Source organism: Agelaius phoeniceus, chromosome 3, assembly GCF_051311805.1.
Source record: "Agelaius phoeniceus isolate bAgePho1 chromosome 3, bAgePho1.hap1, whole genome shotgun sequence".
NCBI classification, from domain to species: domain Eukaryota; kingdom Metazoa; phylum Chordata; class Aves; order Passeriformes; family Icteridae; genus Agelaius; species Agelaius phoeniceus.
This window is the reverse complement of record NC_135267.1, coordinates 64,866,476-64,987,962: the sequence shown is the minus strand read 5'-3', so window position 1 is coordinate 64,987,962 and position 121,487 is coordinate 64,866,476. Positions and strand designations below refer to the sequence as shown.

Below are 121,487 nucleotides of genomic sequence, written 5' to 3'. Positions count from 1 at the left end.
AATGTATCAGAACTGATCCGGCTCCTCAGACCCAAACTGTGTCCTGCTGCAAGGAATTACTTTGACTACAGCGTGACCTTCAGTGGGCATTTGGTCCCTGTCATTCACCTGAGAACCACTCCAAATGTAGTCTCCCCTTGTGGGTCTCCAGGTGGCCACTGGATGTCACAGCTGTAACATCCCATCCAAGTTTCAATGAGACACTGCTATTTTATAGCCTCCCAGCTATTAAATTAAATTCAAGGTCCGTTAAAAGGTTCAGTATCAGGGTACAACTGAGAATCATTCTCCTGGTATCATGGATAGTTTAGACAGAGACAGGGATGCATTCTAGGTGCTGCACACCTGTTAAGTCATGAGGTAGCTTCATACTGAGACATACTTGCAAACACCAGTAAAGCTTCTGGTCAATGTTTTTTCACTGTGGTTGATGCAGATTATAGCACCCCTCACAGCTGGTGTGTGAATGATGCCTGAGAGTTTTCATCACAAAACATACCGTGATGAACAACACGCTTCTCAAGTAAAAAAATAAGATCTCGTTGCAGGTTTAAGAAATTCAAGTTGTAGAGATAGTTGATAAGTTCATTTCTCTAGGCCACAAACTACTGTCACATGTGGGGAAAACAGATTAGGCTACCAGCCATAGGTAGGAAAGGTGTGCCGACCATTAAAGTCCACAAAACCACGACCGGCAGGGAGCACTGAGGTGTTAAGTGATGACCAGAAACGCAATAGCGACAGCACCAGGAAATAGACTTGGTGGGGCTGAACTCGTTCATTACTCAGGCTAGGTAGGCACACCCTGCTAATTATAATGCCTGCCTTGAAAATTAAGTTCCTGCCAGCCAACGACTGAGGACTGAAATCCAGGTCGGAAATGACCCTGAGAGCGGCATCCAACTCAGCGTGGCAGCAGGGTTTACCTGGGACGATAGCCCTTCCGGTCACATCTGTCGCGGGGACGAGGATGGGTCCCCCTGTCCCCATGACACCCGTTCCTGCCCGCGCTGCCGCGGCAGGGAGAGCTGGGAGCGGCACCGGAGCGGCACCGGAGCGGCGGCGGGCGGGAGCGCGGGGGGCGCTGCCCCCTGCGGGCGGGGACCGGCACTGCCGGGGCCGTCCCGCCCGTCCCTGCGGGTGACACCGGCACGGCCCCGAGAGGCCCGGCACGGCCCACACTGCCGCCGGGGGGTGATGGCCCCTCTGCCGACCGCTCCGCTCCCCTTCCAGCCTCCAGCCTCCAGGGCTACGGGAGCACGGAAACAATCGGGTTGGGAAACACCTCTGAGATCAGCGAGTTCAACCTGTGACAAGCACCGCCTCCTCAACTACACCACGGCACTCAGTGCCCCGGCCCGCCTTAACAACCCCCCGGGACGGTGACTCCAGCGCCTTCCAGGGCAGCCCATTCCAATGTCTAGTCACCCTTTCCGTGAAGAAATTCCTTCTAATGTCTACCCTAAACTTGCCCTGGCTCAGTTTAATACTATGTCCTCTTGTTGTCTGGAACTTGCTGTTCCACCGGCAGTATTCCTAGCCCACATAACTCCATGTGAATATGCTGAGTTCTTCCAGCATGTCCTCCTGGGGAGAATTCCTATTGCTGACTCCATCTGGAGATTGCGATGCCTTGCAACACCTGAGGATCATTTCCCGACAGGCTCAGCTGACGCCTGTATAAGCACCGTTCAGCTGGCTGTAAACTTTTGCTGATAAACAGAGGTAGCAAAGGCTACGAATGAGTCAGGCCCCTGACTGAGGCTCCACAAAGTCAAACAAGAAGTTTTGCCTCAACACGAGGCACAGCCTCCTTACACCGAGGGCAGCAGAGCACTGAACCCGCTGGGGAGATCGCGGAGTCTCTCTGGACACCTCAAACCCCACCTGGACTCGTTCCTGTGGGGGATGAGTCACCTGCCCTAGGTGACTCTACCTCAGCACGGGGTCGGACTGGATGATCTCCAGAAGTGCCTTCCAACCCTAATGACTCTGTGATTTTCCATAGGTGTAAATCATTAATTTGAGGTGGCCGGTGCTCAGTGAAGCCTTAAAAAGCAGCTAAGGCCTATTCAGTATAGAGCAGGTTGTGGCTGGGGTGTAATTACAGGCAGGAGATGGAGTGAGGGGGGGAGAAGGAGCGCTACCGCACGGCGTCAGCTGGGAGAAGGACCGGGTCGGCAGTGCGGTGGTTTTTCTCCGCGTGTTTTAACACGCGTGGACTTGGATCAGATATTTCGGGAGAAACCCTTGGCCGTGACAGCCACCGAACGCCGGCACGCGGCCCCGCCCCGCTCCGCGGAGGGTTCTGGGAGCTGTAGTCCGCCCGCGGGGGAGGTGGTGCCTTGGGGCGGGACTCCCACAATGCACCTCGCGGCGCCGCCGCCGGGCCGGGCTGGCCCGCCGTCACGTGATCCGCGCGCCGGGACGAGCCGGCCGCTTCCGCGGGGCTCCGCGCGCGCTCCGGGGGCGGGGCTTCCTTCAGGTAGGGGGCGGGGCCTGCGCGGCCGGGCAGGGGGCGCGGGGTAGGGGGCGTGGGGCCGGAGCCGGGCGGGTGAGGGGTTCCGTTCGCTTCCCGCTGCTCCCGGAGCGCAGCCGCGTCCCGCGCCTCCGCGGTAATAAAGCGGCCGTACGCGAGTGCGGCTGCCCGGGCTGCGCGCAGGGGTCTCCTCATCCCGGGAGGTAGCGGTGGTCCGCGATGGCGCCCGGGGGTGACGTCGCCGTGCCCGGGCGCCCTCAGCCGCCTCCGGGGTGTAACGGGTGTCAGAGGCGTTTCACCGGCCAGGAGGCGGCGGGGGAGCGCCCGGTAACCGCACACGGGTGGGCTGTGCATGCGGAGCTGGGCAGGGCCCGTCGGTGGTGTAGGAGTGATAACAACACACAATAACAATAAGCGTGTCTCACGGCAGTGACAGCAAGTGTGTGACGGTAATAGCAAGTGTGGAGCAGCGGTAACAGCAGCTGCGTCACAGCAACAACAAGCTGGCATCGGCTGAGTTTCCCTGAGCAGAGGCGGTTCTGTGGCACGGATGGGTCGCGGCATCCCCGTGCCACAGCAGTTGTCAGTGTTTTGCCTGCCGTGGGCCCGAGCAGTCGTGCTGTTCCCTAGCCGTAATCCACGGGACACAGTGCTTGAGATCATTTGGAGGTACCTGTTGGCAAATAGAGCTTTTAAGTCCTGCCCCTTCCGCTCATCAAGCAGGCCGGGCAGCTTCTCCTGGAAACTGGATTCTCTTGTTCTCAGAAATGAGGGACTGCTTATCTCTGAAGGAACTACAAGTTTAATTTCCACGAGCTGTCTTTCTACTTGCTTTTATTGTGAATGCCAGTTTTAACGCATTTTTTCCTCACTTTCTTTTCTTTCCTATGAAGACATTAGTCTAGATGCAGTAAATTGGAAGAAATGGAAGAAAGGAAGATCAAGAGGAGGAGCCCAAAATCATCTTCCAGTCACTCTGCTCAGGTTGCTAACTCCAAGAAAAGCTCTGTGCCAGTCAGTAAAAGTACAGCCTTTTCCAACCCTGCCCCACAGCCTGCCGTACAAAAACCAAAGTTAAAACGGTAAGCTCGGGCCATTTGCAGACCTGGAGGGAGTGAGAGCCAGGAACTTGGCAATGCTGAGACAGTCTAAGGTGGTTTAGATTGGCTGTGACAGAAAAGCTTCAGACTTGTGAAAAGTTTTGATGATGTGTCTTTTTTAGCAACATGATACATATTTAATGCAATATAATGGTTATTTTACAGCAAAGGAAGGTGTTTTGCACTTTTCTTGTAAGCTTAATGAAATGTTACACGATGCTGTAAACTCATACCAACAGCAATTTCTCTGAATGTAGCCTGATGTGCCTGATGAAAGACACAAGTTGGGTGATCAGATTTGGGCATCATATGGGAGATAGCAGAGCCCCAGATGTACAGCTGTGAGGAACAAATGAAATATTACATGACTGCAAGGTTGGAACTGACAACTGTGGCAGGAAATGAAGGACATAAATTGAACAGGATGAGCTAGAACTGGAATTTCCAGGTGTTTTGTGACTGGGGACCTCTCAGCTGGGGGAGTGTCTTGAGTAAAGAGAGACATTCAGTTTTTCAGAAAGTACATCAGAATAGTCTGTGGTTTTTTGATGATAACTTGGTTTCAGTTTGAGAACACTAATTTACTTGCATGTTAGAAAATGAGTTTTTTGGCTATGGCAGACACAGTAGATAAATAAATGAAGAGGAATTTTAAAGTGAAATGTTAGCTGGAGAGAGGCAGCAGAATTTACTGACCTCTGAGTTTTAGCTGAAGATTAAATACAGAACTGTCAGCATCAGCAGAGAGTCTGTTTGAAGGATGCAGTATTGACCTGATAAATAATTAATTTCTGCAATGTAAAGTCTGTACATTATTTTTCAGGAAAACTGTGTTAATACTTAGAGGGAAATATTAGTAAATACTAATGTGCTATAAATTGGTAGCTTCTGCAGTTGACTGAACAGTCTACTCAAGTCTCAACATTATTATCCTGGGATTTACTAGAAATTAATTTCTTGCTGTCCAAAAGATTGTGTAGAGAAGAAAATGTCCTTTTTGCTCTAAGTTCTGGCCATTCTTGCACAATTGTTAAACTTACCAAGCAATGCTAATACAGATAATTGTTTGAACTTATCAAGCAGGAGAGGTAATTGACATAATAACGTGAGGATGAACTGCTGCTGTGATAATGGAGTAAGAGTATTTAATTTTCACTTTATCTGCAAGAATCCAATGAAGTAAGTTCTCAAAGACTAATAGTTTATTTTATTAAACATCAGAATCAGGTAGAAAAATGGATGACCTGTCTGTTGTGCAAACCATTAAGTCTGAAACTGAAGCAGAACCTAAACTGAGTTGCTCTGAGTTGAACTGGATATGGTGATTGTTGGACTGCTGGTTGTTTCCATAGCATATAGTCTATATGATGTTTTATAGACTACAGAAGCTCTTGGGCTGGACAAAGAATTATTATTTCCCATAAGAAAGAAAGAATTTGCAGAGCATGGGAAGGGTAGGCCTTACTGTGCTTTAAACCCCATTCTCTTCATTAATTAAATAAAGCCTCTTTTTAAGGCTGTGATTTTTTTTAATATCCCATAGTATTCTAAATTAAAATGTTTAGACTCAGATTTTTTCACTGGATCAGGTTCTGAACAGATTCATCACAAGGCTGCAGGACAGCCTCCTACCTAAACTGTATTAGGATGTAGTCTGTCTGTCTGTCTGTCTCTGGGTCAGAGATGGAACATGCTGCTTCTCACTGGTAGCTGCCTGTTTAGTTTCCATATTGGTTGTGTGTTCACAGGGATTTAACATGGTTTTTAATTTTCATCCATGTAGTTTCTATGGGCACATGGTGCTCTGAATAAGTGCTATGTCTAGAGAGAAGTGTATGGGATCTAGGGATTTTGATGATTTTCTTGCAGGAAGGGTTGTAGACCATTTTTAGCAATTTGATGTTTGGGCACAGACAAGTTTCATTTGGTACATTAGAGTAGTGGGACAGTGATTTTGATGGTGAGATTTACAAAATTGGGATGTTATTTGTGGGCTGAAAGAAAGAGCTCTAAGAAAATTTATGTGGAGTCAAGGCACCTTTCTGATCTTATAACCAGCTGTTTTCCACAGGAGTTGGAGTCTAGAGATATTTGTGACAGGAGGAGAGTATGATTTTTCAAGGGGTTTCTCTCTGGCTTGCAGATGCCTTTTGGGTGATTTTATGTAGATAATGTCTGCCTGGAAAAGTGGTGGAATCACCATCCCTGGAAATGTTAAAAAATCATGAGTGTGGTGCTTGAGGATGTGGGTTAGTGGTGAACATGGCTGTGCTGGGTTAATGGTTGGACTTGATGATCTTAGAGGTCTTCTCTGTGCTAATGCCCTATTGTCACTGCTGGGTAGTGCTGGCCCACTTTATGTTACTAAGATGGCCATCACAGATGTGTGGTCCATTGATGGTTCCTTCTGTGAGCAGGAAAGCAGACTTTTGGAACCCTTCATTTTGCAGTATCAAAATGTTGAGATAGTGATGTTTATTTGTAAGACAAGCTGGAGGTCCAGTGTTTATCTTAAAAGCAGTGACTGAAATATGCACTATGTATTTCTCATTTAATTTGCAAAGCTCAGGTGTACACTTCCTTACATTTCAAATTTACAGTGAAATTGAAAGCAGGGAGTAATATTTGTTTTGTTCAATTTTTTTTTTAGCGTAATCAAAGAGAAAGCCAAACCTCCAGGAGCTGAAGCAAAAGGGGCACAGGCAGCACCAATTCAGCATTCTTTTCTCACAGATGTATCAGATGTCCAGGAAATGGAAAGGGGACTTCTGAGTCTCTTGAATGACTTCCACTCTGGCAAACTTCAGGCATTTGGTGAGTGCATGAATTGTGTGTGCACAGTAGTTGTTTTTTATAGCTGTACTGTGGTAACATTTGCAAACAAGTGTGCTGCATGGACAGACTGCCACATGAAATCAACATAATTAATACATCTTACTGCATTTTAAAATTACAGTCGCATTGTAACGTTGTCTATGTTGTGAGATTATTCATATGCCATTCCATTATTCCTTCCAGCAAGGAAACACCTTTCCTTAAGATACCAAGTTGAAAATCACTTACTTATGTAGGAAGAAGTAACTGTGTTTAGCACCCAGTTTTGTTGCATATGAACATTTAAGACTATTGGTAACAACTTTTATGAAATTCAATGCAAGCTGCATTTTACCTAGGTTACTCTTCTGTCTTAGCTTCTTAGTATTTTTACAGCCTCAGAGTTGATGGAGGTTTTAGAAGAAATTTTGCACATTTTTGCATTCTTTTCTCCCTTGTACTAAGTAGAAAAATACATGTGTACTTTTGCAAGTTTAGTGTTAGGTAAATGTGTCAATTCCACACTGATTTTACAAAAGAACCTGAAAAGTTTGTATTATATCAACCATCTGTTTCAAGAAAGCAACCCTTAGAGAAATCAGAATTGGAAAGAAGTTTTTTTTGACTGAATTTTAAGTTAAAATACAGGGTCTTTCTGTATCAGAGAAAAATTCAAGAGTATAGAAAAACCACGTGCACTCTAAAAAACTCTGAGAACATTGGATAGCTACTGTAAATTCAGCACAACACAGCAACAAATGGGATGACAGAAACTTCAATAGTGAAAACACCGAGAAAGCAAATGTACTTGTAAAATTGATGTTTAAATTCTCTGATGTAAAAAGCTGCATCTTCACATCTTCATTTTTGCTCTTGGGTTTCTTTATATAAAGTTTTTACTTGTTGTTTTAGGAAATGAATGTTCCATAGAGCAGATGGAGCACGTGCGGAGTATGCAGGAGAAACTTGCTCGCCTCAATCTGGAGCTCTATGGGGAGATGGAAGAACTCCCTGAAGATAAAAGAAAACTAGCCAGTGATTCCAACCTGGATAGACTGCTGTCAGATGTAAGTACTGGGAAGGCAGAAATCATGGAACTTAGCCCACAGCAAAGCTTGGTTCAGGAAAACAGCGCCCCTGTGTGCGCAGTGATTTACAGTTGAGGAGAACGCAGCTCTTCAATGAACCAAGGTGTGCCCTGCCCTCCTCTGGGTTCTGAGAGAGCACAGGAGCTGTTTTCATTTGTTACAGTTGCTGGTTGCTCTGGGGAGGGGAGCAGGCTGGCTGCAAGCTGCCTGAGCCTGTCAGCCTGCTTAGGGACAGCCCACGTACTAGGGAACTACAACCACTTTCCCTGCAGTCCATCCTCCTACATCTGGGGAAGCTGACACATAACAAAGAGTACAGATCTGTACATTCTACACTTTGTCTAGTGTATTTCCATAAAAACAAGAATTGTTAAAATTTCTTTAAATTTCTTGAGATCAGCACATTTGGAAACTTAATTTCCAAAATTTCCAAACTTAATTTGGAACTTAGCTCATTGTGTAGAATTCAGTGTAGGTTTGATTCTTGTAAGAAATCATACATTTTGGCTGAAACTATTAGTTATTTCCTTCATTATTTTAATGTGTTCATTTCAGCATACCAGCATAATTGTTGCATTTCTTTGACTAACTGAAGTGCCATTTCTCATAATTTCTACATTTATATTGCAGCTAGAAGAACTAAATTCATCTATGTATCCTTTTCCTAAAATGTTTATTTTGTATTATAATTACTAACTGTAGTCAAATTGCAGTGTATTTCCCTAGTAACTGATGCCTTTACAAGAGTCAGATTCCTTTGATAATGCTTTGTATTGTTTGTTTTTTAATTTTACACAGAATGAAAGTGCAAATCCAGGTGTTTATTTTCCACATTTCTCTGAGCACTGCAGGACTCAGTACCTAGAGTTGTAGTTAATTGTGATGCTGTGCTTTTAAATTAGTACTATAATACAGCATCAATTTTTAGGTTCTTCCAATACATAAGTGATTGTATCTTAACGTTCCACTTGTGTACCGCAGTGTATTGTCAGTGGCAAAACCCATTAGCAGCAGGCTCTTTCTGCATGCATCTTATTGAGACACTCTGGAACAAACATCCATAGTAATAGTCCTTCCACAATATTCAGAGGCATCTGTCTCACTGATAAGTGAATTCTATTACCGTTTCATTTTTTTCTAGAAACGTGTGTGGTCGTTTATCACTGCTTGACTGTGGAGAGTGAGCTGACCTAATTTTCTATTTCTAGGGTCAGGTACTTCAGCAGAGCTTAGGAAATGGAACAAATGTGTGTTCTTAGCCCACAGAGAAGATAAAGCTGAATGTCTCAGCTTGTCTTTCACACTGTGCTTTTGATAAGCCAGGATAGCAGTGGAGGAGTGTAGCACTCAGTTTACTCTGCAGTCTGGTTATTTCTGTTGTTACACACTTGGTATGCATTGAGGAGGCGAGGCTCTAGTTTTTGGGGCTTAAGATCCTGCACTGGGATCTACATTTCCTGCATCTTCAAGCAGACTTCATAAAAGAGGACAAGTGGAATGGGACAATAATATGCAATCGTGATAAAAATAATCTGCCATTGCCCTTGATCCCCATGCTAATGCTGTAGGTATCTAATGCTCAAATCTCATTGAGAGATATTAATCAACTGGTGGGGGACTAGCACAAGACTCACCAGAACAGAGTTTGTCTGGACTGGTGCATACCCCAGAGTAAGCAGAGTTTCATGTAACACTGCTGTCTTGTTCATGCCTTATCTGTATGTGAAAGTGTTATTCCTTAATGATTGGCTTCAGCCAAAAGCTACATTTAGCTGATGCTCAAGATATTCCAAATGGTACTACAGGCTGAGAGAAGATCTTTGTCAAACTGGATTCTCCAGCTTTGCTTTTGTTTTTCTGGACAATGGAATCAAGAAGAGTTGTGACTTTGTGTTGTTTTTTAATTTTACACAACAAAGAATCAAAGTGCAAATCCAGGTGTTTATTTTGCACATTCCTCTGAGCACTGCATTATGCCAGGGCTCAGTACCTAGAGTTGTACTTAATTGTGATGCTGTGCTTTTTATTACTGCCTTACTTAACAGAAAAATTGGAGAAACTTAGGAATATATTTCTTCTGGTCAGTGTTCATATGGTTCCAAGTGGTACATGTATATAAGTTCATTGGCATTTCTCCAGTTTTTATGAAGGTACTGATAATGTTGCCTTTCTGATCATTATACAGACAATCTGCTCACTGTCTCTTTAGTGTTTTGTTGATTGGTGATGCCACAGATAATTTATTGTTAATAAAGTGAAAAGTTTTAAATATATGATGTTTCATTTGCAGAAGCTGCTATTGGTTTGGCTGTGTTAGGAAGATGAGTTTTAGCGTTGTCCAAATGTTTGCAGAGTTTACATTTTTCCGTACTATGAATAATTATAAAATCTCATCAAATTAGAATTAGTGTGCATGCTAGCAGTCTACATAAATTAAATATTGTGAAAATCCAAAACTGGGTAAATAGTTACTGTTCAATAAATCCAGGATAATCAATTTTGTAGTTACTCTGATGTTGTAAATAGATGATACCAATTGATGATACCAATTAATTGGTATCATCTTTCTGTGCACAGCCAGAGGGGGAAAAAATCTGTATTAGTATAAAATCAGGCTGGTTTTAGATCCAAAATTTCTATCTTGGTCCATCAAACCATGTCTTTGGTTCTAGATTTATTTTATATTCAGTTTTTAGGCAATACATTCAGATTTCGCACTGATTTTACACTTACTGAACAAGGAATTGAATCTTTATCCTTCTACCTGAGTGCAAAGCTTGTATCAGCCCAGGGTGGGCACATGGCCACGGAATAGAAGATTCCTTTTGTTGGGCATCTTTGGAGAAGAGGCTCCTTCAGCCACAAGATGTAGTTTTGGACTGTGCAGCACCAAGCCTGCAGCACACTGGGGACAGAAGGATCCTTTAAACACCCCGACTGCTCTGGCTACAGATTCAGCCTCAAATTCCCTGCCTCACCTATCATGCACATCTCCATGATTTACAAACCAGTAGGATCCCAGTGGTTGTCCCCTCAGGTTGTTCTTGTTCTTTACACAATTTATCTCCTTCGTTGCCAAGATTCTCTAGGAGTTTGCATAAAGGAACCTAGGAGTCCCTGCCTGCAACTGGGTATGTACCTGTGATGTTGTGAAATCCAAAGTCAGCCTAAGAGAACTACAATACAACAAGCTTCTCACAGAGTGAAGCCAAGGTTGATGTTTGTTCTCCACACACACCCCTCTGACCAATAATTGGGCAATTACCATTTCTGCACAGCACCTTCTCACATCAGCACTATGCCCTTGTTTCTGGGCAGACTTCTGAGCAAATAAGTAGCATCTTTTAGCCTCGTGCCTCATACCAGGTGTGGCAAAAGTGACTAGTAGAGCTGCAGTTATGCAAACAAAATTGTATTCTTGCAGCTCACTTGGATGCAGGAGCAGAGCTGTGTGCTCAGGAGCAGCCTCTTGCCAAGAAGTGCAGTGTATCACAAGCATTGTAATGCACACTCGTCCCAAACCACACCTGTAATCTCAGAGTTTAGATATTCTCTATTAGAGGCAGCTCTTCTCCGTGTTTGGGCTCTGACATCAAACTGCTTAGGCTTACTATGTCAAACACATTTCAGATCACTTACAAACATGTTGGATGACTTGATCTCATTTCTGCAGCAATGTATGCAAGGACAGAGGGTATAATTTGAGATACAGACATAAACTAATACCTATCTCAAGCAGCTGTTTAGAATTATACAAGAATTAGCCCCTTTTTCTTCAATTGCTTTAAGCCCGTGGGCAATTACAAGTCACCAAGAATGCACCAATTACCAAATAATTGGGAAATTAGGAAATTCTTTTTCCCTTACCTGCTCCTGGATACAACTTTGTGTCTTTGACACAGTCCATTAATGGTTGGTGCTTATTAACTTGGCTTCATACAAGAAAATTTTGTAGCAAGACTTTTGAGATACTGAATTCTTTTATGTGGTAATGAGCTAATCACATTTCTGGGCTCCTGCAGGAAAAGAAAAAAAAAAAAAACCTACTGTAACATATTTGTGGGAAGTCTTTTGTAATTAGAAAAGTATGTAAGTGGCTGCAGAAAATGAGTTCATTTTCTATTATGTTGTTTCCTGAAGAGTTGTTTGTGGAGATAAAAGTGTATTAAATGTTTAATATATTTACCAGTGTGAGTTTAGGCCAGTGCTGTGGTTCAAAAACTCACACTGATAAATGGGTTTGGTGTTTGGAAGAAGGTGCTATTTGCTGCATCACTGTGGGGAATCTGGGGCACAAGTTACATTCTCCTCTATATTTCCAGTTGAAGGCAGCAATATTAAGAAACAGATGGCTGAGTCTATTAGTGCATGGCTGGTGTCACTTCCAAAATTTTGGGGTTTTTGACAATGCAATTGCCTATGCAGCACCAGGGCTCACTGGCAGAGCTTTACTAGATAGATGTGGAGGGGGACTGGGGCAGTACCAGGCTTGTTGCTGGCAAGATGTGGGATGAGATGCAGAGGTCAGAGGGACAGGGTGGTGGCAAAGGTCCTCTGCTGCTCTCAGCCATGTGCTCTCCAGTGCTGGCCCCACTGGAGCACACCTGCAATCCCAGGGACTCGTCTGGTAGCAGAAGCCAACAGGAAAACACCAAGGAAGAAACATGCCAAAGAAATTAAGGACTACTCCTTTGGGAAAGATTGATTCTGCAATGAAACCAGACACTGCAGATTTCTGAATCAGCACTGAGCTTTGCTGGAATAAAGCTTTACAAAGAGACTTGTGGCACACATCTGCAAGACCTGTACATCTCTCTCTCCTAAGTAAAAAAAAAAAAAGGAAACCTTATGTTTTTAGTAGATGATGTTAGATATAAATTTTAAATCTTAAAAATCAGTCATTGTAATAGACCATAATTTTCCCACTATTTAGAAATAGTGAGATTAATATGAGACCTCCAACTTACAGCTCTTTAATCATATTAAACCAACAAAAACCAGAACATGAAATAACCAAGAACAATTCCCAACAAACTGAGAGACTGGGACCAGACTGAATGAATGAGTAGTTTGCAAATTATCTGATCATCCTGATCAAGGCAATATTGCAGAATCAAGCTGAAATACTAAAACAGATACAGTCTAACAGTTAAGCAAGTGCTAATACAAGAAATATTATACAGAACTCTAAAAACTGCAATGCAGGTGTGAAGGAAAATAGGTGGATGTTACAACAAAAATCTGTGCCATCTTCACGAAAATTTTAAACCCAAAATCCTACCTTACAATCCAAATTACATCTACTGTCAATTTTAGACAGTACTCACTTTGGATTAATTCAGATCAAGACAGTTTTGAGCTGTGACAGTTAAAATGCAACCCTCCTTACATCAAGATGTAATAAGATTTTCCACAAGAGAAAATAAAGTCTACATGAAGAGGTATTTACAAAAAGGAAGTTTTAAAACCTAAAAAAACCCTAATGTTCTAAATAGGGGTTCTAATGTTCTAAATAGACAAACAGATAAAAAACACTGACAAAACTGGTTTTTACATGAAAAGTTCTGAGAAATTATCAATTTTAGCATGTTTTTGGTTAGCAAATTCACTATGGAGGCAATGTGGTAAAAACCATACAATCTGTCAAAATTACCAGTCTCTTAATTTTGAAAAAAATGACATGAATAATTACTGGTTTTCTATAGAACATCTTGCTTTAATGCTACTTTATCCTGAAAGGCTAAATGCAAAGTAAACCAGGGAATATGTGCTTTTTACGTCCCCTTCTACAGCAAAAGGACCTCCTGATTGGTCCATGATCTCTTGGCTCCTTTGGATGAGAAGGCAGGTGACCAAGTTCCTTCACAAGGGCAGTGAAAGACAATGGATTGAAGCTCTAGAAGAAAGGCTTGTTATAAACTGAACCACTCTTCTTCCAAGGCAGGATATGTAACAGAAAAAACAAGTAACATGCTCAAGGCATAGCACTTCTGCATTTTCTGATAGAATACAATGAATTACAACTTCCTACAAAATTCCTTTCATTTTTTTTTCTTGAAACATACTCTCTATTTCCATACCTTAACTCAAGCTTTTTATCAGCTCAAGCTATGCAAAATAAGGCACAAAAGCACTTACTAGAGTGCTGATTTTCACAGCATTTTAATGAAATACACACCTAAGTTAACATAGGGATTCCCAAAGTATTTCCTTTGCCTTCTGCAGAGAAATCATATATTGCTGAAATTCCTTACTATACATAAATTTCTTGCTAAGTCTGACACAGCCAGTCAGGGATGCTAGGCCTTCAGAAGCCCTCAGGTGAGTGTTCACAGCAGCTGTTGTAATGCTTATTCCACTTCCTCCTCCTCCAGCTGTCAGGAAAATAATGGATTTTCAATATGAAATCAATTTATTTTCTTAATATGCAAGCAGTCTTTCAAATGCCAGTGTTCCTTACTTGACTTTTGGTTGGACACTAAAAACCACAGGCCCTTTGTAGAAAATAGTCCTGATCCAGAGTGCAGTTTCTTACAATGAACTTGTTCCACTCCATAGACCATCCCCTCTTCTGTCAGTCTCAATGCAGCCTTACTTGAGCCAAAGCCAGAAAAGCAGTCAGACCTCTGAGGTGAAGTGACAGACAGCAAGAGGCACCACTGCAGCTCTAAGGGATACACCACAGAGTGTACGTGCACTGCAGAGCATGATGTAGCTCCCATCTCCCACAGACTGGGAAACACTCAGCCACACATGGTTCAACAGCAGTATTGCCAGAATTTGGGTTTCCATCAACATACCACTGAAAGTCAGCTTAAATTGCTTTTACTAATTATGATGTTTTGATAATTTCATAGGCCTCTCATAAACGAGACCAGTCAAAAGAACAGAGTAATTTCAGCTGATTCCAGATTAAATGAATCAATATCTGTAAGAATGAAAGTATCAAGAATATATTCTACCAGAGATGAAATATAATTCATCTAGCTTTCTGTGACCCAGAATGCTGGTGAAGTGTGATAAACAGTACTAACAGTCTTCTTAAAGCTTTGTATTTAAGCTGTGAGATCACGAACTTCATGTTTCATTGTCACAATACCAAATGTTTTAGTATTATAACTAAAAGGCTGTTTTGGACAATAATTTAAATGCAAGACATTGAATACCTATATACCAGTAGGCTGGAAAAAGGTACTGTGAAATCACTTTGAAACACACTAACAGTGTACAACCAGGTACAACTAGTGTACAATCAGTATATGCTTTAGGTACAAACAATGTACAATCTACTTTTAAAGCAGAAGCTGCACCTTTAAAACCCATTTTGACAATTCAAAGAAATATTACTGAAAGGAAATTACACAATATTCAACTTCCCCCCTCCATGTCCCCAAACAAAAGCAATTAATTCAAAGACTCCTGTGAAGTTTATATTTTGCTTATGTACTGTCAGACAACCCTATATTGTCTCATTTGGTTATTAGTATGTAGACATTATTAACATCTTTCCTATACAATCCCAAGTTCGTTGATAAAACTATTATAAGAACATACATTTAATTTTTTTTTGTTTTTAGATAATGAAGTCCTTGGTTTTCATGTGTTTTCCTCTCGACAGCTGTATGATCAAAGATTGGTACATCAATATACATGGCAAGAGAAGCATGCTGCATAAGCATGCAAATATATTCAAAATAAACAAGTTGTTTTTTCATCTTCCCCACAGAGTAAGAACTGCATTGTTATTACTCACTTTGAAGTAATGTGCTTTTGCAACACATTGCAATTTCATGAAACTACATCCCACTAGAAACTAAGACTAGAATGAGCTGGGAGTCAGGAGACAATGATTTACTATTTTTTACCATTTTAGGAAAAAGTGATTAAGGCCAGGCCACCCATAAAGTGACATTTAGAGACAAACTGCACAGCTGAAATCAGAAGAGTAATTCTCAACTCTGCCCTAAATGTAGAGAAACACAGCACACCCTATCCATAAGGGACAGAGACATGTCACACAAGAAACAATGCTGCACATTTATTTTCTTTAGTTTTAAGTTTTTATAACCTCAACTTTGTTTATCCCACATAAGACATTTTCAGTAATATGAGAGAATCTAGTTCATCACAATTGCAAAGAAAATGAGGTGCATGTGAAGTACAAAAAAAATACTCGCTTACATTGGATAGACTTAGAATACTGCTCAAAACAAAGTGGCTTTTCAGCTTTTTACCTTTGCATTTTGGAAATCTTCTCTGCAGTCCTAAGATAGGCAATGAATGGAGAAAAAAGCAACTCCAAAGCAGGTGGAATGAAGAAAGAGGCACATTATTAGGAGACACAAAAGAAACACAAGCAAGAAGAGACATTCTTCCAATGACAAAGTCCAGAGAAAAACATTCCCCCGGTGTTTCAGAAAGGCCTGCTGCTGTCCATCCATCCCAGCTGGGTACATCAATCACACTCCATACTATTTAGTAGTCTACATTTATACTTGCAATAGAGAGAGAGCACCTCTTTTGTACTGTACATAATTCCTTGCCCCAAAGAGCTTACAATCTAAGTTCATACAAAAGAATGCATTAAGTAGCTGGATCAAGATCAAAGAAATGAGAAAGACAGGGAGATAATTTTGTAAGGGATTAAAGTTGGGTTACATTACTAAATGAGGTAACTTCTGAACATCATTGGCAGTGATGTTCTTAAGACATTAAGTAGTTTTTCAGTTAGAAGGTCTTCTGATCATGAAAAACTGGTTTAAAATGTACAGAACGATGCATTAAAAGTAATCCACAAAAATTCTTAAAAATAGATTTGTTGGCAAGACACAAAAAAGTTCAGATTGCCAAAGTTCTTCACTTTAGACAATAACTTGTCATTCTATTAGGAAGATATGGATGTTAGAGAAATTCGTATGTACATGTAACATTTGAATGTAAAAGGCTTTTTACATTTAAGCTTAAAATGTTAAATTCTGATTTAAGAATCCTGTTGCTATAAACAGGCTTAATACTTAAATACTAATATGAAAATAGTGCTATTTTAAAAATGTATTTTAAACTTTAAAATAAACTATGGACAAGATACAGTTGGTTCAAAAGATCAACATTCTTTAACTGCAGTGACTCCTTTTCCTGCTTTTTAAAAAAGGGAAAAATGTTTTCCCACTCTGTTCCTCCTACTTGTCAGTTATAATAGAAGTGATCAGTCCATCAACTTTAAAGTTTTAGTTTACACTGGGGAGGGTCATTTGTTTTGCTGGGTTTTTCTTAACATTTCCCTATTCATATATAGTTTTCTGAAGTCAAAGCCTTGCACTTTAAATAATATTTATATGTCACCTTTGTGACCATTTAGCTATCATTTCTTAATCCCTTTACATGCAAACAGAAACTACCATATTTCATGCAACTATGACATCCTTTCAAACCAGAGAATTTTGCTTTAGATCATATATATAAACCATCTGCAACACTTCCATGACATTTGAAAAAGTTATAGTAGTAAAAATTCACCCTAATTATCCAGTCCAAAGAGAAATACTTATTTTTCACCGTAACAGCATAACCAGTGGTAAATCTGACTTGACCTATCCTTTTGGAAGGGAAGCAGATGTTAAGCAAATTTCATTTATGCACAGAAGTGAGACAGTGATTTAAGGACTACTAACAGAGGATGATTTTAATTTTTAAAGGAAGTTTCTGAGGAAATCAAACCAGATAGTAAGCCTAAAGAACTATAAATATATTTGACCCGAGTCAATACTAACATTTACTTTTTAGAAATTACATTTGTATTAAATTTTCTTACAGGAGGATACAAAAGGAGTATAGCCACAGATTACCAAGAGAATCACTTCTGATCAACAGCTAAAAATGAGGGAAGAAAATGGCCAAAAGATTACAATCAATCACTTCTTGAACATGCCACAAAATTACAAGAAATTACCTGCAAACCTGTAATAAAACCCTCCCCCTTATTTGAATGAGTTTCAATTCCCAGGTAAAGATGAATCAACAAAATTAAAATATTGTGCTGTTTTATTGGTGTAAAAATCACACAATTGCTAGTTCTGATTCTGCAGAGATACATCCATGCAGTTAAACATCTATGATCCCACAGCCAGAAGAAGCCATTAAATAGAATATCTGCTGTTAGTCAGCAATTAATGCAAATTTACATATGAGATCAAAATGTGTGTATCGTACAATATACAACAAATCCTAATACAGTACATCAACCTGAAGAGCAAGATACACTCAAGGAACTCTGTTAATAGTGAAGCCTGTCTATATGCCAGAAAAGTAAGGCCTGGAAACAAGATGACAGAAGGTACCCCAGAATTCCTAAGAAGCAAAACTGTTCATTTTTTGTTTTATATTTTTTTTTGCTGGGAATTAGAAGTTTATGGAGGTATTGACACATTACTTGACAATACAATTTGTTATAGTGAAGACTGGTGGATGTGATCTGCTATTAAAAGGTAACATGTGAGACATGCAATTACAGGTGGTGCTTAGATAATGTGCAATTAATGTTTGGGACCTACACCCAACTCTTTTCACAAAAGGGAGAACTAAAGAAGACCTGTTTGATAGACTACCAATTGTGCCATAAATGCTTCTACGCATGCGGCTGAATTAGGATCATGAATGGATAAAATGTGAACACCTGGCAATCTGTGGTTACATACTCTGTAATGTATGCAACAAAAATCACAACATCCAATCCAGTTGATATGGCAAACAGCCTGCAAGAACTCTTCCAACCTGAGTAAGCTGGGGAATTGCAAAGAGGCAGGCTTTCTAGAATTGTGAACAATTTCCAATTGTGAAAGGCAGCTTGGGAAGTAACATTGGCTGATAACACATTAGTAGTTTGTCTCTTTTCTGGCACAATAAAATAAATGCCATAGTGACTGAAGAGTTTATGTGCTTAAAGGTTAAAATCAACTGATTAGCAACCTTCTTCTGCGAAGATGTTTCAACAGGAAAGAAAAAACTATGAAAAAATTCCAGTTGGCAATTTTGGTGACAAACTCTGCAAACTCAAGTCCAACAAAGATCACGGATGCCCACAGAGAAAGATGTGAGAGGCAGTGTCACATTCAAGGAAAAAGTAGTTGTTTTTTTTTTTCTTTCTGTACTGAAATTAAAATATTTAAAATACAAAAGTGGACAAATCGACAAAACAGAACCACAACATTTAATGTAGAATAGAGTGCATTGAGCTAGATGCATGGATATTTAAATAGGCCTTGAAACCAATACCCCTTTCAAAATTAGTAAATTCACAGTTAACGGCAGTAGGCTTAGAGGTGAGAGAAGGGTCGAAGTTGTTCCAGTTGGACTTCCAGGGAGATTCTCTCTTCAAGAACATCCTACAAAAGAAAGATTTTCTACTGACAGTCCACAGGGAATGAGTACTGAAAATTTCCTCATGCAATCAAAATCTGCTTCAGTTTGAAAACTAACTTATATTCTGGACTCTTAGTAACTCCTCCTAGACACTGAATAGAAGATTGCCTGGATGGTAATTACTTAGCATTGGAAATCAGTACTTTGCTCACAGGTGATGCCAAGTATTTTTTCCTTTCTTTCAAAGCACCCAAACCCAAACTTGTAACCAGATGCAAACCCAACTATAATATTTTCAAATTAAGTCTAAAATGTTACAGAGGTAAGCTCTCACCTGAATTAAGACTATTGGAAAACTCAGTTTTTGTCCCCGGTTTTTCCTCCTATGTGAATTTTATGTACATTGATTCTCATGAACAGTAACAAGTGAAATTCAGGCTTGAGTTTTTAAAATCACCTAACTTCCATTCTAGACAGTATCTTATTAATTCATGTTTTCATTTAAGATATTTTTAAAAATTATCTTCATAGTTAAAAGTGGATATCTTAGGTAAGAAAGATGGCAGGCGAAAGACATTGAGCTGATGCCTACAGATAGCTCAAAACAATGACAGCTGACCTAGATAAACAAATTACTATTGTTGCACTAATTATTAAACTGCAAGTTTTGTATTTCAGATTATTGTATTTGTTTAAAAATCTTTATGACTTATAATTTTATTAAGACTTTGAAGCTTGCTTTTCCTTCAGAAGAACACAAACCACTTCAGCTGCCCTTCTCAGTACTGCTTTTAAAGTATGTGATGATGACAACAGGTAACCTAGTATTGATAATGTGAGGTAAAATTTTAGTGTAGCTAAAAGCAGATCAATACATTGAAAAATATGTGTTGTAGCAGCAAAAGTGTGATTTGTAATTTCACAAAGCTTGTCACAAATAGGTATATTCTATGATCTACAAAAATAGCTAAATATTTCATATCAATATCCTTGACTACATTTATCAGTGGATTGCAGAGATGCCTGTTACTGTGCATCACTAACATCTTGCTCTCTGAAGCTCTTCTCTTACACAGACAAAGAGTAAAGCATTACCTTTAGTTGCTGCTGTAGTTCACTGTTCAATCTGGCCAAAACAGTGTTGGTTTCCTTGTTACGTCTGATTGATGCCTGAATTGCTTTCTTGTCTTTCCCCACTGATCTGAGAAGATATCAGAAGTACTGTAATAAGTAATTTTGCCACTTAGCTGAACATCTCACTTATAGTCCCCCTTCTTTAAGTGAGCAGAATCCTCTTTTCAAAATTTTTTTACTTGTTATACTGTTACATGTTTCCGCTTCTGTCTGTCTTTTGATTGGGGGGTGATGGTTGTTGTTGACTTTGTTTGTGGTGTTGGAGCTTGTGCGGGGGTTGTCTCAGGGGGCAATTCGAGCTGTTTAGTGGGAGGGTCAGGAAGTAGTTTAGTTAAAAATGCCAGCTTTGGGAGTTGGAGAGAAGGGTTTGAGTCCTTTCTTCCTGAGGGGGGACGGGGGACGGGGTAACTCTAAGAAGGGATTTAGTCTTCAATCTTTGGCTTACAAGACCAATGTTTTTATAAACTATTAGAGTTAAGTAAAGTTTGAGTAGTTTGTTTTCTAGGGCGGCTGCAAGGGGGAATAAAACTAGGATGATTGTGAAGTATGTGAATGAGGCTAGTTGGCCAATGATGATGAATGGGTTCAGCCATTGTTCTACTGGCTGGCTGCCCACTCAGGTTAGGATGAGGATGTTGGTGACTAGGGTTCAGAACTGGATTTGTGATAGGGGGCGGAAGGTTACTGATTGCAGTTTTGATGTATGTAGTAGTGCAGTGAGGAAGAGGACGAGGATTGAGGCAGCTAGGGCTAGGACGCCTCCTAGTTTGTTTGGGATGGAGCAGAGGATGGCGTAAGCAAATAGGAACTATCATTCGAATTTGATGTGAGGAGGAGTGACTAGGGGGTTGGCTGGGGTAAAGTTTTCTGGGTCACCTAAGAGGCTGGGGGAGAACAGGGCTAGTGAGACGAGTAGGGAAAATATTAGTATGAATCCTCATTTCAAAAATTTTTTACTTGTTATACTGTTACATGTTTCCGCTTCTGTCTGGCTTGGTTAACCATGTTTGTTTGCATAGAAACACAGATATATATGTTTTATATACGCACATAGAGTTGGTTTCAATCAAAGAGCACACAGTGCATTTTAAAAACTTGTCATTATCAACTTTCTGAAGGCCCAACACAGCAAACCACATTCATTTACCTCCAAGTAACTACTGCAATAGACTATTTTCATGCTAGGACACACAGACTGCACATTTTGGACTGTTCATAGAAACCATTTAAAATTAAACTCTACATCTTAGTACTTCCACCACTTATTTCCAGCATACTTGCAGAAGTTAAAAAGAGTTCACACTCCAAAATTCAAAATCTCTTAAAAGTCTCCCAACAGTAGCAGCTTTGGGATGACCATCTTTAAAAACCAAAAACTTCTTAAATCATTGAATTAATCTAAATTAAACACACTGAAATTGTTTGCAACTCCTGGAACAGAAAGTGTGTATGCTGTTTAAATGTAAACTTTCCAGTAACAGATGTATTTATATACTTCTTGGGTTACCTAGGAATAGATGGCTGTGAAGCAAGAACAGCAGCTATGACACCTGTTTTCTGTGTATGTTCCTCAGCTTCAGGTCTTAGCTCATCTTCTGATTTTAATCTTCTACGAATAGGCTTCGGTGGTGGAGCAAGTGGGGTAGTGCCTTTACCCTGAAGAGGAAAACACAGCCTATTAATTCTCTCAAACTACATTTTATTTAGATTATAACCTGGTAGCTTGTGTTTCATATTCAGTTACTGAGGCAACTGAATTTACAACCCATCAGGTATTTTCTAATGGACATCTAACTGCATTCTCATTTGGTCTGGAAAAAAACCTGAACTACTAAATCCTACCATGTGGTGAAAAGCTAGTAAGTTGCTTCACACTTTCAAAGAAGTGTGCAAGCAGAAACAGCACAGTACAACTGAGTACTGCAAACATACAGCAATGCAGAGCACACCTTCCCCCCACTAATTATATGTCTGTAATCAAATAAAAAGCTACTGATAATCAAGTTCTGCACTAAACATTTTGATCTGCTTCAAAAATTTGAAAACTTACAAGTATCTTTTCTGCTGTCTCAAGAATAAATCTAATCATCATCATCTGCTGCAAAAATTCACCATACACATGCCTATTTGAAGCACCTCTTGGGCTTAGAAAACTGGGTTCAGGTGGACGCATATAAAGCTGCTGTTGCAAATCAAAACAAACATTTAATTTCATATATATCAGACTACTGTGCTTTGTTCCAAGGGTACTTTGCATACCGCACTACTGGGGACATTTGCAGGTGCTTTGTCTTCAACTCTTCCATCTGCTTTGGCAACTCTAAGGGAACTTGCAGAATCAGAAGGCTTTTCAACCTAAAGGAATATAAACTGCATTTAGAAACCTACTTCTTAACATATACTTCATCTGGCAATAGTTGGAATAAAAACAAGTATGCTGTGTTCTGATACATGAATACAGTTAACACCTAAAATTCTAGTTCAATTCCCTTTTAGAAACATAAGTCCAATGTCATGAGGCACAAAAGAGGCCGTGGCCTGATCACAAACTGCTGTTTCTGCTATTACAGTGCCACTATTATCTATTTGTCACTGCCAAAGGTTAATCCCTCCAATGGAACAAAATGTGACTGTTCCACATCCACCTCAATGCAAAACAATCAGTGAGCTTAACTTAAGCAGTTTGCAGAGGCAGTTTAAGCTGGCATAGCTGGTTTTGCAATGAGGTACATGGAGAGTGCTCAGATGGGGCTATGTCACTGACCTTCCTGAACAAGTGAAGCAAGACCATGCTGCTGACAGCTGGGAGAGCTTTAAAGCACCACAGGGACTTTTGCAAGCAAGGATGAAGAAGTGTCCCAGAGAACTTACAATCTAGATAAAAGCTACAAATTATCAAAGGAGAACATGAAGTAGTTTCTGCAATAGCAGTTAGCAATGACATTAATGCTTCCCAACTTTCCAGTCCTATGTCTGTTGTAGGAAACAAGTTTTTGTAAACATCTTTAATGATAGAAGGATGCCAGAGGTCTATTCACTTCAGCTGTTTGTCCAATGACTTTGAAGAAAAGCAAATTAATGGAATTTTAGCAGATGTTTACAATACATGACAGTCATCTCCTTTATTAAGGCATGTCTTTTTTAAGACATTATTTAAAAATTACCAGCAAGTCATTTGGAAGACTGGCAAGAATGAGCAGAAGAAAGGTTTTGCCTGTGCTAAGTCTCAAAGTATGTGATTACCAACACAATTACGTTTGTGCCCACATATGCTAATAAGCACAAAAATCTTTTAAATTACAATCAAGAGCTGAGACGAAAAGAATTCCTTCTGCCTAGGTGAGTGGCAATTACTAAATAAGTGCAGCAGTGTGCAATGCAATTGCTTTCTAGCAATGGATTGAGACATCATAAAAAACCAAAACAGAACAAAAAACTCAACAAACAACACATCACTGACAGAGAACAGCAGAAATAGGTTTTAACAGAGTCTCATAATTGTTGGTGGTATTAAAGCAATCAATAAGATCTTCCCTTCTACTCACCTGCAAGGCTTCTGAGTGTGTTTCAATTTCATCTTCTTCCTCTTTGTTTACACCTGAAACAGCAAATGCCTCAAACTGGCTGAAATCTGCAAAATTTGGCTGTTCTGGTATTTGTTGAGGTGAGGTACTGCTATGAGCTATTAGGCCATCAGCATCCACTGAGCGATGCACATGAGGACCTGTGCCCTGCAATAAAATAACAAAAATATTTAGGGACAGAATGTTAAGGATTATTTGCCTTTTTAGTGGACAAAAATTTACATACTATCAGTAGGACAATATGCATCTCAGGCAAGACATGCATGAAGAAATACTTAAGAGAATAGAAGTTCAGATATGCTACTATCCAGGAAATAAGACCAAAGAGGGATGTAATGTAGCACTAGCTAGACTCATTCAACAACAGATATTTCTGCTGTCTGGGGGCTTGATACAGACTTTTAGTCTAGTTTCACAGGGAAACATGCTTATGTAATCACTGTGTGGAATATGTCTGTCCTTGTACTCCCTTCATCCCTTCAGATAATTTTTGAATCCTTGTAGACGATTTCTAAATCACTGACTGACTTCTGCTGCTAGTAACTCAGATTCTAACAAGTAGCTGCTGGTGAGAAACAATTGAAAAACAATTTTACTTGCTCCATGTCAGATCTGCACGGCAGTTGAAGGATTCAGCTAGGTAAGACAAAGAAAAAACTTTTTCAAGATGTGCTTTCTACCAAATCAGCTAACTGATATCACTCAGACTGCAACTGCAAAGATCACCAAATCTCTGACAAGAAGTGGAATCACTCCGTTTGGGGGCAGGCATATTACATAAAGCTCTGCCCTGTGCCAGACAAATGGAAGGCAAACCTTTATTTTGCAAAACTTTGGAAAATGGCTCTTGCAATCTTTGTTATGGCCTATGCACTATACAGGAATAGACAATGAAATGTGAAAGGGTAACTTTTCTCGCTTTCCCACAATTCAAAGCTCTAGAGCCACTCATTCCTCAGTATCTACCTTAATCCCCATCCATGGTTCCACTAGAAGCATTTTTTTACTTAGGAAGTACTAACATTTGGGTGTATTCTAGGTTTTGCCATCATTCACATCCTGGTGCTTTCAAAAATATATCAAGCAATGATACTCATTTAAGAGATATATTAAAACTCAAGTTACATAAAAATAATGCACCAAGTTAAAATATGATTTTTCAGAAGTGACATCACCTGTGAAGGCTGTGGTCTTGGAGGCACTGCAGGCGGATAGGCAACAACTCCAGCCTGTTGCTGTCCTGTAAAAGATGCACCACATTTGGCCAAGACTGTTATTTTGTACATTACAGTGCTATCAAATTTTCTTAATTGTCAACATGAAGAAACATTGCATTGTGCCTCATATTTGCCACTTGTCATATCTGGGCTCATAATTGTAATGTCACCTCCTTTCAAATTGCCGGACGGACAAAACCAGGATTAATCACAACATGGATCTTGTACAGACATTGTCATATTCTTCTGGTTTTAGGATCTTAGTCTTTGGGATTTTTTTACCCTCATTACAAGCTCTTAGTATTTTCTCATACTTTGTGATCCTGAATTTAAAAGTACTGATAAGTCAGAAGTCCAATAAAAATCCTTAAGCAGAGCAGCAGAAGTGTCTTTAATAATTTCCTCTGAAGTCAAATACTAAATACCCATCTTTAATACAGGCGATTCCAAAAAGATTCCCCTTGAAAATTTACTGGCATATGCAATTGATGGGATGTGGGTATACAACCAGAATATTCTTTCCTGATTTTGTTTCCCACATTCATCCAAAAAGCTACAATGCCAGAATTCAGGATTGACTTTTAAATTAGCTACTTAAGTGAAGTACAATATACATTTTAATACAAACAATACAGTAAGGATGACAACATTTGCAACTTTTTTTATTCAGAAGTGGTGCTTTAAAAACCAATATTCTAAATCATTCCTCAGAGAAAAAAGCATTGTCTGCTTCAGGAACACATGTGCTGAAAAATAATTCACATTGAGAACACAGCGTATCTACCTGGGGTAACTGAAAAGGATCTGTTCATATCTAAAGATGACGACCGAGAATGAGAAGCATGAGGCCTTGGAGGGGGTGGTGGTGGTGCAGTGTTATCTGGAGATGTTCCTGAATGTGATCTGCAAAACACATAAGCTTCTGTAGTGATTTTAGGTGGCTACAACAGAACTAAAAATCAAAAGTTCTTTAAAGCATACAATTAAAAAACCAAGTTTGACAGAGGTAAAACCCTGATTGCCATTGCTTTTCAAGACTGCCATATTAGTTTTAAACTTCCAGTATTCTTTGATTTTAAAACTGTTTTTATATTTCAATTTACTTAAACATCCTTTATTCAAATTACTCTTATATTATCACATGTAATTTATCTTTGGGAAACCAACAGCTTGATGCATATCCGAAACAATTATAGCTCAGGAACAGAGAATGATAAATATGGTAATTCCATCCAAATGATAGTCACTATAGTTTTTAAGATGCAGTCAACATCCTGTTTTGATTAAATGGGTCAAGTTCAATTTCCTTAAAGAAGAATATTGGGTTTCTGTTGGACCTGCCTCCATGTATATTGAGCCCAAGAAGTATCTCAGTGTATGAGACAGCAATTTCATTCTCTTCCTGAAATTTTCCAAATCTATATACTTGGCAGAATCTTCAGAAATTTTGACTCATTCTTAGGTAGGATCACCATCTAGTGGATATCTGTTGCAAATTCATACAGAACACATGCAGAAAGGATAGAAGGATAAATTACTGCAATAAGTGCCATTTAAGTGGGATTTATTGTATATAGAATTTTTGTACAACTTCCTTTTAAAATCAGTTTGCAGAAGCTCCCTAACTAGCCTACTGTGAACAAGACAGATTTATTGAATCGCTGACCTGAATATAGCTGCTTTCTTATTTAACTTGTGATAAAATCTTTTCTATGACTGGCCTCTGCAAAATTCTTCTATAACTACTGTAAAATGTAAACTTGGAGAGGTAAAGCCTACCCAAGTTTCACACGAAACCTGGAATTGCTGAATGTTTAAGTCTAGACACAAAACTGAGTTATCACAATAGAAAAGCTGATTTTCTTAATATATTCTCTATGGCAATGCTTCTGTAATACTGTGTAACTCTCCAGCTGATGAAAATAAAATCTAATCATACTGACTCCTTGGGTCATCCCTCTAGCTAGTACAGTAAAAAAAACCCCCACAAATGGAATTAAAAATGGGAGAAAGTGGTTTAAGGAAAATTTCAAAGTATCATTATCTGACACATCCTTGTCAGTTTTTGCTATGTGAAAATACTAAAATATAGTCTTGACTAATGGTAGGATTAAGTACAATGTCATCTCTACAAAATTGCAATGGGTAGAAGAGGTGCCAGTGGAAGAAAGTAAAAGAGTAAGTGGGACAACAAATTTCCTGTGTGCATACTGCCACAACTACCAGGCCAGGACAGAAGCTCCCTGTGCCATAATGTGGGAACTCATCAGAAAGCTTCCCTCATCTACACAAGTTCAGCAAGAGAATCTAATCCAAAGTCAAAGAGTAAAAGAACACGTTGAAACCATCACGTTGATAGTGCAAAAACATACATAAAAGCATGACAGAGTCACATTTTCCATTAAGTAACAATGCAGGAAAGGATCTTTCAAGTTGCTGTACTGACAGGCAAATGGAAATCTTTCTTTGCTATAATTATTTTTGTTTTGAAACTTACCTCTGAAACTAATTGTAAGATAGTTAATGGTGTAGCTGGTTTTAATCCTATTTAGGCAGATTTACTGGGAACAACTAGCACCAGCTAGTACAGCACATTCTCTTAAGTGAAATGATGCAGTTGTTGGTTTTGTGCTTGCGTAGCTTTCTCCAAACCCTTAGTTTAAATTGGGCATTTGACTGTCCTTTTAAAGTCCATTATTAGAAGAGATGGAGTTACTGCCATAGTATTCCTAAAGTGTGCTTAATTCTTCTTTTAGGCTATAGTGTCATAAGGTTCTTCTCCAATAATGCCTAAATGGGTATTTTTAAAAATACAAAAAATTGGTTTCAAGTAACAGCACAGTCTCACGTGCTTACATTCCTTTGTGTTTAAGGGGAAATTATTAAGATTCTGACTGAATGTGGAGCTTCACACAGAGCACTTGACTGGCCAATCTCAAACAAATTTTTAGACAACTTTCCTTTTTTAATTTTCACTTTATGCACTAATGAAAGCAACATATATTGTTAATGCATTAGAAAACAGACTGTTTCTAGATTCCTGAGTGCTAAAGTTAGGAATCTGTTTTGCAACCATTTTATAACCTAGCTGTCAAATAACCAGGAGCTGAGAACAGGCTTCTTTAAACACCTTTTACTCGTTTTTTTTCAGGCGCTCTACTGACCGTTGCCGTGTTACAGCATTTCCCATTTGCTCCGGATCTGAAGTGTAAGAGTCCGAACTGCTGTAACCATCTGCTGGGAAAAGAAAGTACAATTTCATATTTGCTTTGCATCATTAGCATACCCTAACAGACAGAAGTAACCAGTAATTTCAAATATCCAATTTCTTTTGTTACAAAAAAGGCATATGTCCTTGTATTGCTTCCCTGTAAGGTATCATCTGGTCAGGATTCAAAATCCTCAAGTCTGAACAATTGAAGGACACAATATGAACCAACTCCACTCACTGAACACTATCAGTTCTTGGCTACTACTGGCACGTACTGAGAATAAACAATGACAGTAATATTGTATTTAAAATACAAAACTTAAGTTTTACAAACAGTAATTTTTAAACACTTGACATTCCATCACTTCAACAATCTAATGAACAAGAGTAAGGGACATCCAAGGAAATAAAAGCAAGGAGTAGAACATGCCTGATTTTAGAAGTGCTGAAGGACTTAGAAACCTTAGAAATCAGAAAAAGGAATGGGTATGTACAGAACAGGGATTAATGCAGTCGCTTTGCTACTACTGTAATTTCTGTACCTCCAAGTCTGGTGGTCAACCTTGTTTTGGACTAAATCTTTTCTAAAACTTTCAGCTTCTGATTAAAGAAACCTACAGAAATGAAAGATGCTATTAAAGCATCATAGACAGATTCTCAAGGACACCCTTACCCTTAGAAGCTCTGCAAAGCTTGAGGGCTTTTAGCTCAGAAACGAGGAGCATTACAAAAGTCACGAGATTTATATGGAATGAATGTAGGTAGAAAAATTGACCTCAGGATAATTTATCACAAGGGATTATTCTAGAGCACCAGGTAAATCAAAGTTCAAGGTGGAAGTCACTGGAGCAAAGGGACTCAAATGATTTGTTACCAGTGAAGAGGAAAATTCTACTCAAAAACATCAAGATTTTTCTGAATTACCTGCTATCAAAGGATTATTTTAACCTTCTAGGACACTGAAGTTTTCAAAAGTGGTAAGACACATCAACCAGGCCTTAGAAATAAGAATCCTGCAGAGATGACTTTCCTGATCAGCAAGGCACATTCTTACCTGTTACACTTTTTATACCTTTTCTCTTTAACACTGCAGGTACTACATAGTGCTTATATCTTACACTGCAATGTAGTTTGTTTTATTTCACCATGTTCTTCCTCTCAGGGAAAAACACTCTATTATAAAAGATTAGGCTGCACTCATAAGGAAAAGGGAGCACCAAAAGGCTCTTGAACTTAGATCCTGCATACAGCACTAGTTCCAAATTAAAAGGTGATGTTTGCTTATTCTTTTGCATTAGAAAACTTCTTAATAAAAACAGAACTCTGATTGAAAAGTAAAACTCAGACACAGTCAGGACACTGGTCAGAACGAAGAGTGCCACTAAAACAGAGCTCACGAGAAAAACAAAACATATTACAAGATGGTATTTTCTGAATTCCTCCTGTATTACAAACCAATCAAAATACTTCTGGTCTCAATAATGCAAACAATTTAAAATAATGACTTCTTGAAACTTTATTTTTACTGAAGAAAAGTTCCTGACTTGAAGAAAACAAAAAAAAAGAATCTCAGAAAGACTCCAGAAATTCATTCAGGCAACATATAATCTTGGACCTCTCCAATATTGGACAAGTGGACTAATCAAATCAACATAATGCAACATGCTTTGGGCACAGAAGATACTAGAAATTGAAAAGGCTATTAGAAGGAAACAAACAGTTGAAAAGCTGCATTTAAAATGGAACATAGAAGTCTGTAGGATTTGCTTAGTAGCTAAACCAGATGAGAATTGCCTGGAAATTGTGGTCAACACATTTTCACTCTTTAGAAAACATGTTACATGGTTCTGAGGAAGAACAATCAAACGCTACTTAGAGAATTCCGCTTTATCTACATTGAATTTTTCATTCTAGGATTAAAAGACAAAACAGCAAGATGGAAAAGAGCTGACAAAAATGAATTTTTTTGAGCACATAGGGTAGGAAAACAACTCCAGTGACATCAGTAGAACTTTCTTAATTACTACTTCTAATACATACTTTATATCAGAAATGTTTCTGTGCTTAGGATAAGTTTATCTCATTTTAGAGCTGCTACTATCCAGCTAGCTTTCATTCACTGAGGGATATATCAGATCTACATTTTGTGTAATGTAAGAAATGAGACCAGAAAGCACTTTGATACTTACTAACTGTATTTCCAGATGTAAATTTTACAGATGAACTAATTTTATTTTCTTCTGGGAGATCTGATGGTTTCACAAGTAGTGGACTAGTAGGGTTAGCATGATCTAGAGGGGAAAAAAAAAATCTAGATAAATGAACTTATTCCAACTAGCCTTTATTTCTGGTGCCAAAGCTTTACACTGGTTTTCTGCCCTTATCTAGAGTGCTGCACTCAAGACTAAAATTGGTGTATTTTAACTCAGAAATAAGACTATTACAATGCAAAACACCAATTCCTCAGCATTAAGAACTGTGAATTTTCAGCTGTTTTCAAGGCCAAGGAAATGTTAAAAGAAGTGTGCTGTCGATACTATTTATTCTCCTATGCAGAAGACTCTGTGTGAGTTCCATGACTTTAGGAATTACTGGCACACAACTGAAAACTAAGACCTCCCCCCCCACCCCATTCCTTTGAGAAAATTTATCAAATCATCTTGCTTATTATTGACCAAAATAAAAAAAAGGCCTGCCAATATTCCCAAATGCTTTCAAGTTTCAAAATAATAAATGCAGTATCTCTGACCACAAAAGAACAAGCTTTATGAATGCAGGTTATGATCTCCATCTCCAGTTTCCTTCAGTATCTAACAAGGAAACATAGACATTCACCTGCAGGTGCAAATCCAATCTTTATAATGATGCTGAACTACTCCCCAAGAAACATTCTGCTAGAGATAGTAAAATCCTCAGTGTAGCAAATGGCCAATTCAAGCTCTGCACTCATCTGAACAGCAATTCTTAACTCAGTAATGATGGTCATTACAACTTCAGGTTTATTCATCCTTGGTGAAGGAGAAAAGTAAGTACATTCAAGGAAGTAAGACCAACTCTAACTGCATGAAACTTCCCAAATTAGCAAGAGAAAATGTCCTACCACTTCCAGTTCTTTTAAGCTCCATTTCCTGCATGTGGATTTTGCTTGGAGTCATTCTTATAGGAACTGGGTGCACAATTGCAGTGTCCTGTGGAAGAGATCACAGTTATGTTAACCTAGCTTAAATCACTCTAATGAGTCTCTGACAGCATGTGCAATGTTAATTCTAAACAAAATTTCACAGATTTAGTTTATTTGCACAGCTCCAGGGAATTGAATATACTCAGAAAACCAATGCTCTCTAAGCTGTAGGCTCTGTAATGTTAACTAAGCTACTTAAAATGGCACTAGAACATGTTTCTATAGATAACTGCAAGTAGGACCTGAATTTTACCAGCTTTCCACCATTTCTAGCACATCACACATCTGGTACTTTGAGCACTTCTTAAAAAAAACAAAAACCCAAAACAACTTAAACCCTGACTTCTCAGCTTTACTTATAATGCCTCAGAAAATAATGGCCTCCCTAAATAGTATGAATAATGCTCAATGAAATAGGTACTTTGTAGAAATTTCAGACATTTTCTGGAGACTTTAAAATAGCAAAAATCTTTTAAACATCAGTATAATAAGCTCTATGGAGTATACCTCTAGACAGGCACTGGCCCTACACTTAGGCATTAGTCATTCAGACAAGGGGCTCTGTTTTAAGTGTTTTATAGACAATCCTTTCCATTTAGTTTGAACACTGACTGCAGACAGCTTAAAAAATAATCTCAAAACTCAGAAGCAGCCTAAAAATAGGGCCAAGGCTGTCTGAAGTTTTCTACTGTCATCCATATTCAGAATATATGAATGGGTGGGCACAAGAACGCCCTCAGATTATATTATATTTATCCTAGAAATAACAAGAAATTTCAAAACTACCTTTGTACCAGAAATTTAATCTGTTCTGACTACTCAAGTAGATCAATTGCACTAGGTGTAATACATCTACATTGGTATTTTCTGAAACTATTTCAATTACATTCACTACCCTTGTTGCAAGCAAAAACACTTTCTAGTCACAGCTCAAACACTTTTGTGGCAGGAAGCTTTTAGGCATAGTTACCACTTTAAAATATACTGCTTTTTCTTCCCTCTGTAATGAGATTATCATGCAAAGATCACTTTTACTGTGGCTGCTTCAGACCTCTGCTGTACTCTAATGTGCAGCTGTACAGAAGTCATGCCTCAAATAGTTAAATGAATTTTATATATTGCATTAATTTACAACATTAACCAGATTTTACATAAAACAACATGTTACCCACTTTGACTTACAAAAGGCATATTGTGCTCCCATACTAAGGGGTAGATGCACTGTTTTACTCTTTCCACTTATGTTTTACCTCAAAAGCAGCTACTTTTCCAACTAAAAAATGCCTGGTCTGTGAATTTACTCTTTAGATAGTTATTAACGACTGGTCAAGAAAGCTGGTTTTCTCTCCTCTGGGGAACCAGTTGTTCCATAAATCATTCCTATGCATCACTAGTGAAACTGCTAAAAACAAAATGTCTGCCTTCAGCTAACTGAACATTTGTCATCATTTGTTCTTATTTTAATATTGAAAACAAAGAATCTAACCCCAAAGTCTGTTACCCCAGCAAGTATCAAAGAGGCTCACCATTCTTTTCTAAACTATAAGCATTTCAAGAAACTCAAGAATGTGATCAGCCATAAAAAAATTTTGCATTCCCAGTGAATTTCTCTATATACATACACACAAACATGTACTCTATATAAGAGTATTTCATATACCATCACTGCTCTACTTTTCAGATTATCAACATATGAAAACATTCAAAGCTCAGGTTTCTGTCATCTGCTAATTATGTGTGAAAATAAATTACTGTCTTACTGCAGAAACAAGACAGTGATAGTCAAGCAATTATACACAGCAAATAACAACTATGAACTAATTTACATCATGTTTACCTCATTAAAACATAAAAATACAGTGTATTTAAAACAAAAACCATCTCAGATGAAAGAGGGCTGATTTTTGCTTTAAGTAGGACATTTTCACTTGTTTTGAATGTTTATTAAAGGTTAATTCTGAGCATGGGGAACAGTGCACTTTAAATTCTAGCTAGCTTTCGGCATCTAGAAATGCTATTTCTACATGAACATCAGTGTTAACTTCGAGACTGGAGTGCTGATGTATTGAAAATCTATGCATATTTATGTATTCCATCTTTTCAGAAGTCACAGGTTTAATACTAAAAACAGTTAAATGTGTATTATGTGCACCTATTACATCGCTACACAATCAAATGGACACCAACACTGTAATTAATTAAATTAAAATGGACACTTGTGCTAATTAAGTCTGTAAAAAAAGCAGGATGAAAGCAGCAGCTAAATACTGCATTTCTAATGCATTTCAGAACTGCTTTAATGTCACATGGTGTAAAGCTTAAAACCAGCAGAACTTGAAACACTGTAGTGTATTTCTGGCTCCCAAACTTGGCAAGATATTTAACTACATAATCCTTCAGAACACTCCTCACTGAGTAAAGCCTTAGAAAACCACAGGTTTAGCTGGAGAGATACTAAAAGCCTTATTAATAAGTAACTTTGTAAAAACATTTGGAATATGAAATACCACACCCATAAAAGCTCAGCAGCTTTTTTTTCACAGAAGTTGGCACTGTTTTTGTGCAAATCAGGATCTGCAACTCAAAAAAACCCCAAAACAACACTGAAGACAAAATCTACAACAGAACTTGTTTATCATAGGGAGTGGCCCTTGCACCAACTTGCACATTTTTTCAAAAAAACATTATGTTTAAATTCTTTGTGCATGACAGATTATGACAGAAGTGTGGTATTAGGTCAAAATCAACAGGAAAAAGCATTCTTTGCAATCAGAGATTATACATGAGCAGTACTAGAAAATTGAAATTCTGAAAATAAGCCACCAAGTTATTTGCCACCATTCCCCAAAAAGCAGTCTATGGAATCATGCATAACAGGTAAATACAATGAATGGAAATTCAGTGTTAATAAAATTAATTTCAAACAAGCAAGCTAAGTGATTGACTTACAGGATCAGCTGGTGCAATGTTAGAATCAAATTGGGTCAGAGTTTGTGAGCTTGAAGAGCGTTCGCTAAATGTCTCCCACTGCTGAACAGACAGAGGAGAGAAGTCAGCATGATGAGGAAGATGAGAGTAAAAGATCACTGAGGAGATTTAGCATAGTAGTTCAGAGGTTGCACTGGAAAGAACCATATTTGCACAGGAGAGTACTTCACTTGAGAAGTACACTAATAGATATATTAAGTATTTCTATTTCTGAGATTGCTGTGGAACCAAGTTTGTTATCTGTCAATATTAATCTTTATATTCACATTTTATAATGAAGATACAGGTGCACAGGCAACCCAGAAGTACCTTCAGAGTTCACACTTGCCAATGAACATCATACAAGTAAAAGAACTGCTTAAGCCGTTCATATAATTTAGAGATAAAAATCAGAGCCACATTGTGTGCATTTGTAGTCATAAAATCCACAGAAAGGCTCCTCAGCTTTGTAGCTGCCAAGTTTCAAATCTATTTAGTAAATGCTGATTTTCTTACAAAATCCCAGACAAATGAACACTGAGCAGAGTACTCCAATCACACCACCTTAGCTTGCCAGTGCAACCCCCGAGAAGTGATTCTACGCCGTAAAAGAGCATTTCCACAAGTCTAAATCACTGACAAGGCAAAGAATTAAATCCAAACAGACTGTTGATTCCTAAAAGCAAATAAGTCAATCTCTGAACAATTTTATAAGATATGGGCATGCTGTATCAATACACAGCTGTCAAGAATCCTCATGCAAACTGAGTCAAGTTATAGCCACAACTGGATCAACAAAGTATTGAAGTACATAAAATTAGTCTGTGATCTGGAAACCAGATTAAAAAAATCACAACAAGAATGCTAAACTGTTTGGTAAAATAACAAGTAAATATTAAGCAAGTCTCAAACACTACAAATACAAATTTCAAAAATTAAAACCACAAAATTTTTAGTGCTCAGAAAATTCAATAAAAAATATGTTTATTATAGTTGTGGAAACAACTTGGGTGTTGGGCTCTATGACCCTTGTGGGTCCTTTCCAAGTCAGAAAATTCACTGTGTCATACCATCTCTATAGGTAAATCAATCTAAATGATCCCAGAAGACACAGGACAAACTAAATGGTGTTAGCCAACCTAATCTCGTGTTCTCCTCTACACCAAATTATATTCAGTGAACAGCCTGTATGTGAACCAAGTCTAAAACAGTTATTTCAGAAATAACTGCTTAAGGAAATTCCTAAATAACTGTTTGCAATCACATGAAATGAAATTCAGAAAAATATTAACTAAATTTGTAATTGCTGTCATGTTTGGTAAAACTTCTTGTAGAGAAAGAGCTTTATCTCCTCATTTCTTTAAATGAGGGCAAACATTATGGAATTCTATACATACTGGGGGTGGGTATTTTTTCTGGGTTTTTTTTGTTGTGGTTTTCTGTTGCTTTGAGGGTTTTGTTTGTTTGTATTTGTTTTTAACACAAAACTACCCTCTTCATGGACAGAACCTACCAAAATCTTTTTAGTAAGGATTCCCAGCTGCTCTGTCCCTGTTTAACACTTGCTGCACTAAACAGTTTATCTCTGTGTCACTCTTCACGAAGAGGCAGCATTGCAAGTAGTTTGGAGCTCTACAAACCTGTTAGTGAGCCAGTTTTTACTAAGTCAGAAATTTAACTGCCAAGTTCTGCCAGCCTTTCTCCTGATTTGGCCTCTTGCATTTGCGCAGCTGCTCATTTTCATTGAACATATTAATATTTATCTTAGGTCTACCACTACCCTTTTGAACTTGATTTGGCCAGTGGCTTCCCAGTTACTAGTGAGACTGGCAAACAGACCATTTGATTACAGAAATATTGTTAATTGTTCCAAAAATTCCATAGGGCACACAGCACTCATGTTACAGTTAAGATAAATGGCAAAATATTATTTGTTACAGATGGATGTTTACTCTCTCTTACGACCCTGCTCTGAAGCCCAACTACAGGTACCTTTATTACTTGTCCATGGGCTTCCTAGCTAGACACAGACAGATAAACACCAACACCTGCTCTAGGAAATATGCTGTTGTGCTCCATCCTGAAATACTACCAGAAGGCAGCTACTGCTAATCCCCCAGTTAACAGAAAGCTAAATATATTGAGAATCTACTGGACTGCATCTCCAACTTTGCAAATTAAAAGCATTGACAGGGTAAAAATCATGCTAGCTAAAGCTGAAGTATGTGTCCTGTCCAACTGCAAAAATGTTCTTAAATTACTTTCAAAAGGTTAATTACTAGAAACTAAAACTCACAGCAACCTGAACCATTATGAATAGAACACCAAGATATTTGAAACAAGGTGTAACAGTTGTGAACTAAAAGCAAATCTCCCTATCTGTGTTAAAGCTAGTATGACAGCTGCATGACTCAACAGTTTTCAACAAAAAATTTGTAGTAGGTTTTTCTATTATTTTAAGCTTTGAAAACTAAGTCCTCAGCCTTGAGACTTGGATGGAAAAGACATCTGAAGTGAGAAAGAAGTGATGAGTGAAGAGATGAGAATGTGAAGCATGTAGTATATCCAAAGTTAGGCAGATTTTCATGTTGCTCTTTATTCTGAAGTTTTTAACTGATGCCTTGGTCTATACCTGGGAGCCTCCAGTAAGTGGGCCTGGCAACTGGATTCTATAAATCAACTAGAAAGAACAGAGCAACCAACAGCTTTGAGACTAACAGGATGAGACTGCCTGGAATGACAGATAATACAAAGAGACAGAGCTTTTACAAGCAATTCATTTGTTGATGACACTTATAAGTGGTTGAAAGAGGAAACAATTAGTCTGGGGCCTGCAGCAATACCAGAAATTTTTTCATGGAACTAAAACCTTGAGGACTTTGACCTGATTCATGCTGAAAAGAAAATGCCAAAAAGAAAGAAACATGCACAGCAACACATCTGAAAAATCAGAAATTCCTTTGGGTTAGAACAAAAAACTAAACATTTAGTTCAACTCTTATTTTAGTATAGTTAGTATCCAGTAGTATAGCTACTGTGAGAACTTTTCCAAACCTCTTAAGCTATAGTAGACTTTCAAAAAGAAAATGCCACCTTATGTGAATGGATAGTCAGTTTCATAAGTCAAGGTTCTGGCTGACAAAATTGTGATTCACTTTGTTCCACTAGTAGAATTGCCCTATTCAATAGGTTTGAGTTGCATTAGACACTGAAGGAATGTGTTCAATTATGATGCAGGTACAAAATGATTAGGTTATTAAATCTTTATTGAAAACACAAGCGAATGTATCTGGGCAAATTTTAATAGAGGTGCAGACATTTACAGCTTTTTAGCAACAACTGAATGAATCTGCTCCACCTCCCTCTTAAAACATAGCTTCCTACCAGCAGTCTGAATCACTCTGTCAAACAGAACAACTAAGAATCACTAAATAATTTCCAACATTTTTAATTTGGTAAGAATGAGACTATGAGGCTAGCACTCGCCTTTACAAGGAACAGCAGACTTTATAAAGTCCTTCCCTGCTGAGAAATGAAGGAAATTTCCTCTGCTCCTAACTTTAATCCTAAAAATGTGCTTATTTTCTGCTTCATGTTGATTTTCAATTGGTTTGTCTAAATATTTTAATATCAATTTTCTATTTACTTGAAGTCTAACGAAGAAAGGAAAAGAACCACAAAAAGCTCTTTTAATAGAAGGCAATGCTCAGCTACTGACAGAACTATCTTACATGTTAAAGCAAGTTTTCAATTTTTACTGAGTCCCAGATTATCAAAAACAGTTTTCCAAAAATAATTTCATTCTTTTTTCCCCTCTCATAATGAAAAGTAAGCCTACATCATCTTTGTATATGGCTCCAGTCAGAAACTCATTTGGGGATCAGAAGTAGCTCTTAAAACATTGGTTTATTTTAAGTCAGAGGCAAAAAATGTTAAAACAAAGCAACAAGAAAAATCGAGGAATCAATCCCTTACGGGCCTTCTAAGCAAAGGACAATTGTGGGGAAAAAATAATATAAAAAATACTGCTTGCTAACTTCACTTTCAAATTTTGACAAAATACAGCTCTACTGCAGAAGACTGCTTATATAGAAAATATATATGCTCAAGTATGATGAAACAGAAGTACGTAACAGTAAAAATTTAAGATTTAAATAAATTTAGCCAATGGCTGGCTTCAGATTCTACTCTGAGTGTCTGCTTCTGAAACAGAGTCATGACTTCTCTACGTTACTGGTGATATTTCAGGCTAAAATGACCTCCAGAAATAAGTCTCAATGTCCAGATCTGTCAGAAACTTATTCTGTAGTTTAGCCAAAGTATCTGCTAAAAAAAGTTCTTCAGAGGTAACAAAAAACTCCAACCAAAAACATGCCCTAAATGAAAAAGTAGGAATTAATTCAACATTTCCAAAACATATTATGAGATAAATTTTGTGATTAATATAAAGCTTAATTACCATTAATAACATTTTAAATAGTATCTCACAATGAGATAGAAAAACCAGAATGAAAACTTTTTTTTTTCTCATTTTAACACAGAACCTTGTTGTGTCTATTGTCCTGCTAACTGTTTCATGATTTGTGATCAGCAATTCACTTATGACAAATTATGGACACATACACAATTTACTTATTAACTGGCAGTGGAATAACTCTTAGATAAAAGCGCTGACCTCACTGCTCTGATTCAATTCTGGCCAGGTCTGGTTTAGGGATGGCATTGATGGAGACTTGCTTGGAGGGGCTTCTGCTGGAGAGCCAGAGTAACCTACCTCACCAGTCTGTTCCCCAACTTCTGAAACGACAGGAATCACTATGAACAAAAATCATAAATTGCATTCAGTTTACTTTTAGAAGAGTTGTTCACATCTCATGGAAAGTGCAAAGTACCCTTTATTTTAATCTTTTTCAAGAAATACTTAGCAGCAGACAAAACTCAAAAACCCAAGACCTCTCATTAAGTTAAATACAGTTAAAAACTGTTTATCAGGTACTACTCTTATTTTAAGGATGCTTCTGAAAATCAGACTTTGAAGATTATTCTGACCATCCTATCCTCCCAGTACTTAGCCTTTAAGTAGCTTTTTCAGGTTTTCATTATATATAGAATTAAAGTTTTTCTTACAGCATGAGAATATAACTTTGCACTAGTGTTTATTACATCATATCCTGCACTGAGCATTTCATCTTACAGAATAAAATACTTACTTGTACAAAAGGTCAGACCAAAACCAGTATCTCAATGCAAACACAAAAAAAAATGACAACAGATTAAGAAAACCATTCCCCCTTAGTTTAGTCTCCAAATAATATTAGTTTCAAGCCTCCTTACTAAAACAGTGGTGTTTCCATTCACATTTTGCAAATTGAATAAGTCCAGAAGCTGTCACATTGCAACTGTCCTTTGGCATGGTTCAGTTTTCTTTTGAAGTAAATGTGAACAGCAGATCAGACATTCTGTCTAACACAGTAAAATCCTGCTTACAATGTCTCCTATTTTAGATTTCAAAATGCAAGCTAAAGCCAGGCATTAAGACCCTCAAAAAACCCTGAAAGTTAGGATTACAACTGTACAGTGTATAAGCAACAGGAACAGTTGACAAAGTGACTGATAAGTAGTGAGACATACTAGCATGTCAGCAGTCCACAGAACTAAAACTCCAAACAAGACAAAATACTAAACAAAAAAAAAGAAAATAGGTTTAATTAAATTATCATTAAAAAGGACTGTTGCATGGGTATGTGATTGAAGATGACTGCCACAAGAGTATGTTTTACCAAAACTTTGAAATTTATAAAATTTATTGGTTTCAGGTTCCTAAAGAGCTGAACTGTGCAGCCTTCTCTTCTGCTAATACAAGTCAATATTCTGCCTGCTAATTTTCATTAAGAATAAGACAAATCCAATGTCAAATTGAACTGAAAACACTTGAATAGTCAGTGGTGACCACCTGTACCTCTGAGAAGTTAACAGCTCATTATTGCCTCCAGAGAGCTGCCAGGGACAGCAAAATGCACAGCCAAAAAACTGAAGACCAAAATGAATTAATTGTGCTACCCTGAGGTGAGATGCAACTGAAGTGCTACTACCATGAAAAAAAACCACACACAGAAACCAGTAACTCTTCGGAGTTTCAAAGGTCATGTGAACTTCCTTTAAATAGCCAGACATAAGGCTGTTTCCACAATATTTCCAAAATTATGCCCAGCATCTAGCATCCTGAATTGTTTTCCTCTAGGTAAAGCAATAAACATAGGCTACATTGAGGTGTCAATGTCACCAAGTAGTCAAGCTGACATGCTGTGGTCATTGTAAACAAAGTAATATACTAAGTCCAAAATACACCAGTGGCAATATTTTGGAAATACATATCATATGTTAATTGCTCTGAAGTGTAATAAGAATAAAAAAATTCTATTAAGTTAAAAACCTCAAAATTCTTGTTTTACTGATGGTATTCTACATAACTGAAATAACTTCCAGTGTTAAGCACAAAGTCAAAGATAAGGCTGAAAATTATTATGGATAGACTACACAGCTACCTGTAATTCAAAGAGTTCTGCAAACACTTACATGAAACAAACCTATGACATTCTGCGGAAAATTTTAAGGGTTAAAGTAATTGTGTAAGACAATAAGGCATGGCAGATTCCTTTTCTTACAAAGAAATGGTATTGTGGCACCAACCTAAACAAAAATTCACAGAAAAGTAAAACTTGCTTTTCAGTTGTGTAAAGGTTGGTACTTTTAACTAACAGAGATAAAATTGAGTTTGAAGGAATTGCAATTCTGTTGAGATGTACTGCTGTACTAGAAAAATGACCAACTATACAAATGCTTAATTATACAATAAGTCTGTGTCATGTGAGAGAAATACATATCTCTAGTTATGAAACCAGATGTAAAGCAAGATCATTATCTCAAACAGATTTGGAACACCGGCAGCTGGTCACACACTGGATTCACAGGGCTGATGAGGGAGAGGCTGTCAGAGGAGCTCATAAGACTTCTTCCTTTGCTGTCTGAACACAGCCCAGAGGGTGCAAGGAGCCCTCTGCTACTCCTCCTCCTGCTGGCCACTAGTTCAGAAGTCAAAATGGAAAAATGCAGCACTTTTCAAGTGCAGAGGATAAGTGCAGAAGATTAATGGGAAACTTTCTAACAAGAGAACAGGATTAATAATGGCGCTGTCAACACTTTTGAAATAAAGTTTGCCATCTTGCACATTGGTTTAAAAGACATTCGAGCAATTCATCTTCTTCAACAGTTTGACTGTACATTATTCATATTGAGGCATGTCAGCAGAAGATCATCAACCATTTCTTTCTTTTTCCCATGCAAAAAAGTGCACTCTTAAAAAGACACTCTGGTGTCATACTTTAGTTTCTATTTCTAAGACCATTTTGGAAGAAAGCTTTAATGAAACATAAGTTTTACAGGAACTGAAGTGAAAAATTATTACCAAAATTTAACTGGTTCATCTTTCTAGGCTGATTTACAGTTCTTAAGATGAATTCCTGTAATTCATCAAGTCCAGTAGACAAATCTATCACTAACTTTTAAATTAGTAAATGTATGCTGTTGTAACTAAACATAAAACTACAGCCACATCAGTAACTTCATCTGAAGTATTTTATTCAACATAGAAGTTTTGGCAATAGATCATGTTATGTACTAGATAAGATCAGCTATTTCCAATGCTGCTGATCCAAATAAATAAATATATAAAGGAAATAAAGCTAACAGGATAAAAATCCACAAGTTTGCAAGAACTTTAATTTTTCATTGTTGCTTTTAATAACTAAAGAATAAAGCAGCAGATTTTCCTATTTTTAAGCATGGCTTACATAGCAAGGTAACTTTTAACTATCACTAGAACAGGGTAACTTCCCTTCAATACCAAAGGGATAAACTTCTAAAAGCAAGTTGCCTGTAAAATGAGAACAATAAACATACACAATATTTTTGGTTTAGTGTCTGATGCATAAAGTTCCCAGACAACTTTAGTTGAAATCTAATACCAATAACAGATCAAGACAAATATAGCTGTTGGATGTGGAGTTCTGGGGATTTTTTTAGTGTTTTCTTTTTTTTTTTTTTTTTTTTTTTTTTGTAACAACAGTTTATACAAATAAATGTTATTTCACTTCCTACCAAGATTTTTTGCTTGATCACCACTTTAACACAAAAATTGAGAGAATGGAATGGTTTCTGACATTTGCTAGGTTTTAGCCCAATTAACTGCAGCTATTTCTCACAAATGTCTTCATCATAGCAAAATGCTAACTCATACTGAAAACACTTCAGCAGCAGCTCTTTGAAGAGCCAACCTACTCCCACAGAAAGTAAGTTCATTATTAAAGCAGAGATAATAAGAAACACTGTATCTAGTTTAAGAACTCATCGATAATTTTGAGATTAAAGTCTCAGACAGCCTACAAACACAGTATGAAAAGTGTCCCCTCGAAGAATTTAGTGAAAATAAATAAAATTCTAGCAAATTATAGTACTTGTGCACTCAGAATATAACCTGAGTTTCCAAGCAAAAACTGCTTGTTAAAAAGTAATCTAAAGCAGCTTTAAAATACTCATTTTTTATATTTTAAAATAGATAAAGGAAACTAAGATGGCCACAGACATCCTGTTTTTAAACACCACCTTAACATGGAACAGTAGCTTGTTTTTCAGTTACAGCACTAAGTTTTTGGCACATATTAACAAGCAGAACTCATACATTCAGTGTTTTTTTCTGGGAGTACCAAAAAGTAAAAGGCACTGCACAGAACAACTAAGTGACAACACAATAAAGGATAAATATGCTTTCAAGTCAGGAGGTGAATTAAAAAAAAAAAAAAAAAAGGGTCTGTGGTACTGATCCTGCATTTTTAAACACCTATCCTGCCCTTAGCATTGAATCTGGGAATATTTTTAAAGTACCTTTGATACTTAGAAACTCACACCATATTTTCATAAATGAGGGTGAAGAGAAAGCATACTCATTTGAAAGTGAGTCTAAAGTATAGCTGGCTTGGGAAATTGAAATACAATAGCTGGTCATGAATAAAATCCATACTGTGACAATTTTATTTTCCTTAACCTTTAAAGGACACAGTTAGTATTTCCAAATGTAACAGTGTATGTGTACTACTCCTAAATAACTTCCCTCTACAGAAATATGTACATGCTCAAATTAGCTTTGAGCAATAAGACTTCTAAAAATTGTACAATGCTTTAGTTCATATTGACAAGTGCTTTCTTTCATACAAACAAGTATCTGCTGTAACAATTAGACCACAATTTTAAAATACTGACATTTGTGTTGAACCCGTATCTTACCCGTTGAGTCTTCCAAATCAATCAGCTTGGGCATTAAACTTTCAGGTAACTTTTCTGGCAAATCATACCCATTCTTCCTAGCAACTACCAGATGAAATGCAGCACAGAACTCGTCCAATGTCAGTGCACCATCTTTATCAAAATCTGACAGTTCCCTAAGAAGGAAAACTTAGTGTAAATAAAATTTCTAAAGGTTATTTTATTTCCAAAAGACAGGCTTCCGATTTTGCTACTTGGATGAGCGAAGTTTATTGTTCCCTTTATCCTACTAAATGCTTCATATTAGCACTATGTGCTTTACTCCTCAAGATGATGAGCCTTGATTAATAACAGCTTACAGATAATTTAAAGTCACTTTTATCTCTGCTGGTTTTTAACCCATTTAAGACAGTACTACACAGTATTATCAGCCTCAGATTTTTGGCAAAGTATACTTCTGAAATTATAGTGCTGAGGCAACGTCATTAAATGGGAAATTACCTGAAATACAAATCATTACACTGAAAGAAAGACAGCACTTGCCAAGGTAAGCTATTTAATGACAGCATGCAATGAGGCAGTACAAATTTCAGAATACAATGAAACAGAAGATTTGCACAAACTCAAAGCTGAATTTGTCACCATGTACCACAAATTTATTTAAAAATGTGTATGTATACATTTCATTTAAATTTACTTACACATAAATGAATAAATAAATATAGATAAGGAATTAATTATTTAAATTTAAATGAATTTTTAACAATAAAAACCTCAAATAAACTGCTTCTAACTCTGAAGAGTTTGGAATTTTCTCAAAATGCCTTGTAAATAGTACCAGCCCAGGCCAATAAAACCCACTAAAGTAATACTGGCATAAATATGAGCAGGACTGAACATACTAGTGTAATTTTACTTAACAGTTTCTAGTAAGTAATTATTACATGTCTATCAGCTGTCATCTTTCCAGACATTTATCATTAATTAATTATTATTATTATTTTAAATAATCACACTTACCAAATATGAGAAAGTTCAAGAATGGGTAGTTTTGACTTAGTGAAAAATTCTTTAGCTGCAGATCCTAAAAAATTGCAACAATCATTTTTAATACTTAAGGCAAGTGAAATCATTAGAAGACTCAGACCTACTGTAAAGGTGATGAGTTATTTAGAAAGGTTCTGGGAAAAATGGCACTAATTGCTAGGGTTAAAGGAGGGAAAAAGGCAAATTAGTTTCTAGTCTTTCTTGACTTACACTGAACTATAGTAGACTATTATCAGCAAAATGCAGAACTTCCTTCAAAATAGTATGCAAGCCTAAGTACAAAACAAAGTCTTTGTAACAGAACTGATGCACTCACAATTATATTTTATAAAGAGTAACTTACCTGGTATAAATCCATTTAGATCAGGTTGAATGGTTTTAAACTGATTAACATAATACTGCCTTTGTTCATCAGTTATTTTCCAGGGGTCATCATAACTACTTGATTGCCTACGAATTTCATTTGCTGTAGTAGCTGATGCTACAGTTCGTACTGTTGTCTGGTCCTGAAATGAAATATTTTTCCTCAGTATTATCTACCTAAAATGCTTCTACGAATTCTCAACTTCTTGCCTTTAAAATATAAAGCATAGTTAAAACTCACAGTAGTTTAAAAACTGCAGGAAACCATCAGCAGATGGCATCTCCAGGATAATGGCAGGGTATTTTTGCACACTGATACAACATGGAATGACCGCAGATATGTAAGCGGAAAAAAAAAAAAATATGGCACATATGCATAAAAAGCTAAATACAAATGTTTAAAAGTCATAATTGTTGACATTTTTAAAATTAGTAGCTTTCATTTAATCATTCCAAATTAAGGCAAATCAAAGGAACAAGTATCTGTTGGGCAAATAGCACTGAATTGACTACAGCACAGATACACAGTAAACAGCTGCAATGAAAATTATGAAGGAAAAAAGAAACCCAAGGATTGCAACATCAATCTGAATGAGGCAAATCAAATACCAATAAAGTGTCACACCTGGACAGAAGCAGGATGCATGGCTAAAAGAGCACTGGTTGGTGGGGTATCTGCAAAACTGACCCAATTTTCTTGATGGGGTGGTGGTGAATGGCCAGACCATATGGGATCACTAGAAGTAGATGAGCCTGAAATTAGAAGAAACATTTCCTTTTCAAAAGACAACCTTGAAAACTAAGAAAGAACTGTGGATATGGAAATATCTCCTGTCAGGGAGATATACTATAGAATGATGAGTAAAATGAAAACCAAAGGGCACCAAGGTGATAAAGTTCACCTCATCTCATGTCTGTAGAGTTTTACATTGTTAGCTTCAATCTGCACTAAAAAGACAGAACTGAGGAAAGAGCTTATTGCAACACATGTAAAATGTAAACTGGATTTTATCCATTTAATGGGTTTTGAGTAAGTTTATAAACACTCCACATTTTTATTTAATTGAAATAAGCAACACTTGTATGGACAAATACTATTTAAAAGTGGCATATGATATTAGCATTTGACTTCATTATCACTATTAAACTTTTTTCCTTTTTACATTTTAGTTCACCATTCAAAGAACAAAGTCTTGGAAACTCCTTTTAAGAATCAGGGGTTTTGGCACAGACAATCCTTTCCCTCTACATCACTTCTACACTAACTTAACTCAGTTGCTTAAAAACAGGCCAAGATAATACAAAGCATCCATATAGAATGCTGATATCTGCTGTCTATTAACTATCTGACACAACAGTTGAAATTCACCCAATGCCCTGCTATAATCTACTTCTGAAGAACTGTCAATGTTCAATATCTTAATATTAAAATAACAATGAAGCAACTACAGAAAGATAAGGCCATCGACTGCTTTACATACAAAACTATTAAAATTCTTTAAAATTGCAGTTGCAAATTAAAAATTTAAGGAACTCAGATCAGAGAGAAAAATCATTTAAAACAAGTCTAGAAGAATGCCAGGACTCCATTCTATTCCTCGATTCCTGAAAGAAATGCTGAATGCCTTAAATCTAAACAACATTTGTGAAACTGATGAATCTACTCTTCTTGCACAACTAAAAGCCTTCTCTTGAAATTTGCCAAATAAAGTCATACTTAGATAAGAATTTTTGCCTTGTATGCAGAAACAGACTTCCTTTTAAAACACAGGTCAGCTTCTTATGAGTTTCTGTAAACCCTCCACACAACAAGAAACAGAACACTGATCTCATAAATTGAATCCTGCTAGTAAGATTTAATTTCAAGCAACAAACACCAAGAATTTTTTGTCATGATGCTGGCTAAAAAAGCCTGCCATGACAAGTGTATTCATATAGAGGTAATCAATTTATGAAGCTGACAAACATCAACAATTTCAGGTTCTTGAAGCCTTTATGACACTACACTGCAGTAAACAGAATGAAGGAAATCTGAGAATCTGTGAGGCACATTGAGGACTAACATCTTAAGTGACAGTATAATTGTTAGTATACAATACTGTTATCTAATACCTGGCAACATGCAATTACTCTTTCATTCTATAAATGAAAAGTAATAAGAAAAATGCTTAGAACCAGTTTATCTTTGCTCTTTTCCTACATACAGTAGTCATAATTGTGCAGAACACATTTAATTTTGCATTACATTGAGTAAAAAATAGCATTTGCATGAGGAGAATTTTGCCAATTTTTTTTTTTTTTTTTTTTTTTTTTTTTTTTTTTTTTTTTTTTTTTTGTGGAGGATTTTTTCTTTCTACGTTAGCTTTAATATGATGAAAAGGCACTATTAACTGCTCATTTTGTCTGAAATTCATCCTCCACTTTTGGAAGCTCCTGATGTGGCCTGGAGCTTCTAGTAACTTTATCCAAAAGTGCTGAGAATAAAGGTAAGGCATTTGACAATGCTTTATTTGCTCTGAGGTTCTTCTTCAGTAGTTCACCTAACTCTCCAACACTAAAATGAAATTCAGGAGAAAAGCTCAGTCTCTTTCCACCTTGTCTCTTTCAAGACTAAGAGACAGTCTAAGGCAGACAAGACCTTTCTTTTGATATTTTATTTTTGATACACTGACTTTCCCCTTCCCTCTCAGACACTGACATTATTACCATTAACCTTTTATATGTTTACTCCTCCTTCATTACTCTCAACAACTGATCTTGGTACAATTCAATTCATATCTCACTTAGCACAGTATCTGTTCCAAAGCAGTACTCTGACAGCAATGGAAATGCCAGCAGCAGCAAACTGTGATACCTTCCGAGTACTTTACAGGTATTGCAAGAACTGCTTCCTTTCTCTCCCATTCAAATAATACCAGCAAGAACATTCTTACATTACTCTTCATGTTATTTACTCTCCAGTGCAATGCTTTAGGACAGAGGATGGGATGGCTGGAGAACACTGGAGAAAGATTACCAGTAACCATGGAGACTTGGATCTACGCACATACTCATGGACTGCCACCAGCCAATAACTCAATTTAACACAATCAAATTGGAAAAAGAAACGTGGAAGAAAAATTGGAAGAAAACTGAGTCACAGAGAAGACTCAAAGCAATTAGTCTCTTTTTATTTTAAGATTTGTAACCCAATGAAGGAAATGTTCAGTGGTCTCTGTGCATCTTCATCAGTGGAAATACCTGCAACACCACTTTAAATGAAGAATAGGCCCAAGGCCAATTATCAGATTTGAATAAGCTGGTGAAGTCTAATGTTCTATGTTTAGTATGAAGACCTAACAAATTCCTGTAGCTGCTCTCTTCCTCTACCTTGAATATCTTACCAACACATTGATAACTTATGGAAAATTATCTCATTTCCTGTGGAATAAAAGCTACCCCCCTTTACTTTGAGATATAAATGGAAATGTAAGAAATATTCTACCCAGTTAACATGTACTTTTCAATAACTAAATAAATATTGGTTTACTAGAACCAAATTTTCAACTAACTCTGTAAACTAAGAATTGCTTTCCTTTTCATCAATCTGTGGTGAAACAAAACCAGAAGCTGAATACAATTCTTACAATAAGATAAAATGCTGGAGAGCTCTTATGCCCAGGTAAGAGTATTCTAAAGTTTGCAACAAGGCCAATTATCATCAGTAGCATTAAATAGGGGACAAAGGACTGTTCAGTCCCCTGTAAGCCCAGTAAATATCTTAGGGCTCTGAAGATGCAAGGGAACTGTTAGCACAGTAGACATATTAGCATTCAACTTCATTATCAATATTAAACTTTTTTCCACTTGTACACATGTTCTACTTCCACTTCCACATGTCCCTGAAGTGCTCACAAACGGCTACAAAATCCCTCCCAAAGAGAAAAGAAAGCAGTATGGTTTAGAGCTGCAATTTCTCATGCATATTCAGATATCAACACAAATCTCTGATGTCATGCCAAAAAGCTAACACATATCCTAGGACAGAACAGAAGATCTCAGATTTTTAAATTTGTTTTAGATCATTATTTGGATACTATGTACATAAATATTCTGGTTTGCTTCCAGTCCCAAAAGACAACAAGGTAATGAAAAAATATTTTCTCATTCTGACATGCCACTCAACTATCATTTAAAGTAGGGAAGGGTTCTTTCTCCCAAGTTTGTCAACATCATAACGTTATCTTAAACTGCTAAATCAAAGGCACCTGAAACACTTGAGAGACTCAGGTTTTAACAGACTTGACTCTGACATTGCAGGATGAGACCTGAGCTAACTATAAATATTCTACACAGGTAATCAATATCTGTCACTGAATTTCAATTCCTGATACTAATGTAAAATAAATGCATCCTTTGGGGCTCTCTATACAAAAATTCTTCAAGAGAGATGGTAACAAGCCTTGGCTTCTGATTTCATATTTGTAAGCACACTGAGCTAGAGTGACAGTGCCTCAGAAACCAGTAATATACATACAAAGTATTAACACTATCCTAACTGAATTACAGTGACAGGACAACACAGTGACAAAAAACTGTAAAATCGAAATTCTTTTGTTCTGTTGAGATGAAAACAGGTTTTCTTCCAAGAAACTGATAACTACAGCTATGAGTTAGATTTCTAATGCAGGACAATGTGTAAGATTTTTAAAACCAACAATTGACTTTTTATCTAATAATTATTCTACAGCCCAATTCAATAGAGAAAACACTGTTTAACTTTGTTCATAGTGGGAGTATAAGAATACAATGGAATGTTTACTATGCATAAGTCAGAATCTTCCAGTTTAAATATATCTTTCTTCAACAAAAAAATTAGATTTGATTTTTGCCCTTCTGGTTTAAGCAACATGCTCTTTATTATCTGACCCACCAGAAAGATTTTCACAAATGAGATTCCATTCTTACGGTTGACAACCTCACTATGTGAAATAATGTTTGAGACTAAAGCAAAATACAAGCAGAGAGACCTGGGTTCTCATTTTGCTTGGATCACAAATGAACTGGCACAGCCCTATTGATTCACCTGGTTTCTCAAAAATATCTTGCACTGGAATCAAGATGAGCTTGTAGTACTGATCTTAAGAAAACTAATCAGCAGTCTGTCTGGTTCTATCTAAATGTCATGATAACAATTTTTCTATAAACACTGTCCTTAAAATGTAGGATCAAGAGGAGGGGGAAAAAGCTGAACTGCCTACAACAGCTGAAATTCATAGCAATAATTAATCATCTGCAGTGCAAAAGGATCATCCACAGTAAATTACACTGAAGATTTTTGTTAAAGTAATATATGAAAAACCACTTTGACTTTAGCATTGCTAGAAGACACAATCCTGCTATAATAGCATGTTGGAATTACTTTAAATAAACTGTGAATGTGCTCCAGTATGGAATATAAAATCAGGGAATATTGAGCTAGTTCAGAAATATGCTCAGACAACTTCTGAAAAATTTACCCATTAAACATCATAGGGAAACCATTACCAAACTGAAATATTAACATGGCATTGCAATTTTATTTTAAAGATAACAATATTGAACTCTTCAACACAAGGAAGAGTTTGCATACTGTCCCGGAGTATGTGACTTTTTAAATTAGAAAAACTTCACAAGTTCAATATCAGACACACTTGTATTTCAGCTTTAGAGAAACAAAAGTCAGCTGAACTACAGGAGAAAGAACATTGAGAAATCGAGTGCTGACAGTGCTTGGACTGAACCCTTAGAAGAGATCATGTAAGCAATGAGCAGACTAATTTTTTTTTAATTGTAAATTGACTGGGACTTACTAGCGAACAACATTCAGGACACTGGCATAAACCTCGGCATACAACCCATTTCACTTCTGAAGTTTTATTTTCTTATCCAACCAATTCTAATAGAATCCCTGTTCCTCCACAGATGCTTAGAATTACAGAAGGACAATAATTGGAAAGTGTCAGACCACTTTTGGAATATTGTAACTGAAATAAACCAAGTAATCACAGGTCAATTTCAAACTACAACCTACAAAATGCAACATTATTTAGCAGTATCATCAAAATAAAAACCTGAATTACAGTTGCTCCCAAATTTATTAAGACTACCAGGTATCAGAAAAGAAAATAGAACTTTTTAAAATAAGACATATTAAGGAGGAAAACTTTAAAATTTGATTTCAGTGATACAATAACAGGGATGGTCTTCATGTTAAATGAAGAACATTAAAGGACAAAAAGCTTCACTGAAATAAGTGGTTCTACCTTGACAGATGGGAAATGCAGATGCTTCAGTTGTTTACATAAACTTTAAAGAAATAAAATTAATTGTTCTGGCAATTCAGCTAATCTACCAGAAATATAATTCAAGCAAACAATATATTATCTGCTGCTTTCCCTTGAGGTCCCCACATTTGCAGGTATACTGACAGCTTCTGCACAATTTCAACAGGATTATCAGCTTTATTTTTAAAAACTTTCCACTGGAAAACTTAAGCACTCTTTCCCTCCCTCCAAACCCTTAGCAATTTCCATGGGACACTAATAAATGGATCTGCCATATGCAAGACCCCAGATTCTACAGTGCTGCTATCAACCCAGACACTTGAATCTGCAAGAAAATTTCCAGGACTGGAAAACACGAAGATAAACTGTCCTAAGCTCATTTATTATAGTTATTTAACAATTCCACAACGTTGGGTTACCACGGAAGCATAACAGGACGTTTATACCTGGTTGTACTTCACTAAATGGAGCCCAAAAAGGCCCAGGTGCAGCAAGGGGTCGCTCATTATTCCCTCCGCTGGGATGGCGGTTGTGCTTCCTCCAAGTATGCGGAGAGGTTGGTGGGGATTGTTGTGGTGAAACAACTGGAGATGTGGACTCCTAATAAAACAAAGGCATCTTTTAACATTTTTAGTACATAACTAAATGCATAAAAGTCTATCTAAAACCATTATTTCTAGAAACAACCGTCACTGCAGTTAAACTCTCACTTTAGAGAATGAAAATTTTAGTACTTATTAAAATGAGGGAACAGGAGAAGTCAGATACAGTATAACTAGGACTGAACACATTTACATCAAACAATGTAATCTAATATATTTTTAACTTGGCATTCTTAAAACAACAGCAATGCTGAGTTAAATGGCTTAGATACAGAGGAAACTAGATTATAAGATTCACTTCTAATAAAAGTTACATTTGAAACCAGGTCTCAAAAGAAATACTTACTGTGCAATTTATTATTATACCAAATGCTAATCAAATGATTCACAGTTATTTACTTTCATTTAAAACAAACCAGAATTAAGGATTGATGAAAAAAAAATCACCAAATAGGACATTTGATTTTTTTTTAATATGCAAAAACACAAATTCAATTTTTTAAAAAGAATGGTGCCAGCTAAGATATACTTCTCTGCTGGGAAGTACAAGGCAATGTTGCCATAATGCTAAGGCTCACACTTCTCTTTAATCCCATTCTGTATTATACTCTTCCTGAACAGGTGGGAAAAAAGAGAATCACATGTGCAATTTCTACATGGAATCAGTTCTCATAAGACATTCAGATTACCACTTTACCTCATTTCAAATAAAATATAAAGGAAAAATAGTTTATATTGTACCAAGTATTCATGTAGTAGAAAGTAATTTCTTCCCTACATCTTTATATTTTGAAATTTTTGTTTGCCAGTTCTCCCAATTTGAACTGAACTGTACTAGTAAAAACAAGGAAAAAAAAGCAAATCTTGAACGCCAAATATCCTGAAAAGTAATAACAAAGCCGAAAACCTCAAAATCTGTGTCAGCAGTACACAAAGTTTGGTACCCTATGTAAACAGGTGTTAGCATATTATCAAGTACCAACAGACAGACTGAATGTAGGCTTCCCCAAAATTACCCAAACTGATTTACTCTGCCTAATATTCAAAGACCATTAAGCTTTTAAAAAAATATTACACCTATGAAAGTCTAAAAGCGTTTTTAAAAGTTAGAAAGCAAGGTATATTCTAAAAGTACATGCATCCTAACAAAAAAGCTTTAGAGCCACAATGACTATTAATTTACAATATGTTGATGTAAACTTTTGCCTTTTCTCTTGCCCTCTGATTTTCCTACTCCTTGTGAAGTGAAGCCATCTTGGTTGATTCTGCAGATGAGGTATTTTCTGGAAGTTCTGACCATCAAAGTCAGATTTCCTCCACTAAGTTTCTAGGCCACAAGATTTCAAACTTTTCTATTCCAAGTATTTAAATACATACATACTGGCAAAGAGTTTTACAAAATGGCTGGGAGCAATACTAATTCAGTTCAGCTTTTAACTGAGGGATCAGCTGACTGCACAGGCTGTGTTACTGCTCCTCCACAGTACCTCCATCAACTCAAGATACCTTTTTTTGTTGCAGCTACATGCCTTTCTGGAATGTGCCTGAAGATTTCTCCTTGTTGTATTTAGTTAACAGATTTATTTTCAATGGCAGGATGTTCTTATACTCACTGGTACATGGGGACAAGAGGGGAAGGAGTCAGGGTTTTCAGAGTGCCACTTGCAGGCTGGAAAATGGAACTGAGGTTGAATGGCTACTGTGCAACAGGTGATAGGTGCAACATGACAATGCATCACTTAAATCAATGAAAAGCTCCCTCTTCTATTAGCTTGCTCCCTCTTCTATTGGCTTTTAGTCATCTTTTCTCAAACAAGATTTGAGGGATGTTTGAATTTTTTAGACAAAATATCATGGACAGAAGTAGAGAAAGCTATGCTTGGACACAGATGTTATTAATATAATCCAGTACTCTTACAAATCAGATGGTCCAGAAAGACACAGAAGAAAACCTGAGGCAGACAAATGTTTGATAGCCTACCTAGAGGAAACGACTCACTACTTCTCATAACTGCATGTGAACATTAAAACTTGACACACATTCATCATCATGAAGCAACCCTGCCCTAGGCTGAGAACTGTGACTTCAGTAAGCCTCTGCCTAACAGCTGGTCTTATGCTGCCAGCACAGGAAGGAATTTTAAGTATGATCCCCAATTTTAATTCTTCTAAATCTTTACATGTGGTTCGTGCGATTCTGTAAAGCATGTAGTCACAGTAATCAGATCATCAGAAGCACAAACATGGGAAATAGTTAACTTTGCCCTCAGCAGGCAAAACAACATTATATCAGAATTCTGAACACTTACAGATTTCCCACAATTGATTTGGAGCTTACAGACTCCAAAAATAATTGAACAGCAAAAGCATGTCACCAGCTCTGATGTCAAACTTCGGGAAGGTGGACAATCCACATTTTTAGCTGTACTGTCATTATAAGTCATACATTCCCAAACCAGTTTAAACCCAATTTAGACAGTGTTGCTCTGGCACCATCTTTAGGTTCATTCTGCACAATCCTAGTCGCTCACAAATACCACTCATGGCATTCATTCACCTAGCTAACTAGAATCTCAAGAGAGCTAAAACCCTTAGGTGTTTTTTAAAAACATATTTATATATACACATGCAAATAGGTGTGTATATAGCAAATGTCTTGGCCAAAATGCTGGTAGCTTGATGCAAGTGTAAAGAAGAAAGATGAAAGCCAAAAAAGGCTGGGGAGGCAGTAGAAATATAGAAAACCTATATACAAGGGGTAAATGAACCTGTATATAATTGCAATTATATACAGGTTCATTTACCCCTTGTATATAGGTTATTAACTATGAATCTGCTTTTACACTGGATAAAAAGTTATCAGTTTTACCTAGAAAACATGATTTATTGTACAGTTTCCACTACAGTTTTGTCTTGAGTTTCACACTTCTACTAAAGAGTCAGAGTAGTTTTATCAGAACCAACGTTATTCTCAGCTGCAATGCACACTTGCACAAAGTGAGAGTGTTTTGAGAGTTTATGAAAGCGTTTGTTACAACTGAGCAAGGAGGGTTCTCTGCTGTCACCTGTCCAATCTACTAATATAAGAAATTGATTTTCAAAGCTTGAAAAATCCAGAATCAAATTTTTAAAAGATAATTAGGATACATAACCTAACTTACCTGCTCTCCCAAACTGTAGCATGTTGTAAGAATAGTTTGCATTATTTAGCTTACTGGTAGCTCAGACATTTGAAGTTACCCATCTAATCTCTTTGGGAACTTTGAAAATTTTACTCAGCGTCTGCACACTGTAGTAGATGTTTATTAGATCAGCTACCATTAAAATCTTATTTTTATAAATTTTTTTAGTATTTTCAATGCAATTACATTTAAACATTTAAACCACTACTTTTCATTTTCCCTCTTGACAAATCTCAATAAAAATCAAAGTAATTACAACATTCTGTATTTTACTACGTTAAGCCACTTATCTCTTTAAATGATTCCAGAAAATATCTTAATAAAAGCATGGTGACATAAATGGTTAACATTTTCATGTTAAATCAAACTAATGAGGACATCTTTGTCAATAACTAATAAAAAAAAGTAGTGCATCTTAATTAAGAAAAAAAAATCACATTAAAAACATTGAAAAAGCATTTTTTGTCAGATTGGAACTACAAAACTGAGACTTGAAGTACTTGTAACTTGGATATTTTTGAACTGACTAGAAGTTAAAAATAGCATGTTAATTAAAAAAGGTGATATAATATATGACTAAAGAAAGAGACTTAGTACACAAGTCAAATAAACTGGCTTAAGGCAGCACAATAACGTGCTAAAGGGACAATATTGTCCAGAGGGATCTCAGCCTGACAAGGGCATTATAAGCATAATGAGACAAATGAGATTATAAGCCTTTTCCTGGGTTGCACACATCAGGCCAGAAGAAAACTGCCTAACAAGAATTCCAGAGGCAATGAAGCCAGACATGATATCTCCAGAATAGTTTCAAAGGTGTTGTGATCCAGGTCCTGATATCACCCAACCTGTCTACAAGTTCGTCATCAGATTCATCATGAAAAAAGATTTATTTAGAGATGGCAACTGCACTGTAGAACCCAGGTTTTTTTAATCAACTGGCCTTCACACCAAAGAACAAAACAGCCCAAGGTTCAATGAGAACTTCACCTACAGCACATTTTTCAAGGCAGGATGTGTGGTTCAGCCAAATGAGGAGAATAATAACTAAACCAGAGACAAATGAAAAAGGGATCAATCACAGCATGAGAAATTATACTGGTATTTTTGTGATTTCCTCAACAAAGGAACTGCACTACATTTAACCTGAAGCTGAGCATTACCTCAGTAGGTGTCATACAAGATAGTTCCAATAATGTGGAGATTAATACAAGGATCTAAGGTGCAAAAGAACTAGCTATAGAAGGGGCAAAGCTGGATTGTACTAGAATGGAAATTACAAGATTGAAGGGAAGTTTCTAATAATGCTCTTGAAGGACTGATTTGGACAATAACCTAATTTGATACTTTAGGTAACCAATTATGCACACTACATAGCATGCTTACAAATTGTAACAACAAATGTAAGGCGGCAGAGAGATGGATCCCTTTCAGGACATAGGGAACAGTCAGTTATCAAATTTTAAAACATGAAATACAGTTTTTCTTGCATAATGAATGTTACTACCAAAGGCCATAAAGAGAAGACTGGATGCACAGGTCATGTATCAGACCCCTACAGTATGTCAAGTATGACAGATTTGCTTTATTCACAGCTGCCAAGGTATAGGAGGTGAGACATATCAAGCAAAAACAGGAAAGAACCCTACCAATTAGTATTATTACTGGTAAAATATCACTTGGAACAAGAAATACAAATGTAGCAAAATATTTTCAATAAATGCAAATTCAAATTGGATCACAGGCAGAGAAGGATTAAGGATTACTGGTAACGACTTTATGAAATGAAACTGAGACTATGGATTATTTTGTCAAGCAAAACAGAGCTAAAGTGGAATGCAATAATTTTCCAGTAAATACTGGCAGTGCCCTGCAGCAAATACTAATGACAAAGTGTTAAATGAATAGGCTGAGTTACGTGGGAATTCCCACCATATGAATATTCCTACTAAGGCCCTGGAATAGTTTTTTCCCAACAAAGCCAGTGTGGAATAAAAGGCTTTGCAGGTTCAAGAGAGAACGCTGATCTTTTTAAAAACTTCTTATAATAATAAAATTATATATGAGATCTTTTCCAGTTCTGTGCTTGTAAACCAGGTATATTTCATCTGAAATTACCTGTTCAATCTATAAAACAGAAGTGCACAGAAACAAATTACCAGAACTACTAGCAGAACCTTAAAATAAAATCACACTGGTTTTCATACAGTTGAAAGAATTGAAATTCTTTATCAAATTCTGTCTGCTACAGGTACCAAATTTGAGCTTCTCTTCCTAAGGCTGCACTGACAGCACTAAATCAATATGACCTGGAGTGCCAGTAAGATGTGTAATGCACCCATAGGCAGAGGAGCACCTTCAGCTTTACCTTTTATTTTCAGGGGTATAGCAAGTTTCAGCCTGTAAGTGTTTGTCACATAGGTGTTTTTCAGATGTTAAAGTCTCAGTATCTATTGAAGCTAAATACCCCCTTTCCTGGAAAAGAATTAAAGTATCCTAAAGCAGTACCTGATCAACATCAGATCATACTGAAAAATCTAAAAAAGGTATTTGTTTTTTGGCTTTAACAGCAAAACACAAAACGTCTCCAACACTGAGAATATTTAGTAATTTCTGATATTTAGTCATTCTACCTTCAGAAGACACAAAATTCTTCCTAATCTCAACATTGCTGCTATTCTATGAAAGTTTTCAGTACAATAACATTTTTAGTAACATAGCTGCTACTATTAAGGTATTGTATATGCTACTGTGGTAGCATACCTATGTCACCAAAGTGCTTGTATAGATGTCACATTGTCAGCAGAAGTGCTCAAATCTACTTAGCCTCTATTTCACAGGAATAAGAAATTCTGTCAGAAGGAAAAAAAAATATTTTCATCCAGTGTTTTATCTCCACTAGGATGTGCAGTTAACATGCTATCCAGTGAGTGATGGCATCTTTCATTACTCAGCTAGACTCCTAAAATCAGTTCTGCAGCTGATTTTATGACTTCAGTCACCTTCTAACCGGATCATGACAGCTGAGCATGACTTCAGTCACCTTCTAACAATATGAAAAAGATACAGATTTCTGCCTAGTGCTATATTTATAAATTACAAAAGCTACCACAAAATCATTTATGGAAACACAACCTAACTGCTATTTCTTGATTCCCTGCCTCGAAATAAAGTTCATTGAGGGAACTGCTGAAATAATGCATTGAAAAAGAAACAGTTTTACCTAGAACATTTCAGTAGACAACATACTGTGTAAAGTTCTACATAAATTATTTGTGATTATGAGATATTATACTATGCATGACAAATCTCACCAATACAGAAATCTGCATATAAATGAACCAGTTTTTAAAAATGAAGATTAAGATACTTTATGTCATACAAAAAATATTTCAGCCATAGCATTTTAAGAAACCAATGTATTTTCAAGTGCAGATCACATTCTCAAAGCCACAAACAGTTTAAGAAAAAACAAACCTCCAAATTTGCAAATGGAGAATCTAACAAGTACATGATAAGCTCCATGAGTGAAATATCCAAGCTTAACTGACATATTCCTCCAGAAAGAAGAGTGATCCCTAGGAAGGTGACACATTTTGATTTACCTGTCAGACTTCATCTCTTCAAATACTTATCAGTCAAAAAGGTGGCAAGAGAATTCAGAATCTGAAACTTCTAGATTTCATAAATCTGAATGGTATCTCCAGGTCAAGACAACTAAATCAGCAATTTCATGAAAACATGGATAAAAGCAGTACCCATCTTTTATAAAACAAACCAATTACAGTATTTATATGGTTAAGTGAGAAACCTGGGCTCAAGTTGCTTTCTCAGTTTATTTCTAACCTGGTATCTGAATCACTAAGTATTAGATTGGGACAATAAGGCTGCTTGAATGGGTTCCTTGTACAGAAATGTAGCCTTAGCCATAGATTGTTCATCTTTACAACAGGATGCACAATTAGACAATACTTCCCTGATGTTCTAGACTCTGAAACTTAAAACTGCTGGACTCAATGCTGTGCTGTCTGCTACATTTGTTCCAAGCCGGCTTTCTGGGCCAGATTACTCCAAGGACTTAGATACAGAGTTTCCTTATTCTGAAGATCCCAGACAGACTTGTGTAAAAAAGAGATACCAAGTTGCTTTTATCAGCCAAAACAGAGAAATTAAATTGGGATGCACAAACACTTTTGGGAATATGCAGCATTTTTATTCTGAACTTGAAGACCTGAAACACCAGATTTACTTTTCTTTTTCTTATTTTAACATTATGCCACTACAGATTCCTGCACCAAATTACAACTGTTCACTAAATAAACTCAACATCATGATGGAAGCATATAAAACACCGTTTCAATCCAACCAAAACCTCACAATCAGACTTAGGAAATCTGCAATGTGCAAAGTGCTTGGTAGCTCTCTCAAACACACCTAACCAAAACCTGACAGTAAAAAGCTATCTTGAGACCTACTGCCAGCTCTTTTTTCATTATATTCCCTATCTTCTCTTTGAAAGAAAGGAAGTGGCAGGCAAACACTGATTATGGATTTCCTCTACTAATTTACTTTTTCTTTATATTGGATCAGTCTGGGCTATTTCCATAGAGACTAATAAATGTTTATGAGTGATTCCTTGATTCCCGCAGAGACTATGGCACATTTGCAAGTTCCCCAATTCTTTACAAAATAAGCCCAGAAATAAAGCATACCATGGGGAAGAAAACAGGTAATTCAATACATATACCCAGCAAAATTTAGCATTTGTACTCAGCTCTTGTTTGTAGAAAAGACAATCAGAAAGGATTTCCCCATGGATAAAAAGCATCAAGACTGTAAACCCAAGGAATTGTGTATGAGAAGGCATAGAGTTCTAAGTTTTTACAGTTTTCATTAATTCAAACATCTTGTCACTGAAGATGAAAGAACCAGTGAACAAAAAGTAATCAGTTTTCTCATTATTAAAACATAGAAACAGCTATTTGAAAACTGTCGTCTGTTTTTCTGGTTCTCATTGTCTCTCCTTAACAGTTGAACCACTGAACAACAAAATGTGAGGCAGAGAAAAGCAACTGTGAAAATTTAGAGAATTTTTTTCTAAATACAGTATTTCAGATTTGCATATATTGGAGCATGTTGAAGGACTAGAAATCCAGTCTTCCATGGCCCACAGTACCATTGTTCCAATGACCAGGAAACTGATGGGAATGATTTCATAAACAAGCTATTAATACCATAATGACTACAACTATATATCTGCCATCCTAACTTACACACTGAATTTCTTTTCTGTCTCAATTCTTTGTCCATTACTGACAATATTTTAAACACAGATTTTAAGACCTCATAATAAATGTCTCCTTACATGCAAGTATTTCAGAGGCAGATATGGTCTTCATGTATAATATATATAATTTTTTTAGGAAACTATATTGAAAGTAACCTAGCTTAGAAGCCCTATCAAATTGACATCTACACAGCAAAACAGTGATTAAGAATCCCATTTAATCTTTTAAGTTAATTTACCTGTTGATCAGTTGATGTACGCTGCTGAACTGCATCATGGCTCACAGAGCCTTTTTTGACTTGTATCCTGCCAGGTGGAGGAGGAGGAATCACACCTGAATATGAAGCTGGGTTATCAGCATCTGAGGAATACAAGGCTGTGTGTCTTGACTCTTGTTCATTCTTTGACACAACAAATCTGGGAAGAGGGAGGTCCTTTACTGTTAAAAAAAACACAAAGCAGGACATTCACTATACATAAATATGATGTTTAAAAATAAAAACACTGTTCTATTTTGAAGTTAAAATTTCTCATGTGACTCAATTCCTTACACACTGAGACTGCTGCTATAGTCAAGCCAACACTTAGCAGCTGGAAAAAGCAAATACCTATTCTGCATTAGACTTCAGGATTCCGCTGCCCAAGTTCTGACTTTGGCACACAGACATGACTTCATATTACTCCATCACAGCTTTGCACCACAACTATACATTAATGCAGCAGTAACCAGATAACCTGGATTTAGCTCATTTTTTGGTTAGATTTGTCAACATTTCATTACTGAAGCATGATTTTCAAAATTTTTCTACCATTTCTAACACATATCAAGAACTAGGGTCTTCATATAGAATGCTTCATCCGCAAAACAAATGCTGAAATACTGCCCTATATTCAGCATTATCTTTTGGTGAGCTAATGTCATGTTTATATTTACAAAAGATAATATAATCTAGTCGTACCAAGAATGTGACTATTGCTTAAACACATCTATGCATACTTTTCTACAACAAAAGCTGAATTAGCTCATTTGGAATACTGGAAATACAATTGGAAATATTCCAGTGTCACCTCAGTTGATATGAGCAACTAAAATGCAAAGTTTCTACAAAATGCTAGGAAGCCCATTAGCTTAATGTACCATGGTTCAGAGTAGCCCAGCATAGAAATGAGACTATGTAAACCTTCAATTTCCCACTGCAAGATTCCTACTCTACCATTTTTCTCCCAACTGCAATCTTCTTAGTGTTCCAATTTGAATAAACATAAATTGTGAATTTGCTGTACAGTTTATTTGGAAATTATGTCTCCAACACAAAACAAAATTACAAGCATGGTTCAAATTTAATTTCTCTTGCTGACTGCTTACGTAAATTACTTCTGGTACTGAGAATGAGTCAGTGGTACTACAACTATATTAAAATACAAGATGAAATTGCATACTGTTTATTTCATGAGCATTGTACCCCATGCTGCAGCAGTAAAGTAACACAACTAAACAGCAAACCATGGCCAGCCAAAAAGTGAAAAAAGCCATTGCACACAAGTGAAAATGTGTATGTCTGCCAAACCAGGAAAATACAGACAGCAGATGATCCAACTGACACAGGGGAAGTCTGTGCTATTGGCTGTGCCAGCACAAGTCACAAAATAATAGAGAACTCAAAAGAAACACAAAATATTCTACTGTCTTCTTTGAAAGAAAGACTAGATAAATATAGGTTTGTTTAGCTGTACTAAGTTCCTACGTGACTAACCTGCTATTTTTACCTCTCTCCTCTCTGACTTTTTCCAGTAACAGCAGAAAAATCTCTTTTCAACACTACAACATTTGTTACCATTCAGAAACCCCTCAATTATAAATGGGAGAGCTGTCATGAATGGAACTAACCCTTGATATTGAGTATATTAAAGAGTTCTCTGTACTCTTCATCCCCACATCCTTCCTAATATTTTTTCCACCAAAACCTGCATTTCATACTTAAAAAATAAATATTGCTTTGAAATAAACACTGCTTATTCATGTCTCAATTTTTAGCTTCCTGGAAGGAAAATCTTCTGGGACAAAGGAACAACAGCTTTGGAGGCTTGTAGCATAATAACTCATGCCAGTATTCTTACTCTACTGCCCATCTGAGTAATCAAAAGAGTACTTAATCAGTTGGACTACACTTATGTTAGACCTAGTATTTAAAATTTGACTGAGTTTCCACTCAGCAATTCAGATAAAGCAAATTCCTTGTCTACTGACAAGACACACAAAAAAACAAAAGGAAAAAGTACAAAGGCGAAGGAAATTCCCATGTTAAAAGGATGAAGAAAATTAAGAAAATCAATGCATAAAACATGCAAGAAAAACATGCATAAAATTGACAGCTAAAAAGTAAATGTCCCAAAATATAAGCTTCAACTAATTTTAAATGTCTGAAGAGACAAAGAGTATACAGCTTAGTTTGGGATGGCTCTAACATTTCATCTTCAAGATATCTTGGAGATGGAAATGTGCAGAACTAAGTTAACAAAGCTCAGAATCATTTTATCAGCCTGCTGCATTTTAGTTGTTGAGTTAGCTGTTACAACAACACTTGTATCATTCTAGAAGCAGGAAATTCACAGATAGGACTGGAACCACTGCAGCCAAGGCAACAGACCACAGCTAAAAAGAGTTAGGGTAAAAATAAATGTTCTCTCTATTGTACTTGGTGTATTTCATAGCCTTGGAACCAGTTACAGAAAATTATTCCTAGAAGTTCAAAAATCATTACAAGTATTTCTAATATTGTTATGAATCAATAAAATTATCAACGTGAAACTGAAGTTCCAATCACTGTTAACTTTTTAGCAACGTATTTTATATTTTGAAATTAATTCTGTACCTTCATTTAATTCTTTCCTTCAAAATTCTTGTGATTTTTTTTTAATAGAAAAGCTCCTTCTGGTTAAGGTACCTTGCATTAAAATAAAACCAAGATTATAAAATCCCTGAAAAAAAGTCTACATACATATTTGTCTTTCCCTTCTCCAAAAAGTATTTTATGAGAAATTCCACAATTGTTTGATCAAGTTCCAGTTTTATGAGTATTAATAGTTGAAGATTCTTTTTCCAGCTTTCTGATTTTAGGACATTCTGCTACAACTTGCTAAGGCTTTAGTTTAGGGAACACATCAGGAAAACTGTGTGTTTATAAACACACAGTGGCTTATAAACAGAAAGGGACTTGAATACTAACAAAATGTTGACTAAAATGCACTTTTCCAAAAAGCTACAATACCCCATGAAATCAGTATAAACAGTTTGTATGAGCCTAGAATAAACATAACTGTGAAAGTGTACACAGTGATTCATTTTTTTTTATAGCTTTGTCAAATACTTCAGTCATATCAGATTGTTTTTAACAGTCTCCTTAATTTGCTGTTTAATTTATATCCTTTAGACATAAAAACCTTCCAAGACTTCTTTTATTTACTAGCATATAGAAATCATAGCATTATTCTACAGACATGAAATCTATTAGGAAAGTCATTCTAAGGCAAAACCATGCTCCAAAGGTATTTTTAGCTTGTGAGTTGTGTACGATAATGCACGGGCTATAGTGCCTTAAAACCCATTACTTCATCCTCCTAAGTCTCTTTTCATCTTACAGAACAACAAGGACATGGATCCACTTCTCTCATTCAGAAGGCTACAGGAGAGCCTCACATCAAAGCTCTTCCTGCAGCTCTAAGCCATCTTTCTAGAGTAAGCCTTCCTCCTGTTTCACCTTTCACCACCCACACCTTTGAAGACCTTTGAAAATAGGGTAACAGGTGATTTGGCTGACAATAGACTTCAAAGATCTTTTACAGGTCATGTTTTGCACTAGGAAAAAATCTTAAACTAACCTTCATATTGCCTCTTAGAAGGGAAAAAACTGTCAAACCAAGTGCAAAGAAACATAATGTTAGAAAAGATAACCTTCCGTCTGTCACAATCAAGGCTTTGGAAACCCAGCAGCTACAAAAGCCTGCAGATGTTGCATTCTTCTTCTCCTTCCAGTTCACTTTACTCCTCTTAGTGTTTCACTCAGAGGACATGGCATACAATTTCTCACGTCAGTAATCTATAGAATTAACTTGCTCCTATGTAGCAAGGTACAAGTTGTTCATTCGTCCCATGGTGAATGCAATACTTATTCAATGAGTAAGGTATTTCAACTTGTATTTACTGCACAGTAAGAAAACTCTCTCTCAGTTTCTCTACATTTTTAAATTAGCAACACAGATAAAAATATATCCCACTAATTTACAAGGGTACTCTGTAAGAATATGTAAGCCAACTACCAATAACTGCACTCAGCAGCTCAATCCTCCCTCCCCTGTGGTTACCTGTATTTAAGCTTTCCACTCTTAGAGGGAGACCAGATTGGGCCACAGCAACAAGTTTCAAAGCAATGTAAAATTGACTTCTTCCGAAATAGCCAAGTCTTGTTGCACCACAGAGCTCCATAATCTGAAATGAAACACAGTTACTTAAAGAAAGAAATTTTAAACACAACAGCTATACAGATTTCATACATTTCAGAGTAGCATGCCATGTTTTCAGACATACTGAGTACATCCCGCTCCACAATGATGACCTGCAATCTTACTGAAGGGCATTCCAGCTTGTGCCAGGTCACTGATAAGATACCAAGCATGACACACTCCAAATCAGACTCAGAGCTAAATGATCCAGACTGCCTTTTTATCTACTGAGCAGTCTTGTCTAGACTGCAATGTTCCAAACGAGACACGAAGATGCTCTTGGAATACCACAGTGAAACACTTGTTGAAGTCAATGCAGATGGCATCACTGCTTCTCTTCCCTCAACCACAGTTCCAGACAATCTGGTAGACAAGTACTCTTGGTAATCCTAATTACTGTTTTCACCTTCATATGCCTAGAAATGGCTTCTAAACAGACTGGCTCCACAATTCCTCAGGGACGAAACTGCAGCTGACCAGCATGCAGTTCCCTAAACAAATCTTCCTTTACATTCCTGAAGATGACTGTAACACCTTTCTCCAGTCACTGAGCCACAACCCTGACTTCCACAACTATTTACAGAGAAACATGGCTTGCAACAACATTAGCTAGCTCTCTCAATATGCTCAGAAGGATCCCATGGACTTGATATTTCTTGAGAGACCCATCATCTTTTTGTAATACCACTAGTTTCTCTCTTTCAATCTCATTTCAGGCACAGAAGTCCATGAGACTTTGCCTGTGACCATCAGTGCAGAGAATCTCAGACTAATTTACATCCATGAGCATTAATTTCTGTCCTCAGCAGTTCTGAGTACAGAGGAGCCCTAGCTGCAGGCAAGTTCCAGCTAAAGACATGAAGTTTCACACAACAATAGCTGAGCCACCCAATGCACAAAGCTGTTAGCCTGTATGCTTCAGCACCACCAGATCAGAAAACAGACTTCAGTAATTCTATCCAATGAATCAGATGGGTTTATCAACTACAACTGAGCCAGATGCAGCTCAGTAAAAAACTACTTGGTTATCTCCTTGCCATGCACCAGGATTCTGGAACCTCATGGAAATAAGCTGCCGTAAAACCCATCACAGGAAGGTGCAGGAAGTTGACAAACACTTAGTTCCAAAAAAGTCACAAGAGGATCAGCAGGTTTAGGGTTGTACGTGCAGCTCAAATCCTGCTGGACAAAAAAGACTGCATTAAATCAGTCGTCTGTGTCTGCATCACACTTCACACATTGTCCCACAGCTCCTCTGTTATGTCTATTTTCCCACTGTAGTATTTCTGCAGCATGATGTCTGGAGAGAAGTCAGGGGAATCACAGGGCATTTTCCAAAATCCACTGAACAAAAAAAGAATTCAATACAGTTGAATGCAACACAGTAATTTCAACAGGTTGGTTAGACTACAAAAAGTTCCACCCGGAAAGAAGTCACAGTGTAACTGTTAGTGACAGATAACAATTCAAATAAAAACTGAGCCATTGACATTTAAACCTTTACTCAACCTAATGCCAGAAATAATCATCCTGAGTTTAAATAACTAGCAGAACTAAAGGAGACCTGGGAATCAAAACCAGTGTGACAGCAAAAGCAATTCTTTTTTAAAGCGCTGTATGCTGGAAGACTGATGGAATATTGAAATACTTGACTACAAGCAAAATAGAAAAAGCTTGTGGATTCAGTGGCCTAGCACCAACAGATGGGTTAACCAGACTTTTATTAGTCTTATGAAAAGAAGCAATGATAGAGGCATTTTGAGCTTATGGAATCATTAGGCAGTAATGGCTTTGTGCAATTTTAAAGTCATGGCTGAACTACAAACTACCTTTTCTTGGAGCTTGTCAGTACTGCCAGATAGAAAAAAAACTTCAGTTAAAAACTGAATTAATGACTAAGCTACTGTGACAGGTAAGTTTGAGAAAGGAAAGGAAAGGCAAGCATGGGTTCAAAGTAAATATATATAAATACACCAGATGTAAGTATCAAGAAAAGCAAAAAACTAAGGATACAAAGAAAAAAACAAAACAAAAACCACCCAGTCCTCCCCACCCACCCCCCTCAAAAAAGAATGCTCTGCTGCTGCTGAACAAGAGGTGTCAAATCCATTCACAGCTAGCTAAAGGAGTCCTCTGTTTCAAATACAGAATATAACCTAATTAGAAACATGGCTAAAGGTTTAAAAAAACCATTAGATGCAAGCATCTAGTGGAAACTCCTCTGCTGAGTGACATCATGCCCAAACATACTCAAAACAGCATACCTGGAAATTCCCTGAAGCAGGATTTAAACAAGAAACAGGTAATAAGTTATACTGAATGGGGGAATAATAATAAAAATTATCAAATAACTGCTTCTCTGAGATTTAGGGCTTTCATCTGCTTAAGAAGAGAGAGGATAAAGAATTTCCCTAAACTCTTCAAGGAATGCAGAGCCATCTTCAAGACAAAATGCTTCACAATTGTTTTAATCTCCTTAGATATAAAGAACCTGAGGTCATACTACTGCAATTTACTAGAGTAAGGCAAACAACTCAGTAAAGCTCCAGAACTGTTGAACACCCTCGATAAAAAACACCAAAAAAACAAAAAAAAAAAAAAAAAAAAACCCAACAAAAACCTAAACAAACAAAAAACTCACAAAACCACACCTCTGTGCAGTAGCTGTGAATTACTAAATTGCAAGCTCAGTCATCATACCACAAATATGTAACAACAGCATCAGAAATACCAGGAGTTGGCAGAAACCAGACATGGCTGGGAAGCAGTATGCTGTCAAAGGGCACTGTTTCAAGCAGATACCTTCTAGAACCCTTACAGGTTTCAAATAACAGGCCCCTGAACTTAAAGATGTTTGTGAACTTTTACAAATGCCAGGTGAAGTGGAACAAATAATTTCTCTATCAAATGCAGTGAAACACACTTCCCAGAACTCATGAAATCTCTCTGGGAGTGTCTTCCAGAATATCACAGTCTCCCTGCCCCCAGGTTCTTCTACAAGGCAAATGAAGCCCATTATCTGTAAATATTATTCATGCAGAAGTAAAACAGTATTTAAACAGGGATGACTTCAATGCTAAAACAATAAATGAAGCAACATACATGCCACCTACACAGTAAAGATAAAAATATTTCATCTGCTTGGAGAAAGTTACTTAAGTACCTACTGCTCCATACCAGAGGGTGGCAAGAGGCAAGAGCAGAAGACAACTTTAGCAGGCTGGAAGCTAAAACAGATATGCTGTGTGCTCATGGGAGGGGGAGTGAACAAACTTAGAGGAGGACCTTTTGTATCATCTCAACCAAACTAGGACATTGTTGATTAAAAAAGAAGCCTTACACCAAGATTATGAACATGAAAATTGTTAAACACAAAGAAACCCTACACAGAATCACACAATAGTTGAACTTGCAAAGGTCCTCTGGAGATCATCTGCTCCACTCCCCCTGCTCAAAGCAGGCTCAGCAGGTTGCTTTGGACTGTGTCCAGCTGAGATTTTGAGTATATATATCCAAGTAGGGAAACTCAACAACCCCTCTAGACAACCTCTTTGAGTGATCACCTTTACAGTAACAAAGTTTTCTCTTATGTTTAAGTTTAACAAAGACCATGAACAATTCCATGTAAACCATGCACCAGAAATACAAAACAAGTTCTCACATTACTATACAATATATATTTGATACAAACTTGAGTTAAATCAAACCATATAAATATACTCGTGCTTCAATATTTAGAAAAAGGTTTTGAGTTTTACTGTGCATATTAACAACCTTTAAATGAAAAACAAGCATTACATTTTAGAAAAAGTTGTTTACTTAAGATACAAAAAAGATAAAAAATTAAATATATCTTGCTTCAGTTTTGTTAGTTAATAAAAATGTAACTGATTGTGGACTGATTTTAATTCACAGTTTAAAATTTAAAAATGTACCACATCAACGTTATTCCTGTATCCCATACGCAGTAGTTCATTGATGAGTTTTCAAACTGAAAACATAAGACAGAATGTTTTCCTCCTGTTTTCCAACTTAAAACTTTATTGGAATAGAACCTCAAATTGGTTTCTAGAACACACTGTCCTACAATGATGCTGTCCTGAAGTCATGTACTCCACTCACCTCAGCTACAACAAAAATTAGCCACATCTCTAAAATGTAATTCAGGGATGTGTGATGTAAGTTGAAAAAGTTTCCTCATCATTGCTATTGTAGTGGAAAAAAACCCTGACCATCCCTACACACTGAAGAACTATGAAAATCTTCTTCACTCATTTTTTCCTAGCTTGAATACGTTTCTGTCCTTCCAGTCTGTTATCTTCTAATTACATTATTCTGCAACTGCTGTTAGATCGATTCCTGTCACTTCATTTATCTCAATCTACCTCACTAATCACTGACCACAGCCTGGCAAGTTTTCCAACTACAGTCTCTCACCTACTGCCAACTGGACAAAGCAATACTGATTAGTCTGCTAATATTAGTTAGAATTTTTAACTTCTCTTCAAAGATATCCCTTGACAGGTAGCTTCACAGATGCAACAGCCGTTGCACTGTGCAACAGGAACAAGACAGAGAACTGACAAAGATCCTTCTTTTGATGAGCTATATTTAACCAAGTCAAGTCTCTGACCCAGTTCTTCACAGGGCTCCACAAAGCTTGGCACAAGGTGAGACACAAATAAAAAAACAATTGTAGACAGATAAAAAAAGAATGCCACTAAAAGAAACAGTCCAAGTATTACTCTGAATTCTATGTTTCAACACATCGCAAATATTTCAACAGTCTTACATCTATCCAAAGATCATTTGCAAAATGCGTCTGTGAAGGATAATGAATACTGCTATATTTAATATTCAGTCAGTGTGAAGCAGAAAATGTTCATGTGCTGCTGAACAGCCAGTGTAAAATTACCTCTAATATGTACATTTATCTTGTTAGGTACTTAGGCATTGTAGTAAATATAGTTAATCAGTTGCTACTAAGAATTCCAAGGCACAGAGTATATTTAGGGCATTGCTGTTCTCGGTTGCATAACAAATAATAAGGTTTTACTGATTGTTCCATGAAGATACATCTCAGTCAATTTCACAAACCTGGCTTCAGCACACAGGCTTTGAAAGAAATAAAACCAATAGTGCTGGAGGACTTCCAAGACAACACACGCTCCCTGGCAGTGAACTATTTAGAGTCTCTTACTGTCTGAGCTCCTCCTAATACTTCTCTGCCCTTGATTTTCACACTGCACAGATCCACAGTGGAAGCAGCCTGCTAAAATGCCATCGGGAAGAAAAAGCTACTCATCCGCTTGGACAATTAATTCTCTATAGATACTTAGAGCTAAGATTTCCCATTCTACAGGTCATTCCAGGGTCAAACATACATCTGTTTCAGTTAAATGAAATTTTAGAATTAATCACATCGGAAATAATTAGCTGTTCAAAAAATGACCCAGTACTTTAAGGCTCAGAGGAATTATTCTGCCCCTGTACTTCGGGATCTGTTTTACAAGTATGCCCACTCCCTGAGTACAGGTTGTCAGATCTGCAGTCATGCTTTCACTTTGCTAATAGAAAAGTAGTGAAAATCACCAGAAATTTAAAACTCTGATTTATGACAAATAAATTCTTAACAAGTGAATATGCTGAACACCACACACACACACAAAAACTTCACAGAACTTTTATTATTGGTGGTGCTTTTTGAAACAGTTACATTTAGGTAATTGCTGAACTTGACCCATTCCAAAAGCTGTCTGCAACACCTCTTGTTGTTCCTGGTAACATGTAGATTCCCAGCGCATTAGCCTCATTTATTAAAGACACTTCCTAATGCAGTAGTAGCTTTTTGATTTTTCCATTTGCAATCAAAATTTGTGGTCTTACTAACAGCTTCTGCAAAAGCTGTTACAAGCTCTACACATGAATCTGACCTGCAGAGTCTCTCATGCAGAGCTCTATGGCTCTCCAGCGGTCAGTAATTCCCTTCTGATTTGGTAGTACATGGCAACCACCACCTATCAATCCACAAAGATAAGGTAGATGCACCCTACATGCAACTATAAGATCCTGACATAGAGGATCCATTTTTCCAAATATCTAGAGTAATTGACTGTCCTACTTGACTACAACTCAAAGAAAATGTTGTCATACACCCTCATAAGCAGGGCAGAATAAAGAATTCTACACCCTTCTGATATGTTCAGTAGCACCAACAAAGGAAAATACAGATAGCCAGATGAACACTCACTTAGAAATCCTCCCAAGTAAAAAGTCACACATGGAAGACTTCAAGGCAGAGTTGCTCTTTGCTTGTATTAAGACTTTCTCTACTGCTTTTTCTTTGGCACAGTAGGTGCTCATGAGAAAGACACTTTAGAAACAGAAATGGTAATAAAGTAGCCAGAAGAACTGGAAATTTAAAAAAAATCTAAAACAGCAAAAGACAACCTGGGGAACTACAAGAAGCATTTCTCATTTTTGATGCATAAAGAGAGGCTCTTTTAAAGTGAGATATTCCACATACCTGTGTTCTCTTACTATGTAATTCTACATTACTGCTTAACCTAAATAGCTCCTCCCTCCTCTGCTCCCAGCTGCAGTTCCCCATTCCTGAGCAATAACTGCTGCTTATCTGTCTGGTCACACAATGTGATTACTCCACTCAGTAAGCCAACAAAAAGTTATTGTGTTAGTTATTTTCTCTTTTATTAAACTGAATCTGTCTACTGTACAACCAACAAACACCTCAGCAGAGCTTCAGAAGTTATTTACTCACAGGCTTTATTTACAATAGAAAAAGTACAAGTTTTTATGAACAAACTGCAATGAATCTTATAGCATGTCTCTCTCACTGGTCAACATCAGATAGCTGGAACTTGGTATTTAGGTTTGCAGCTTATGTTTTTGACAAGCAAAGCCTGAAGCAGAAATGGCAAACAAGCCTCAGCTGGCACACACAGAATTACATTCTTCGTCTGTAATCTTTTGAGGCACTTGGTCTTATTCTTGCAATAATTGAAAGTCCAGCTGAATACTTATGAAGACTAACCAAGTTAGTCTTTAAGCAAGCAAACTTTTGTTTGCTTGTTCTTATGGTTGAAGTTTATGTGAGTAAATAACACTGAAGCTTCTGAAGCTCTACCGATCTTCAAAACACAATTTATCTTCCTTAGCATAAACAAATGAATGGAATTAATTATATTTAATTATCAAGAATCATCTAGCTTCAGCAGGCACTGGAGAGATACTTCACATATATTCTAATTGTGGATACTCCTATCATGCAGCATTAAGTTGAATATTTTTCCCATAATACTAAAAGCTGAAGAGAGGAGCATTTATACAGACATTTTCATTCTTTTCAGACCTTCTCTATAATTGAAGTATTCCAGTGATTGACATTTTTTGCTATTAATTATTTTCTTGCTTTTTCAGTTTTAACATTTTCCCCACACATCACCTTCCATTATTATGCCAGAACAATACTAACACAGGAAAACCCCAAATAAGCACAAGCTTCTGGTTCTTTTGCTAATGTAAAACGAAGATTAAGGCATTTGCTGGTCCCAGATTTAGTGGTCATGTTGTGGCCTGGACAAATAGGACTGTCCTGGTCTGTTCCTGTTATTCCTGAGCACATCCATGTAAGTTTATCTGAAGCTACCGTGTCGATTACTTTACACTCCTTTCCCATCCCAGTCTTTTTTTTCTCTGAGTATCAATCTGAACACTGTTAATTAGTTACTTACCTTTGCACTGCTCTATTTCTCCCACTGAGGCCAAGAAGCCTTAACAATATGTCTATCAAAGTTTAAACAAACCTTGGTAAAGTTCTAAAAACTGCACAATTACAGAGCTGCACTTGAGACTCCACTGTTAACATTAGGTCTTAATTTCTTTTAAGATGCTTCAAATCACAAAAACCAAGCCATTCACACTATTGTAACAATAACAACAGACTTTTCTACAAAATTCCCAACTACTAGTCTGCAACAGGAGTATGGCAGCACCTAATGCTAAATTGTACACAGCTCAGTCCTGGTCATCCTTTTCTGGGATTACTGAAGTTGAAAGATACGTTCAAAACAGCATACTCACTGCTCTGTTACCATACTTCAGAAACATTTTAGATGTCAGAAGTCAATCATTCCAGAAATTCAGGTCAGACTGTCATCTTTTTCAAGTCTTTTAAGCTCTCAAAACACAGTTCCTATACATAGTCAGACATGCCTAAGTTATGCTGTATTTTTTGTATAACAAGTGTAGGGATAATTTAACTCTTCAGACACTAACCCCAGGTGGAAAAACAAGCAAGTCATGAACATGATCACCAACCTAGCACATTTATTTAGAAAGAATGACATTGCTGGCTTAAGAATATCCTTATGGTCAACAGAAATGCTAAAGGAAGGAGAATGAGAGGGAAATATACTCTTACATTAATCATTATTGGAACTGCAGTGAGAAATCTGATAGTCAACGTATTTTTCCCACACTCACTTCTGACTTCAAATGAATTTAAAAGAACAGCAGAATTCCAATCTGACATCTAGGAATTCTAGAAGAAGGACTAACCTAAAACAACAAATATTTATGACCAAATAGGTAGGAAACTTGTGTGCAAGGACTAATATTTTGAGGGCTAGTAAATACAATTGAAAAGTCACAGAGACTGCCAGCAAAGTCCTGTAATTTCACAGTATCTGCAGTAACATTTACTGAAGATTAGACTAAGATGAAGGCATGTTTGCCATTTTTCACAGTCAGTCAAGTACTTAAACTTCTAACACAAAAGAATCGATTTTACTAGTAAAAGATCAAATTTACAATCCATAATTTTGTAGAGTCAACTTGATTCTAAGACAGCTACATTTGCCAAAGGGCCTGATATTTCCGATTCTAGAATTCTATCCAGTTATGTCAGAAAGGATATTTATCACCTCTGCTGTCATCTGACAGCATGTTTTAAAAGAAAAGAATAAACTGTTTTCAAACTAAGCTGAGCTGTGATACTTGAAATTATCTGAGTGCTGTGTTGGCATACAGAACTATGAACAAATTATTTACTATGTAAGTGACTGTACAGTATGAATATTGATTTCAAAGGCTCGAAACCAATTACACCGAGAATTCCACTAAAAACAAATGTAAGTCTAACAGACTCAATCTAAAGTCCTAAAGTCTTGCCATAACTTCCTACCTTTTGTTTCAAAAAACAATGACTGTTCTCTTCCTAAATGCTGCAGAGATATGAGACCCCTCCAACTAATTAACTGTAAAAATAAATTAATTTTCAGCCCATTGCAGTCTCTGTGAAAGTAACATCAGTAATGTTTAAATAAACATTTCTACAATAATTCTGCAGAAACTCAAAGCATAATTCACAGGATAAACAGCAAATTAAAAGCCATTCCTGGCACTAACAGAAAGTACACTCTTATGTATCTCATCAGTACAGGGAATCAAAGCTAACCTACTGCTCAGCTGAGAGGAGAATACTCTATTACAGTGACATTTGAAGGGAAAAAATAGGTGATTCACAAATCAGATATTTTTAACTGCAGATCCAGGCACTTACAACAGGTTTTTAACAACTCTTGTTTACTACATGAGGACTCGGATACAGCATAATATATGCATGCAAACATATTTTATATGAAAATATATAAACATGTAAAATTATATGTAAATTAGGTAACATTATGGTTATAAATCTACTGATTCATCCATTTTATGGTGCTCGAGCTAAAAACATACTACAGATTAGTAACAAAATTGCTATAGTTAGCAGTATCTACACTGGAGTAATACCTTGATAATGACCTGTTGTGAATATTGCCTCAGAAGAAGTCTAAACTAATTTTATATCTTTTCTAAATGACATTTTAATATAAGATTTAAAATAACAAAAAACCCTCAAACAAACAAAATGTATGAGTTGGATTACATAAAGTGATTTTTTTTCATTTTAGCTTGTTACAGACTAGTTATAGATCAGTATAAGGGAAGAAAGCTTTTCACATAGCATACATTTTTTTAAAGATCTAAAAGTGCTATTGTTTTAAATATACTCCAAATTCCTATGACTGAAAGGAAGGCATGAAATTTGCCACGTATAAGGAATTCTGATTTCTTACCCCATCAGTTCTGAAAGAATAATAAATTCAGCAAATTAACCAGAATGATTTTGAGTCTTCTGCATGTCTCTACCAAACAGGCAATCCTAAGCATGCCCTGGCTCAGCTTCCAATCAAAGTTGTCACTTAGTAGACTCTACTGATTTGACACACAGGTAGTCTTTCTGAAGGAAAATTCACTGAAACAGTAACTGCAACAACTCAATAATTGCAAACAAGCTGCTATTTTTTTAGACCTCTTTCTCTCTACAGCCATTCTCCAACAAAGAAGCCAACATTTTAAATCAAGAACCTGCAATTTCATTTTGTCATGTTCTGCCTATGGATTGTAATTCCATTTATAATTGTGCTGCCTGTCAGCAAATGAGCTCTGGTATTTGAGAAAACCGCCACTGCATCTTCTGTTCCCTCTGTCTGCCAAAAACTGCCACCCCATGAACAACAGAAGGCAGCACATGCTTGCATCTCAGAGTATGGACTTCTCAATGAAGCAGCTGCATCATGGGCACTCACTTTCTTACAACTTCTGATGCGAGGGCCGCAAACTCAGAGAGTTAAGGTAGACAACCAGAGTGTAATTTTTCCTATCAACGAAACAAGAAGAAGCAAAACTAATCTGTCCGTAAAGACTCCTTAAAAAATGAACAAAAAGCTTGAAAGTGGCTAACAAGAGCCAAAATAGCTTTACACTAGGTTTTTACTGGGCTAATGGAAGCTTACTGTAATTGAAGTAAGTGGGCATAACCGTGTGATTCATCTGTCAAAGACTTTCTAACGCTAAATTAGAAGTTAGGTAACATTGCTGTACAATGCCAGCACTGAAGATGACTGTTCATTCATTTTAGAGAAGATATATGCCAATACTCACACATTTGTAGTTATATAGTAATTTTGTATTTTAAAGCAAGATGCTCTGACTCATTAATTTCAGATGAGTATCGTATGCACCACTGACTTGCTTCTTGTCTGGTGAAGTTTCTGTGATTCATAATCAAGAATACAAATTCAGAAAACATTCTGTGATTAACTCACCTAAATAAGAATTCTACAAATCAAATGGAACAGCTACTATATTCATTCCATGCACAAGTAATGAGTTTCACAATATATTTTTCGGCTAACTGTAGCTTTTACAAGCAATTTCCCCACCACTGCAGAGACACCAAAAACTGACTTTATTAGCATAAATACATGAGTGTTTTAGGTCAGATGTGAAACGTGCCTTTGAAGCCAATTTCCCTGAGCACGCTCCTCCGTGCAGCCACTCCAGAACAGGCAACTACGTTTCTTTTGTATCAAGGCACATAACTAATCCCAGCTAACATCCAGTGCACAGGACCAGGCTGGAATTCCAGCAAAGGGAAGCTCCTGAAGTGCATAAACATGGTGGATGGCAGCCCCTCAGGATCACTCGTGTTGTGTCATGCTGCTTGCACACACAAACACCAACGCACACGCAACTGGGACACAAGATGAGGCAAGTGAAAACTACATTTGACACAACCTTCTAACTTTTGGCTGAACAAGCTCCCTGGACCAGCCCACTGTCTGTTCAAAGGAAAGCCAGAGCCAGCTCCATCTTCCAGTGCTTTAAGCTAACAAACCCCATGCCAGGTCACAACTAAAATATCCAATTGCTCTAGAACAAAGAAAGTTCTCTACTTCCCCTCTGTCAAAGAGTTTTCCTGCCTCCTTTCTTGTGCTAGCACTGACATTCATTCAACCCCACTGCCACCTGATACAGAGTTATAACCAACAAAAAGCTGTGATCAATTTTCTGCCCACAACAGCACTGGACAGGCACGAGTGTCTTTGCAAGAAGGAACACAAAGCTGAGGGAAGACAGGAGCACCTTCTTCAGTGACAACTCACCATTAGATTTTTGTCAGCTGCAATGTGAAACCACACCCTGAGAGTGATCTGAAGACTCATAACTGTTGAGAAGTAGCTGGACTTCTTACCCCAACACACGTACTATTATTCACTCTTTTATGCAAGCCTTCTACCTTAATGCTCATTTCAGGGATGTGCATACAAAAGAAGAAATGTGGGTTAATAGAGACTGGTGTTCTGACACATGCATCTTTGGTGTGGTATTTTATTCTGATAATAAAGCTGTCCTTTTGTAGATGTGTACAAAATAGACATCTAGCTTTTCTTTTCCAGGACGCTGTAGCTCAGCATACAACACCCGTAACTGTTTCAGTCTTCTATATGTTCATTTATCCCCACTAAACAGGCAGCTGACAGCGTCTCTCAGAGGGAGAAATGAAATTGATTAGGAACAATGAGACACACATTTGATCCTGTGAGACAGATCTCTCACAAGGACACAAGTCTGCAGATATATCCAGCCTTTAGACAACACATTTGCAAGTAAAACAAGTTACGAGTCTAAAAATGCAACTGTCAGACATTTTCATTTGCAATGGAATCAGTTCTGAACTATTCAAAGGTACCTACAAACCTGTAGTGTTGAAAAGGAAAAACTACAAAGTAGTTCCTCAGGACTACTTGGTCCCCTTGAGCTTGAAGAGCGACCATTTTACGCTGCATACACTTACAAAAGTACACCTACAAAAGTACTTAGCATTCATGTGACCAGTACTACACTTGCATTCCAGGATTATGTAAGGATTGGGTAACTGAATCGAGTTCATTTCCCCACAAGCATCAGGTGCTTCAAATGAACAGGTAAAAACACAGCACCCATATGGTCAAAAGAAAATTCCACCTCCTTCACAGGGTTTATTTCTTAAGCTATTTCATCTTGAGGTTTAAGTTACATAGTCTCAGCTTTCAAAGCATCAAATGCAACTTCCCTTTGAAGAACCCCAATACAATATATTCATCCCTTTGTTAATCTGGTGTAAAGCCATACCTTAAGAAGAATGCAAAATAACGAGACAACTGAATTACTTTCAAACTATGAGGTACTTTAGAGATGACCAAGTGTGACTGCACAAGATATTCATAATGGGTCAAACTGCTAAGGGCATTTCAACTTTCTTCGTACTATTTACAGTCTCATTCCTCAGGCAATCTAATATCTTGTTTGCCATTTTAACTGCAAGGTTCTCCTTGAGATCACTAGAGTGATAAGCCAGGTCTGCTTCTTGAGTTAATTTATTTAGGACCCATGGAATGACGCCCGAGTAGTCTCTCTTCTTCAGATGCAGTCTACTTTGCAGGAAAATATCTGACCTCCTCTGCAAAAGATAAGGATATAATCTGGGGACACTTGTTTTCAGAATTCCAGGTCTTTTCAAGTTCTTGCAGTAAATTCCTGCATAAAATAAAGTCTCTAGTACTAGCATACTATAGACTGATTCAGACAAGTTTTATGTAAAAGAAATTTCTAAATACAGCAAAGATGTAAACATTCACTTTCCCTGGGATGATTTTTCTGAAACTGGCTGGCCACACACAAAAAGCAGCCATGGGTGGCCCTTGAGAAACCTTACTCATAATAGAGCATGCAGACTCTCCTACCATTAAGTCCAGTCTAGCAAGTCAGCAAATAAGAGATTACTGGTTTTACCAGGAAGAACCATTTCTTATTCAATCCTCTTCCACTTCACTGTGTCTGAAACTCATTTCAACTAACCAAGCTGGGAGGCCCAAAACACACCAACAAGTAACTCTAGTCAGTAAGTGTTCTCCTGGCACTGAATTTCAGTATCCTGCAATTTGTGTTTCTAGCAACAGTGAGTTTAATACTTTGTTAAAAGGGCTGCTTATCTCACTAGGCTGAGGATGAAACCGCATAAAAGGCAGCATGGCTTTCTAAATACCGCTTTACCCACAGCAGCTTAAAAGACTATGTAAACTTTAAAGCACTAACAATGACAGAGGGAACTGCAAGAGCAGCAAATTATTACAAATAACTGCTCATAAGAATGGTTCACTGGGAATACGTTCCTCAACTAATCACATATGCACACCAAAGCAGACTCGCCCTTTTCTGCGCAGGTGGTTCCGCAACACTGCTACACGTCTTGGACATAGCCTGGCCAAGGAAGTGCTAAAACTGTGCACATACATACTGCAAGTATGGGCCCGCATCAGCCTTAACACCACATTTTTTGTTATTAGAAACATTTGGCTGACTACAGGTAAGTTAATACTTGCCAGCAAGTGATGTCCAAAAAAGACTGCGTGGTTTAGGTAAAGTGGACCAGTATCAGTAGCTCCCAACGACACAAAACCAGATTTCCTTCTATGCTGTTCTTCATCAGCGGATCATGGGGACAATCTCACTCAACCTCAGTTTTACACTCTACAGTTCTCACACTGTGGATGGCCTCTGTCGGTATGGAATATTTTCCTACCAGTTGCTGGACGCTGCCAGCAGAGACATCACCAGCCCCTTCCCAGCCCTGCTGGCAGAGGTGCATAAGGGGAGAGGGGGCTGGCACAGGCTGCACAACTCGCTGTGCTCTGTGCCCTTCCCTCGCAGCTGGTCACACAACAGCTCCATCCTACTGTGTCCAGTCCTGGGCTCCTCGGTACAAGAATGACAAGGAGCTAAGAGAGTCCAGTGGAGGGACACAAAGGTGATCAGGCTCTGGAGCTCTCTTATCAGGACAGACCGACGGAGCTGGGCCTGTTTAGTCTAGAGAAGACTGAGAAAGGATCTCATTAATGCACATAAATACCTCAAAGAGGATGGTGCCAGGCTCTTTCCAGTGGTGTCCAGCGACAGGATGAGGAGCAATGGTCATAAACTAAATCACAGTAAGTTTCATCTCTACACGAGGCAGAGCCTCCTTACACCGAGCACTGAACAGGCTGCCCAGGGAGGTCGCGGAGTCTCTCTGGAGACACCCAAACCCCACCTGGACGCGTTCCTGTGCCACCTGCTCTAGATGACCCTGCCTCGGCAGGGGGTTGGACGAGATGATCTCCACAGGTCCCTCCCAACCCCAAAGATTCTGTGATCCCCGAGTCCCCGCGGGCGGGACGCCCCCCGCCCAAGGGCTGCGGGGCGGGCAGGGGGCGCGGGCCGGGCGGAGGGGAAGAGCAGGGCCGGGCCGGGGCCATCTCGGCTCGACGGGGCGGTGCCCAGGCCCGCCGACCCCCGGGGGCGCGGCGGCGGCGGCCGTACCTGCATGACCACGTCGTTGGGCAGCTGCGCGGCGCGGAAGAGCTCCAGGACGCGCCCGTTGGACGCCACCTTCTTGGTACTCTCGGTGTCGCAGTAGGAGAAGAGGTCGCAGTAGTAGCGCTGCTCCGCCTCGCTCAGCGTCATCCCCTCCATCTTTTAGCGCCGCGGACCATCCGCATCCGGCGGCGGGGCCGGGGGCAGGCGGCGGTGGCTGTGGGGGGGGCACAGACGGGACACACGCGCCGCCGGCGGCCGCGCGCGGGCGGCTGCTCGCACCTTCCCCCCGCCGGCCGCCCGCCCACCCACGCGGCCGCGCGCCTGCGCGCCTCCCCCGCGCCTGCGCGCGCCGCCGCCCGGAAAGGGAGGCGTGGGGAGCGCCCAGCGCCGCGGGCAACCCGCCCCCTCCGCGCCGGCGGCGGCGGCGGCGGAGGCGGAAGCGGAAGCGCCGGGCCTAGGGGCGGGGCTAGCGGGGAGAAGGCCAAGCGGCGCTCCGCTCTGCCCTCGCCCTGCCCCGCGGTTCCGGCGCCATCTGCGGCGCCCTGGAGGCGGGGGGGGCAGCGGCAGCAGTAGCAGTAGTAGTCCGTGGGCCCCGGGCCGGCCGTGCGCCGCAGCGCCCCCTGTGGGTGTGGCGGCGCGGGGGAGGCCCCCGGGCCCGAGCTCGGCGGGGCGCTCGGAGCCCGGTGCGGGGCCGTGTCCCGCTCTGGCTCGGCCGGGACTGCACAGGCCCCCGGGGAAGCTGCCCAATGAATCTGGGGATGATCAGCTGCGCGACCGTCCCGGCTGTCCCGGCTTAGTGAGTCGTGTGAGAGGCTGAGGCAGTGCGAGCGGCTTCCCGAGCCTGCGTTCACAGAATGACAGAAACAACTCGTTTGGAGAAGACGAGATCATCGAGTGCAACCTATGACTGAACACCACCATGTCAACTAGGCCATGGCACTCAGTGCCATGTCCAGGCTTTCCTTACATACCTCCAGGGACAGTGATGCCACCACCTCCACGGGCAGCCCATTCCAATGTCTAATCACTCCTGTAGAGAAATTCCTCCTAATGTCTGTCCTGAACTTTCGCTGGTGCAGCTTGAAACAATGTTCTCTTGTCCTATGGCTGGTTGCCTGGGAGAAGAGATGACCCAAACCTGCCTACACCCTTCCTTCAGGGAGTTGAAGAGAGTGATAAAGTCTCCCCAGAGCCTTCTCCAGGCTGAATACCCCCAGCTCCCTCAGCTGCTCCACATGCCCATCTCTGGACTGGCTCCAGCACCTCAGTGTCTGTCCTGAATTGAAGGACCTAGAACCTGGACACAGGACTCAAAGTATAGCATCATCACCAGTGCTGAGCACAGGAGAATAATCACTTCTGGGGGGCTTGGGGCACTTGGCATCATCCCCAGTGCAGGTTCTGCTGGTGACTGGTGAAGGGCAGCCTATTATGCCATATAGGCCTAACTATTAGTGGTTGACCTCCTCTATGCTTCCTCTTTCCACCATTACTACAGTATTTGTCAACACCACATAGCACACAATAAGTGGCCTGGATAATAGCCCCATACATCAGCCTTGCAAGGAAGAATAGGCAAGGGCTCACCTATCTCCACATCAAGAGCTCTTGCTCTGTGTGTCTCTCTTAGATATGTTTTCTGAGCTTCTGTGTATTTCCATGGGTAGAATCATAGAATGGTTTGGGTTGGAAAGAACATTAAAGATCATGTAGTTCTATCCTTCCTGCTATGAACAGAGACATTCTCCACTAAACCGGGTTGCTCAAAGCCCTATCCAACCTGGCCGTGACCATTTCCACGGATGGGGTGTCCGCAGCTTTTCTGAGTGATCTTTTTCAGTGCCTCACTGCCCCCCACAGTCAAGAATTTCTTCCTTATATCTTATCTAAACCTACTCTCTTTCAGCTTGAAGCCATTCCCCCTTGTCCTGTCACTATATGCCCTTGTAAATAGTCAGTCTCCATCTTTCCTGTAGGCTCCCTTCAGATACCAGAAAGATGAAATTAAGTGCCCCTGGTAGATCAATGCTTTTCCTGCAGTACACTAACAAGCTACTTTGGCTACTTTGGCTTCTGGAGGGCATGTAACAAATGCCATGGTATCCTGCCTGACCTTTTGACTACCTGTCTGATTTAAATCCTGCTGAGCTGGCAATCCACTACTTCATATATTTCTGTCATTCTTAATTTATGTTTCTTTTCTTTTTCCACTTCACCTTCCTTCACAACTTGTCCAATGTTTCTCTTTCCACATTGCTGTTGCTGACTGCTCTATTTCCCTTAAGCACTTCATCCTTTCTGCCTCTTAAGATAGTTACACTTTGAACTTAAAGTAGACATTCATTTTTCTTGCTATTTGAAATACACAGTTAACTAAAGTTTTCTGCTGACTAAAGTTTCTGAAAATCACAGATACGTTAGCTTATAGTTAAAATAATAGACAAAAGGTTCTTCCCAGAAATCTACCATTATCAAACTTTTGGAGTTTGTCAACTCCAATGACACTAATGTTGAAACCAAACACATTGATCATGTTCTCAGTTAAAATTCCTCAAAATAGCCTATATTAAAGCAACAACTTTTTTTGTTTTTAATATTATATCTAATTATTATGATTTTATAGACTTACGGCCAATGGAGCATGATCAGTCACTTACTTGGAGCTATTGTCACATCAGTATCTCTGCAAGTAAGAGGATTGTGATCCCCCTCCACGGCTCAATTGCATATTGTGATTCTATTAGTTACACAGAGGCACGAGTAGAAGAGGTTTTAAAATCACTTAGCAGTAAGTGTTTGGGTTCCAAGTGCCTTTGCTTCTTACAGTGATAGTGTGCTAGTTCAGGCATTGGAGTTTGAAACATTAATATATGCATATATCGTTACTTATAAGTTAATGTAAGGACCCCAAAATACTTTCATTGTCAAAATTATTTTGAGGTTTATTTGTAAGAATAATCTAGACACCTTATTATTTTTAGTGAGTAATCTGGACATTTTATTAATTTAATTGAGTTGCTATTTTATTATTTGCATCTTTGCAGCAAGAAGTATCTTTATACTTTAATGGGGATCACGTGGCTGCAGCAGTTTGTACAAGACACAAACACTAATACAAGGAGGAAGTTCCCCGGCAGGGACTAATCCCACATATCCAAGTGTCAAACAGTTCTGAAGTGTGTTCAATAACCGTACATTTCACTAAATTCATTCTACGTCATGTGGAAATGTCACGTCATTGCTTACTGGAGAGATTAATGCTTTTCCCTGTGGTACAGCATCTCTCTGAAGCTGTTTAGGTAGATAGTTTGGGAATCAGGTTGTTGGGTCTCATTTCCAACTCCTGTACCATAAATCTACTTACTCGCTTTGTGCCAGTTCAAAGACTGAGCAGAAATAATAAAAATTACATTATGTGTAGCAAATTAATTTCTACTTCCAAAGATCTACATGAGGACAAAGCATTTTTGCCTCAGAGAGTCCCACTACAAGGTTTCTGTGTTTGACTATGGGATCGTCCTTCCTTCTCCTGATCAGCCCTGAAAATCTCCAGCCCGAGGAGGGATTTTCTGTTCAGAACTTTACTGGTACTCCTCATGCCAGACTTAGCATCTATTGAGATAAATAATTAAATCTTTTCAGGGGCTTCTCAATGGTAATTCATTTTGTTTGTCTGGAGAATATTCTTTTTACTACAGGATGAACTGAGGAAAATAGTATTCATGCATATTAGTAAGAAGTGAGTAACTTCTCTGTACTGGCACTTGCCAGTGCAACTGACCCAAACAATTTAGATGTTAAGGTCTTTTGATTTGGAAAGATTTGTATCACATCACAGCATTCTCCAGAGCTCAGATACACAAAGAAGGTTTATGGTGAAATACCCACCAAAATGTATCATTAGTGATACACTTTTGATACAGTAGATTAAACCTTCAGTACATGAAACACTTGATTTGAGTATCTTGATTTCTATTTTAAACAGAACAAGAAAAGAACCTTTTTGTCCTGGATTTTTATTTATTGCACCTATTCTTCTCTTTTTAATGTACTTTCTTAGAATTCAGAGTTCTGAATAGCTAAGAGTTTAACTATTCTCCATGTGGTGCCTAATTTTACTGTATTTTATTTTCTGTGAAGAAGCTGTTAGATTACATATATTGATATCAAAGGATTCATCCTTTAAGAGATCAGAATTAGAGAAAATCATCATTGTCACTGAAAGGCCAAGTCCAGTGACCCAAGGGGATTGAAGTGCATTGTTGGTTTGCTGCCCATAACTCTTATTGTCAGACGTAAATGATACATCAATAATACATTATTCTTAGAAAAGACATACTTTTAAAATTTGATATGTGAACTATGTATGTTCATTAGTAGTAAAAACTAAAAGGAAATTTATTTTGTTTAAGGGCAATACCACTTAAAACTGGTTTCAGTGTCTTTTATCAGCTGTGAACTTACTATTGGTTTCTGCAAATTAGCTGTTACACATGTTGAGACTAATTTCTAAAAATAAATACAACTCATAAACAGATGCAGGGCCTGGTGCTCATCAGGTGATAGGGGTGTGCCATGTCTACAGTCTACCTGCTTTTGATGTTCTCATTACAGTTAGTGGGTCTCACGTACCACCTGATTTGCACTGAAGTAAGATATATGCTCAGATTATTTTTTTTTTAATTAAAACGCCTTCAAATAACTTTCAGCCTTATAAAGTATGTATTCAGGTCCAGTTTCCATTTTGCATCTGGTTCTCCAAGTTTAGAAAAATGGCCCTGAGGTTATTTGTCATTGCCTTTCTAAATTCTTCCACATACAAAATGCCGTGGAGCAGGTTTTACAATCTCTGTCAATATACTCCCTTTACTTGCATCTCATCAGGAGTTCTGGGAACTTGTTCTATCCTGATTCTTTAGTGTAAAGACAAGTAGATTAGGTCTCAAAATGAATGGGAGATGTTTAAAAAATATTTACTGCAGACTTTAGAACTGTTTTGTTGTTACTGCCTGATTTTTTTCAAAAAAGAAGATACCTTTGGAAAAAAGGTACTTTATTCCACACAGAAGAAGATTTTGAGGACAGTGTTAACAATTACAAATAAAAGAAGTTCCTTTTCTGCTTTTCTAAAAGCATATGTATTTCCTTTTTATAGAAGCAACATTTTAGTAGGAATATAGCCATTTTCAGACATTGTACCCATACTTTAGTAAATTTCTGCAGGTATGTTCTGTTACGCTTTACAACCTCTTTCCAACCCTACATTTTTGCAATTTTGAAAAACAGTGGTTTCATCATGTCCTGTTTTCACTTTCTATGAAATGGCATCCATATTTCAAAGAACCTACTAGTTCTAGCAGTCCTGTTGGGATTGTTTCTCCATCAAAAGGGCATCCTACATTTAAGGCTATGAGATTTTCCATGGTGAATGTAAAAATCCTTTCCACAGAGAGCCAGGTAGCAGACAGTAACAACAATAGGGCTTTTGTTCTTTTCCTTCTATACAAGGAGAGCACCTTTGCAAGGAGCATTTGTCACATGAACACTGGATCTAAAGCAATGTGGTTACTCACCAAAGTGAGTGTGCAGGCACATCCTAGAAGGGAAAGTAATAACTTCTTTCTCAGCAGCCTCCCTAGAGTGTTGTGTCAGTGCTGGAATATGCATGGGATCCTGGCTGAAGACATCTACTATCTAAACCTCCTTAGTACACAATGAATAGTGTCCTTTCCATATCATTCACTACTGCACCAGTTTTCCCCAGTCTCTCCTTTAAACATTTAATTTGTATGTGTCTATCAGGGTCCTTGTAAAAGTTGCCCATATTTAAAAAACTGAATTCTTTTCTCTTTCACCCAAATACTTCACGTGATTGAAAAGAGACAGCAGTCAAAAGAAAGCCTTTAAAGGAAAGGGTTTCAGTTAAAGCAGTCAAATGAAAGATACTGGAAAAGAGCAACTTTTACTCCTTATGATTTTGGCAGATTTCTACAGGAGATTTCATCTCTGCATGTCAAAAGGTGGTGAGCCCCTACCCTTACCCCACCAGACCTACATGTGTTTGGTAGTTTTCAGAGAGGCATTCCTTTACAGAATATGTTGAAGGCAGAGTGATTATTTTTGTATTTACCTGCCTGAGCAGCTGATTGAATACCACCTCTCTTGAGATTTTAGAACTATCCTTGTTTCTTCCAGAAGAAAATAATATCTCTTGATTGCATGATACTATCAAATAAGTCTCTTACTGAAATTAAAATTCCTTTTAGATCCTTACAGTATTTAACTGTAAATTCATCTGGTCTTGCTGCCATATTTATTTACAGTTTATTCATAAAAATGTCTACATCCTCTTTTATAAATATATTCTCTATAATTTTCTGGAGTCAAGAGGGATGAGATTAACTTTTCTTTCTACTTTTTGACACTAACAGACATTTTTATTAATATAATTATTTATATATTGATAGCAACTGCCTTGAAGGCATATATATACATACATACATATATATATATACAAGGCTATATTCAAATTACTTTTTAAAAATTATTTGGAATACCTCTGTAGTCCTTCAGTGTTTTTGGTTTTTTTTTTTGAAGCTCTAGAATTTTCATTACTGAAGTCCCAACTAGTCTGAAAACAGTCTTAACCTCCATTACCTTTATTTATTCAGCTTGTGTCACCCTGGATTCTTGAGCTGTTCTCATTGTTCTCCTACCTTTCACTCTTTCCTCTTGCTCCCTAATTGTGGAGCAGTGTAACTTGATGATGAAACAGGATGTTATCCTTTCCTGATGGGATTATTCCTCATTATTCCTTCCTGATTATTCCTCATTATTCCACTGAATAATGATCTCCATCTGGGAGGGTTGTTAATAGCTACTTCAGGAAACTTCTGGCACATTACTGAATTTGTCAGAAATTGGTTATGAGGTGGGAAGAAGTGCTGAAAGCAGAATTTCACATCTCTCCCATATTACACACATACTCAACCCTCTCTTCTTTTTATATTCCCTGCTTTTAGCTGTATATATAAATGCATCTGTCCTTTTTCTTACAGTTTCATTACTTCACTTACAGTTTAGTTTCCATCTTACTATTTTTTACCTAAATAGTTTTCAGTTATAATCAGTTATGCAAGATTTTTAATTTCCCCCTTTAACCTTTCCTTCTGCATATTTTTCCCTCACAGACAGCACAATATTGATTGTCATAGGGTTTGTATTCCAGCTTGCCTGTTCCTTGTGCTTTGGTACCTTCTCTATTCTGGATTCATGGGTTTGCTATTTCACAGAGCAATTCTCCCTGTTGCTCAGAATTTGACTCAGTCTGTTCTTTTAGCTGTTTTCCATTAATATCAGTTCCCCAAGGATTTTAATTCATTCTCTTTTTTCTTGTCCACAGTGATGTTCTTTGTATGTTAAGATAAATAAAATATAAAATCCCCTCTGTGTCTTATATTTTTTTAAGATAGCTATAATCTAGTTTATTTCTTAAATTCCTCTAGAGCAAAACCACCCCCATGTACTTTCAAATATGCTTCATTTTTTAAAAACAACACTGTTGTGACATTTCTCTGATGTTTCAGTCAGGTATAGGAGGGATATTAAGATGCTGTGAGCTCCATCTGTGGTGGCTCTAGGAAGGAGTCTGATAATTAAAGGTCTTCCTCTCTATATATAGCTTTGCTTTAATATGTTTTACAGACTCTCATATTTTCACACTTTCTAATTTTTATGTGATTTTTTTCTCTCCCTTGTCTTATGTTTTTTCTCTTTTTTCCCTTCTGAACATCTTGACTTATTTTGAAGATCTATTTCCAACTGCATCTCTTTATCCACATTTATTGTGAGGGATTAGCAAGGGAAGCTGGGATCCATGCATGATCACAAGACAGGCAGTGGCCACTTTTGCTGGCAAAAGCCCCACGCTGCCTCCCCAGCCTGGGCAGTGGGCAGGACTGTGTGCTCTGCACCAGCAGCCCCCAGCCAGGGACACACAGGGCAGCAATGCAGGGGGACTACAGCAGAGCCTGGGATGAAGGCAGCTCCCTTGGGACAAGGTTGGCCCTTCTAGCAGCTGACCCAGACCCCCACATCCAAATCCCCATCTCCTTTGATCGTTGACCTCACCTACACATCCCCAGCTCATGTGTATTCTTATAAAATCTAGGATAATTCCATCCCATTGAGGAGCATAATTTGTACTTACTTCAGTATACTTGATTTCAAAATACAGTAGCATTTTCATTGTACTACCATTTCTATTTACAGGAACCATTCACAGATCCCATTTTTTGAATTTGACAGTAAGATACATAAAATAAACACAGAACTGAAACTTCTGTTTACATTGAGACTCTCAAGATGTCAGAGAAGAAGGATGTAGTATTCCTGTCAGTGTATAAATAATTCCTGAAGAAAAGCTATTACCTTTGAAACTTGACTCAGTTAGCAAATGCTAATGACAGTCCTGTAATGTAAAATCAATAAAAGTTATTTGAATTAAACCCATGATTTGAGCAGAGTGGAAATACACTTAATTAACACGCATTCAAGTGTTCTAAATAAATGCAATCTCTTTACTTTTGAAACATCATGTTCTGTTCCAGTCATTTTAGCAGGGCTATATTTGGTACAATTTGGCCTAAGCCTACATAGAGCTACAACTTTCTAAGTGGAATCATTGCCAAGTACTTTATTTTTCCCTGTTCCTTTAGGAAAAAAAAAGTTCAGATTTTACAGTTCTTTAAATTAATCATAAAATGGATGTGTTACAGACTGGCAGGATGGAATGGATGTATGTGCATAAATACAGAGAGATTATTGCATCTTTTGCAATCCACACATTTTTTCACTGAACTGTCAACTTGTGTGTGCTTTCCACCAAAGTAATTTTCCAGAATTTGTGTCTTTGACAGAGGAGAGAGAATACTCTTGAGTGCATGAAGCACATATCTCTCTTATGCTGGAATATGAAATAAAAAGTGAAGAAAAGCAGCAATTTGCATCATTACTCTTCCCATGTGCCTTTTCTTTTAGGCTAAGTGCAGTTTTGATACTCTTACAGAAAATAATTAAATCAGGAAGCTATTAGAATGTACAGTCACCTCTCTGACTGAAGGGCTGTGTCCTGAATTCTTATCTCTTCTGTACTCCCCAGTAGATCAAAAACCAGCTGTGATAAAAGGCAATGCTGATTCTTTGCAAGAACTTAAGCACTGTTGCTACCTGGCTAAGGTAACAGTCTAGATCTCTTAGTCTGAACAGGAACCAAAAGGTTGCAGACTATCTCAGCCTCCTTGTCCTCTCCTGACCCATGGACTGATGTACTAGGAGGTTTCTTAATGGGAAATGTCTGGGAAGTGCTTCTTTTTATAGGTGTCTTCCACATGGCTTAGAGACAGTGAGGGCAAGCCTCAGGCACAATCCCTGCAGTTCATTTGTAGAGGATGTTGTAGAGATAGCAGGAATAGCACTGGAGAGCAAAGCAGGGCTTGCCAGGAGCACACAGTGGGCTCATGCTTGCTTCCCCACATCTCCATCTACAGCTCATCTACAGAGTGAGAAAAGAAATTTCTTGTTCCACTCCCCAGTCCATTTCAATAAGAGTTGTTGCAGCCCTGGTAAAAAGGACTGGGACTAGGGTGGCCAAGAGTGCACCAAATGTGTTTTGTAATGATGGACTTGATGAACTTACAGGTCTTTTTCAACCTAAATGCTTCTATGATGCTATAACTCAAAACCTTTCTCTTGTTTATATTTGACCATAGTACTCTAGCCCCTCAATTGACTGAAGACTTAGGAAAAACAGCTGAGAAAAGGAAACCCAAAAACAGTTTATTGAGATTTTTGGTCAGATTATTTATTTGTGTAGTTTGATCTTTTTAACTTGAAAGAAAGAGAACACTTTTAATGCAGAGCTACAATACTTTACATGGAACCCCCTCCCACAAACTCAGAAGCTACCTTTCACATACAACCTTTTTATCAATAAATATTGTCTGATGTTGTCAATGTACTGGAAAAAACACATATATATTATTAGATATCCAAATACACTAAATCGAGATGATGCACTCAAAGTGGCAAACCACTGCTTTTTTGAATGAGGCATAGTGGAAAAGGATGCAGGAAACTGTAAGAACAATAGGTCTGGTCCCCTTTTCCTCTTCTCTTTATATAGAGATTATGAAGGAAGTGAAATGGTTCTGTTTCCTCACATCTGACCCGTGAGAAAAATAGCCCTTGCAGTCAGTTTTAACTTGGGAACATACACAAGCTCTATTTCCCAGTAATGGAATAAAGGATATGTATCCCTCAGAAAGTGAGTAAACAAAACAACGCCTTCATTTCTTCTGGTGTGAGATACTACTCTCAAGCCTTCTGCTTGCCTCTGTGATGGAAACATTTTGATCTGTAGTAACCAGTTAACCAACATACCAAGTCTTTATTGATGACTATTTGCTATATGCAAGTGGTTAATACAGAGCCTTTTGTATTTGTTAACACTCTTAACTAATTATTAGTTAACACTGACTTACTTTGCTTGCTCTGTGATATAATTGATTGTTTGAAGGAAAAAAAAACCTACCCCTCCAATTTCTGTTTCCTGTTAGCACTGTAATTACAGTTAATTCTGGATTTTAGAGCAGCAATAGATACACAAATTCTGGAATCATCAGCCTCCTCCTCACCCTCATAATTTCTGCCAAATTCACAGATCAACAGAAGCCACTTTCATGTCATCTAATATTGTTTTACAAGGTTCCATTAAAGTCAAAAAGGAGATTAACTGTTTACAGTGGAGTAACATGCTGGTTCCTAATACACTGCATAGTGATGATGCACTCCAAGTGGCAAACCCTTGCTTTTTTGAATGACGCATTGTGAAAAACGGAGGCAGGAAACTGTAAGAAGAAGTTGGTGTAAACTTGCTTAAGGAAAGCTTGGATTCAGAGGAAGTGCATTGAGAAGTTTCTGTAATGGTTCACAGAGAAAACACTTGCCTGTATGCAAGACAGCTTTTGTGCTTCTTTCAGTAAACATAAAGGAAGTGGGATCTGTGTTATTTGTGTGACAGAGAACAAATAATATTGGCTTCAAAATATGACATCACAATACCTTCAGAGGCAAATATTATTCATGTACACGTAACACAATCACATAGGATAACTATAAACCAAACAAAAGGATGGTCATATATTTTCTTAATTGTATTTTTAAATCAAAGCTTCTGCTACATGTCAGAGATCCTTGGACATAATTTCCTCAAGGAAAATAAGCAAGGGTAAGACTTATTCCAGAAGCTTGGGATATAGAATTGCAATTCACTTTGAAGATGAAAAATTCATAAAACTTAGGTGTTAGATGCAGAACAAAATCATCCCATTTGTAATCAAACCATGTGGCATAGATAAAAGTGCAAATTAATTTGATATTCTCATAGTACTTAGCACACAGTAGATATTTATCTCGTCTCTGAAATCAACACACAGATCAACCTTCTTCATCATCACAGAAATCTTCCTAGGCTATTAGGTCAATGTGCAAGACCACTGCCAGTGCTCCATGGTAAGCTATGCTGGGAGTCTGATCGTTGTTCCCTCTTGCAGTTTCACACAGCAGGAAATCAAATTATTTAGGATCAAATGACTTGTGGCTGCAGGGCCAGTGAAATTAATAAAATTTGATGACACATGAATTTGAACCTCACTTGGATTTCAGTGCTGGCTTTGTATCTTAAAGCTAGAAAAGAATTCCTAAAAGGCAGTTTATATACAGATCTTACCCTAAAAAAATACACTTCCCCATATGCAGGAAACAATAAAGTGTTTCTGTATGTGACTTAAAAATATAATATAAACTCAGTGCAATTGCCAATATTATCAGATTCAAATGGTGTGATTTGCACCATAAGCACTGTTTTTCACCTAAGAACTTGGAATGCAGATAAGCAAAATTACAGATAAAATTGATCCTTAAAAATGCTTATGAACAAGAATCTTGAATTAAGTGATCATTAACTGTCATGAATCCAGCAATAAAGAAAGTTTTCTTCCCTGTTTTTAGCCAACTGTAAACTTCTGTGAACCATGATTCCATGGTCAGCAGGTCTTGACATTTCACCAATTAAAAAAACCTACTGTGATGACTTTTGCCATGACACAATTACATATGCTAAATAAATGCATTCTGACAAATGCAAATCCACAGTTCCATTTTAATAAGATTTCCTTCAGGAAAAGGTTTGATACACTTCTGTCATGACTCATGATAAATGCCTGAGCTTTAGGAAGGAAATTTATAGGAAACCAATAAATAAAGATATTACATCTACAACTGTATTTGATATGAATGTGAATAATAATTGCATAATAATGTAACTGTCATCCCTGCTGCCATTATTTGACATCTTTTAGGAAAGCCTGTATTTTTGGTTTTCTGAAAAACTCCCCAAAATATCAGTATGTGTATGTATATATGTAGAGGGAAAGGAGAAAGAGAGGTGATTTTTTTTTTATGATGCATACCAAACAAGAAGACAGAGGGTCTGAATGATTCAGCTGTTCCCATGCTGTCTGGAGACCAGGAGATGTGCTGCTGTTTCCTTGCCAGATTTTTTGATATCAGGAATATGAGAAAGTATTTAGTCTTCATGTAGCTCTCTCTCAAACATTCAGCTCTTATAACAAAGAACAATCTAACACACAGTACATAAAATCAGCTATTTATACTTTTTTTTCTCTTTGTAAACTGTCTCCAAACACTGTTTGATGCACTGCTCTCCCAAAATATTAATGCACATCCTCTTTACTTCACATCCGTTCGTGCACAAAAGCATCACCCCCTGACTAATTTTGACTTTGTACCTGTTGAGAAAGGCTTTGGGTTCAACCTTACAGTTTTCAAGTAGCTGCTCCCAGACAAGTGGTTTGCTGTATAACTAATGTTATGGGCCCTGTTTTTTAGCTTGTATTGATACAGCATCTTTCTGTCATTTCTTGCAGAGGTTTACTCTTGGCTTAGGGGTGGAACAAGTAATTTCAGTGATTTACTTCAAGATTTTAAATACTCCTGTTTTCTATTCCACCATAGTAAAGGTTTACATGCTAAATTTAGGAAGCAGAACCATTATATTGTTCGAGGCACCTGGTGAGTAACAAGAAGGCTGTGACGCACTGAAGCCATTCCTGAAATAACTCCTCTCTCCGGAACAGACATCAGTGAGCTTAAGTGAATCATTCCATCTACCTCAACTGAAGTGCTCATTCAAGAACCAACAGTGTCAGCAGTCACTGTGTTTGTATTTGTAGTCTCTCTTGCTCTGAGGCTGGTCTGGCTTATTTGCTTTTACATTAAAAGAAATATTTATGTTTTGCTAAGTTACTTTTTCAACTCACAGAGAGTAAAAAAGAGAGTGTTGCGGTTTTTTTCTACTGTTGTCTTTTGGTTTGGTCTTTTTTGGTCATTATAGGAAAAGTAAAGCTAAGAGCCCGTACAATTACTATTTTTAAATGTGTCTGTACATACAAATTCATGGAAAGTTTTCCAGAGCATCACTATGCTTTTCATTTTGGTTAAATTATTTTCTCCCTTGAAACAACTGCTGACTTAAGACAGAGAGAGTGGTCAAGGAAGACAATGATTGGATCAAAAACTATCAAGATGCTTTGGATATGGAGTGCTGTTTTCCTCATTGATTGGCTCGTCTCAAAAAATACGGCCATTCTTCTGACTGCCCCTAATATCCATACTCTCTGAATATTATGTATTCCTCTCAGCTTTCTATAACAGCATTGACTTGAATTTTAATTTCTCATTGTACCCAAGGACCCTGTCATGTTCCGGAAACAGATATCTTACATTTTCTGTGGGGTTACAAAGTCCACAGGAATAAGGGATGTAGTAGAACCTCTACCACTGGAAATCTTCAAATCATATGAAGAATTTTAAGACCTGTTTTAGCCTGGGCTGATGTGGCTTTTGAGTCACAACCCTGCAGCACACCCGTGCAATGCGTGCTATACACCCATGATGAGAAGAGACTCAGGGCAGGTTGATGGCACACCCCCCTCACCTGATGGAACTGAGCTAAGACAAGACACATTCACACACTCCTGTTTGAATCACAGCACCACAGTTTCCACCCACCTTTGGAGACAGTAAGAAGAATCTGGCACTTTGAACAGGTACAAGTTACTGGTGTTAAAGCAAGGGGATGGGACACAGGCACATGCTGCAGGAATTGATGTTCCTACTACATCAACACGTCAAACAAAAATGTGTTGTAAGATGAAAGTAAGACCTGGATTATGTAAGAAGGCTGTTAAGATGATCTCATCTAACAGTGAAATCTGCAATCATGGTGTCAGTCCTAACAGTTTTTAGCTGGGGAGGATCTTGACAGAAAATACTGTGTGTGCACATGTGATGCATATGCCTGCCTACACATAAGAACATATAATACAACAAAAATTAAAAAGAACATTATTATACAAAACAAGAACAGCGTGGGTTATCAACATATACTAGTAAAGTGAGACTGTCTAGTTAATATATGCTAGAAAACAATATAAATGGCCATTACCTAGCAAATGACACTGTAACTTTCCCCTACATTTTTCAGGCTTGGCCCTAATGGTGTTACACACCTGTCTCTGGACAAAACTGTAACAACAAATATGTTTACCACATGTTTACTGTAAACATTAAGTACTTTTATAAAGCTAATTTTTCATGGGGTCAGAAGCTATTCAGATTCCATTCAGAATCAATGAACAGCTAAAAGGTAGAAGGAGACAAAGAGGTAAAGCTGGTAGTAACTGATAGTCATAACCAAGAGAGGTTACTAATTACTAGTGCACTCCTAGTATTGTTTCTGTTTGGACCTTCTGTGCTGTTCAAAGCTGTCATTGAAGGCATGGGGAAAGAGGTGATGGAGTTTGTGTGATCCTATTTTAAATTACACAGCAAAATACCTAATGGTACTGAAAAATGCAAAGTGGGGAGAGTAATCCTAATTATCTGTAACAGAACAATTAATTACTACCACTTTGGAAATAGCTTTTGAAACCATTGTACATAGCCCTTAGGACTTTTTAAAAAGTCAAGTAAAATGTTGGGAATTTTTATTATTGGGAGTGAGAACAAAACAGAAAACATCCTCACATCTTTTGTATATACTATACCCATATGCTGAGTAATACTGACAGTTCTGCTACTTCAGTCCCAGAAACAAACACAGAATTGTTTGAAGAATTATAAAGAGAAACAAGAAGGATCAGCAACATGGAGACACATTCATCTTATATGAGATTAAATTAGGGAGTGTGATGGAAAAAGGAGAAGATAGAATAATTACTTGCTCCAGTAAGTGCCAGGAGCCAGGAGAAAAACCAATAGTTTTCATTGATTGCACTGTTTTCCAAATGCCTTCTCTTGGTCCCTGCTGGAGGCAAAATGTCCAGTTAAATTGATGGTTTGATCAGATGCAGTATGTCTACTGTGTTGTTCTCAAATGATGTTTTTTACATCGTGCATAATTCCTCTGTTTGGCTGCCTTCATGGGCATCTGGGGGGACAGCAACAATGAAGGGAGATGCCAAGGAAGGTCAAATCAGAATAGTCTGCTTTAAGGCAGAATCTCTTGAGTTTTAGGGAGCACTCTTACACAGCTAAAATGCATAATGAATTATGAGTCTGATGATGACCTTCAACAGTTATATGAAATATGTATGAGCAATATTTCCATGCCCATCCTGTGAGCTTGTAAAGGACAATTTTGTACTTCTTTCATTTTAAAAACAGCATAAATTTGTGGAAACAGAATGATGGGAAATCACCATCTCCATAATTATCATGTATCCTGCTCACTGCTGCTGCCCCTGTAATGACATAATCAGTCATTGAGTTCTGATGTTGCCCAGTTAATTTTTGTACTTTGCCAGTATCTGTTACCTTAATTGTTATGGTAACAGATGGTTTTGATTTCTTATTAACCTATTTTAACATTACATTACTGGGAAGGGTCATGAAAGAAATAGCAACAAAAGTGTTTCAATAATCTCCTGATGCTTAGAGACAAATACTTGGGTATAACACTTCCTTTTCAAAAGACAGAATTAAAAAAATATATTAGGCTTACTCAAAAACATGGGTTAAAAGAAAATAAGAGGAGGAATTACAGAGTTTTGTTCATCTTTCTCAGATATATAGTTGATGCTTCTTATAAATTAGGGTCTATGAGTCAAAACTGAAAAGAATTTTTAACATAGATTTCATCATCAGTATAATAATATTACCTTTAGTCTGAAAAGTCACAAACTATTACTTGATCAAACAAATTCTCCAGAATAACAATCACATTATGCAAAGGCCTACATTATTTGTGCAAATGTAGTGAGATTTTTTGATGATTAGGAAATCTAGATTATGTGCAACTGAAAGCATGTAGTTAACAATCAAACCAGAAGATTAGCACTTTTATTCTATACTGCTAAATAACTGGAATCTTCTACATATTTGGTAACATACTAAGCAGATTCACTTTTAAAAGCTTTATCTCAGATCTACCTTAAAAACCCTACCTTTTTTTTTACTGTAGCATTTAGCATTTTGTCAGCCAATATAACAAAGACCTTAGAAAAGCAGTATGCACATATGGCATCATATGCACAGAGCATCAGTGCTCTTCAGATACTACATTCTCCTGGGAATTTTCAATGTCTTTTGACCCAATTCAGATAGATTTAAATTCCATTTATTTCCTTAGCAACTTAATCTTGTTTTCCTAACTATCAAGGTTTATTTTTTTTTTTTTGCAAATAGCACTCCTTACTGATGTAAAATCATCATAATACCTAATCTGTTCCAGAAAATATTTTATTAGCATATTGAAACCAGAAAGCAATATGGTTTTGGTGTTTTTTTTTTTTTTTAACTACCAAAGATTCTGCAACTGACTGATAGTGATTATTCAATAGAAAAGTTAATCTTTTCATGAAAACACCATCCAAAAAATCCCTTGGAAAAGCGATGGGCTTGGACTACAATCCCTGGAGGGATAAAAATGTGATCTTCTTGGCATCATTTCCACTGTGCAAATCAATTTATCTAGCTGCAGGTTTGAGCCCTAGCAGGGCTTGCTGCAGTGGTTTGAGGTGCCATCACCTATTTATTCCTCCTGGGATGGGAGAATGTAATAAGGGACCAGCGCCCCATGGCACAGCGCACAGTCTCTGAAAGAATCTGAGCCTCACCTTCAGAAACGAGCGCATGAAAGCTGTGAATCGCAAGGGCTGGAAAGAGTTTCTTTTATCGAGTCTGCTTTAGGGGCAGTCATGCCTGATGAGGAGGTGGGGGAGACAGCCGGCAACGGCAATGCCTTCAGCTGTGGCAGTGAGAATTTTTGGGAGAGCCTTGGTACGAGCCTTGACTCTGACTAGGGGCTTGGCGGCAGCTTCACTGCTTTGTAGGAGTTGATGCAGCTCTCAGTGTAAATGCCTGAGTCCTTGAGAGAGGACGTAAACGTTTCTATGAGGAGAAGAGGAAGAGAGACAAGAGTAGTGGTGAATGCCATGACACAAGACAGAAAAGTTGCATTCTTTCTGCAGCGTAGGGTGCGAGGATATGGGTGCTGAATGGAAACGCAGATACGCTGCAGCACAACTTTATCGACGCTAAATGGTGTTAATTTAGCTCGTTCATTTTCTTTGGAAGGAGAACATGTTTTCTAGGAGAAAATAAATGTGGGCGGCGCTAAGGAATGTGGCATGATGTCACCCGGGGAAGCCAGCGCAGATGGGGCATACGGGGCATGGGACGGTGACGGAGAGTGACTGAAGCAACACGGTAAGTTACAAAAGCTGGCCCTCAGGAACAGGGGTACCTGCTGACGGCTGGCCTTGGAAGGCGTTTTACCCAGCAAACCCACTAGCACCCGTGCCGCGGGAAGAATTTAACCCTGGCACGGCACGGGAAGAGGGGTCCCGGCAGGGCAGCAGCAAGCCGCTCCCACAGCACCCCATCCAGGCAGAGCCAAGATGGCCGGGAGCGCCGCCCCGGGGCGGCGGGGCTCAGCGCGGGAGGCGGCGCGGCCCGGCGGGGGCAGAGCCACCTCCGCCCGCCCCTCGCCGGCCCGGCCCCGCCCGGCGCTGCCCCACGGCTCCGAGCGGCCACGGCAGCGGCAGCGGGTGAGTGCCGGCGGGCGGGAGCGGGTCGGGGACAGCCAGCCGTCTGTCCCTCGGGCGCAGGGAGCCGTCCTTCCCTCCCTCCGCGGCGGGGGCAGAGGCGCTGCCCGGGCAGCGGGTGCGGTGCCGCTCTCCCGGGCGGGGCCCGCTTCCCGGTGCTCCCTGCGCGGGCGGCGGCGGGAGCCGGATCCCGCCGGGCTGTGGGGAGCGAGCCGCGCTCTGCCTCCCAGCGCCGTCCGGCCCAGGGGCCATCGGTGCTTGCCGGGGGACAGGGGCGCGGTGGGTCACAGATGCGTGTGGGTGGGTGTGTGCGTGCGTGTGTGTGCTCGCAGTGATTCGGCGTCCTTCTGCCAAATAAGGAGAAGTTTATTTCCATTCCACCGATATACTGCCTTGCGGCAGTGTATTGGCGTCAGGAGTATCAGAGTCTAATAGCTGGCGTGCTCTTTTGATAGTTGGTGTGTTGAGCATCTACAGTATAAAGCAAGTATTTAAGTTTTGAAATACTAAGCATCCCTACTCCTTGCTCAGCCACGCTTCTCTGATCTCAAAAGTCTTGCCTAATAATGTAGAATTTAACTTTTTTTTTATTTTAAATAACGCTGTTTATATCGATGATATACATGTATGAAAATAATTAGAAATCAACGTGAATTTAAAGAGCTGAATGTAAAGAAGAGCCTTTAAAGTGAGAAGAACGTCTTTAAAGAGAAGACAATTATGCCGTTGTGATGAGCAATATCAAAACCGGCAGTCTGACAAATTATGGGAGTGTAAGCGTTCTAAGAGATGGGTCATATTTTCCTTGCTGACTTGTTCTGTTTAGTGCGGAATCCAACAAAATCCGGAAGTTTGTGGAGTTCACCCAAGGCATTTGCAGCTGTGCAGCCTTGCTGCCCTGCCCTTTGCAGCGGTGGTCCCACGGCAGCACCTCCACTTTCAATGTCTCCTGTCGGTCTGCAGCTGATATCCGCTGCACTGCTGCTGGTACCGTGCACTAGGGATGAAGCTGTGGTTCACTGGGGGCTTTGCCCAAAACCCATGCTGATGATTAAGCTTGCTCAGGTTTGCATGCTAAAAAGAAACAATTTTTTTGCACGTGAATTTTGGATCTAAAAATACGACTCTGCTGCAAATTTTTTTTTGCCTCTTGGGTAAATCATAAGGGGTCAGGAAGTGGAACTGTGTCACTCTTGCCTATTTTAACTCAATAAAAAAAAGAAAGGAGGGGAAGCTTTTCCCTTAGGAAGAGTTTGTGATGCATTCAGATGTCTATTTTTTAACTCCACTTTCATACTAGTGCAGAAATCCCAGTTTCTTGAACAACAGAGTGGGTCTCAGTTCTCACTGAGCCCTTTTTAGCAAGTGCTCAGCTCCAGATGCTCTCAGTGGCTTTTGTTCCAGGCTGCATTGTTGGCACACATGGAGGCTGCATTTCATGCTTTGCTTTGTCTGTGATGTCCAGTTTGTTGTGCTTACATCAATGGCAGTTTTTGCTTAAGGAGTTCAGCATCTAAAGGTGTCATTGTGTTGATGCTGCTTTGCACAGGATGGGCCATGAAACACCTTTCAGGCATCTGCAGTTGTTAACCTCGGGCACTTTGTGGCCAGGTAGTGTTGTGTGTGACTGTAGTGCTGCCATATGCTGTGCCACAAATGGCTAAACTGTTGCAAGGCATTGGTACACATTGGTGCAAATTGCTGCATTTCATGGCAAAGAGGGGCACTGGATATTTTTGGCAGCATAGTAGATTCTCAGGATCATTTTGGATGGCAAAAATGTTGACTGCCTTAGGTCATTTGCATAGTTTGGATCAGTTCTGCTTTCAGTAGCAGGTATGCAGGAGCTGCTGTCCTTTCAGACACCATGTGTGTCTGTAACCAGCAGTATCTTCCCAGCATATGTAGAAAGCTGTGGTGTGGTTTAAGAAACCAAATCTACCACATATTCCAGAGAGAAACTTAAAGGCAGATGTTCCATTTTGATTGAGTCCATCAGTGGAAAGTTGCGACACCCCTGAAGACGTGTGATGTTAGTGAGTTGCTCTGATTCTGTGGCAGCTTAAGCTCATTCCTTAAAACAAACAACTCTCCTCTTCCTTGACCTTCACACATCTGTCATGTTTTGAGATTGGCTCTTTATATTTGTGTACAGAATGCAACAAAACTAAAATCCTAGATTATCCTGTAGTCATGCATCTCCCAGCTACGGGGATTTATGAAGTGTTCTGACATTCTTAAAGAACTGAGAACATGCCAGAATGGTGCAAAGGATTTACAGGATTCCGAAGAAGTTTGTTATTTTTTTTTTTGTTTTAGACCACAATGAATGTGGAACATGAAATTAGCCTCTTAGTTGAGGAGATTCGGCGGCTGGGAACCAAAAGTAAGTATTGCAGTACTTCTGTATGGATGTGATCACATTATGGATGGATGTACATACATGTCACCATGCATGTGTGTCATACACATGTAGTCATGTTTCATCAAACTAAGAGCTTGGCAAATTCGAATGAGCAGGTAATCTGAAAACCTGCATATGCACGTCATGTTGGACTGTAAGGTACTGCCTGTGTTCCATCCTTTAAAGTAGTTCTGTTATGAAGTTAAACATTTAAACCTCTGCAGCAGAGAGGATGGAGGCCTGAAATCCTGCTCCCTGAATCCTGAATCAGCTGCCAGAGTTACCTTTTCTTTAGGCTTTCAATACTTGCTACAGTCACCACAGAAGAAAGTTGCAACTTCTCCTTCCACCTCCTTTATTGGTGACTTCTTTGCTTCAGAATTCATGCATTTCCATTGTGTTCATGATCTTACTATTTGGAACAAATTGGTCTGTATGCCTAAAACTGATCCAGGAGTTATATGTGTAGTTCCAAACTTCCTTAAATTTGCTTAGAAGTACCATTTTCTCTTAAGATTGTCTTTCATTGCTAAAACTCCAATTTCTTTACAAATATTTGTGTAGTTTGTGGAAATGCTACTTGCTCCTATATGTCAGTTCTGGTGCCATTTGTTCAGTTCCACTTGTTTTTCAAAACCTAAATACATATGTACATCTTGCATTTTTACGAATGCATCTGCTTTTTAGGAATAACATAACTTTAACATATATTTTTAAATTTTTGCTTTGTGTGAAAATTTGCATCGCAGCCTTTTCAATGTGACCCTCAAAAATTAATGAGTGGAAAAATTGTGAAAAAAATATTGTAATGTATGTTTTAGATTTAGGTTGGAGGAGCAGGGTGTTGGACTTTATCCTTTTGGGTCTCCCTCAATTTGAGATATTCTAGGTTTTTAATTATTTAAAACTAATTTCCTCCAAGTGTTGTGAAGAGGTTCAATAGCCTGTGCTTGTCATAGGTTTCAGAAAGTCATCAATAAAAGTAAACAGAGCAGATATATGGTCCTTGATGCAAGTCTCTGTAAGGAAAGGCAAAGTTAGATTAGGCAGGAGTTCTGCCTAGTGTTTATCATCAGCATTCATAATATGATCCCAAATAAACTGGGAAACACAGTGGGGTTTGATTTCAGTGTTCTCTGTGCTACCTTATCTTCCCAGGAGTTTCCTAACTTGAAGGAAATCTACATTATGTCTTTTATTTAGATGCTGATGGACAAGTGAGTGTGAAATTTGGTGTGCTGTTTGCTGATGAGAAGTGTGCCAACCTCTTTGAAGCCCTGGTGGGAACGCTTAAGGCAGCAAAACGACGGAAGATCGTCACTTACCAAGGAGAGCTGCTTTTACAAGGTGTTCATGACAACGTGGATATCATGCTGCTGCAGGACTGAAGCAGTGTGGCAGCTATGTGTTAATGGAACTGCTTGAAACAGTTTGATCAATCAAACAATTGTTCGATTTTCCACATACTCTTAATAAGGCTGATCATTCCAAGGCATTTTGATGTATTTTCTATATCTTTATAGTCAAAAGAAAACTGTCCTATTTTGGAAAACATTCCCTTTTCTAAGTCTTCCTAAAATGGTACTGTATGTGGGTAATGTAAAAGATGCCAGATCTTTTTCTCTCTTTTCTTTTTTTTTGTTTCTATTTTTTTTTTTTAATCTCAGGTAATTCTCTCAAATGTCTAATGGTTATTTTCAACATATGAAGAAGAGGACTGGTAATTTAATGTTTACAAATGAAAATGTGCCATGAAAGTATAAAATAAAAGCACATACTTAAATTTGTGTTATTCTTACTGCTTTTGTTTCTCTTTTTATTTGCAATCTGAAATGAAAGCAAACTGAATTCCTGCAAGGAGTGTATTTAGGCAACTGTTCAGAAAGCACAACAGTGAGATAGAAATAATTTGGCAGCATGATTCAGTAGAAGAATGACTGCCCTTTGGATTGACCAGATTGTGCACAAAAAGGCATGAATGTTAAATGTACCTCATTCATCTGTGGCAGGGCCATGTGCTTTTGTTTTCTTGTCCTCTAGACTTGTGAAGGAAGTGGGTGAGGAGTTCCCTGAATGCTTCCATGCAGTGTCAACTGGAATTTAGTACAGCAGCTTCAGGCTGTAGTTCCTTTCCTCATAGAAGTCCTACCTTCTTAAATCTCTCCAGGCAGTAGGTGACAGGGGAGGGGAAGAAAAAAGCCCTTTTGATTGTTTTCTAGCTTACTGCCAATTCTCTTTATCAGGTAGAAGTGTACCCTCTAGTAGGGAGAAAGAGTTGCTGCATGAGGAAAGCAGTAGTGGGTAAGCAAACTGCTTCCTGCTCTGTGCTTGCACTCCACAGCTGCAGCTCTTAAAGTTGCAGGATAGGTGAATTTCCCTTAGCAGCCTTTTACAAGTGCAAAATGTTTGAAAAGTGTCTCCTCATTCACACATCCAGCAAATGTGTGCATTGTTATGGAATCTCTACAAAGCTGTGTATTTCCAGCTGCTACCCCTTTCGACTTGTTTTGCTCTGCTTTGTGAAACAGGAAAACAACTTAGATCCTGTGTGCAAACAGATCTGGGCTGCCTCTGCTTGTGCTGGCCCCAGAATCTGGAGAGCAGGGAAGTGATACACAGAGAAACTTGAGCTGTCTGGGTCCAAGCCAGCTGGAGTGGAGCTCAGCACATCTTACTGGCTCCAGGGCTCTGCCACTCTGGTGCAGCTCTTCTGCTTCCCGACCTGAGCTGGCAAGTGCCTGCACCCCTGTGCTCCTCAGGTAGAAAGAAGGGGACAGAGATGCCTTTAAGATGCCTTCTGCCAGAGGGGTGAGACCAGACAGCTGTGAGTTGCCAGATAACTACAGCTGGATTTTCTTCTGCTTCTGTTTTGCTGCAAGAGTCTGGATTGCCTGGATTCACAGAATAGCCTGAGTATGCTGACAGATACCAACTGCTTTATGATTGTCTGAGATGCCAGTTTTGGTACAGAGGGTACCAACCTATCCCAGCCAGGAAGTAGCTCTCTGTGCAAGCTCATGACAGCTCTTTAAGCACTGAAGGGCTCAGCCTTGAAAATTTAGTAAAAACCAAACCAGTAAACGTAAGGCTCAGTGCTGAGTTTGAGCCAAGACAGGACTAGGAAGAGACCTTTATGTCTCTCTTACTTTAACAATACTAATAAAAGTGCTCAGGGCTTCTGGGAACACCATGTAGAAAGAGACAGAGAAACTTGGAATTAAAATAAATGTAACAATCAGAGGAGAGTGTAGCTTGTGTACTGCCTGGGGCAGTTGAGTTTCATTTTCTCTCTGATTCTGAAAGCAGGAGAGGAACAACAGGAACAAGGATGTATATCTAAGAATTTGCGTCCAGTGCAAAGTCTAATCCAGTACCTAATGGCCTCAGAACTGTGTAGGGTTTTTACTTCAGGTTACAGACAAGCACTGTTGACTTTCTAATTTATTTTTTTCCCTAGAGAAAATCAAATACTAACATTTCTTCCCGTCCATGGGACAACACATCTGTTAAGGAAATAATTTCCACAGCAAATGGCCTGGATATGAGATGTAGTTCCTGGAGCACTTGATACAATAATAGAAAGCTGGGGGCAGGAATTACCTATTTCTATAAACAGTAGTACAATCAGCACTCCTCTGCGATGAGTTTGTGATTGTGCCAGCTATGGCTCTGAAGGAAGTTTGCAGGGCAGCCAGGGGCACCAGTCATTGCAAAATAGAAAGTAAAAAATGTGGGGAAGTAGGAAGAATCAGAGATTTTTGAGAACAGTGCAAGAGCTATCGGTAGCTGTCACCTGCCTGCGATAATGCTGGGAAATCAGCGGAAGTGTAGCTTGGCTTATTCAGTCTCCATTTTCATAAGATCTGAGAGCATGGCGGAAACTTGAGGAGAGGTTGGATGAGCCCCAGACAAAGCTAACTAATACAATTTAAGATGTCACTTGTGTGTGTCTTCAGCTGAGACTGTTAGAGTAGATTGTGGAGTGGAGTGTGTGCACTCACACTCACTCATCTCAGCTGTTTCCATACAAAATCCAGTGACTGGAGATAAATGTGCTTTTCAAAGGAGTTTTAACTATGCTATGAAGGTGCTGAGGTGCAGGTCTGCATAACCTCTTGTGGGAGGTGGTGACATCTTAGACTTTGCCGCTATTTCTCTTGTGAGCATGGGGTTTTTTTTGTTTTTGTTTTTGTTTGTTTTTTTTTTTATTTTATTTTATTTTATTTTTGCTCGGAGCGTGAGCAAAGCAAGGATTGAAATCTATGCAACACTATATTTTATGTGCCTCTCTTATTGGAATGAATTTTGAAAATGCATGTTGTGTTTTGCTTTTTCTCATGCTCCCTCCAAAGCTTTCCTGGAGGTATTCTTTCTGCTCTGAGGGATTTCACTCGATGACAGCAATGTCACTTTCACCATTCATGCCTGTGTAAAGCTTTGCCACAAAAAAACACTTAAGGGAAGAACAAGAGGAAGAGAAGCAGGAAGTTCTTACACACTGAAAACTTATTATATTGCCACTGATACTTAGTGGTTTTATTTTAAATTAGTTTTATAAATAAGCTGAGATTCTCCTCTAGTCTGGCAGCACAAAATATTAAGCATGTTTAAACACTTGCAGAGCCTTTGCCAAGATGACACCACATAATGATCACAGTACTGGCCTTATGGGTCCATACCAAAACACTAACCCTTAATGATATCTTTGTATCATCTCCACCTGAGATGATACAAAGTATGAGTATGTAAAACAGTCCTAAATGTTTGTTCCACAGTCTCCAGCAGAAGTGATGTTCAGCATTAATTGAAAATCCTTTGTCTGATAACATGACAGGAATCATGCTTTCAAGGACTTAAAAAAAACACAATGTGTTTCTTTTGGAAACTGGCAAAGTCAGTAATTTTGCAAAATTCATTATCTGCCTTTTCTCTCAGCAGCAAAACCCATACCAGTTTAGATCTCCTAATGATTTGCTTTTCAATGCAAGATATCTTCAGTATTTTGATCTGAAATGTCATTCTCAAAGAAAGTCAAGAGCAAGTTGAAGAGCTTGATTTCCAGGATTCTCTATGGTTGGTATTTCCAGGTACCTCTGGTTTAAAAATAAGTTGAATGGGTTATTTGAGGATAAGTGCTTGACAGTGTTTCTGGAAAGCAGTGTTTTTAACATCTAGTTACATAAACTGCCTAATGTGAAATTATTCTAATAAAGTTTTCCTGAGGGTGGTGATTCAGTTTAGTTCTGCCACTCTGAGTGCAGCTTTAGCCACAAATGCACTGCAGTTTCTATTTAAGCAGCTGAAGCCAGTCTGCTGGCACACATTTTGAGTAATACACCAGAAGAAGCATTATCTTCTGGTGTAGCCTAGATGTCATTGCAGATTATGCTTATCTCTGCCAGAGCACCTGAGTGATTCAAATATCAGCCTGGTAACCTAGAGAGGGAGTAGTTCAACCTACAAATGCTCTCCTGAGTCTTGTCAGGTCAGATCCAGATCAAAACTCCTTTCAAAGAATTGCTTAGAGTCAGACCTGAGCATTTGCCAGTACAGCATTTTCACAAATATAGCAGCATTATATCCATGACCTTGTTCCTTTTTGGAGCTTCCTCCTGCACAACCACTGAAAGCTGAGTGACATTAAGGGTTTTGCTGCCACCTTGCCATGCTTAAAGCTCTTCTCCAGAGAGGACAATGTACCATGTAATTGTATATGCATACTATGCATACTTATTGCTACAACAGGTATTCAAAACCTGACTATTTTTTTCCCAGTGGGGAAACAAGCAGTAAAATGGCAATTATGTTTGAATGGGAGTATTGTGATCTGCATTTCCTGGTCTTTGCTAAGTCTGCTAAGTGTCACAGAAGATCATGTTAGTAAAATTGATAGTCTGTATCTTCCAGAATTAAGTATTTTGCAAAGTTTTGGTAATAAAAGACATAATACTGCCAGGTCTTTACTAGTCAGGATGCCTTGGTCGCTCTGCAGCTGATGTTCTAAAAAGCTTCCTTTATAAAATCCTATTTTGGAGCACAGTATGATTTTCTTGGAAATCTGCCTTCAGTTTTCTTAGGGGAAAAAAAGTCAACAGTTGTTGAAGACACTCATCGCAATTCATCAGGACTTCAGTACCATGAAGCACTTCACACAGAAGTCAAGATACAAACATGGAAATAACTGTGTTGCAGGTAACTTCAGCGGCACTGGAATATTCAAATTCAAGTATGTGACATCTGCAAGGCACCAAGTCCACAGGCTTCACTGTAAAACCAAAGGTTTCATTGGAAAACTTTGCTGGGAACATAAAATCATGCAAACCTTCCTATACCCAGAGGCATTGCCGCCTTGTCTCCACTGATCACCAACGTGCCTGTCTCAGACACATGACCAGAGGGAATCAAGACACACACATGCCTAAAGTCAACCAAGGATGTGTGTTGGGAAGCAGGGACACTGGGTAGTCCTTAGCTTTATAGAAAAAATGTCTGTAATTTTCTCCTTAAGCATCTTCTCAGACATCTTTGGTTATCCTGACAAATTGGTTCTGGCCTGAAGGGGGTGGGAGCATCAGCAGCAGGTGGGTGCAGGTTGCTGCCAGGCCCCTGCGTAGCACGTGGTGTGCCAAAAAACATCAGCAGGCAGAGAGAAATTGCTGTGTGAAAAGCTGTGCCCCAGGCTCCTTGAGAAGCTGGTCTGTGCTTCTGTTTCAAGCAACACTGAGGTTGAACAGTTTGCTCAGTGCCAAGAGTGGATTCCCTAACCTGTGTCTTTGTGTCTGGAAAACAAGGCCTCTCTGTGTGCTTACATTTGCATTGTGTTCCACTCCAGCACGTCCAGCCAGCTGGCCCCATAGCAGGGAGCTGCTGGAGTGGGACTTCTCAGAGTTGTTTTCTTCTCTGTGAACACTTTTGGCAGTTTATAAAGTCATAGAATGTTCAAATTGGAAGGCACCCATAAGCTTGTAGCACATGTCACTTGGTTCTCTCTCAGACACCTTGCATAGTGAGAAGAAGAGTTCCCAATCATGCTTGGGACCCCAATCATAGATGTGCACCCTAATTTGGGTCTTGACAGCTTTGTTGATGTTACTGTACACATCTTGTCTTAAAAGTATAAGAATACATAGCCCAGAGAACGAAGGGTTAAAACATGGCAATACCACAGGCCCACTGCTTTGCTAAGTTTAGGCCTGTACACAACATGCTTCCCCTACATTTTGAAAGCAGCCAAAGACAGCAGGGTTTGCATTTGGATGTAAAAGTCAAACCTTCCTCTCTGCGGTCTGCAGCCCGAGCGCCAGCAGGATGTTGTGGTGGGTGACAGCCAGGGGTGAAACCCTTCTGCAGAAAAGAAAACAAACCCAGCTCATGTCAGCAGAAGCAAGAGGGAGTAAATGGTACAAACACAGCAAACTGAATGATACTGCGAATTTTTGCTTTATGGCAATCCAGACTACTACTCGTGATCATGCAAGCACATATTTTAAATTGCTATGTTTTGAACAAAAAAAGAAACATCATTAAAACTGTCTAGAAAACTCCTGACTTGAGCTGTTCCTTGCAAGTTGAATGTGCTCTTGTCAAGTCTTATGACAGTCTCCTTTAAATTTAAGAAACAAAACTAATCATCTTTGCATTGTTAGTTACAGACAATGGCAATGATCTTGGCCAGTTAATGATGTCTTTAGGGTAAAATGCAGACAGTTGGCATTTTATCCATTTATAATTATTTTTAAATGGCAGTGCCATCCCTTCTCTCCCCCTCTGCCTCTCCCACACACACTCAGCATTGTATGAGTCAGGCTGCAAGAATATCAAGAGGCTGATGCAAAAATTAGATTTTGGAAAGTTCTTTTTTAAAGAATGCTTGAGGTGCTTTTTCTTTGCCTTCTTTACTTTTCTGGTCATATTTCCAAGCTGCTGTCTGCAGTACAAGAGTAATGTTTTCATTAAATCTAAAATCTTGAGGGTATTGTATGGCTAAGGTGAGGCCATGAAAGAAATACATTTTCTTTGCATCAAATTTCTAAGAATGCTTCTGTATCTTATAGAATCTTTATTTTTGCAAGCATCTAGAGGCCAGTGGGGCAATTCACATGAGATCAAACCATGTATTAGGCTGTGGCTATAGAAGCAAGGAAGCAATCAGTGTGAAAACCATGAGTTTTATTACTGCACTGACTATCTAAGCACATTCCCATCCTCAGCACAGGTAGTGTGTGAGCCACCCATGTGTTACATCATGATCCTATGGCTTCACAACCACAGTAGTTGGGGCTACCATACCACTAAACCAGATGGTGCCAAGGCCACAGCTTGCACATAAAATCATACTCTAGACACATCTGTCTCATGAGAATGGTTTTTATTACCAGCTTAACCCATTACTGTTACTGTTTAAAAAAATTGACCTGGCAGGAGCTGTGTTTCAGGTTTAAAGGTTCACTGCGGTGGTGCAGCTGTGAAGGCTGCTGGGTGATCTGGTCACCTGGCTGCTGGAAGGCAGCAAGCCTGGGGCAGAAACTTGGGATGAAACTTCTGAGAAAATCTGAGGTTCCACTGGGTGCTCTGGCCAGGCTTGCCCATGGTTATGAGAAGAGGCTCTGCTCCACAGACACTGTTGTCTCTGCCATGGATACAGCCATGTATCTCCTCCTCACCTGGAGGTCCACAGTCTGAGGGGTGAGCATGGTACTTCCACCTCCCAACCCTGAGATGTGCCTTTTGGGGTGATTATCCAACAGGGTGACTATCTCTGCCCTTGTTGGGGAAGGTAAAGTGTGAGTCTGTGCCTCTATAACACCAGCAGTCCATTTTACAGGTAACTATTATCTTTTGTTTTAGTTTGTATCTCTGGGGTATGCCCAACCAATATAACCGTACCTGTTATACTACAAAATATCTCCATCTTTGCATAATGGGCAGACAAAACAACCCTTTGAATTCTTAACCCATAAATCCCAGAAGATGTTCTCATTAAGGCATCTGATCACAAATCCTATCCCTATGGCTTTTCTGGTAGCACCATTGGTGGAAAATCTCCAGAGTTAGTATTGTTCCTTTGAATTTGTCCAATTATGCACCACTCCTGATTGGAACACCTGTTTTACTGATGTAATGGTGCAAAGGACAGTATCATCTAGATTTTCATTTAGCTGCTTTCCAAATATTTTTCTGGTCAGACTTTTTTTCCACTATTACAGCAAAAAGATTTTTAAAAATCCATATAAGACATTGTTTTGCACTGGGTTGGTGATAAGGTGAGAGAGAGAGATGGAGAAAAATACAGTGCAGGGCTCTTTCTGGATTTCAGAAAGAATGGCTGACAAGTAGATTAATAAAATAGCCATTTGACTAAGAGGATAAAGAGAGAAGTACAGTAAGTTATTCTTAAGTCCCCACAGCATCAGACAGGCCCCATATGTATTTTCTCAAGGCAGAACCTTCTAAGGAAAGGTTCTTCCTTTATGATCCTTTGAGCTAGTAAATACTTTCCTTTTAATAAACCCAACTCTTTTCCTGAAGGATGTTTTCATGCAAGTTTCTCACAGCACTTTTAGATGAGGCCAAGGCCAAACAGGATGGTGCAATTGCTGGTACCAAGGGCAAGCTGCCCACAGGCTCCTCTCTGAGTAATGGGGTGGCCAAGTTTGTCCCATGGTCGAGGGGTCAATCTGTGCAGCACAGCTGAGGCTGAAGGCCATGCTGGATGTGCAAGGTGGCACAGCACAGGCCTGGCACTGCTCAGGTTTGCTGTGGAGGGTGAATGGTTCCTTGATGCACAGCATCCTCCTGGTCAGGATCACTACATAGATGAATTTTAGTTGATTCCTTCTAACACTCCTCCTCGTCTCACTTCTGAAATGAAGTCATTTAATGTACCAGTGAAAATGGGAAGAAAAATTGGGGAAGTACATTCTGACTGTTGCTTTCAAGTAGAGTAACTGGTCTTCATGAGAGCTTAAGTGTTTCATGTGTTGGAGTGGACATTAAAAATTGTCCCAATGGGAATTTTGCCAAATAGACATTTTCTATAATGTAAGAACTACATTGTATCACATAGAGTTAGGATATTAAAACGTACCTAATCCTGCTTGGTGTCATGTGCTGTTTCTGGGACTCCCTCTTGCAAAATTTTGGTCTTTTCTGATTTCCAGAGCTGCCAGTTACTCTAATGTTGGCCCATTTTATACAGACCCAGACACTTCTTCTCCACCCTGTCATGTCTAAATGGTCAGTTCACCACCCATGGACCAGAGTGAAGGAGCCATGCTTACAGTCAAGGAGGAAGTGTGCAGCAGTGGCAGGGTTTAATTTTGTAATATTCACTTGCTTTATTCCAAAAGACATGCTCTCTGCCTTTATTTTTCACAGAAATTTAATTTCTTACATGGTGGAACAAGTGAAGCAAGGAGCCTCATTAATTCCCAAACCTGCTTCTTTTTCTTATCACTGTTCTCCCTATATGACAAGATCCTTGTAGAAAAAAATAATAAAGGGTTATCTTCCATTGTACATACACTAGGATCCAAATTAAGGCTCTATGGAAGATGCCTTTTATAATTCTAGAGTGTTTAACCTCATTCTAAAGCACATCATGTAAGTGCTGTATGATGAATCTATGTACTCATGGACAAGCATTATCTCCATGTTGAGAAGCATTTCTACATACAAATCCTTCACAGGGAAGATGGAAAGCAGGGTTCCACTCTGGATCTGTGTATGAGTTATTGGTAGCCCACTCTGTTCCACCCCTTCACAAAGGCTTGTGCTCCATTATTTTGGGAGGATATTGATGGGGCAAATGCAGATGGCCAAAGGACTGTAACAACCTGAAAAATGCCTGTCATGCAAGCTTGAATGGAGCTCCATGGGAGGCAAGGCAGCGCCCACATCACCACTCCCCGCTCCAGACTTGCAAAGGCCTGACACAAGGCAGAGGTAGCAAGTGAGCTCCTCCAGAGAAGGTCAGATATCTTTTGCAATAGCAAAAACTAATCAAGCTATTTACCTAACTCCTCACAACCTGCACATACAAGTTCAGTTTGCTCTCTCATGTCATTGTTGTTGTTAAACTAAGTCATGGCAAAAAAAAAGGAAACTTCTTCAGAAGAATGATTTTGGTGTGCTTATAATTTGGTAAACTTATAAATGTGTTTTATCCCTTTTTTCTGTGGATACACAATGGCTTTTAGAAGCAAGTGTAATATTCAAACACACCCTGTATGATCCCGTGCCACTAATGACATCTTACTGAGCATCACCAATTGACAACTGTTTGTTCTAAATCCTTTTTTAGAGATTTCCTTTCTTAGCATTGCATATTAGCACAGTGCAAGATCTCAGAGAGTGCAAGACTTTTATAAATAATACGTAAACTGGATGCAAGATGTGTTTTCCCTCCAGTCCTCATGAGCAAGGTTAGAGGACGAGATGGTAAAGATTATAGTTGTCCTACACTCTGGCTGATGTTGCTTATAGGAATGAAGCTTCTGTGCTCCCACTTTTTTCCACTTCCATTTTATGTGACTTACACAATTTTGTAAGTGTCCTTCATCTTTCCATCTTTTTTTCTGCTTATTACAGAAGGGCAGTCTTGTGGAATCAAGAATGTTGTCTCTCCAGCTTCTTTCCCATTGCAGAGCAAAGCATTCCTCCATTGTGGCTTTGCATTTCACACAGATGGCAAAATGATGTACAAAATTACTAGATCAGAAAAGGTGTTTGAGCTCAGTTTGCACAACAGCAGGTGATTACATCAAGTGCAAACTGCTGTATGATTAAACCCAGTATTTCTAAACATATGCTGATCTAGAAAGGGTAAGTTTTATTGGAAGTTTTCCAGAGGAAAGTATTTGATTTTGCAGCTTGTATTTTGATTTTATAGAAAATATCTCATTCAGAGTTGTAAGATTGGGCTCAGTATATTCAAAGTGGTTTGAATCTTTCAAGATCATGTCTTTTTTCCATTTCCAAACCCAATGGCTTCAAATCATCACATTCCACCACAGCTGAAGTGATTTATATGTCTTAGCAGTGCTGCAAACTGCAGTCTTCTATCCTGGAACTCTCTCCACAAAGTATTAATGTTCCCCAATGATTTCAGATCACTTCACAAACTATAAAAAGGGCTAGGTGATTAACACTCTTAAAAACTCCTTATGCTTGGCAGAGATTTACATTTTTATCCTAGGCATGTAGAAAACCAGGTTGATACTAACCAAAAGATGTATTATTTTGTACCTTTGAATGTAAAAGGTATTTCCTAAGCTTTTTTTGCTCTGCTAGTCAGCTAAATGTGTCAGAGTCTGTAAAATTACACTCTGCCTCTCAACTTCAGCAAGTTCTCATAAAAAAAGCCATGAAAACTGGTGGGATTTTTTTTGGCATAAAATGCAAACTCTGCCACTATTAAATTATATTTCCCTAAGCTAAATACTCTTTATCACTACCCTTTCTTCTCTCCTTTTTCTTCTCTATGAGTAGAGAATCTCTGATTCAGCTTGGGATATTGTTTATATAAACAAGGGGATGGCTCTGAGACCATACAAAGCAGATCCAAAGCTGCATTCAAGGATTAGAGTAAATCCACTGGATTTCTCCCTCCTCCTCCCTTTCTGTGATCTGGTAAAATGAGGGGACACAGAATAAGTGCATGTGAGGTGGGATCAGTGGGTGTTGATGTGTTGGCTAGAAGCAGATGGACTTTCCAGATTTGTTGGCAATGGATACAAAAGTATTTGCACAGGTGGAGTAAGAACAGTCCACTTTGGTAATTCTCCTGTTTCCTTTTTTTTTTTAATGCAGAACAAGTTATCTTTTCACTTTCTGGAAAGAAAAGGGGAAAGCTTATTGCCTTTCCTAACCAGCTTTGAGCACACACAAAATCTGTCCCCTCTATCCTTGTGCACATAAATACAACCTTCACTCATGCTGGTTCAGTCTTGGAGATGAACTCCTCCACTTGGTTCAAATTATTTTCTCTTCCTTATACTCTTTTTGCTCTACCACACTTTTTGGTATTAGCTCTTGCTATTAGCCCTCCTGAATGGAAGTGCCAAAACCTGTGAGTTTGCCTTATCTCATCAGGCAAACTGGAGCTAAATTCAGCTGTCAGCACATTGCTGCCACTATGGTCAGTCCCATCCAAGGCTATAATGAAGGGCAGTATCAGGCACATACAATACATACACAATACAAATCAGGCACATACAAATTCAAGCTTTGCATTCTTGTGGTGCAAAGTGCAAAGCTTCTCGATGAAAGGATTCCTTCCTGAGTATGTGGCTAGGGGATTTCAGGCTAGCAGCAACCCTGAGAGCAAACGAGCTGAACCACATAGTCCTTTTGTAGCACAGAGAATTACTGATGTGTTCGTAGGGAAAATCAAACGTCAGCTCCTCCAGAGCACTAGGTTTGTCCAAGCATCCTATTTTCTTTGCTAAGTTTGAAGGTTTATTTATTTATTATATTGCCTTTCTTTGTCCTGTAGGGAGATGAAAAGTCTGAAAACTGAACCATATCTGCAAGTGTATATCAAGACAGGCAATCTCATGGTCCTACAAACAGAGGGTCTGTAGGACGAACTGAGCTATAAAAACAGGAGTAAAAAGTCTGTGTTGGCCTGCCTTTGAAAAAAATAGTCAGCTATGGGATCTGTGAAGATCTCACCGTGATGCCTCTGAGATTAAGGAAAGTCCAGGCTGTTGGTTTTACTTTTTAATGGGAAGCTTTTAATCTTCATCTGTGTTTTGGATGCACACATAGGAAATTTGGAAAATTAGATGGAAATGCAACATTAGCCGGTCTTCAAAGTTTGTCACTGTTATTCTTTGTGCCTGCTATTTTGCCACTATAGAAGCAATCAGAACCCCCTAGAACTACTGCATGGGGCTCCTCATTTCCTCTCAGCAAAGAGCAAGTTACAAGTATCCAAAAGTTAGGAAGTGCAATCTGTTCCTCCCAGAGAGGATCCAAGAGATACCATGACAGGTGGGCTGCCACTTTCCCCTGTTCCAGAGGAGCTAGCTTGAGTTTAGCTCTGAGGGAGATCAGTTGCTTTGCCTGAGGGAAGCACGATGAAAGCTAGTGCACTGGAGAGCTTGGATAGCTCTTTCCTGGTCCTGGCACCAGCCCCAGCTCTTTCTGTGACAGCTTGATGAGTAGTTTTTCCTGTATGCAAGATGAAGGTTTCAGTATTTACTTGGCAAAGAGAAATTATGATTAATTTGTCTCGGTTTTTGCAGTCTGATGTACAGAGTGTGATTAGCTGCAATGCGTGCACACATCACCCCCCAGCAGCATGAGCATGAACCTCAGCAGGAGCAGCTGCTTTCAACTCCTCCTCAGCCGTGGAGGGAGGGGCCTGGATCTTCCCTTCCTTGGTTCCACAAAAAGGTGGTTGTTTGTCTTTTATCTGAATGTTTAGCGGAGGTATGTTTTGAAATTCCCTGGTTAACCATTCCCCAGCTTCTGGGCTGGCCCTATGCATGGTGATGAAGACCCAGTGAATGTCATCTGGCAGTCTTAAGGGGCCAATTGTATTACAGATCATCCTCATCCTTCTGTCAGGGCAATCCCTCCCATGGAGACAAATTTCAACCTAATTGTAACAATATTCTTTGAGTACAATGAGAAATGATACAAGAAGTTTGTGATGACAGCAATATAAATCAGCACAGCAGTCAATGGGAACACCCCACAGGCCATTCATTCATACACTTCCATTAACTGGTGTTCATTCTGTGACTTCATTATTTTTCCCTGCTTTACACTAAAGGATTTACAGGTCTGGACATTAAATCTATCTGACTTCTGTAACAGAGTGGTAAACAACACTGCAATCTAAATTTAAACTCAATACCTGAGAGACCTACTCTTTCAGATTAGAGATAAGGGAATTTAGGAAAAAAAAAAAAAAAGCACAGCTCTTCCAAGACTCTTCATTTCTTTCCAAAGACTAAATATCATCTTCACACTTTTCACCCTTTTCATCATGTGCCTGGAGCTATACTCCATACATTTCATATGGATTCACTCGAATTGTTGAGCTTGTGGTTCTAATACTAGCTTTTCCTTTCTGTAATGCAGAGGCCTATAATACAGAAAAGAGAGGAGGAGAATGGAGCAGAATGATCTGCTCCAGAGCCCTTAGTCTTACTCAGAGATATCAAGAGATGATGGCAAATTAGAGAATAAAAAAGACATCTCAATTTCTTTTCTAGTGTCTCCTTTCTGGTTGGTAGCAGATTTTTTTTCTGCTTGAAATTACATATATATTGTAAATTAAGGCAACCCCGACGAGGGGGAAAAATGATGCATTTGACTCTATGGATACTAGAAGGTTAATTAATTACTTTATTGTACTATATTATTTTATACTGTATTACATTACATCTAAACTGAATTTGTACAAGCACTCAACTGTACTCAGTTGATTAGAATTTTGTGACTGTTAGCCGACAGTCCTGACACACATACATGGATTTAATTGGTTAATGAATCAAAACACTCACACTAGAATTTAATTACTAATTCTTTTCCAGTAAACAATTTTCTACAATGCATTCTACTTGTTCTAAAACACAGGAGCAGTAAATGAGATAAGAATTGGTTTTTCTTTCTCTGAGGTTCAGAGAATGTGAATCTCAGAAAATTCTTGGGAAGTTGTGCCTTGCTTTTCTCTGTGAAGAGAAATGCGGCTACACATATATACTACAATTTCATTATTATCATTTACAGTGATTTCATGCATGTTCCCTGGAGTGAAACTCTGTGATATGCAATACACCTTTCTTTTGGAAGTTGAAAAGGACTTCTTGCAGAAAGAGAGACCTTTCAGCCTGTGCCAGGAATGGCAATGCCTGTGCCAAGTGGAGATGCTGATGGCATTTGTGTACCACCTTTGTGTTATTTATGACTTTTACCCATCCTCATCCTGCCCGAGTCATCCCACATACTTTTGTGGCAGAAGGTTACTGAATTGTTACCTAATGAAGTCTGCTCCTGAAAAAATCACAAACCTCAGATGTTCAAAGCAGCAACCAGGGCCAGAGTAACAAATACCCTCATATTAAGGGTATGTTTCTGTGGCAAAGCAAGTACATTAAACATCCTCTTATCTTCTCCTTTCTGAGTTTTCAGGTTGCCATGCAAGCTTTTTTCCAACTTTTCACCAAAATTATCTGCAGTGGCCTCTTAGCTTAATGCTGTGCCCAGCAGCGGGGGCTTTGAGAGAGGCCTCAGTTTGCAGCACCCACTGCCTGGACTGCGTGTCCATGCAAGCAGCCCAGGGGGACCCAGGAGGGAGGGGGACAAGCCAAACATAAGCTACAGTGTGAATAAGCACAGGGAAGATGGTGCTGGGAAGATCTCCTGGGATCTTGCTGTTCCAAGTGCTGGCGGGTGGCCATGCCAGACCCCCTTCTGAGAAGCTGTCTCCAGCTTGCTGGTTTTGCCTTGTTCAAGGAAGTAAAGTTTTGTATGTTATTTGTAAACAAGTGGGCCTGTGTCAAAACTACCCACTTCTCTTATCATTATTCTTCTTACCAGAAAATTTCTACAGAACCTTGATTTTTGGCTAGGCATGGAAGTTAAAACACAAAAGGAAGATAAATACTAATTTAAATACTCAGTGTTTGCTTGGTTCTCTTCAGGCGTCCTGCAAAACTAATTTTCTTTTCCTCCTTACCCCCTGCCTGAGGCACTCATTGTCTATAATTCAGGATTCACTTGGGAATGTAATTTCTCTTGGAAGCCATCCTTCCTTGTTATTTCTGATTATTTTTTTCCCCTGGAACTTGCCATTTGTGGGAAATACTAATGATTTCTGAGTTTGATATAATTTGGGCCAGAGCTGAAAATGAAAAAGAAAAAAAAAAAATTGTCCTTGAACTGGGAATATGGCCTTTTCAGACAGATTCATCTAACTAGGACACTCCTGAATTACTGAATACATTTTTGTCTAATTTCAGGATAGCATTCTGAGAAGTCCCTCTGTAAATGCAAAATGCCATTGATTTTTCAGTGTAAGGCATGATTTTAGCCATGGATTTCAAGGAATTTTACAAAGAACATCCATATAATGGGCCTCATTCTAAGGAATTGAGATTTTAAACTCACGAGAGAGGATGATTTGCTCAACATCATACCATACATGTGTGGAATTATTGGGAAGAGAAGGCACATCTCCTGTAAGGAAAGTCAATAATTCACAAAACATATGCAGCAGACCCCATCCCTGCATCTCACCATGAACTTATGGTTTAATTGGCTATATACACAATTTTGAGTCACTAATACAGAGCCTATTAAAGTTATTTCTGAATGACCTCTCTCAAAGCTTGCAGTTCCACTTATTCATTAATTTTAGTTCTGTTTAGATGTTTACAGCATCCCATTTGTCTTGTTCTGTTGGCCTGTAAAAGAACAAAATGTACCATTCTTCAGACCTGAGTCTATATAAAGAATGATGCCCTATTGGCATATAAAACTGGAAAAATATGAAATAACTAAGCTGCCTTTGGCATCTACTGATTCAAGCTGGATTAGTAGAAAAAGAAAGGTCAAAGTACTGGCAAATTCATTCTCTCATCTGAAGGGAAGTGAGCAGAAATCTCAGAGGCAGAAAGTACATTCTTCGATGTGGGATTTTGACTGGTAATATAACAGACTGAGCTGAGAATGTGGGGGAGGAAAATCCAATCAATTTAAGCAAAATGTAACAGACATAGCTATGAGGAGGTTTTGTCTCTATTTAATAATAATGAAAAAAGTTTTAAAGTAAAGCAATTAGTTGAAAATTATTAATTTAAAGATAATTAGTTGGAAGAGATCTGTGAATGACATCATCAAGGCTAAGAAAATATTTCTGAGTTTATTTTTTATTTTCTCTTTTTTTTTTTTTTTACATTGCTTTCATATAGCTGCAAATTATATCTCTTCCTTTGCTACAACACATCTTGTTCAAAGCCATTTTTAAAAACCTCACAGTTAATGTTTTGGTGAACAGTAGGACTTGAAAAAAGAACCAGAAGTTCCTTGAAAACCCAGACGGTCTTGTTCACTTTTAAAATGGGAAATGATGGATTTCATGCTTCTGAAAGCAAATGACTAGGACCTGGATCCTCAGTCCAGGCTTCAGAGGCCTCACAATATTTAGTATGCAAATTTTCTTTCCTATGCCATCAGTTCATTATGAACCTCTCCTCTCCTCTCCTCTCCTCTCCTCTCCTCTCCTCTCCTCTCCTCTCCTCTCCTCTCCTCTCCTCTCCTCTCCTCTCCTCTCCTCTCCTCTCCTCTCCTCTCCTCTCCTCTCCTCTCCTCTCCTCTCCTCTCCTCTCCTCTCCTCTCCTCTCCTCTCCTCTCCTCTCCTCTCCTCTCCTCTCCTCTCCTCTCCTCTCCTCTCCTCGTAGTAAAAACCCAGAATCAGCATTTTCCTGAGGTCTCTAAGCTGCCTGGTGCAGACCAGTTCCTGTGGTCACAAGCAGACCCAATGGAATGGGCTCCCTGCTGGTTCCAGGACCTTTGTAGGGCTGAAATATAGTGTGGGCTCCTTTTTGAAGCCATACATTTTTTATCAGGCACTGGCTATTGCTGGTGCGGTCAGTCACAATCTGACCTACATGCTGGAACACAGATTTTGGTGGATGCTGATGGAAGGGGAGTGATTCACTACCTGGCATTATCTGACTGCACCAGTCAGCAACTCCCACGAGTCTGGGGGAAAAAAAATTCCTAAAAATTCACACAGAGCTATTCTGTGACAGATTTAAAGCCTGGAACATGTCTTTCCACAAAATATACTTACCCGTCACTATACTTAGGCACGTTCTCAGAACAATCATTCGGGATTAGCTCTTGAAATAAAATTAAAGCTGCAGCAGCAGCCATCCCAGGGTTGTTAGCAGCAGGACCCAGACTGGGAGCATGCTGAGGGTAACAGCTGGTGCAGAGAAATGAATAGCCAGCCATTGTCCTTGCACCTGGCCTGTACGGCTCCCACAGCCGGAGACGACAAACAGGGCAGCCACGGAGACGATTGGTGTATTCTTCTGGAGAGAAATGAATTAAATGGTAATTGTGCCAGAAGCATATGATGTGTAGGAATTATGTATAAATGAGATGTGATTGAACAAGATCTTCCACTTTCCCCCATCAACGAAAGCTTTTTAGCTCCCTTGTCTTAGGAAGAGAACAGAAAGATCTTGGGGAGAGGGTTCTTTCACAAAATGGAAAAGAGAAGAATTGCCAGACCAGGAATGCAAATGAGCCTTCCTGCACTCTGGATGAGACTCTAATCCTCATTATTCCTTGCTGGTGCAGTGGAGATTTGGATTGTTGCTTTTGTTAGCTAAATGCAACTGAGACATGACTTGTACAGGAGGCCTATCTGTTTATAAGGATGGTGGGAAAACAGCAAGTGCTGAGCTCAGCCTGCCCTGCTTCTTGCAGAGGCCGGCACACACAACTGCTACAAACCTCAGTGACATTTTCAGACGTGGAATGGGGAATAGCTGACTGTTATCACCACAAAGGGCTCTGCCTGGTCACTGGGAAGGGACAGGTAAGCCTGCTGCACTGGCTGTGTTTAGGAGGCTGGAGGGAGAACCCTTGTCCCTGTGCTGCAGCTGCCCTGGTTCCATCACCAGGAAATAAGGTCTGGGTCAGTGGGACTGAGTTTCAGCACAAGAAGAGCATCATGCTCATGCTTTGCTTTGGAGTTAGGACCTTCAGCTTTGATCACAAGTGCTCAAACTCCCTTGAGTTCAAGGGACCGCATACAGCACCACTTTCCCAAATTTCATGTTCATCTCTGCAGTGCTTTACAGCATCCTTACCACAGATATCTAAACCAATCTTCCCATTCAGTTGAGTAGTAGCAATTAGTAACAGCAGAACCCATCTCCTGAGATCTCATTATAAATCCCCAAACCCGTGCGTTTACACATAATTAGTGAGAGCAGGAGAGACTAATCCCCTGCCTGTTGCTCATCCCAGGATGGCAAATGTTTCCCTACTGAATTTTTGGAAACTCAATTGAGTTTTTCAAAAGTAAACACCACAAAAGTGAAATAAAGACTTTCCCATCTCTTCTCCTTCTTCTCCTTCAACAACTGTTGCTATATCACCTTCCTACAGCTGCAGAGAAAACTTGCCCATGCGTGTCTTGGAGCCTCTGCACAAAATAGCATCCATTATTCAAAGAATGAGTAACAGCTGACACATTACATGCTGTGTTTCCTTTTCCTTTTCTTAAGAAATGGCAGGAAGAAATGCTAGCTATCAACTTTTTTGTAGTAAACACTCATGGAGAACTGGGAAAATTTCCAGGTTATGAATAATTTTGTGTTGTGCAGCTTCCCAAAAATCAGGTGTTTTCACAGACACGTGATATTCCCACGGAAAATCTGTGCCCTGCCCATAATCTCAGCAATAATTACGTGAAATTGATGTATCTTTCTTCAGCTTCATCACCTACCAACTTCTGAACAGCAGCAGTGAAGGTGAGAAATGCCACCAATTTTACCTCAGTAGTTGCAAAAGTTATGAATGTGATGATCTGGAAGCAAAGCTCCTGAGACTTGAAAAATACTTGGGGCTTCACAAGAGCCTGCATTCAGTCACTTGGCACAAATTACTTCTGAGCTGAGAAGCTCACATTTTCCCTGACAAACTTCAGTGGCCAACTGCAACAAGCCTGTCTGCCACTATTGCACACTAGGGACAGAGAAAGATGCTTCAGGAAACCCAGCTTTTATTGTCTAAAGCTGGAAGGCCCCACATAACGCTACTTAGGAAAAATGGTAAGTGACTTCTAGGACCAAAACTACTCACTGAGACTGGGCTGAAGAGCCAAAGTCACTTCATCTCTTGTTTTTGGAGTTTGGGCCAAAGCCATTGAGGAGAGGGGA

General features: G+C 38.6%; 3 protein-coding genes across 19 annotated transcripts; 2 read left to right on the top strand and 1 right to left on the bottom strand.

Annotated features, from left to right (window-relative positions):
• The first annotated feature begins 2,350 nt into the window (after window positions 1-2,350).
• CCDC28A (coiled-coil domain containing 28A) lies at window positions 2,351-9,754 on the top strand. 4 transcript variants are annotated; one of them, XM_054630247.2, is made up of 6 exons: window positions 2,351-2,485; window positions 3,373-3,561; window positions 6,230-6,393; window positions 7,306-7,460; window positions 8,112-8,134; window positions 9,237-9,754. In XM_054630247.2, the coding sequence occupies exons 2-6, from the start codon at window positions 3,404-3,406 to the stop codon at window positions 9,289-9,291; spliced, it is 555 nt and encodes a 184-aa protein (XP_054486222.1). In that variant the 5' UTR covers window positions 2,351-2,485; window positions 3,373-3,403; the 3' UTR covers window positions 9,292-9,754. The 4 variants fall into 4 exon arrangements, with proteins under 4 accessions (XP_054486222.1, XP_077031585.1, XP_077031584.1 ...); XM_077175470.1 differs by lacking the exons at window positions 8,112-8,134; window positions 9,237-9,754 and adding an exon at window positions 8,037-8,081; XM_077175469.1 differs by lacking the exons at window positions 8,112-8,134; window positions 9,237-9,754 and having other exon boundaries at window positions 7,306-7,571.
• Window positions 9,755-15,497: 5,743 nt separating this feature from the next.
• REPS1 (RALBP1 associated Eps domain containing 1) lies at window positions 15,498-80,393 on the bottom strand. Of its 13 annotated transcripts, none has more exons than XM_054630243.2 (20): window positions 79,984-80,393; window positions 64,600-64,723; window positions 60,477-60,676; window positions 51,613-51,766; window positions 45,487-45,614; window positions 44,842-45,004; window positions 44,472-44,535; window positions 43,473-43,627; window positions 38,809-38,948; window positions 34,116-34,196; window positions 31,086-31,173; window positions 30,175-30,276; window positions 27,939-28,011; window positions 25,559-25,677; window positions 24,733-24,797; window positions 23,519-23,704; window positions 22,233-22,328; window positions 21,524-21,629; window positions 19,935-20,040; window positions 15,498-18,862 (listed from the first exon to the last, which is right to left on the bottom strand). In XM_054630243.2, the coding sequence occupies exons 1-19, from the start codon at window positions 80,134-80,136 to the stop codon at window positions 19,961-19,963; spliced, it is 2,277 nt and encodes a 758-aa protein (XP_054486218.1). In that variant the 5' UTR covers window positions 80,137-80,393; the 3' UTR covers window positions 15,498-18,862; window positions 19,935-19,960. The 13 variants fall into 13 exon arrangements, with proteins under 13 accessions (XP_054486218.1, XP_054486207.1, XP_054486208.1 ...); XM_054630232.2 differs by having other exon boundaries at window positions 21,481-21,629; window positions 27,939-28,008; window positions 79,984-80,391; XM_054630233.2 differs by having other exon boundaries at window positions 21,481-21,629; window positions 34,116-34,193; window positions 79,984-80,391.
• A 16,964-nt stretch (window positions 80,394-97,357) lies between these two features.
• Window positions 97,358-102,359, top strand: ABRACL (ABRA C-terminal like). Of its 2 annotated transcripts, none has more exons than XM_077175463.1 (3): window positions 97,358-97,830; window positions 100,488-100,554; window positions 101,776-102,359. In XM_077175463.1, the coding sequence occupies exons 2-3, from the start codon at window positions 100,494-100,496 to the stop codon at window positions 101,958-101,960; spliced, it is 246 nt and encodes an 81-aa protein (XP_077031578.1). In that variant the 5' UTR covers window positions 97,358-97,830; window positions 100,488-100,493; the 3' UTR covers window positions 101,961-102,359. The 2 variants fall into 2 exon arrangements, with proteins under 2 accessions (XP_077031578.1, XP_054486026.2); XM_054630051.2 differs by lacking the exon at window positions 97,358-97,830 and adding an exon at window positions 97,876-98,171.
• The last annotated feature ends 19,128 nt before the right edge of the window (window positions 102,360-121,487 follow it).

Bases quoted from the DNA above. Each gene is read 5' to 3' on its own strand.
- CCDC28A (XM_077175469.1), top strand. From the start codon at position 3,404: ATGGAAGAAAGGAAGATCAAGAGGAGGAGCCCAAAATCATCTTCCAGT. The intron at 3,562-6,229 runs GTAAGCTCGGGC...TTTTTTTTTTAG, and splicing joins CAAAAACCAAAGTTAAAACG to CGTAATCAAAGAGAAAGCCA. The intron at 6,394-7,305 runs GTGAGTGCATGA...TTGTTGTTTTAG, and splicing joins TGGCAAACTTCAGGCATTTG to GAAATGAATGTTCCATAGAG.
- REPS1 (XM_054630231.2), bottom strand. From the start codon at position 80,136: ATGGAGGGGATGACGCTGAGCGAGGCGGAGCAGCGCTACTACTGCGAC. The intron at 44,536-44,841 runs GTAAGTTACTCT...GCAATTTTTTAG, and splicing joins TCTAAATGGATTTATACCAG to GATCTGCAGCTAAAGAATTT. The intron at 31,174-34,115 runs GTAAGTCAATCA...TCTCTTCCACAG, and splicing joins ACATTGCACCAGCTGATCCT to GACACTGCAATTGTGCACCC.
- ABRACL (XM_054630051.2), top strand. From the start codon at position 98,022: ATGGCCGGGAGCGCCGCCCCGGGGCGGCGGGGCTCAGCGCGGGAGGCG. The intron at 98,172-100,487 runs GTGAGTGCCGGC...TTTTTGTTTTAG, and splicing joins GGCCACGGCAGCGGCAGCGG to ACCACAATGAATGTGGAACA. The intron at 100,555-101,775 runs GTAAGTATTGCA...TCTTTTATTTAG, and splicing joins TCGGCGGCTGGGAACCAAAA to ATGCTGATGGACAAGTGAGT.